The sequence below is a fragment of the Falco punctatus genome (genome assembly GCF_963210335.1).
Source record: "Falco punctatus genome assembly, chromosome: 1".
Lineage (NCBI taxonomy): Eukaryota > Metazoa > Chordata > Aves > Falconiformes > Falconidae > Falco > Falco punctatus.
Window position 1 is genome coordinate 53,489,240 of NC_137580.1, and position 144,179 is coordinate 53,633,418.

Consider the following 144,179-nt stretch of genomic DNA (forward strand, 5'->3'; position numbering starts at 1 on the left):
TCAAACCAGTTGTTGTTGGTGATGATAGCTTCCATGGATCCTTGCTACTATCTGCAGGCAGCCTGAGACACTACCTGTCTCTAGTCTATGCGCAGCACTGACCTGTCAGAAAACACTTGGAAGGATAGATATTCATAATGTCCCTTCTCCACATCTTCGTCTTGTTCTGTGTTTGGCTGAGGCCTGACTGCACAGACATCTGGCTTATACAACTGAGAAATTTGGGTCCCAGTGCCTTGCTGGTTTTGTGCAAAGATTTTATTCAGGCTCTGCTCTGTTGCCTAAATTCGAGCCTTCTGTGCTTTACTGATGTGCATTTATGGCTGGACAATTCCCAGTATTGAGAAGCAGTATATGGAGCTTTTCATGAGGTTGGGAAATCAATCCAAAACTTAACAAACCATTGTTTATCTCATTATATGCATCTTCAGAGAGCCAAGAGCAACCTACGCAGTGCCACTGTTCTGTGGATTAATTCACGGCTGAAGAAAACAGATTGTTCTTAGAAGCAAAAGCGCTATTGTTCAAATGTCCTGTCATGAGTCCTGCTGCCCTGTGTTACCCGTTGCCTGTAGGAGTCACAAGACCTTCAAGGATGTGGCTGCCAATGCAGTCTCAGTGAGCACAGTACCCTTTATGCCTGTCTAACGAATTTACTTAAAGTAGCATTCACTCGGCTGGTGCTTTTTTTTCCTGTTTTGTCAGATGGATGAATGTCATGGCAGCCAAGGACAGATGAAGGTTTGAAATATTACAAGCAGAAGCCTTTTGCTAAGATAATATAAAACCAATTTTTGCAAACATATCTCTGAGGAGGAAATAGGCTAGAGATTATCATGAGAATTTTTTCTAGCTGTAAAATTTTGTTAAAATGCAAGCAAAAAAACCACACCCAGTAAACCTATCAAACTTAGTACTAAAACTTCAGTCTTTCTTAGGACAATACTGTTTGAAATTGCCACATCATTCAGTTTTAAGTGATTTGCATACCAAATGCAAAAAAATGATTAACTGGAAACTTCCCCTCTCCACCCCCTCTGAGACATATGGTGAGACAGAAACAGAAATGATGGATGTAGTGGATGATTGCTTGCTGAACCAGTGTGTGAGAAGCTATGCTAGGAATAATTCATGTCAAGATATGGTCTTAACTAAAAGACATATTAAAAACAACACCTTGACAGGTTTAATATCTTACATGATACACATAATCCATGACTTCTAAGGCACGTCATTATCTCAAAACATGGTATTTCAGTAGAACTTCAATTTTATGAAAAGATCTTAAGAGATGATCTAACGTTAAATCAACCTTTCACAAAATCGAGGAAACTTGAAGTCATTCTGAGGTATGGTATGTCCTCGTCTTTATCTAATACTGCTTCAAATCAGCAGTGATTCCCTGGGGAAAGTGGGATAACAATGGTATAAAAGAGGTGAAAGTGACCCAATAAACAGGATAATAAGGCATTTTGGTTGAAAATGCATTTCATATAAACAAAGGATTTACTGCTTTGCCATGCTGAGAACTCACTGAAGCCAAAAAATATGCTGTGTCTGCTAATACAGCAGACATATTTCACATCTATTTCTGTCACCCATATTTTATCAAAGGGGAAACTTTATGATACTTGAAGTGACAAAAAATTAGGCTTGAAGTTTGAAAATCAGATGATGCTAATGGGTAAAACAGGAACTGTTCACTGCTGTGATTAGCTTTCATGTGAAGATAATCAAGTAAATTACAAAAAGGCCTCATGGTTTTGAGAGATGTAAGATCAGTAACTGTGGCTTGTAAGCTTGCCACTTACTTGTACCTCAGCAGAGATGTTAGGCAAGGAGATGGAGGACTGAGCTGGGACATAGGGACAGGCTGAGGTAGTGCTGCTCCTGACCTAGCATGGGATCCTGGGCATGCCAGTTTTCCCATATTATCTCGTTTGTCTCACAAGTTTAGCAAGCTGTCCTTGACCAAAGAAATTCTTAGGTATTTTGCACAGTCACTGGCCAATGAAATCAGCTAATAATAAGTAAAGGATATAAAATATCTTCTGTTCCAAAGTGGTTTTCATTAAAGGACAGTGCCCCTGCAAACTGAAATAAAGAAAGTTGGGATCCGCATGTAGAAGGGGCCAAGTTATTCAGCTGTATTGAATACAAGAGATGATCAGTGCAGGTTTTTCTGACAGCATGTATAAAGAAGATTCTCTCATCTAAGATGTGCATCTGCTTGATTTTTGAAATGAAATTGGGTCAGATTTAGCAAATGCTAGAGGAAAAAATCTTACATGTTCTGTAGTGACATGGAGCATAACAGATGCTGACCATATGGAAACAGCCATTTTTTTTCAAATGATCTAGTACTGTCAATTGAGAAATATGGAGTTTTGTGGATTTATTGTGTTCTTCTCTGAAAAAGCTTGCTGGTTCTAACCAGTGATGGTTTTATCTTTCCATAAATTAGGCAAAGGCTGAGATTTACCTTGTGATGAAAGCAGAACATACATTCCTGCAAACTAAGAAAGCGTAACATAAGCACTGCAGTATTACTCAGAATGCCTAGACCTCTCTTATTGCTATTGTTTATCAGTTTACAAGTCTTGAAATAATAGAATCCAGATCATAAAATGGCAAATAAAAATTATTTCCTATCTATAATATGCCTTTCTATCCAGCAAGTAAAATCCCAGTCTCCTATGTCTTATATGAGAGGGTGATTTTTTTTTTTCTGCCAATGGCCATCTTGTCAGCAGCTTCTTATTAATACCTATAATCCTTTACTTTGATGACTTCTGACATCTCATAACTTAAGGAGCATATATTTCAGTGCACAAGCAGTTAGACATAGCAACAGAATGGAACACAATTTTAGTGGCTCTGAGAAAGACAGCTTGATGGCCAACAGCCACAGCTTTTAAAGAGTCTGACTTATCTGTAAATCAGCCCTTAAACTTAACTGTTTGGTGGAAAAAATATACAAGACTCCCAAAAAGCAATAGGCAAAGAATAGTTGAAAGACAACAGGCAACTCAGAAAAAGAAACAAATCAATACTTGAAGTGAAATAATAGCAGACTGACTATAGATTGTTAAAGAAATCCAGTTTTATCAAGAAGTCTTCAGCTTGCTTACTGTCATATGAAGGAAAAGTTAAATATTTGGTGTTAATAAACTAAAATCACCTCTCTGCACTCATACAAGAGATAAAACTTATTTCCATCCAATTCTCAGAAGGAACTTAGTCATTCAGAAATTAAATTTTGGAAATCTGCCATTGTAAGGAAATACCAATATATTGTAACATTTGAGAAGCTAATACAGTCAAACTGAATTTGATGTTTCCCTTGGAACTTACTACCCAAGAATCTTGGTAGCTACAGGAGCCCAGTGCTTGAGAAAAATAGATGTACAGGGTGCCCAGGTTCTCAGCTGGTGGGTGTGTGGCATTGTCTTGGCTTCTTCCAAGTCTGCAGAATAAATCATTTTACATTACCTAAGTGGCTGACCCTAATTAGCCACAGAGCAACCTGGGGAGATGATTAGGCTGTGGGCAGAGGCCAGCACAGAAAAAGGCAAAAGAACCATGGAGAGTAATGAAGAAAATGTTTGTTAGTTGAAACCCTGCCATTGGGAGAGGGAACCTGAATGTCAAACACACTTTGATTCATGGTTTGGGGCAATACGTAAAGCTATGATTAGTCAAAAGTTTGCTTCATCTTTGAATTTCACCTTTAAAATTATTCAGGTCATTGCTGCTTCTATGTGAAATGAATTGAGGGGTGTCTGGATCAGTAACTTTTCTATTCCAATGTGCAAATTTTTATAACCTTTATTTATTTTATTTTTTGCTCCTCCTGAACTGTGCAAAATGACATGCAGAATGAGATAATTAGATCCCAGTGATGAATTTTAATTCTTTTCAGGTTACCTGGCTGAGCACATGAGCAAACTGCAGCACTTCTTATAAACCAAGGGCTAATAACCCCAAACAAAAAACGGAGACTCAATCCTTCCAGCTGGAACAGGGAAGTTGATACCTTTTTGTTCAGGACCTCAGTAACCTGAGATGGGCCATTCTTTCACAGACACTTCGCTGTGTTTCAGGCAGATTCAACATATCAATGAATTTATAGGTGAGCGGAATCCAAGCTCAATCAAATTTGGAAACAGAAGCTCAGGCAGCAACATCTAAGCGATGAGAAAGTACCTTCTCATTTTGTCTCTATTTCGTGTGAGCTTAGAAGACATAACAAACAGAAAGAGGTGAAGAAGTAAAAAATGGTCCAAGAGTAATTGCTTCCCTCTTTAATGCACTCAGCCATAGCTTGTAGCTGGAAGATTTCTATGAGTGCAGTGGATGTATTGCTCTGAAATTAGACAGGTATAAAAACAACCATTTGGTTTTCTAGTGGCCCTGCAAGATGGGATATAAAGCTGAGGTACATCAATAAAAATTGAATTAGATTTACAGCTCTGCCCTATTACCTAATTATAGCATGCTTGGAGATATATGATAATTTATCAATAAAGAGAGATCTATTGAAAATGGTAGTCATAGGCTTCACACTGAAGACTATTTTCATTAATCAAGCAGCTAGATAGTTACCATCACCACTTTACTTTTAAGGGAAGGTAAGTTAAGTTGATTCCATAGAGCTGGTCTGTCTCCGTGCTTTATGGAATATACATGAGTTGCAAAAAAACCATTCTTTTTTTATATGCAGACCACGTTTGCAACTTGTGTTAGTCTAGTGACTCCAGTGAGTTTACAGCAGACTGGAAGTTAGCTCTGCATGTTATATTGTTTCACCTATTTGTAATGTGAGCCACACCAATCTACATATAAAAAGCATTCTATAGGTTGCAAATAAACCCACCAGATGCTTAGGGAAGGAGGAGTAAAGATTGCCTGGACATACTTTTGGGTGTGCTTTATGATACAGTCTGTAATTATGTGACCATATGTAAAAAAAGTGCTGGGTGGAGAAGAGCATGCGACCACATATTTTTATGCATCTGATGTGCGGAATTAGACTCTATAACTCGAAAGTTATAAAGTAGGTATGTTTATTGCGCGCAGATGCACAGGGGATCGCTCCTCCACAAGCGTGCATGCCCGAAGTGAGGAACCATCTCACATTTATACAATAAAACAAATGAATATTCAATTAACGCCTATACATATTCGTTACCTAAACCCCCGCTTCGTATGTTAATTAGCTTATCAGTCCTTTGCCTGGAATGTGGTGGTCTTGCAGGTTTGTAGGTGATTCATGTTCTTGTGACCATCCGATCTTCTCCAGCAAGGAGACTTAGCACTCCCTCCCTCTAGATAGCATTGGAATATCTCTCATCCTTTTCTCATTCTTTTTTAAATAGCCCCTTTGTTAGAGGAAGAAGGGCAGGCGTCTCCTCAAAACTGTGTGCCTGTGTGACCAGACATTGCACCCATGACTAGTCACCGTACTCACATTCCTGAGCAGACATATACAATCACAGTCGGTGTCCATTGTCCCCATTTCACAGTATTTCTCCATATCACATCAACAGACAAGAGGATATTTTTTTGGGTCAAACTTAATTGTGTTTTTTTCTGAGTGCCTAATTTTTCCATCAGTTTTCTGCTCAAATGCTACTGTATTCTTTTGAAGACTTCTTTTTCCTGTGAACCAAGGATACAAGAGTACAGTCCAGCCACACTGTGGCTGTGCATCCTCTCTCCACCATGCAATGTGGACTGTACGCTGTATCTGCTCATGGGCAGGTGCTCCCTTCTGCTGTTTATTTTCCCCAGAGAAATCCCCCACTAGGCAGCCTTTCTTGTCAGCTGTAGGCTGGCCAGTGCACACCTGGACATTACTTCTGGTCCCTCTGCCACGATGTTCCTCCAGAACCATCATTTTACTTTGACAGTGGCAATCTTGGAGCTTATGGTCTATGCCAGTGATACAGGATAAGCAAACTGTGCCAGCGCTGAAAGGTGGTAGTGCAGCTGCTGCAAAAAGTGAGTGTAGGGATGATAGTGAAGAGAGTAAATTGTCTGGGACACAAAATTTACAATTGTAATGAGGATTTGTCTGTTGGCTGTTGTGGTATCATCCATCAGCTATTTCTGTCCTTAGGCAATGGCCATGCTGTTAGTCCCTTAACAACTTCAGTCTGCTTCCTTCTACTTTAGTTCATTGCTGTATTTTTGCTTCAGTAAGTTTCAGCACCTAAAAAAGTGAAGTTTAAAATGGATGCAAAGCTTTTATTTGTGGGTGCTTCATACATGGGGGATTCACCCACAGGAGTGTAAAATGTCCATTGCTAATTTATTTTCTTCCTGATGTGTAAGGCTTGGCTGCAAAAATAAACCATTTTTTTTCCTTCTTTAGAGTATAACATTTTTTTTAAGCCTGAAAAAGCATTTCCAACTACCTACTCTATGAGGCATTACACCGTGTTCTTCAGACTTGTCAATTGCCTCCAGAGCCCAAAAACTTGAGATCATCCTGGTTTCTGAATTTTCTTTCTAACTTATCTGTCTCTTGTGAATGCAAACTGACATATCACTGCATTCACCCAGTGCCCAGGGTGTTCCTGATGAGGAGGCCCAGCACCCTGTCTCCTGTGCCAGGGCAGAGATACCAAACGCCCAGGGTTCTTTTGGATTTGGAGAGGAGTGGGGAGAGGGGATAAGTTCTCCATCTAAGTGTTGGAGATAACCTTTCTTCACCCTCATCTTTGAAGCTATGTACATCAATTAAATATTACTCAAGTCAGAAGTAGAAGAGCTGCACCAGCATGGTCAGATGGTGCTCACATAAAGGAAAGGAATCCTGTATGCCTGTTCCTCTTTTACAGGCTTTTAAAACCACATTTTATCTGAAACAGCCTGTAGAACAAGCCCATGGTCAGTTTGGCAGCTAGGGCTGAAATGGAAATCCACTTTATTTTGTTTCGTTCTTTCATTTTCCAGTAGGAACTCTTTAAGGTGGACATTTGAGCAACATTTTGATTGCAACTTGATTAATTTTTATTCTTTCATCATCATCTGCTGGAGGAAAATATTTGGGCAACTGAGTGTAAATTTTTCTCTTGGAGATCTCATTTGCTGGGGCCAGCCCAATAGCACAACTCTATAGCTGCACAGACAGTTTTACATTCATTAGTTCCTGTTCTTTTCCTTCAACATTTATAGCTGAAATAATTTTCCCAATTGCTCTAACAAATCATTCTGTTTCTCCATTAGCTGTAATGGCATTATTCTTCAATGAAAAAATCCTGCATATTTTGCAAGTTCTTAAATTCCTGCCTGTGGAAAGTTGGGCTGTTACCCATTTGCAGTGCTTTTGAATTCTGGAGATGGAAAATATCTTATCCCATGATGTGACAATGGTGCTGGCTATTTAACATTTTATTTCCACCTGGAGGACTGTAAACACTCACCAATAATGACTAAAGCATAATGCTAGAGACCCCAAAACACTGACATCTTCCACAGAGCACACATGACTAAAAGTATTAAGAATGAAATGAAAACTCTTCAAATTGTTTCTCCATTTAGGGTGCTTACAGCATCCTAGCTTTAATACTCTAAGACCTTTCAGATAAATCTTATTTCCATTTTTTCCTTTTTTTTTTTTTTAATGTATTATTTTTTTTTCGTAATAGAGAGTAATATTTTTTCCTAATAGTAACTGTAATCATCTACTGAAAAATCTGCACATACTTTTATCCATGGCCTCTGTTTTCATCTTTCAGAATGGATGTGCAGATGAACGGCAGCTACAGCACCTTAGCAAAACTAGACCACATCATTGAGAGACTAACAATGAAAGTAGAGATCTTAATTTGGGCATTTTTTTCTGGAAAGACCTATGACTAGTTTTAAGTTTGGCCCTAGCATGTAAGATTTATTTGTGAAGTTTTGCAATTTGCTCTCTTTCTATGTCATTTCTGGTCATTTACAAACATTGGTTAAAGGAAATCCAGTCCAGTACGAACAAAATTGTTAATTTTTGTCTTGCTCCAAGAGTTTCTGTATTGCTACTTGCTAGGTTTAGGCATCAAAGTGATTGATGGAGACCATTGGGTGTAAGGTGTTTTCTGGTGTAACCCTTTTACTTTGGAAAGTGCTTGGTTGTTCTGCTCTGGAAAGCTAAATGAGAAGGGAGTGTTCTGTTCTTTTCGGGACAGAACACCTCACTTCTATGTTTTGATTGATTTTTCCCCCTAATTATTTTAATTTAATGAACAGAAAGATAGGGTAGACCAGCATTACTGGTTCCAAGGAAACGCCCCCACCTAGGAATGCTGGATCATTGTGTCTTGTCTCTGACAGTAGTGATATCAGATATCTAGGGAAAAATTTAACCGTTCCACTTCCAGGAAACACTTTCACAGAACATTTTAGTAGCATCCAAGATTTTTCTGCTCAGAAACCTTGTGAGGCAGGGCAGGGATCTCTGTGTTGAATGGATCTTAAGAGATTCTTCCTGTGTGAATGTCTTGAAATGCATTTTGCACTCATATGGATTTCTAGCAACTGCAACATCCTGCAGCAAGTCAAACTCCAGATAAAATAGTTTCATTTTAATGCTAAAAGGCCCATGCCATTTGATTTTCTTTCAGAATTTAATTTCTCTTATCTTTTTGGTTTCCATTCCATCTTGGATTAGGATTTTTTTAATTAAAGAGTTTTCTGTACAAGAGAAATCCAGTGCATGTAGTGCATGCCCAGCTGTATTTATGGGATTATAATATTTTATTTGAGGGAAAAAATAGGTAGTCTTATGATTACAGATAATTTGCTGTAATGCTCTTATTTTATAAAAATCAATGGGAATAAAGATGGAAGAAAATAACAGGCAGAGAAATCCTGTGTTATAATCCGTATAACTGAGCAAATGGAAGAGAATTAATGGCTGATGTTTTACCATAAATTTGCTATTTCTTGGTTTTTAAACATTTTTTTTTGTAATCTGAATGTTACATTCAAGCAAGATTTTCTCTGTTAGTAGTTTATATTACCCAAAATTTTGTATGGCAGATTTTGCAGCTTCTTAATACCTCAGTCAGCACTAATACAGAAGCATCTCAAAATGGGATGAAGTTTATACTAAGTTTTAATGAGCAGCACTCAGAAGCGTAGAGAAGTCCCACGCTGTTTCAGACTTCTTCATCTGAAATGAAGCTGAATATGTCACCCAGCAAAGCTCTTTCTTTAAGCTGCTGAGATTTCACGGTTTCCGAAGCAGCAGCCTTCTGTGATTTCCTCATTTTCTCTCCAAAGTTAGAAGAGAAATGGAAAAGCATATGTTAAAATGTTAAACGTTAGAATAAAACCTCTTGTAAATTTAGTAGAAAGTTTATGTTTTTATGGCAAATCTTTGGGGAAATGGTATTTTTTTCAGAACAGTTTTGTCTCCACTGCAGAGCTGACGTGAGTGCATTGGTTATACACCGTACAATGAAAATTCTTAACATGCCTCAAATGTCAGCTGATAATGGCAAAGAAACAGCTCCAGTTCATAATCTAGATAATTTTTTTTGGCACAGGGCAGGGACAAATTGGAATTTCAACATATGCTGGGGAGAAAATGCCCATCAGGATGCTAGAACAACACAGTGCCTGCTGAGATTAAATGATTCAGTGAGGACCTGTAAACTGTGATTCAAAGAGGCACAAGATTATCTGTGTAATCACTCACATGTAAAGAAATAGCAGGACCATTTTTTTGGCACTGATAGCTTCTCCCACAGAATATATGTATTGTCCTGTCAGTGTGACCTGTCTGCTTCTGTAACTCTTATGGCAGAAACGTGTATCTGTCACTGCAACAATACAGCAGCCAGCAGATACTGACGTTTTTACACTAATGTCATATTTGTCCGCCTGCTTTGTCCTGAAAATCTGTAATCTTGAAATGACTGACAGCATCAGAAACTTTGGGGAATTGTATCATTACTGAGGCAAGAATCTGATTTTTGTCCATTTCATTTGTTCCATTTATTTGTCGAGCAGCGGACAGGTCTGGACTGCACAGCAGGGCTATATTCACCCAAAATGTGGGAGGGTGCACTTGGGTGCAGATACTCCATTGCCTCACCTGGAGCCCATCCCCAATCACGCAGGCCCAGAGCTGTCTTCTCAGAATAGCCAGTCCCACACACTTTTTAACAATGTGACCCAAGTCATTAGGGATGAAAAGTTCACCTGTAACCTACGGGTTACAGTCCTTGGTGCCCAAAATGACATAGCGCTCTGTGGGAAAGGGGAAATCCTGACTTGAATCTCTATTTTCAAAGCAGGCTTTGTTGTCTCGTGTGCCAGATAAATGACTATCAGCTGTTCTCCATGGGTATTCCTCCTGTTGGAGCGGTTCGGCTAGCTTCAATTCAGGTCAATTCTAAGTTAAATACTAATTGGTCTGACTTAGTCTATACCCCTCTGGTAAGTGCACTCAGCTGAGATCTAGGAAGCTGAGGTCTCAGTCCCTGCTAAATGTTTAATGCTGTGTGCACAATGAATAGCTCCCCCAGGAGGGATCCCCTGCATAGAGGAGGCAAAAATCAAATCATCCAGAAGAGTGGTTTGAACCTGGCTCTTTGACATTGCAGGGATGCTCTAATTGGATTATCAGATCCTGTGAGATGGAACCTCCCTTGCTTTTCTTTTTGCAAATGGGGTAGAAACATTTAGCTCCAGGCTTATGGATTGTTATCCCAGGCAATAGGAGAAGCCTCCATAGCTCTCACTAACTGGGTGAGCTGATGGTCGGCATTGTGCTGTTTTCCTCTGTATTTTACTTCTGACACTCTGTTTGGTAGGTTGCTCTGAAAATGTCCGTATCTCCACACAGCAGTGCCCATAGCTCGGAGCTGGAGGCCTCTGGGCAGCAGCATGGATCAACAAGATGAAATTAAAAACAGCTTTCTTATTGTGCTGAGGAGAATATATGGGAGGTATCTCCTACTGAGCATTGCACTAGGTAACTCATGAACATTTATTTGGCCATTTGGGTTAATTAATACTTAAAAAAAAAAAAAAGATGCTTATCCTGGAACCTATGCATCTTTTCACCTTGCTTTTCCCAGTTGTTCCTACTTCATACATTTTAATTAGTATCACAGAGCAGCCTCGAGGCACCAAAATGGGTTCCTTTGAAACGAGACTGACCCGGGGAGGTGCTCTCCTGAAGCACGCCCTGCCCATTCTCATCCTAGAGCCCAAGCTATAGGGTCAGCCTAAGAGCTCATTGAAGTCAAACACCGAGATGTGCATTGTGCAGCACTGAGCAATCTGTTCCACAGATCCATTTCTGTTGTGCTCATAAAGCCATTTCAGACTTCATTCTTCCTACAGGAAGCCCACCAATAAGCTCCTTGTGCTGCTCTGAGCACCAGTAATTAGCACAGCTTTGCTGGGGAAGCTGGGGACACTGTCCCCTTTATATGGCCATCGCCTGGAAGAGTGACGATAATTCTGCCAGTCATCTATGGATATTGAGGCTATACATTTCCCTCCCTTGTTCCCTCTCCCTACACACAACACATGGTAACAACCATTTTTTGAAAAGGATCTGCTGTGGTAGAAAGTTGGTTTGCACTTGGAATAGCGTCACCTCTTCCAAACTGAGCTCCGCCAGCTGCCTTGCTGCCTGGCTGCCTGTGGTAGCTAACTGCAGGCTGCCTGTCTCCTGCGTGAACTTGCTTGTCTTCCTCTTTGTGTTAAGTTTAGATGCTATTCAGTCAGACTTTTATTTCTTAACTGCTCTTTTATTTTTCATGAAGAAAGGGACAAGATAAGAAGGAGGAACTGATCAGCTTCCTTGATACCCTTCTTAATTGTATGAACCCAAATCAAATCTCTTTCCATTTTTTTGCTTTTATCTAGTGCAGGTATTGAATGCATAAAATTTAATCTTGAAGCGCTGAAACAAATGATTAGAGTGTTATTTAGCTATCAGGCACTCTTAAGGGTCATGGGATAATTAACACCTAATCTGACTGCAAGTAGCATTTTGAAGTATTCTATTGATATCTTTTATTCTTTTCACATTGCAAACTAAAAAGAACCTCCCCCCCTTCTTTTTTGTTGTAGAGTACCTACATGCAGAGTGCCTTTGTGAAACCAGGGAATTTTATGATCAATCCTAACATGATACGGCATTGACGTAACTAAAGACTGTGAATGCAAGATGACATCTGGGTGGTATTAGCAGAATTTCTATTAAATTAGAAAAGTGTGAATATTTAGAATAATGTAATGCACAATACTTAGCCAGACTTTTGTGCAATAGATGCGTGATTCTGCAATTCAACCGTTTGAATAAGCAATGAAAAGTGAGCTAAAAAATAAATAAGAATGAAGCTTTTCTTCACTTGCTACTGACATACAAAATTGCAAAATAGAAAATATTGTATTATTATAGATCTTTCAGGAGACTACATCAGTTTTGGAATGACTGCTGACTGTTACATTTGGGCTGGATTCAAGAGGGCACAGTATTTTAGAACCTGATTATCTCTCCTAACTTGCTTTTTATCTCAGTGGGTAGAATAGAGGTAATAATTAGAGAATTAAGCTTTGCTCACTCAGTCATGAAGTGCACAAATTCACTTGCTGTTTCATATTTATTTTCCAGCTGGAGGAGTTTAATTTATTTTGCTTTCTGCGGTGCCCACACCTGACCGACCAAAGCATCTTCACTAGGGTCCCACTGATCTCTGCTATTTAACCCCTGTATCTCTTCCTACTGCTCTGCAAAGCAAACAGCTTTCCTCTGAGGCTTACGCCAGAGCTCCTTAGCTATAGCTGCCAGTGACTGCCATCCCTGTTGACCCCTGAATCTGATAGCACATCCGTAGAGTACATTCACATTCCCTCCAAAGGGACAAGAAACATGAAGAGTAACCTAATAGCGACGGCAAGAGGTTGTCTGCATTCAGCAACATGTAAAACTTATTCATATGCTTCTACCAGCACAGTTTCTCATTGTCAGATTCATAGGTCACACTCATTTTGCTTTGAAAACACAACAGCATTGTTTCCAATAGGCAGGAATAATAATATATCACTGAGTGATACTGAAGAATAACAATAATGTGTTCCTTTTTATTATTATTTTCTGTCTGAATCCAGATGTTTTCTGTGGTCCCTGTAGGCAAAACGCTGTCTGTGAGAAAGTCCCTGCTGGCTGTCACAATGCAGTGTTATCTTGTGAATGGTTCCTTAAATATCTGCAAGGGCAGAGAGATTAAATGTTCTGCTGGGAAACTCTGGAAAAGTAGAATGTCAGCATCACCTTTTGTCCAAGTGAAAAGTTAAATGACATTTCCAGTGATATTGATTAGAGCATCTTTGACTGCCAAAACAGAATGGCGATTTCAATATCTGCAATGAAATGCAAAGGCTGAAGCAGAAGACTGTGGGAGTAGACAGCATTTCACTTCAGAAGATATTCACAACTGAGAATGAGGAAATCTCTTTGCTCAGAGTGCTTGGATCTCGTCACTGGGGAGTATCTTATCATTGGGGAGGTGGATTTTCCCCTCTTTATTTGTGTAGGTGGAATTGTGGACTGAGGGGACCATGGGCAATGCTACCACCCTTTCGTTATCTGAGGTACCTTCTTCCCTTACTTGTCTCCCAGGCTGTTGTGCTGGGGCAGAGCACTTAATCTAGGATGTTTCTGTGCTGCATTGTCAAAAAAGACACTCCAAGCTGTCCGTGAAAGTCCCTACTTGTAAGAGACCTTCATCTCATTACAATTCATGATGTAAGACAAGTCACTCCCAGCCCCAGAACGCTGGATCTCTGTTTGTCAACACAAGTGAACTGCTATTGCATTAGAGAGCTGACTTCTGAATGTTCTGTATGATAGCCACTTTCACTGACTCAGGAGTATGTATGGAAGGAAGGGCATTGTCACTCTCTTGACTGTTTAGTATATAATTTGTTTTACATCATTTATTTCATACAGTGTCCCCACAACACTTCTTGCATGAAATAGAGCGGCAAAGTGAAAAATTACCAAAGAAGGTAGGAATGAGGAGGGAAAGAGAATGGCAATTACGATCTAGGGTAAACTTGACAGTCAGCTGCACTGAAGCCCATGGAGGTATCCCGAGTCCTGTTTCAGATTCTCCAGCCAAGAATCCATCTGACTAAATTTTTTTCTGAGGAGATCATAAAAGTGCTGAAATAGGGAGTTGCAGACAGTTTTAACTTGCAGAGCTGCAGTGGAGGTTTTGGCACTGTAAATGGTGGGGATTTTGCCGACTCACAGTGAAAGTAGGAAACCTAGGAAAGGAGAACTAGAGAAAAATAAGCAGAGAGGAGAGATACTGAAACAAATCTGAGGAGTGCATTATATAAAAAAGTGCTTTGAGTGTGCCCCTATCCTATAATTAATACAAATGTATCTCTTCTTTTTGAAATACATTTTATACTGCAACTCTGAAGGAATAAAATTGAAACAAGTACGTTTAACAATACAAGGAAATCATCTTCACATTCTAACTTGTTATAACTCAATTCTACTTCGTTATTAATGAAGTAATAAAATAATCTTAATTAATGTTCTGATTCTCTGTATCTTTGCGTAATTGGTAGCTGATCTTCTGTGAATGGAGCATTTTTCAGTTTCAAGATTATCTCCAGGTTCAGCTCCCATGCTCTTGCTTGATCTTTTTTTGTCCTTCTTGACCTTAGTCTTCACACTCAAATGGCCATTTAGATTCTCCTGATTGCAGCCTGAGAAGAGAGCGGAGGTTTATATTTAGCCTGGCCCTTCTGTAAACCCGTATTGTTCCTTTGCTATTACAGAAAGAAATTGGGGTTGTAAAAGTCTGCATTACATTGATCGTCTACTGGGGTTCAGGGACGTAATGGGTTTTATTTGATTTCACTTACACCAATGTAAATTAGAAGGAGCTGCATTAAAGCTAGCAGAGAAGGCAGCTGCATTATACTGGTGTAAGGAAAATTAATGAGACCCCTTGCCTCTCCCACAACAGTGAGTTTTCCCCCATTGCTCTACCCTCCTCTCTGTTGTTGAGTTAGAACGGAACAAGATTTGTTGCACAAAAATAGTTTTTCACGTTCTTGTATGCATATCCAGCAAAATTTAGTCTAGCAAACTATCAGGGTGATTACTTAAATTTTCTGCAGGGATCACTGCAGCAGAGGGATGTGTTCTTGCCAAAAGAAAAAAGCTTGGGAACAAACTGAGAAGGGAACTGACAGCTTGGCAAGATGCCATTTTTTGTCTTCCTTGATTTTCTACGACTTCAGTAGTGAAGCAAGTTGGTTTGTTTTTGGTTTGGTTTTTTTTTTTTTTTTTTAGAAACCCAGATATTCTATTTATGACATGTGAGACGCTGCCCTGAGAAATGTTGATTTAATGGGCTGTGATCTCTCAGGGTGGGTACTGGCAGGTAGCAGGGTGGGGAGGTTGTAGAGCTGCACAGGGTTGCTGCCTGGTCTTGCTGAGGGGCAATGGGAGGCAGTGTCTTTCAGCTCTAGTTTACTGATGACATGACAAACAGAAATGGGTCTCACCTAAGTCTGCAGACCCATGCTCTCAGCTCTGAGGGGTTTTGAAATCTGAATGTGGTTCTAATGGCTGAACTAAGCTTTCTGAGCCTACAGGCAGGGCACATTCTCTGGGGTTATGGTCACAGACAGCAGATGCTGAAGGGGCTGGCAGAAGGTCAGTTCCAGAGGGTTTGCTCAGACACTTGGGGTACGTGTCTCTAATTAATCCTGAAAAATAAATAATGATATTGTATCTTTTCCTTTAGAAATTCTGCATGGAGCCTGTATTGATTTCAGTACTGCAGAATCAGGAGCTAAGGTAATATGGGAACGCGGGCCCATGCCAATGTTCTACATAATTTTCTAACACTTGTAACAGTGTGCAAATTCAAGGTAGGGTTTGGTTGAGGTTGTTTGTTTTTTTGTTTTGGTTGACTTTTGGAAGGCACCCAGCATGGGAGTCCTCTCTCCTAAGTTTAGCTATCAGAAACCTGTGTATCTAAGCCAGTCACCTCATCAACGAAGAGGGAAAGGCATTCATGGGCAGCAATTAATCTAATTCTAAAACAGAGGCCTGAGATAAGTGACCTGAATACCCCTCTAGAGGGATCTATCTGACAAAGGACAGAGCACAGACAGGGAGTGTAGACAAAAGGCTTAATTTCAGACCTCTGAAGTTAGGGGAGACAAATCCATTCAGGGTCATTGAGGATCAAAGGTATTTAACAGGCATGGAAAATACAGATGGACCTGAATGTCAGCCTGTGTAAGAACAACTGCAGATTACAGTGGAAGCTGGTGAGCACTGAAGAAGCAACGTGCTGTGGGCACATTGTGAAAAGCTTCCTGCCTGCTTTGGCATGTTGGAATAGATGATCGTCCTTGACTGACCTGGATACCATAGATACCTGGACACCTTTTTGATGCAAAAGAAAGTGGAAAGAACACCAAAACAGAGGTGGAAGGAGAGGCATATTCATAGAGCCTAAACCACAGATGCTGAGGAACTCCTCGCTAGCCGTGTTGCAAGGGCCAAAAGTGTCTCACAAACTGTTTAGACCAATTCCTGGAGATTCAGACAACTCTTGCACAGAAGGCAACTCTTGCACAGAACTAATTGTACTGGAAGTCCAGTGCCAACGTCCAGCTCATGCAGGTCCTGAAACCTGTAAGAAATAACTTCAAGCATTTTTCTTTCCTAACTGACTCTACCCTGACCACAGACTGTGGTTGCAAACAGGGTATTGAAGCAGCTGGGCTTTCACTCTTCAGCTTTAAGACTCTTCTCATGTCCTTAGTGTAGCTTCTTAGACCCTAGTGGACCATCTATACCAGCAAAGCCTTTGGTTTCAGAGTGTCACTCTCCAAGGAGATTGCAAGTGAAATTGGACAGTAATGGGTCATGATGTTGTCATACAACAGTAGCAGCTCACAGAAACATGACACAAAGAAAAGGATTTTGATGGTTTAGAAAAATATCTCCTTTGGACAACTTTTTGCAGGGAATCACAGAATATGTTTCAGATGTCTTCTTTTGTAGGCAAATTATTGCTGTTTGTTGCAAAGCACCTGTACAACCAAGAAAAGGTAACTGTTACCATAGACTGTTCTGATTATGGGATATCTTGGATTTGTAATGTTGGGTAATGGCAAGAAATGAAATCAATCTAATCTCAAAAGTTTTATATTACACAGCATGCTCTGTGAATTTCTTGATATCCATTTGTAGTCATTGGGGTTTCCTAACATTGCTTTTGTTTGTTGCTTTGTTTATACAGCACAGTAGAGGTTCCTTTAGCAATATGCATTGTTGTTTGTGTTGAAAGGTGGGTTTTCTTTATTGTTAGATACAGAATTCCCCTTTTGCTAAATATCAATGTTAGAGATAAAATGCTTTTGTCAGATCCTCATAAACAATGAAACCAATGAAACTTTAATTGGATTATTCCTCAATTTGTCACTACCTGGTGTTTCTTTTTTCTCTAAAAGATTCTTAATTTGTGCTTGGAGGAAACTGACTTATTTTAAAATCCAATCTTCCTCCTCACATAATATCAATTTTCTATGAATAGCAGTATTTGTTATTGATTCTTCTTCTTTAACTGAAGCTTATTAATTAGAGTGGTGTTTGTGAAATAGTGTGGTGAATATGCTGCCCTTAAGCAAGATTTGTGTGATCTACAAGTTATTTTTCCTACTAAGTTTAATCACAATTAATTTTATGTAACCATTTCTTAAAATTCTCCACATACTCCAATATTGAGCATGTGGTTTTATCCAACACTTCTTATTTTTCTCAGGAAAGATTAAAAGCAGTTAGTGAATGCCTTTTTTTTTTGGAGTTACTTTTCAACTAGATTTTGTTCACTGACCAGCTGCACGTGGAGCCCCCTCACGGGGGTCAGCAAGTGACCGCCAGCAAGTGGCCAGAAAGACGGCTGATGAAAACAGCTGGAGCAGCTAGAAGAGTAACTGTATAACCTTGCAGCTTACATACCGCATCTATTTTTTACCTTTTCTAGAACATAATACTGTGGTTTGAAAAATGTCTGTAAAGATGTAGACCTTTGAAGCACAAATGCTTAAAACTGTGAAGTATTTAGATGCCTAAGACTGGACCACAATGGACATTTAACTCTTACTGAGATCAATTATTGTCTAATAGGAATCTGGAGCAAAAAAATATTTAGCCATCTAACCCTTACTACCTTTCAGATGTTGAGGCTTATCTGCATTTAAAATCATTGAAGTAGTTTTAAAAGTACAGCTCCTGTGTGGTGCTAAACCACTGAATCATGGGAGATGAGACATCAGACAAGGAGTGCAGGGCAGTGCTCTGAAGGGAAGAGCCTGCACCCTGCCTTGCAGCAACACTGGTGCTGCTCTGGCTGGTGCCCACTCTGTGGGGGAAAACATCTCTTGTTGCACATGTGTGTATGCATGGGCAGGGGCTGGGTTAGCCTTACGCTGGCTGAGCACGCTGAACTGGCTCCCGGGGAGGTCAAATCAGGGACACAGAGAAGCACTAGAGGAGGTAAAAAGCAGAACGTAGGAGTGTTCTGGGGACAGCAGCAATTTAAATTACTGTGAATTTTAGCCTTAAAAGTGAGGCAAGGATTGGATCTCAGGCTTGGCTTTAGAGAATTAGTATCATATTCTTTTTCATGCAGCTTTGCATCTTTAGGGCTGGGCTGTTGCCCAGGAACACGTGTGGCCATCTGCTCTGTGATGTGTTGAGACTGGGTGTCTTCACTGCCTGCCTGGAGAGCCCTGCGTGACTAGCTCAGGTGCAGGCATCTGCTCTGCAGATGCCTGCATTTTGTCAAACAAAGCCTGAGGTCTGGCTCTGTGTTAGGTGGCTAAAGTCATCACTTGCATCGTCTTCACAAACACCAGTCATGTACTGTAGTGAGTATAATGCAGGTTTCAGGATGAAAGAACCTGACAAGGAGAATAATATGTGCAGGACTTGGCTTTTATTGCGCTAAGCCTGACTTACATTACACAGATGTTAATAAAGGTGCCTTACAAATCTATTAAATGCAAATTAATCACAATTTAAAACAGTCTGACATAACCTGAGAGATGTATGGTGGCTTTAATGTAAAGGAGTAAGGAAGGTGCCACTCTGGCATGCTCACCTTTTAAGAGCAACAACCTGTTTCACATGGCAGCCTGCCTTTTTGAACCTGATTATAGCATATCTCTGCACCTTCTGCTTAAGCCATAGCATGGCTCAGAGTACTAGAAAACTGGCACGTTTGCTCCCTGTCTTGGATGAGTAAGTCAAAGAATGACCATTGTCTGCGAATGTGGGATAAGTGGAAGGAAATGGTGTGAGGCTGAGCAGCACTCAGACACTTATCTTCCACCTGTAGCTGTGGTGAGAAGCAAAACCAGGTAATGACAAGAAATGGTTCCTGGAAACTTTGTACTGTACCATGTTAAGAGTTGGCTCAAAGACATGTCTGGTGAACAAAAGCTAGAATATGTATACAGTGCTGAAAGGCAAAAGATGTCTTTTCCACTCTCTTTCCCAAATTTGGATAGGCTTTCTGGTTACTGAAAATTAGAAAACCAGGAAAAACTGGGGAAGCCTGTAAGTGGAAAATGACTAGCATTAAATTGTAGTTCTACAGACAAAGGCTTATTTATTGCCACTGACTACATTAAAAATCTGCAGTGCACACAGAAGCCAAACTTCAAATCTTGTCATGCTTAATAAAATATTGAATTAAGCAGAAGTGAAGCTACCTGCCATATCTAAAAGATAGTCTCAATGCCCTTTCAATGCTTTATTTTAAGACCAAGTACAAAAGGTTTTCACCTTACGTAATTAACTTTTTATCATTAAGATTTAGAAAAATTGAATTGTGTTGGACACAGGTCATCATAATGAGAATTTAATGGATCTGTATTACTATGCAAGTTAAGCTTTGAATATGTGCTAAATGCATTACATTACCATTGACCTATGCAAATTTCCATCTCTGTGACTCTTTTTCTTCATTGCTGCAGCATTAAGACCCCCTCTCTCTCCTCATCTCCTTAAACAATGATTTCCTCATTTTCATATTAATTGCATCAGTTAACTGAGATAATGCTCCCACTGAAATGAGCAATAGGATGAATCACTGAAATGGTGCAGTTATTCTTTTTGCTTAACCAATTTCACAGGACCTTCACAAAGAACTGCCTTAATTTGACTTTATATAATTGCTTATCATTAGACACAGCAGCCCCATGAAGTACCTTTATTTATTTAAGTCTCATCTCTGATTGATGGAAAATTAGTCACTTGCATATCTGAGGAACACAGATTGTTCTGCTACCAGGCAACTTCGTTGTAGAATACCCTGGAGAACTTCAAAACAAGCAACCGCTAATGCATGCTGAATATAAAATACAGGGAAACAAAGTGCAACAGCTAATGACATACAGGAGTTCCTGTAGAACGACCATGATGTCACAGAACTGCTTTACCTGCTCCTCACTAAATTTCCTCCATGAAAGGGGACAGACAGATGTTGTTCCAGAAGAGATTATACACCTGGCTGTAGCCACAGTTATACTCTGCCTGTTTTTAACACTAATGATGCCTGTCTGTCACACAGTGAGAGCACTGAAGGTTATAACATCCCTCCTTTTAAAATTAACAAAGAGCCCTACATGGTTTGGAATTCACTCAGAAAGCTTTAATCTACTTCTCATTTTTAATATTCTTAAAGTATTTATTCAGGACAGCTCAAAGGAAATGTTCACGCTTTTCTTCTTTGTAAGGAAAAGGGTGTGTGGGGGGAATTAAAATTTCTAAGGCAAATTATGTTGTTATCATCAACTGACATACTCAGAAGGGATCTAGAAAGGATTCCACCTCCAGCATAAAAGGAACCATAGCATATTATCCTATCATGGGATTTGAGTTGAAGGATTGCCTCCAGGTCTCCTCGAAGCACACTGTGTACTTTTGTCCCTGTGGATGAGACTACCTGTCACTGCACTAGATATCAGCAGTCATTAAATCCATATAGTCATAATATTGTTCTTTCCAGACATCAATACTGTGATTAATTTTCCCCCTTATATTTGTTCCTACTCTAATTCTACATGCAAGTCTGCTGCCTCCCTCCCCAGCAGAAGCCTCAGTTAACCTTTCTCATCTTGCCAGGCTGTCATGGCTTCCGAACAGCACAGCAACCCAACGGCCCCTCCAACGGATGCCTCGGATCATCTTCAGCCACTGGTGCCCAAGTCAGAAAAAAACTAATGAGCTGAAAGCAGCAGCAAAGAATTATACTGATTATTTCTTCAATGTGCTGCTCTTGAAGCTGTATTAAATACAAACAGAAGACAATATTGCCTCGGGAGCTTGCAGTCGGAAGTATTAACCTTGGAGTAAAGGCTGTTTTCAATTGTTTGGGAAGGTTAAATTTTGGTTTAATTCTGTCCCTGTTGAAATCCCAGGTAAATGAAGAGCATTTTGGTTTTGCTGTTTCCTCTACTATATCTCTGCCTAGGATACATGCAGGCAAGAAAGTGGTTCTTGCCCTGGCCTGGCATTATACACATGGTCAATAAAATTAGATTGCCTTTTGTGGAAAGACTGAGACCTCAGAAAGTATTTTTCATATTAGCAGTGAAAAATAAGTACAACTTTCTAAATGTTACATGATGTTTAGGTTGAATTACATGTTTGCAGGATTTCATGCTTCAATACGAAACGGGACATGCACTGAGAAACCTAGCTATCTGTGTTTTATTGAGTTAATTTCAAAGTTTGGAAGAACCCCTGTTCTCAAAGTTGGCAAACTCTTAGTTCTGGCCACCTAGAGGTAAATTTGAGAACTAATGCCAAAGAAAAAGCCTCATGTGTTTCCTTCCCAAATGCTCTCTTACTCAAAGTTTCTTTGAACTGAATGAACTTTTTCTTTATTCTTTGGCACACTGTTCTGCCTCATACCGCCAATGGCATTGTATGTCAGGGGTATAAACTCCAGTCCACTGTCAGTGTACCCACAACACGGGGTCCAGCTGAAGGCCAACGATGGATCTGAGCACGCTTTGTGCAAAGATGTCCTTACCAAGACTTCCAAGGAGTCTTTGTGCTGGTTAAGCTGTCCGCATGCCAGCTGCCAGGGAATGCTATGCAAGTCTTTGCCTTCCTTATGGGTTTTCATAGCTCTTCCTTGCTTGTAAAACAGTTTGCTGTAAGGAATCAGGAGAATGTTTCCCTGACTGAGTGCAAAACATGGAGCTATTCCAAGAGGCAAGTATTTGCAATTAGGAGGCATTGTAGGCTTAGGTATGCTTAACCACCCCACTGTATACTGTCATTTATCTGTAGCTGCTTATTTTAGTCTAAAATGGCTAAAATTAATATAGTTGCAGGAATCTTTCCCCCACAAACCCTTAACAGCAGCAATAATGACTGTGTTAAATCAGACCTCATTGCAATGTAATGAAGCCTGACTGACATATTGCAGGTATGATACTAAGTAAATTTCATAAATTATTAAACTGTAATTGAAAGTAATAGTGCAGATTACTTTTGGACATGCTTAAAAAAAGACCTTGGCATGAAAAGAAGGACTGTAGCATGACTGATTGGAAATAATGATCAATACCTTAATTTTAAGAATGGCCACAAGTTCCAAGTTTAAAATTAGAACAGAAAAAAATTTGAGTTTCCTACCACTCAAGCTACTCTTGACACTTTGACTTCTGTTTAACTTTTAAGTAAAGAGGAAAAATAGAATTATACTTTACCTCACAGAATGGGAATCTAAGAAATTGGAATCAGAAATGCTGAAACACTTATAGAAAACTGAAAATTTAGAGAAAAACCACTTTTTTCCTAAATTTTTAATTTTTAGTAACTGCATTTTCTCTCTGCAAGAAACCTCAAAGGAACCGGTTGCACTTAAAATCTTGGTATTATATAAACTGTATCATTTCACGCCTCCAGATATTTTGTGCTTCCTGTTTCACCCTGATAAGAGGTTATTTACGATTATACGCGTTTATTTGTGCACATGCCTTATGAAACCAGCCATACCCTTGCACCTCTGCTCACTTAATTATATTTACTCCAAATCTAGTGGCTTTATACATTTAGGCAGGGATTTGAAAACAAGGTCAACAAACCTTTGGGTGTATTTTTGGATTGTTTAGCTTGGGATGTTATGGACATGAACTGCATGGGAATAAAGGTATTTATTAGATTAACCTGGTTGTTAGTACTTTTCATGCAGTGCTCTCAAAGATTTTTCTGACAAAGTGGTTGTTGGTTAAAAATCTAAAGGAAAAAGATTCGGCAACACTTTTATTGACATGCTGAAATGTCAGGGAGCGCACGCATGAGGACAAAAGGAGAGAGGGGCACTGCAGCCCATCGGTGGGGATACCTGGGCAAGCACAGAAAGCTACAGGTTAAGCCTCTGCTCCCACTGAAATGAGTGTTAGAAGATGGAGTTCTACCTTTCAGTAGTACACAGTGAGCTGAAACCAATGTCTTCATACTTGCATGGAGACCTATGGTATAAAATGCCCAAGTCATTGGCATTTGAAGACACAAAAAATATCGCCTATTTTAATGCAATCATGCTTCACAGTTTCTTGCTCACTTTATTGGGTTTCCTAAAGTGAAGCACTTTCAGTTCAAGGACATCTTCATCTTTAGCTCTTGTTTATTTTTCTTGTCACTGGTCTATTGCTCTCCAGAGAAACATTAAACATCTCAATGGCATGGCTTACACATGAAATATACAGTTGGTTCAGCACAGAGGGCTTCATTTTAGGGCTCATATTAGTGGGTCCCTTGTGAGCTGATATTATGCCGTTTTTGTCCTTAGATCTTCTGGGGAAAGCTATCATCCAGTAAATTGCCTTAGTCAGATAAACATTACCAGATAGATCTCTTCCTGCCTCTCTCAGCAATGGGCTCTGCAGAAGGAAAGGTCATTGTTCATTCCCTTTCACTTTATCCTGCTCAATTGTTTCTCATTGTATCCAGACAGAGTTGGTTAGTTTTTACCAAGGTGAACTTAGGAAATATTAGTAACATAAACACACAGCTTAAGTGAACCAAAATATCCAAGGGTTCAGGGAGAGTGCTTTGACTCTTCCAGGAATTTCCTTCATTCACTTTAATTCTGCCGTGTTCACCAGTGTGTGAACCTTTTCCAGCCCTCTGGTTTTCTACCTTTGCTCTTCAAAGCCCATATAAAAAATTTGCAGCCTTCCTGTGACTGGGAAGCAGCTTTGTTCCACATCTGCCAAGGGGCAAATCCTATTTAATTGTCTTTAAGAGTAAGAAAAAGGATAAAGGGTTTCACAAAGACAAAGGAAAAAGTCATAGAGTTATCATCAATTTTTAAGTGGGGCTGGTTTGCCTGTTTGTAGGCAGAGTAAAAACCATTAGTATGGGAAATATCATGACTTGGCCTCTAGTAGCCAGAAACAGTTGTGAAGGAATAGGGGCATCCTTTTTCCTCTCTGCTCTAGCACTGCTGTCACCTCCTTATGCTGCTTCTCCAGTTTACTGCTGTCCCTGACACACAGGCTTGGGCACTGTCCCTCTCTGTGGCATTTCTAACTGGCTAGTCCAAAATGTTCCCTGTTCGTCTTGCTGGCTTAACCAAGATTGCAAATTCTTTAAGATGGTGCAGTGCTTAGAAAGTTCATTGCTGGTTCCTGGGCTCTGGTGGTGTTAAGTCTCCTGTACTTCAATCCATTCAAAACTCAGAGCATTTTTTTCATGAAATACTTCATAGATGCATCTTGGTATGACATTTGAGGTGAAATCAGCATCAGCCAGGGCCTTGTTAAAGAAGGGGGCAAGAGCTGTTGCCTTTATGGTAAGCATTATTTCAATTTTATTCATTTGTTCTAGAGCCAAAAGCTGTACCAAGGGGTAGTACTAACCCACATGAGACAGATCATACCTTGGTAGGGTTTGTGAGTGCTAATGGGAAGGAATTACAGGGACAGCCTCAGACCAGGATTTGAACATTTGCTGAAGTCTATCTGATTGTTCTCCAGGATCTTGCAGGAATTAGGTTGATGAAGAGAGTGTGAGTTTCTAAGTTGCAGGTTTTCTGGTAACCTCTCTTTTTGCTCAAACCCTTCCTTTTGCTTTGGATGTGGCGATGCAGAAGGGAGTACCCTAGTCACAAAGTTCAGGCTTAGCCCCTGGGCATCCCTCTCACCCTGGGAAGCTCTCTAGAGTCCCCTCCACAGACCAAGTTTGATTTTCTGATCCTAAAATGGATACAACAAAACAAGACCATTTGGCATTTCTGTTTTTGCGTTTAGCTGGGCATGACTTATACAACTAATCTAGAAAATTTAATTGCGAAAGCCTTCTTCATTTTTCTTTTTCATTCCAATAACAGAAACAGCTCAGACTTTCAGGTCGATAGTTTGTTGGACTTGTGTTTTCCTTGGACTTGCTACTTCCAGGTTTAGAAATCCAAGTCCTGCAAAAAATGCTTGTTGCGCATTTTCAGATCTTCTGCACACATGCAAGAGCTCTAATTGATCTAGGCTGCTGCAAAGGTCATTCCCACCAGCAAATTGATCTCTCTGTGCTGAAAATCCTGTGTTCAACCATTTAAAAAATACAACATATTCAACTGTTTCACTGGCAAGTGTGAAATATTCACTAGTAAGCAAGACAAACTGGGAGAACTGACCTTGAGCAAACCTGGTTTACTCTGTGCTCTAATTACTAAAGCAATCTACCTTTTCAGAAGAGATTTTTCTTGCTTCTAAGAATCAGAAGGAAGCTAAATAAAAGTCCTAAGCAAACTCTCAGCTCAAACCCATACATGCTGTACTATGTGTGCCTGTGTCGTGGTTTAACTTTAGCTGGCAGCTCAGCCCCACACAGCTGCTCGCTGACTCCCTCCACATGGGAGGGGGGAGAGAATCAGAAGAGTAAAAGTTAGAAAACTCATGGGCTGAGAGAAAGACAGTTTAACAGGTAAAGCAAAAGCTGCGCACACAAGCAAAGCAAAGCAAGGGATTAATTCCCCCCTTCCCACCAGCAGGCAGGCAGGTTCAGCCACCCCCAGGAGAGCAGGGCTCCAGCACGGGTAACCGTGACTTGGGAAGACAAACACCATCAGTCTGAACATCCCCCCCTTCCTTCTTTTTCCCCTAGCTTCATATGCTGAGCATGGTGTTGTACAGTCAGTTGCGGTCACCTGTCCTGGCGGTGTCCCCTCCCAACTCCTTGTGCCCCCTCAGCCTGCTCACTGCTGGGATGGGGTAAGGAGCAGAAAAGGCCTCGGCTCTGTGTCAGCGATGCTCAGCAATAACAAAGACATCCCTGTGCTATCGACTCTGTTTCCAGCACAAACCCAAAACAAACTCTGTACTACCTACTATGAAGAAATTTAACTCTACCCCAGCCAAAATGAGCACAGCGTGATAGCGGTGCTCTTAATTTGTACGAGAGAGTATACAGAAAAGTTGCTTGCTGAATTGCTCCCATATTGTCAAACAGTCAGTGTTCTGCTTTGTGGTTCTCTTTCAAGACCCTGTGGCAGAGTACGTACAGAGCAGAATGTTGCTGACCATTACCAGCACTCATATGAATCTGCCTGCCCTGAAGCCTGTCCGTAGTGCAAGAGAGATGCTACACTGAATCAAGCTGAGGATTTACTGGTCCAATATTCTGACAATGGCTAAAACCAGTTGCTCTGGAAGATGCTGGAAGATATAACTGTGCAATAACTGAGAAGTTAGAGAAGTTGAGGATGGTTTCGGTATCCCCCTGTTCTGCTTTTTCTCACAAAATATCATCTTTCTTTTATAGGAAGCAAAGAGACTTTTTCTTCCCAACATCAGGTTGGAAAGCTCCCATCTATGTCTAGAGTTCAAGGTGGATATTATTAATTTCTTCCCTCTCTGGATGACTCAGAGTTTCCCTCAGACATCATTACGGGAAAAAAATAACTTATTGGAACACTTGTCGTCTGGGTCCAGAGTTGAAATGAGATTTTCTCTCATCACAATAACACGAGGTAATTGTATTGTATGCACTTGTGTGATCTTGGTTGCAAAAGGTCAGTCAGATTCTTGTGCATCTCCTTCAGTTGTATCTTGCCAAGCCTGTGATGACGAGTTGTGGGATGTCTATCTTCTTACAGGGCTAAGCTCTTGTTCGAAAGCAGAGAAAATATACGTACTGCACTGAGCCTTGTAGCCTGCAAATTTCTATCACTCTCGTAGCTGCTTTCCTTAAATACCACTTCTGTTTGTGCTTGCCATGCTTCTTAGTTGAGAAGAATCTTAGCATTGCTCATTTAACTGCTTCAGCACCAAAATTCTCAGAGATTTTTTTTCAGATGTGATGACCATTGTCCCTGTCCTCATTTGTTATCACTGTAGCAACACAAGAAATAGGGATAGAAAGAGAAGACACAGAGTTTTGTCTTCCAAATGGACATGTTTAGGTGTCAGGTGAAAGAAGCGCTCCACAGGGTGTACAGAGTTTTGTCACTGCTCTGCTGTTGGCCACAGACCCCAGAAACTGCCATGCAGGGGTCACACTGCGTGAGTTCAGCCTGGGGCATGTCAAATGTGCTGTTTAGTATGCAGCTTTTGAGGGCACTGGGGGGAAAACCATTGCTACAAACCTCTGTGTGCCTTTTTTCTCCACGTGGATAGGCAAGCAGTGGGACAGAGGTTGCCTAGAGAGGCTGTGCAGTCTCCATCAGAGACTTTAGATGCAGTCCTGAGCAACTTGGTCTGATCTTGCAGCTTATCCTGCTTTGAGCAGGAGACTGGGCTTTAGACCTCCTGAGGTCCCTTCCAGGCTAAGTTGTCCTGCTGATGAAGCTATACATATTGATATGAAGGTATCACAGAAATGTGTGGGAAGGACACAATTAGGGGAGCAACTATGACACAATAGGGAGCAAAGAGGCTGATGAGATCTGTGCTGAGGTCTCAGCCATGCTGTACTACAGAACTGCCTGTATCAGCCAGTCCAATACTGCAGATTGCTTTTTAAATGGAAAATCATGTTCTCCAGGAGGTGAAAAGCAGGTGATGGAATGAGGTGGCATGTCCCAGATACCAACGCATCTCTGCAAAGCACAGGGAATTGCTTCTGTCCATGTAATGCCATGCAGAGCCTGCAAACATCAGACTGTGCTTGGCATGGCCAGAGCAGTCCCCAAGAAGGCTCTCAGCAAACACATTCCAGTGTGACTACAAAGCTGATAGACCTCGATGATGGCAGCAATGGTTTGTGTTACTGTGATGCCAAGGTGGGGCAGTCATGATGGCTGTCATGACTTGTTCACAGATCCAAACTTCCATATGGAACTTGTTTAGAAAAGTCTATAGGCTCAGATGGAAAACTTACAACTCTTAAGAATAACCAGTCATGTAACTGTTAGATAGACATTCATGTCAATATTCTTTTTTTTTTTTTTTAATTAAATCTTTTGTGTTCATGTCCAAATGATGATAACATAGATATTAATGTCTGATGCTATGTTCAGGTGTTTCTTGGACAAAAAAAATGAGATAGTTCTGTAACATGTAGTGTAGAAGTCTGAAGGCAATGTTTATCTATAGCTGATAAGGTTTCTGTTAAAATATTTTGTAGGAACCAGATGTGTATTCAACCACTTTTTAATTTTGATTGAACTATATTTCCTGTAAAAGACTGCTTTGTTTGTGCAGAGGCAAAACTTTTGTCATGAAGAGTTTTTTAACAGTAGAGATGTGTAAATTACTATTTTGTTTATTAAAAAAAGTAAATATTTTTGAAAATCATTTGTCATTTAAAATGTTTATTGTAAGGAAAATTAATTGTCACAAGAATTTCCACTGAATATGTTTTAAATTTTCCCAAAAAAACTTCATTTACCAATAAGTTCCAATTGCTTCTTATAAATACTGCATATAAGGGCTGAGTGCAGAACTGCTGTACCTTGGCTGTGTACATGAAAATCTCTAAAAGTCAATAGGCAAAAGGAGCCACCATACAATTGTGATATACTAAATTATTTTTTTGCATTTGTTGTTGCCATTTCAGTTTCTAATTTACTGTTTGCAGTCACATTTCTGAAGCTGCTTTTCAAATTTTCTTTGTCTCCCTGAAGCTCAGCATTCAGGCTTGTTTTGAAGCATGTCTGTTCATAATTTTTTTTTCCCCCCAAGTTGTACGAGTGACTGATATTTCCTGCCAATATTTCTGACCTCTCCAGGTCATTTAGAATTGCTCCTTTGGCCTCCTCCCTTTCATCAGCGGTGTTAATCATTAATATTTAGAAATAGCAGCTCTCTGGGGGTCAGCTTACCACCCCTGCAAACCGACATGAGAGAATTCACACCACCTGTTGGGGTAGAGTCCTTCACCCGCTCAGTCCACAGCCAACACTGTAACTCTGAGTGCAGCTTTGCCTTGGACTCTCTAAGTGGAGCATCCCGGGGTGTGCAGACCCCAGCAGAGCTGGGAACAGAGCCTGGTGCTCAGTGAACACCTTTCTTCAGGAGGTGGTAAAGGATGCATCTTCCACTGAGCACATGTTCGCACGAGCCATTGTCTCTGTCATCTTTGTGCTCACAGCCCCAGGAGGAGTGTGTGGCTTCTGACCTACCGAAACACTGCTTAGTGTATCTGTGGCCAGTGTGGGGTGTCAGCAATTTATACTGTTTTCCATCAGAAGATGCATAAGAAAGGTCATGAAAACACAATTCTATGCAATTTTATTATTTACTTTATTCTCCTTCCCACGAAACATTGATTTTGGTATCTTTTGTACATAAATCAAAGAAGGTAAACCAAGCAAGATCCCTCAAAATTCCGTCCAATATATTTTTTTGAGGAAATTTCAGATTTGGCATTTTTGAGAAAAGCAGGAACATTTATCAGGCATTTTTTATTCCTGACTGCTGCTGGCATGAAAAGTGGGTACGTTAGGAGATCATGTAGGCACAATTAACTGGTAGAGCTCACCTGCAGTGATAAAGGTTGTATATTAAACAGCTCTGAAACTTTGTTTATAGTCTCACCACTTTATGTGTACATAAGAGCATGTACCTAAGGATATGTGCGTCAGTCTCCATAGGCACAGACAGGCACAAGGTGGAGAAGTCTGAAAGAAAGATAAAGCATACAACCTTTTGAAACTTATCTGCTAAGAGCACAAGGTAATACATAAAAGGAAAATTCATTTTCTGTGTTTACAGGTTATGTTAAATGCCACTGTAGATAGAATCTCAGTTAGAAAGGCAGATGATTTAGTTCAGGGTGATTCGATTACTAGCTTTTTTAATGGAAATGTCACTTTTTCAAAGCAGCAATGCTGAGTATTAACTTCAGGCATGTCATGTGGCAACAAGTTGGACTAATCTCTTCTGTCACAACTGGTTCGGTTCCTCTTTTTTCATTTTGTGTTCCAATGAGGCTAATCAAAAAAGCAGATGGGGCAGGAAGCCTGTGCTCCCGCCCCAACTCAGTGACAAAAGAATGATCACACAGGTGACAGAATCAGCATGATATGACAGATCATCGGCACTGCTCCACCAAGGGTTTTGTAAATCCCTGGTGAAGGCTTAGGGCACGCAACTTGCGAGCACCTGAGAACTTGCTATACTTCAGTCATTTGAAAGTTTAGAGGTAAGCATGAGAAAATAGCTCAACCAATAGAATTAGTGAATATTTGGTCTGAGAAAAATTCTTTAATATATATTTTTGTGAGGAAAATGACCTTTTCAGCCTAAATGCTTAAATTCTGTGTTTCAGCTCTGAACATACTTTTATAGCCTAGAAAAGCAGAATTGTAAAAGAATTAAAAAGACATAGTTTATGTGAATATTTGCTCCTCTGGCAAAGCTCCTGGAAAGGAATTTTAAAATGCCCTTTTCCTTGTGTGTTATAAATAATAGAATATCTGCCATTGCTAATTGTGTAGTTTATTTTCATTACATGACTTGAGGTTTTATTGAGTTCCCTTTAAGAGCAAGTCAAGTTGACTTGTGCACAAGGCTCTCACAGGTCTATTGTGACGCTGGCTCAGTCACAAGGGGAGGAAGTAAGGAGCTTATGGGGTCAGATGTTCCATCTGACTTTTGAGATCTTACTTTGCACAGATATTACACCCCAGGAACATTCCTTTGCCCCTTGCAATGTAATCTCTGCTGAAAAATTACCATATGGGACTGGGCTGTTGTTGGTATAAACATATTTTAAAAGCACTTTTGTACAGTTATTTTGTAACTCTTATCTATAAATCCTTTCAATGAAATATCAGAGAGTTATTCAGCTGTGAAACTACGTAGAGGGGACATTTTCCTTATCCTGGGTCAGCATTTTCTGACTTTCTGTAAACACTCTTACATGATGCTTGTTAATAGGCTTCCTCATGCAGAAAATTCTTGGCAGCCACTGGAAAAGTTCTCCAGAAGACTGATTACTTTCCCTTTGCCTGAGGCCAGCTGCTGATCATGCCCCTTACGTAGCATGACAAACACAGTTAATATCAGAACATGCAGCCAAGACTGAAATGCTCAGTAATGCACCAGCTAAAGCTTGGCCTACCAGCACCCCAGGAGGTATATTAATGTGCTACAACCTGTTGGTACTAGTTTCCAAGGGTTTTAAAAGAGGTGGGGGGGATGGGGGATGGAGAGAACGAAGGATGAATTTAGCTGAAGTTCACCCAAGGGCACATTGCCATGACCGGAGGGAACTAATGGGATGGACTGTCCCTGCCAGCATCTCTTGGGGTGTCCCCAACCCTGCCTGTGGCCCAGGACCCCATTTCAGCCCAGCTGACCCCCACCCACAGGCTAACATCCCAGGCTGGCCTCAGCCCTGTCCCCAGGGAGATGCCTTATGCCCTCGGCCACTCTCCAGTTGCCCTGATCTCTGTTGAGGTGATGGGATGGGATCCAGCTGGCAACAGCCTGCCCTTCCAGCCCCCTGGAGCCCTGACACCATCTGTATTTAAGAAGCTCTTGGGCTGACTTCCCAGACCCCATAGCTTCTTTTTTTTTTTCTGACCTAAGGACACAATTGCACACTTAGACCATGATGAATTGTGCCATCTTATTTCCTGAAGATGTAGTCTAGACAAAATAAATACAAGTATTTCTGGGCGAATGCATAAGGTTGTTAACTGTTAGTGGTGACAATGATCCTACATGTATTCCGTGCTAAGCAGATGGATCCCTAAGCACTTTGCAAATGTTACTGCTGCTTGTGTTAACATAAAAAGGGGTTCAGTAAAGCTGCAGAGCAAGACGAAATGCAGTAATTGTAACAGTGGGCAGCGGCACTACAATAACTCAGGACAAATGAAATATTAAGCGACCCTCTGCAGCCTGTGGGGGGACAGGACAGAGGGAGGAAGGCATTTAGAAAAGCCTGGTGGAATTTGGCTAAGACAGCTATACTGAGTAAAAGAATTGTTTTGCAACTGTTGTTGAAAAGTAATTCTCTTTGCATGAGCTGTCAACATTTAAACTCTGTTACAAAGCTGTCTGTTGGAATTTTATAGTGGTAGTATATTATCTGGAGTCAAAATGCAGGAAAAATAACTATACGTACAGCTATGGAAAATAATCCTCCAATATACCCTTCCCAGGTCTTTTGGGTGAGGTATTTAATGGACATGTGCAAAAAAAACCAACAAAAAAACCAAAAAAAGAGAAAAAGAATACAAATATGTAAGTGACAATATCCTTGAAGACAATACTTTAAATTGGGACCAGAAACTAGATCATGCTTTCAAATAGAATTTGGATCAAAAGATAGGTCTGCATTGCCATGATAAGCAAATTGCTGTGAGTTCACATGAACTTATAAAACTGTCTATGATCATGTCTCTTCATTAAACTCAGAATAAACAAGTTCAAGATCTCTGTTCTGTGTCTTACTAGTAGAGTTTCCCTAGCAATTTTCTGGCCTTTGTTTATCATGGCTGCAAAAAGCTGCAATTTATAATGGTGTAATAAACACTTCCTCTAATCTCAGTAAAAAAAAAATATCAAATTTTACAACGAAAGCAGTGGCATGGGCTAGATATGCCCAGAGGAAACGTCATTGTAAGGACCCTAAGCCTTTAAATGTTTTTTCCTCTTTTTGATTTCCAAACCTTAGATGAGAATTCCGTGTGCACACACAAATACTGAATTTCACCTACTCCTTTATAAAATAACTGAACAAGTTACAGTTTGGATTCCTCAAAAGAAGTACATAATTAATGGCTGACAGACAGAAAGCTCTTTCAGCTTCATCCTTGCATCTTGCTATCCAGATGTTTTTTCCTGGGACTCCATATGTCATCTTTGCTCACACTGATGTTTCAGTAGGACACCACAGTTTGAAGGTGTCCTTCTGTATAGAGCAATGGAGACACCAGCCTCTGTGTGCGGGCTTTGGTGTGTTGTGGCCTTGGTTTAAACCCAGAGAGCAACTAAGTACCACGCAGCAGCTTGCTCCTAGCAGCTATTGAAACATTGATAAGAACAGAACATAACTGAAAAGACAGATCTGAATGAAAGTGTGGCTTTGCACAACCTGGATAGATGGTGAAATTAAATACTTGTCAAAGTAAAATGATGCATGTAGGAAAGACATCACCCTAATTTCATTTGTAAAATGAAAGGTTCTGACCTAGCCTTTACCAGTTTGAAGAGAGACTTTGGGGATACAATCAATAAGTCCATGAAAATGACAGCACAGTGCTCAGCACTGAACAACAACAAAATTGCAAATGTTAGGAACTATTGGTAAAGCAATCGAGAATAAAACAGAGTTCATTGTTATGCCTTTATATAAATGCATGGCATGTTTGTGTCTTTGTACTGTTCTGTTCTTTTCATCTCAGAAAGAATATAGTAGGACTGGAAAAAGGTTCAATTGTCCTTGATTGTCAAGGGCTATCAGTACATGGGATGTGTGCTATGTAAGGAATAACTAAGTAGGCCACGGTTCTATTTCCTGGAAAAGAGACAAATTACAGGGGACATACTAGAGGGTTACAAAATCAGGAGTGATGTGGAGAGGATGGGGGTTAACGGTTCAGTGTCTCTTCTACTATAAGTACTAGGGATCATCAAAGTGAGGTAGTAGGAATGAGCTTCAAAACAAACAGAAGCAGGTTATTCTTCATGCAGTAGGTTATATGTCAGTGATACTGCCTGCCAAAGGATGCGGTGAATACTGAAGGTGTAAGGGGGGACCAAGGAGAGACAGGACAGATTAATGGAAGAGAAATACATTGGGGAATACCAACTACACAGAAGCCAGACTTAACCCAGGATGTTCCTGATCTGAAAACAGGTGGTGGCTGGGAAAGTGTCATGGAGGGTATAATCTCTCCTTGCCTTTTGCTCAGTTCTATCTAGTTTACCCCCCTATGGCATCTGTAACCTCACACTCTGTCTCCTGTTGACCTTGGGTCTCACCAGTTTGGCTATTCTTATGTTCACTGAGTAGCAGAGAGGATTCAAATCTGGTGGACTTGGTAGTGCTAGGTTAACGGTTGGACTTGATGATCTTAAAGGTCTTATCCAACCTAAACAATTCTAAGATGATATGATTCTTGGCCTTTCTACTGGTTTGGGGTTTTTTTTTTGGTTGGTTTTTTTTTTTTTTCATTATGCATTTGCTAGACTGCATTTAACTCTGACTGACCTATGTAGTAACTAATGTGCCTTTATGTATCAGGCCAATAAAGTTCCAGTTCCAGATGTGTTCTTTTGTCTGTCAGTATAAATATATCCTTTATGTTCACAGTCCAATTCTTTTCTTTTGTCTTTTTTCTATTTGTGCTTTCATGCCTGTGCTATGTCATTTCTATTGCAAAACAAAGGAAAGTCCTTTGTAATATAGAAGGAAATCCAATTTGCTTTTTACAATGGAGCTAAAACCAGTGATTGATATGTTTCAGTAATTAAATTCTGCTACCTACAAGTTGCTGAATGTAAGATTTAGGAATACAGGGGGGAATGGGTGAAAATGGAAAATATATTAGCAACTTCCATGTCTTGTGCTACAGTGTTCAATATTCCACCTGTTTATATTTGAACAGGTGAACAGCTTTAAAATACGTGAAAATAACCCTGTACATTCGGGAGGAAAAGACTGATAATTATCCCGCCTATCAAGAGAGAAATGATTGAGCACGGAATATCAGTAATGTTGTCTCAGGAGAAGAAAGAAACAAAAATTGCAGGTATTGGACAAGTCAGAAGTTATAAGGAAGATAGAATCCTTTAACAACGATGATATATTATAACTTCACATTGCTACTAGATTTCATGTTGCTCTCAGAGTACCTCTACATGGCACAGGGCCTCACTGTCGTAGGTACCCAAGGTAAATCTGGCAGATGCGCACAGGTAGTAGAAAGATTAACCTCAAGACTCTGCTGCTGTGTGAGCACTAACATATTTCATTTCTCATTTTTTCTGTTGGAGCTTGCTGTGTCTCTGTTCAGAAGACTGGCCAGTGCTCAGCAGACTTGCCTTCATATTAAGCGAGGCAAATGATACACATTACCTGTGGTTCATTCTTTTTCTCAGTCTCTCTGTAGGGAAGAAGTAGCATATGCAGTATACTGTTTTATTTGCATATTTGAACACCTTAGGCTGGTGTATGGTAGATGCATTTCCCCCATTTGAAGTCTACCAAGACAGCTAGATATCCTTCTAAATTATGTATTGTAGCTAGAAGTCACCTGGAAGTTCCAGCCTTTATGCAGACATTGCTGCATGAGACCCCCTGACCTCTTCAACATAGTAGATGTCAACTAAATGGACAGGGAAATATCTTCTGATCTTAAAATCTATTAATAGCTGAACTACTTAACTGTCTGAAAAAGTCTTGATGGTCAAAATGAATGTCAGTATGTATGGCAGATTTGTAAGTGCTTTGCTACTGAACGGCGCTGTAGCTTAGTGGGTATTTTAGTCTACATTTATATGTTCTCCTGACAGAACATCATCTGTAGACTCCTAAGATCTTTAATGTCTGGGATAGTTAGTGCATATTCAACTTGCTTTTGTAGAGCTCCACAGCCTTGTCAACTGGAAGCAGAGGCACATGAAGCCAGGCTGGAGACTGAAGCCAAGAACAAAGCAGTGCTGGATGTGCTTTGCAAGCAGGATTCTTCCTACTGTGTTAACATGTTTATTTTGTGGTAGCTTAATTTTCTAATTGATGATCTGATCTAATTAGGGCCATTGCCATTAAATCAAAAAGCCATGATGATCTGACTGTATTTGGGAGGCACAACAACAAAAATGTTTGACATATGGGGATATTCACACCTTGGAAATATGGTGCTTCATGAAAAGTAGCAATAACAGCCAGGCTTTTGTTAAGGGCAGAAGAAAGGAGAAACCAAAATCATCTCAGAGTTACTCAGGGCTGTGACACAATCTCAACATCCTGTAACTTGTGCAATTATTATTTTGAGATAAAAAGTGATGCTATATTTCCTTACTGGGCTGTTTGCTTTGAAAGTGAAGTTCAACCACACAAAGAATACTACAAAACCTTTGCTTTTCTACAGTCATCAAACAGGGGACTAGTGATGTCAAGACTTCATACTGACTTGCACAGAGGCAGTGGTCAAAACAGGACTTCAGGTGTACCAGTATGGACGTCTGCAGTTACCTTAACGAAAAGAAAAAAATCTCAATATGCTGTTATCTGTCGAGTTGCTTGTCTGCAGAAAGTGCTAGGATACTCATATACACTGCTGCTGAATGCAGGAACACTTTGATCACTGCAGCAGGATAAACTCCATGTCTACAAATACCTGAGAAGAGGAATGTGGAGGAAAAATACTATAAAATATTAACCTTCCAAGTTGTAAGTGTTCATATCAGAGGGGTATTTTTAAGAGTGATTTTAATTTTAAAGACTCTGCTCCTCTTATTCACAACTTGGGGGTTGTTTCTCATCAAAAGCCCTCAGATCTCCAGTACTTGCAGTTAAGAGCTTCCCAGTGAGGTATGGACCAAAAGCTACTGTAGAAAACTAGTCAATGAATGATTAAAAGTGGGATATATATTACAGAAGGTTAAAATCTGCTTACAAAGTTTTCTCAAAGTTTCTTTTTTCCTTTCCCTTCCCACACTAATGATAAAAAGATTTGCGATAATCTCGTTTTGTTTTATAGCTCATGGGGAGTAGTTACATGTTCTCCTCCTTTTGATATATAGAGTTTTATAAACACTATTTAGTTTAGCAAGAGCGAAATGTATTTCAGACCTGAGTACTTTCTCCTGTAAGCCCATTTTATTTTAGCTATTCTTTTTTAATACTGCCTTCTGGATGTCCCAACACTTTAATTTGTTCAGTATAAGACACCTGATGGACACCATGAGAAAAGGTACAACTCTGGAAGAAGAAAGGCCACTTCTAATATGCATGAAGAGTACTACATGTCCGAACAATAAATATTCATTTGCTCATTTCACTCATCCAGTGTAAAGGAACTCTCTTTTTCTTTATACTTGCAACAGCAGTTTCATGTTATTTCTACCTTCTGTCTGTTTTGCTATTAAATAGTGGTTACAGTGTCACAGGTGGTACTGCAGTAATCACGATTATTCAAATGGAAGGAAAAATATTTTTGGTTTAACAAGAAAAAAATCCAAGTAAACAAAAGTAAATAATATGAAAAGTAATTCTGATTCCCTCCCAAAAGAAATTCTTATATGCGTTGCATAAGCACTCAGACAGGTTATTGTGTGCTCTTTTGCGATATTTCTCCTCAGAAATTATCTTCTGCCTAAACACTTTTTATGTCATTTGATAAATAAAGTGATAAAAAGTGGTCCTTGCTTTGCAGCTGAGGCTATTTCTTCAAGGACAACAGAGATCAGTGTAGACTGGTGTAAGTCTCAAAAAGTGTGGGTTTTATGTGGAACCGCGGAAACACAGGACACAGCACTGAGAGGAACTGCTGAGGACAAGGGCCAGGGACATCAGGGACTTCAGCCTAATTCTATTTCTTGCCAGTATATACCCATTTATTCTGGTGCCAACATTGCTACTTCAACTAGCTTTTCTCCTTCAGATATATCAGTGCATCTCCCAAGATGTATTTATTAAATGCAATATTATTATATTTAATTTCAGACAATCTTTTGCCAAACCAAAACAGGCCAAAATCTCATGCCTCTTCTTGTATGGCTCATTTCAGCTCCTTGACCAACAGCACTCTGGAAGGTTCCACTCTGACAGTGTTGCACCTGCAGTGCATGCACTTGTGTATACCCTCCTAAAAACTGAACCCTTGCGTGAGTCCAAGGACATCTGACTGAGAGACAGAAATCTCAGAGGGATGGGGGAAACAGAAGTCTGAGTTTAAAGCTCAGGTCACATAGTCTGTAATTTTTCTTTTCCAAACCAAGAAAGTCAATGCTTGATAAAAAATAGTTTTGGTTAAAAGGAGCACAAGACCCTTGCGTCCTATACTGGCAGAGGACTGAACCACTGAACTCTGTGTATTTGTCCAGTAACACCAGCAACAAAAAGAACCACGAGAAGAGTATTTTCACAGAATGTGCAGATGGCCTATGAAATATTTGACACTTTCTCTGACTGCTAAAGGCAAACAGGCTCTGGAGAATTTGGTACTTCATTGCATTAGTGCTAGGAATGGCTGTCCAGGGTATTAGTGACTAAGGAAGATGGTCGTGTCTATGAAAGATAAATGTTCAAAAAGATAGAACTTTTCCAAGATCTCCAAAAAACCTGGCTAGAAAGTATCATGAAAAAACAGGGAAAAGACTGATGGCTGAAAGAATACTAAATCTACGATAACACTCAAAAAAGCAAGAGGGCTAGCACAGATCGCATAAAGAACGGCTAACCTGCCATCAGTACAAGTCGGAAGAGCAGAAAATATGGGAAAGATTAAATCTGAAAAGAAAAAAAAGGATAAAGGATAAAATATGTAAATATGAAACAATATGATTTTATGACAGAGGTTTTGTGAAACAAACCTGATGTATTTTTTTATTTTAATTTAAATTTTGTTTAACAAGGTAGATGGATAGGCTTCTTTAACACATTTGCCTTAGCACTGCATGGCACTTACGTAAAAAATTAGTTGTTATAATTATCAGTATTGAATACATGAAATGGGATTAAGCCCTGGCTAAATGATAGGTCTCGAGGAATAAATGCACAGAGGGAAATGTCACTGAACGGGATTCTTCTATGGGTTTGAGGGTTATTAAGTCCTGTTTCCAAAACTGCTTTCACAATACGCCAAGAAGTGGCACCTGCAGATGGATAAACTGGAGATCACTGATGAAAAATGAGGAAATTATTTTAACTCCCACCTGCTAGAATAAGGTTAATGCTAGAATAACACCTCTTGTTCTGGCACCTTCATTTAAAAAAGTTGTTAAGAACTTTCTGTCTGTTTCTGTTGTTGCCAAGTAGGTCAGTATAATATCTGTAGCCTAGTGCATACTCACCTGTGAGTGCATTTAAAAGACTTTTGAGCAAACAAGGCTGTGTCTCAGGAGGTGATGAAGCATTACTGAGACAGCCAATCCCAAATGTACTTGGAGGTTTAGTAGGAAAAAGATGGAGAAAAGGATGATCAGGTGGGAGGGGAATGTCTCTGGAGTTATGAAATGGCTGATTAATACAAAAACCTTGCAGCTAGCTTGCAAGGATATTGGATTTAGCAGAAGAATTGGTGAGAGTTAAACAAACTTGTATTTAAACACACATATCTGTGAGTGAAAGAAAATGTCTATAAAAAAATTGGTTGGTTCCGATTTTCCATCTTTGACCAGGAAAATATCCCTTATAAAAAAAGAAAAATTTGAGTGTTTGCAAAATCTGGGATCTATTTAATATCCACTCCCTCCTTGTAAGTCATGGCAATTTTTTCCTGTTAATCAATGACCTGTAAGGTAGCCAAACTTTAATCAGAGGAAATGTTATTATTCTGCTGGTAAAAGTGTTTGTGACGTGCCAAAGAATGTTTGTTTAAATCTTAATGGATACAGCGTAGAGAGCAAGTTTCATTACCTTACAGGAAAAAAGCATTTATTTGTCACTTGGTGTGAAGTCAAGTGTTCCGTAAGCTTGCTAACAATTGTGACAAGTTCCAGATAAAATTATAGGAATGATCATAAATAATACCCCAAAGCCTTAAAATATTGCCTGTGAAGAAAGGACGGACTATTTCTGTTTGTAAATTAAAAAAAAAAGCCCAAAGTTTAAGATTAAGATTAAAGTTAGATAAAGGTCATCAAGGATTTAGACTCTTTGATGGACAGAAGAAAGTCTGTGAATTCACTGGGAGATGTTCAAGAAATGGGGGAGAGGGGGAACAGAACAGTTATGACACCAGAACGGCTGTTTCCTGTAATGTATTACCTCGGTCGTCTAAAGCTCCCAGTTCCAGCAAGTCAGGCTGGAAAATTTGGAGGGAAGATCTTTCTCCTGAGCTTTCAGGCATATTCACTCTGGATTGCAGCTATATCACTGACAACTCTGTTTTTACAGTACTTGTGGTGGTCCCAGCTGGAAAGCACAAATAAGTCAAAACTCTTTACCCTCCAGTTTGTAAAATGTATAAACTCTTTTTTAATATTCCACCAGCCGATGAAGGTGCACGGACATTGAGAAGATTGACAGAAGGGAAGAAGTAAGCATGTATGATATTGACTGTTAGTATCTGGTAAGATGAATCCTGAATCCAATTTAGGGAACTAAAAATAAGGATGGTTGGTTTAAAAATGACTTACTTGAATGTATTTCAAGTATTTCCTTACTACCTGAGATGAAGCAGGAGCTTGGGTTTGTATTATCTGAAAGCTGCTTCTCAGAAGCAACTGGAACTTGCTGGGTGGGTGATGTTGTCCCGGCGGCTGTGACATCACTGAGGACGTGTCACAATGGGAGCTGTCTTCAGGGACATCACCAGGCAGCCCCACTGCAGTTTGACTTGGGCGCTCGGTGAGTGCAGCATGCAGGGGGAAGGCTGGGCTGTGTGGGGGACGAGGCAGATGCCCAGGGCCTTTCTAAGCCAGAGCGAGAGGCGAGCCCCTCAGGGCAGGGCACGGTACCGCCCTCGGGGCTGGGGCAGAGCTGCTGGGGGCTCCCGCTGGTGGCAGGTGCCCAGAGTGGCTTTGGGGATGTGACGGGTGCCCGTGGCTCCATGGGACGCTGTCCTATGGCAGGGATGGGGCCTCGGGAGACTCTATGGGGACAGCCCGCGGCTCCCGTCGGTACAGTGCTCACAAACCCTGCCCTGGCTCCCTCGCACCTCCATCACCCCCTCTCCTACCGGCCCCCAGCTCCAGGCGGCTTCTGCCCCGCTCCCCCAGCCCCGCGCTCCCTCCCACCCAGCCCTGCTCAGCCCCCTTTTCTCCCACCTTCTCTAGGCCATGGCTGCGGCAATCACCCTCATCCTGGCTATACTGGCCATGCAGCCCACACAGAAGGGCCTTCACCGCAGAGATACGGCCGTGGACGAGCGCATGCGGCAGCGTAAGGCATATCTGGATGAGCAGACAACTCGGGTGATGCAGGAGCTTGACCGGAGCCGGGGCATGTTCCTTCCTGCGTTGCAGCAGTGGCCGCTTTGGACTGTTGCGGGGGCCCTGGTGCTGCTCGCTAGCGTCTGCTGGCTGGTCAGGAAAATGAAGCTTGCCTCTGGCAGCCGCAGTGAGCAGGACAGAAAGGAGGATGACAGGGAGGAGGAAGACCTCCATGGTGCACACAGAGGTGGCATCTCTATGGGTGTGCCCACCCCACCGCCAATGCCGGACCTGACAGACACGTTTGAGGCCCTGACGGAGCTGGTGGGTGACCTCCTTAAGGTCTGCCAGGTACTGTGCAAGAGGAGTTTCATGCCAGAGCTGCACCCAGCCACTGGGGAGGACGGTGCCTGTGAATCCTGGAGTGTGCACGGGAACAGCATCACCTACCGCCTGCCTGTGCTCCTGTGGCCACCCCCCGGGCACTCTTTCACCCTGGAGCCGGACACCGTGGGGCAGCTGCCAGAAGAGCAGCCCAGCATCCGTGTGGGGCTGGAGTGCGTGTGCTTGAGGCAGCAGCTGCTGGGAGACAAACCGTGCTCGCTTCACCACCCTGAGGTCCAGCTGCCGAGAGATCAGAATTCATTCCTCCTCTACACCCTCTGCACCCGCTCCTGCCTAGACATGGACAAAGTCACCTACTGGGTCCAAGAGTTGGTGAAAACAGCCTGGCTGCTTTTGCCTGAGTCGCACCACTGCCAGCTAATGCTGCTGCCCTCCTCCCAGTCCTGCAGGTTCCAGCTGATAAGCAGCTCTGAGATGGACATCTGCACTGAGCTAATTATTGTGGTGCCTCCAGGTGCCTATGGAGGCCTTGAGTAGGCGGAGGCCAGCTTCACCAGCAGCACGCCACGGCCAGAGAGCTGTGCTGCTCTTGAGATGCTGCTTTGCAGGTACGCGGCGAGGCACACCCAGAAGGAAGATTTCTACCTCATAGATCAGCATATCTGCATCCGTCTCCTGGTGGTCACAGGCTTTTCCACCCGTGCCTGCGACCCTGAGGATCTCCTCTCGCCTCTCAAGGGTGGGGCCCGAGGGACAACTGCGGACACTGGCCCAGAGAATCTGCTCACCCCAGAGACTGCCTGGGGAGTGCGTGCCGCAGATCTGAGCAAGCTGGGCACGGACATGACACCGCCCGAGGGGAGCTCAGCATCACCGGAGAGTGGGGAATGTCCGCCGGTCCAGCTGGAGATGCCACTGCAGCTGAGGATCCCGATACTGCTTGTAATCCTGTTATTGTAATCCTGCGATGCAAACATGACAATAAATTAGTTTGTTTTAACCAGCCGTCTGTCTGTGAGTGTCTGTGCAACACTTTGCTGGGGCATGCGGGCGGGTAGCAGCTTGCTGCCTCCTCAGATGCAGAGGCAGCGGGGCGGCATTTTGAGGTAAGCAAGTAGCACCGAAACAGAATGCTTCCCCTGACCCCTTTTCCCTTTCTTTTTACAGTTTTCTGCTCTGCTTCCATTTTAAGGGCAAGGTGCCTCTGTGTGTGTATGCTGGCTGAGAGGGAGCCAGACCTTTCTCAGCAGTGACCACTGACAGCACGAGAACCAGTGGGCACAAATGAAAAGGCATGAATTTCCCTCTGAACACAGGCGAGCGCGTCCTGACTCTGAAGGTGTTCACACTTGGTGGAATGCATCCCGTGGCTGGGGTGCTGGGATGGAGGGCTACAGGCTGTTCAGGAGCAGTAGGCAGGGCAGGCGAGTTGGAGGTTGCACTCTGCACACAAGGGAGAGGTTTGATTGTACAGCCCTTACCATTAGTGATGATGTGGTTGAGAGCCTCTGGTTGCAGGTTAGGGGGCTGGAAAACAAAGGGGATGCTGTAGTGGGTGTCTACCACCGATCAGCCAGCCAGAATGTAAGCACCAATGAGTTCCTCTACAGGCAATCAGGAGAAATTCCTGGAGTGGTAGCCTTTGTCTCGATGGGAGATTTCAGCTTCCCAGACATCAGCTGGGGATATCATACTGCAGTGACGAGCAGCTCTTGGAAATTCTTGGTTTGTAGGAGTGGACTGCTACTTCTTGAAGGTGGTGAGCTGACTAGTAGGGATGAGGAAGAAGCAGAGGCATTCAATGGTTTTTTTTCCTCAGCCTCAAATAATACTGGTAGACCTTGGGCTGCCTGGCCCCGTGATTTGAAGGACCACAAGTGTGGGAGCAGTGACTATCCATTTGTGAAAACTGAAACCATAAAGGACCAGCTGTATCAGTGAATGTGCACAAGTCCACAGGGCCTGATGGGATTCATGCCAGAGTACTGAAAGAGCTAGTGGATGTTATGGCAGGACCCCTCTTGATCCCCTGCCAAAGGCCCTGGGAGTCTGGGAGGTCCCTGCTGGCTGGAAGCTAGCCAGAGTTATTCCAGTTTACAAGCAGGGTGTGAGGGAAGACCCAGGGAGCTACGCACCTGTTAGTCTAACCTCAGCTCCTGGGAAAATGATGGAGAAGATGGTGCTGGGTCCTGTTGAAAGGCATGTAAAGAACAACACAATTTTCAGGCCTGGTCAACACAGGTTTCACAAGGGGAAAAGTCTTGTTTAACTCATTTGGTATTCTGTAGGATAAGGTCACCCGACTCGTGGGTGAAGGGAAGTCTGTTGATGTTGTTTTTCTGGATTCCAGTAAGGTGTCCCTCACAGCATCCTTCTGGACAGGTTGTCCAGCTGTGGGATGAGCAGGTGAGGATCCAGTTGAAGGGCAGAGCTCAAAGGGTTGTAGTGAATGGGGATACATCTGGCTGGTGATTGGTCACCAGTGCTGTTCCTCGGGTTCGATTTGAGGGCCGGTCCTGTTCCGTACATCTATCAGTGGTCTGGGTGCAGGAGTTGAATGCACCCTTAGCAAGTTTGCCAGCGATACCAAACTGCAACATGCTGTTGACTCTCTCGAGGGACAGGAGGCCTTGCAGAGGGATCTAGGTAGATTGGAGCACTGGGCAACTAATGATGGGATGAAATGGAACAAGTCCACATGCCAGATTCTGCACCTGGGCTGGAGCAATGCTGGGCTCAAGTATGAACGTGGAGAGGCGTGGCTGGGGAGGAGCTCCGCAGAAAGGGGTCTGGGGGGCCGGTGGGCAGCAGGCTCGGTACGAGTCAGCGGTGTGCCCGGGCAGCCAAGGGGGCAACCCGCGTCCTGGCGTGCAGCAAACACGGTGTAACCAGCCGGTCACGGATGTGATGTCCTGCTGTATTCAGCGCTGGGGCGGCCTCCCCTCCAGTACTGTGTGCAGTGCTGGGCCCCCCGGCTTAAGAAGGATGTTCAGGTGCTCGAGTGTGTCCAGAGGAGGGCAAGAAAGGTGGTGACAGGGCTGGGAGGAGTGTCCCGTGAGGAGCAGCTGGCTTTGTCTGGTTTGGAGAAAAGGAGGCTGAGGGGCGACCTCATTGCTCTCTGCAGCTTCCTGAGGAGGGGAGGTGGAGGGGCAGGTGCTGAGCTCTTCTCCCTGGTATCCAGTGGTAGCACATGGGAATGGTTCAGAGCTGGGCCACGGTAGGTTTAGACTGGACATTAGGAAGCATTTGTTTGCCGCGAGGGTGGTCAAATACTGGAACAGGCTCCCCAGAGAGGTGGTTGATGCCCCAAGCCTGTCAGTGTTTAAGAGGCATTTGGACAATGAATGCCCTTAAGAACATGCTTTAGCTTTTGGTCAGCCCTGAATTTGTCAGGCAGCTGGATTAGATGATCGTTGTAGGTCCCTTCCAACTGACATAGTCCTATTGTTTTCTATTCTGTTCTGTTCTGTTCTGATCTGATCTGTTCTAATCCATCTGGTAGCCCTGCTTATATTTCCCAGCTGAAATCAGGGCTTCTGGGCTATTGTTGCTGGTCATATAACTTGAAAAGGCACTCTATCTCGGTGTCCAAGTTGACAGGACAGAATTATACCACTTTTCTTTATACCACTGTTAATGCTTTTCATTCACGTGGGTTCATTTGAGGCAAAGCTTGGTTTTGTATATACTGAGTAAGTATTCTAGCATATATATATATGCATTATATATATATGTAACATATATATAATTCTAGCACACACAATCAGCCCTGCTTACACTGAATTGCTATTCAGTATCTGTTTATTTCCTGTTTCTTTCAGAAAAATCACCTGCAGTTGTGAGCCAGGATATTACCATCTAATCCTGTCACGTGCAGCCCCTGTGTCAGAACTGCAAACTGAACCCAGACTTGATCCCTGACCAGTTCCTCACTCCCAAGGTCGTTTTTCCCTGTGGCTGGTGATGGCGAGTAAACCATCATGGTAATGGTGACTAAGAATAACAGCATTGGCTGCCTTTTGCCAACTTTTCTTTTAACTAAGACATAGTTCAATTTAGCATCCTACTCCCATGTTCAGTTCATTGTAATTAGCCAGTCTTTAACTTAGATGACACATATTCTGGCATGTTTTTTACTCCCTTGCCGTATTAAAAGCTAAAATGACAAACTTTCATTTGCTTTAGCTTGAATCCAGTTTGACACCTCCTGGTGGAGTGAGCTTCTCGGCACATTTCTGCTGAAATCCCACACGAACACATGCTTTATTGCAAATGCTGAGCAAGCACTATGATTTAGATGAAAAACTGGGCCTGGGGCTACAGCAAACTGCATGGATTATCTCGTCCAACTGGAAATTTGCTTTCAAAGGTATATCTATAGCTGCCATCCATACAGGAGTTTCTGTCCTCTCGACTACGTTTCCTCTAGTTGATGTATTATCGGTTGGTTGCTTACCAAACTATACTCTTAGAGGAAGAATGTCTGTTAATGCCTCAGTGAAGTGGTGACCAGGGTAATGAAATCGTTACTCATGAATACATTATACAATGACTGAAACAAAATAATATATCTAATGAACATAAATGCCAAAGAGCATTTGTTCCTTAATAAAACCAACAATTGCTATAAGTTCTGCAATAATGCATTTAAATTACAAGGAACAGTCATAGGTTAGTGCCCTGATGTGTTAGGTGCTGTGTACTTGCAGTGTAAATGTAACACCTGAATCCAAAGGCACAAATATAAAAAAATAAAACATAAAAATAAATAAAGAAGGAGAGTCTGAGTAGGTTAGTTGGCGAAGGAATAAGAAATGGCATAACAAAATAAAAACAACTGTGCAATTCACCATTCTGTTCTTTGCACTTACTCAATTATGCAAAAAAAAAGTAATCTTAGAAATATCCTGAGAGGCAAAGTAGATTAAATTAAATCAAACCTATTACTCAAATTAATAATTTAGCACATTTGTGATATATTTTTCTTTTAGTTTTTCAGGCCATAAGCTTTATCAGCCCTGCTGGCAAAGGAAGACCTTTCAGGAAAGAGCATGGAACCAAGTGAGTGATATATAAATTAGAAAAAACAACATTGAAGTAAATTTCCTTCAGTTTTGTGTTGCCTACCATTGACTTTATGGCACTGATAACATTAACAATGGGAGCCAGCACTCTATACACTGCGATTTAATTACAATACATACAAAGCTCTGGGTCTATGTACAAAATACACTGAGAAATTCATGCAAATTGGGCAAAATTCACTACTACGTTCTGAACGAGCTTATTCATACCATGGTTCCTGCTACACAGGAGCTTTATTCTTAATTTTCTCTCACCAAAAGACTGGAGAAAGGGGGTTTGTGAAAAAAGCTTGGAGGTCACACTACCAAGGCGATATTAAACTAAGGGGAAAATGTGTCGCAGAACTGAAAGCATTAGCATTTAAACCAACCTGTTTTAGATGATACAGATGTAAAACGTGGTCGTTTCATACGGTGAAGCCTCTTTTATTATTACGAGCTGTAGCACTGCATCTCCCTGTTATAAATGTTGTGTTTACTCCATTTCTCCAGGAACAAAGTTCCTGCCTGGCACAGAGCTGGAATTACAGTCCTTATGTCCCTTCTCCCATCAGTCACCTATGTTCAGAGCGTGCTGGGACAGGGAGGAAAAGTGAGTGAATCAGAGTGGATGCTGGTTCTGCCTGCACAGGGGATGGCTCCTTTAGTGGTGTGTAACCTAAGCTGGGGTCTAGGGTGAAGAAGAGTCAGGCAGCTCTGCTCACAGCTGGGACAGCCTCTGCTCCACCACCGCAGAGCACAGGGCACAGGACAAAAACTTTTTACAAGGAAGGTGTAAAAATGGCTGATAGTGCTTTCCTTTTCAGTGTCAGGAGGGGGAGGTCTGTGTGGCAGGGAAAAGAAAGGGCCATGCTTTGCCTGCTGGCACTGGTGAGTCCTTCAGTCCACCCTGATGTTCATAAAACCCCAGCCTGATGCACTGAGGCTGCCAGCACTTAACTTTCCTCCTAACTAATATTTCAGTGTTATCCCATGGTGTTATCTAGCTGCATTTTCCTCTCTGGTCTGATACATTAGAGCCTTGTGCTAAACTTTGTCCAAAAGATTCTGCTTCACAGTGTGAAAACAGTCTGTCAGGGTGTAGTACCCATGCCAGCTTAGTACAAAAATACCTCTTTTACCACAAACAAGTGTCTTCTAATGATTTAAGCTCAAGAATTCAAAGTAGTTCTTTATTTCTTTAAAACGAACAAACAAAAATCTCAACCACAGCTTAAATGACCCTTAATTTAGTGGCTGGCAAACTGGCAAAATGCCAGATTTTGTTACAGATCTTAAATGACTGTGCTTAATTTGTGTCAAGGTACCCAACCCTGAGCATTATCTGAGTTCATTGCCTTATGTGGTTGTAGTTTATAAGCTATAACGTTATTTTAGCTTGAAAATAAGGAGAAGAAAAATGACTATAACAATCTGGGTATTCATGCATTTACCAGCTGCTTTTGCAGATAAGGTAGGTAATACTGGCAACCTTTGGCTTCTTGTGACCACATTTGAAAGTAAACGACATCTACTGTAAAATGCACATACCTCTGTGTCGAAGTGTGGTTTTGAGGGAACAGAAAGGTCAGATGTAATTCAATGTCATGTTACACCATGTATTGACTTAAGAAATCAGAGGTGCAAATCACTTGATTACTGTAAGATGTACGAGAGCAGGATATTTCACCATGAAAAGATTGCAGGAAGCTTCAAAATACATTACTGAAGTAAATACTGATGCAGATTTAAAAGGCTCTTTGAAGAAATTTGCTCTAAGTATTAGCTAATGTAAAGATGTAACCATTTGCACAGGAAAGCACATTTGTGCAGATGAGCAGAGGCAACCGCAGCCCAACTTTCCCATGCCATCCAATGCAGGCTAAAGCAGCAGCTGAAACTGTCTATTGCAGTGCTTAGCAATCCTAGACCTCATCTTCTGGCCACAGAAATTACCTTCACAGGCAAATATTTTGAAGAAATAGATATTTCAAGGAGAATCTCCACTTACCTAGCACTTAGTTTCTAGATCTTTTCTTTGCCTGTATATCATACCATTTGCATAAGCATAGCAGTCACAAAGTTAGAAGGTTTGTAGGTGGCCTAAAATTTCTCCTGTCTGTGCAACATACACACATTTTAATGCAGATGGCCTATGAAATATTTGACACTTTCTCTGACTGCTAAAGGCAAACAGGCTCTGGAGAATTTGGTACTTCATTGCATTAGTGCTAGGAATGGCTGTCCAGGGTATTAGTGACTAAGGAAGATGGTCGTGTCTATGAAAGATAAATGTTCAAAAAGATAGAACTTTTCCAAGATCTCCAAAAAACCTGGCTAGAAAGTATCATGAAAAAACAGGGAAAAGACTGATGGCTGAAAGAATACTAAATCTACGATAACACTCAAAAAAGCAAGAGGGCTAGCACAGATCGCATAAAGAACGGCTAACCTGCCATCAGTACAAGTCGGAAGAGCAGAAAATATGGGAAAGATTAAATCTGAAAAGAAAAAAAAGGATAAAGGATAAAATATGTAAATATGAAACAATATGATTTTATGACAGAGGTTTTGTGAAACAAACCTGATGTATTTTTTTATTTTAATTTAAATTTTGTCTAACAAGGTAGATGGATAGGCTTCTTTAACACATTTGCCTTAGCACTGCATGGCACTTACGTAAAAAATTAGTTGTTATAATTATCAGTATTGAATACATGAAATGGGATTAAGCCCTGGCTAAATGATAGGTCTCGAGGAATAAATGCACAGAGGGAAATGTCACTGAACGGGATTCTTCTATGGGTTTGAGGGTTATTAAGTCCTGTTTCCAAAACTGCTTTCACAATACGCCAAGAAGTGGCACCTGCAGATGGATAAACTGGAGATCACTGATGAAAAATGAGGAAATTATTTTAACTCCCACCTGCTAGAATAAGGTTAATGCTAGAATAACACCTCTTGTTCTGGCACCTTCATTTAAAAAAGTTGTTAAGAACTTTCTGTCTGTTTCTGTTGTTGCCAAGTAGGTCAGTATAATATCTGTAGCCTAGTGCATACTCACCTGTGAGTGCATTTAAAAGACTTTTGAGCAAACAAAGGCTGTGTCTCAGGAGGTGATGAAGCATTACTGAGACAGCCAATCCCAAATGTACTTGGAGGTTTAGTAGGAAAAAGATGGAGAAAAGGATGATCAGGTGGGAGGGGAATGTCTCTGGAGTTATGAAATGGCTGATTAATACAAAAACCTTGCAGCTAGCTTGCAAGGATATTGGATTTAGCAGAAGAATTGGTGAGAGTTAAACAAACTTGTATTTAAACACACATATCTGTGAGTGAAAGAAAATGTCTATAAAAAAATTGGTTGGTTCCGATTTTCCATCTTTGACCAGGAAAATATCCCTTATAAAAAAAGAAAAATTTGAGTGTTTGCAAAATCTGGGATCTATTTAATATCCACTCCCTCCTTGTAAGTCATGGCAATTTTTTCCTGTTAATCAATGACCTGTAAGGTAGCCAAACTTTAATCAGAGGAAATGTTATTATTCTGCTGGTAAAAGTGTTTGTGACGTGCCAAAGAATGTTTGTTTAAATCTTAATGGATACAGTGTAGAGAGCAAGTTTCATTACCTTACAGGAAAAAAGCATTTATTTGTCACTTGGTGTGAAGTCAAGTGTTCCGTAAGTTTGCTAACAATTGTGACAAGTTCCAGATAAAATTATAGGAATGATCATAAATAATACCCCAAAGCCTTAAAATATTGCCTGTGAAGAAAGGACGGACTATTTCTGTTTGTAAATTAAAAAAAAAAGCCCAAAGTTTAAGATTAAGATTAAAGTTAGATAAAGGTCATCAAGGATTTAGACTCTTTGATGGACAGAAGAAAGTCTGTGAATTCACTGGGAGATGTTCAAGAAATGGGGGAGAGGGGGAACAGAACAGTTATGACACCAGAACGGCTGTTTCCTGTAATGTATTACCTCGGTCGTCTAAAGCTCCCAGTTCCAGCAAGTCAGGCTGGAAAATTTGGAGGGAAGATCTTTCTCCTGAGCTTTCAGGCATATTCACTCTGGATTGCAGCTATATCACCGACAACTCTGTTTTTACAGTACTTGTGGTGGTCCCAGCTGGAAAGCACAAATAAGTCAAAACTCTTTACCCTCCAGTTTGTAAAATGTATAAACTCTTTTTTAATATTCCACCAGCCGATGAAGGTGCACAGACATTGAGAAGATTGACAGAAGGGAAGAAGTAAGCATGTATGATATTGACTGTTAGTATCTGGTAAGATGAATCCTGAATCCAATTTAGGGAACTAAAAATAAGGATGGTTGGTTTAAAAATGACTTACTTGAATGTATTTCAAGTATTTCCTTACTACCTGAGATGAAGCAGGAGCTTGGGTTTGTATTATCTGAAAGCTGCTTCTCAGAAGCAACTGGAACTTGCTGGGTGGGTGATGTTGTCCCGGCGGCTGTGACATCACTGAGGACGTGTCACAATGGGAGCTGTCTTCAGGGACATCACCAGGCAGCCCCACTGCAGTTTGACTTGGGCGCTCGGTGAGTGCAGCACGCAGGGGGAAGGCTGGGCTGGGTGGGGGACGAGGCAGATGCCCAGGGCCTTTCTAAGCCAGAGCGAGAGGCGAGCCCCTCAGGGCAGGGCACGGTACCGCCCTCGGGGCTGGGGCAGAGCTGCTGGGGGCTCCCGCTGGTGGCAGGTGCCCAGAGCGGCTTTGGGGATGTGACGGGTGCCCGTGGCTCCATGGGACGCTGTCCTATGGCAGGGATGGGGCCTCGGGAGACTCTATGGGGACAGCCTGCGGCTCCCGTCGGTACAGTGCTCACAAACCCTGCCCTGGCTCCCTCGCACCTCCATCACCCCCTCTCCTACCGGCCCCCAGCTCCAGGCGGCTTCTGCCCCGCTCCCCCAGTCCCGCGCTCCCTCCCACCCAGCCCTGCTCAGCCCCCTTTTCTCCCACCTTCTCTAGGCCATGGCTGTGACATTCACCCTCATCCTGGCTATACTGGCCATGCAGCCCATGCAGAAGGGCCTTCACCGCAGAGATACGGCCGCGGACGAGCGGATGCGGCAGCGTAAGGAGTATCTGGATGAGCAGACGACTCGGGTGATGCAGGAGCTTGATCGGAGCCGGGGCATGTTCCTTCCCGCGTTGCAGCAGTGGCCGCTTTGGACTGTTGCGGGGGCCCTGGTGCTGCTCGCTAGCGTCTGCTGGCTGGTCAGGAAAATGAAGCTTGCCTCTGGCAGCCGCAGTGAGCAGGACAGAAAGGAGGATGACAGGGAGGAGGAAGACGTCCATGGTGCACACAGCAGTGTCAGCTCTATGGCTGTGCCCACCCCACCGCCAATGCAGGACCTGCCTGACACGTGCGAGGCCCTGACGGAGCTGGTGGGTGACCTCCTTAAGGTCTGCCAGATACTGTGCAAGAGGAGTTTCATGCCAGAGCTGTACCCAGCCACTGGGGAGGACGGTGCCCGTGAAACCTGGAGTGTGCACGGGAACAGCATCACCTACCGCCTGCCTGTGTTCCTGTGGCCACCCCCCGGGCACTCTTTCACCCTGGAGCCGGACACCGCGGGGCAGCTGCCAGAAGAGCTGCCCAACATCTGTGTGGGGCTGGAGTGCGTGTGCTTGAGGCAGCAGCTGCTGGGAGACACACTGTGCTTTCTCCACCACCCCGAGGACCAGCTGCCAGAGGACCAGAGGTCGCCCCTCCTCCACACCCTCTGCACACACTCCTGCCTAGACGTGGTGAAAATTGTCTGCTGGGCCCAAATATTAGTAAAAAAAGCCTGGCTGCTTTTGCCTGAGTCGCACCACTGCCAGCTAACGCTGCTGCCCTCCTCCAAGTCCTGCAGGTTCCAGCTGACAACCGCCTCCAAGATGGACATCTGCACTGAGATGATTTTTGCGGTGTGGCGGGACAGCCAGGCTGAGCCTTGAGTAGGCGGAGGGAGGCCAGCTTCACCAGCAGCACGCCACGGCCAGCGAGCCACGCTGCTGTCGAGATGCTGCTTTGCAGGCACACGGCCAGGCACACCCAGCAGGACAGTTCCCACCTCAGAGGTCTGCAGCTCTGCACCCGTCTCCTGGTGGTCACAGGCTTTTCCACCCGTGCCTGCGACCCTGAGGATCTCCTCTCGCCTCTCAAGGGTGGGGCCCGAGGGACAACTGCGGACACTGGCCCAGAGAATCTGCTCACCCCAGAGACTGCCTGGGGAGTGCGTGCCGCAGATCTGAGCAAGCTGGGCACGGACATGACACCGCCCGAGGGGAGCTCAGCATCACCGGAGAGTGGGGAATGTCCGCCGGTCCAGCTGGAGATGCCACTGCAGCTGAGGATCCCGATACTGCTTGTAATCCTGTTATTGTAATCCTGCGATGCAAACATGACAATAAATTAGTTTGTTTTAACCAGCCGTCTGTCTGTGAGTGTCTGTGCAACACTTTGCTGGGGCATGCGGGCGGGTAGCAGCTTGCTGCCTCCTCAGATGCAGAGGCAGCGGGGCGGCATTTTGAGGTAAGCAAGTAGCACCGAAACAGAATGCTTCCCCTGACCCCTTTTCCCTTTCTTTTTACAGTTTTCTGCTCTGCTTCCATTTTAAGGGCAAGGTGCCTCTGTGTGTGTATGCTGGCTGAGAGGGAGCCAGACCTTTCTCAGCAGTGACCACTGACAGCACGAGAACCAGTGGGCACAAATGAAAAGGCATGAATTTCCCTCTGAACACAGGCGAGCGCGTCCTGACTCTGAAGGTGTTCACACTTGGTGGAACGCATCCCGTGGCTGGGGTGCTGGGATGGAGGGCTACAGGCTGTTCAGGAGCAGTAGGCAGGGCAGGCGAGTTGGAGGTTGCACTCTGCACACAAGGGAGAGGTTTGATTGTACAGCCCTTACCATTAGTGATGATGTGGTTGAGAGCCTCTGGTTGCAGGTTAGGGGGCTGGAAAACAAAGGGGATGCTGTAGTGGGTGTCTACCACCGATCAGCCAGCCAGAATGTAAGCACCAATGAGTTCCTCTACAGGCAATCAGGAGAAATTCCTGGAGTGGTAGCCTTTGTCTCGATGGGAGATTTCAGCTTCCCAGACATCAGCTGGGGATATCATACTGCAGTGACGAGCAGCTCTTGGAAATTCTTGGTTTGTAGGAGTGGACTGCTACTTCTTGAAGGTGGTGAGCTGACTAGTAGGGATGAGGAAGAAGCAGAGGCATTCAATGGTTTTTTTTCCTCAGCCTCGAATAATACTGGTAGACCTTGGGCTGCCTGGCCCCGTGATTTGAAGGACCACAAGTGTGGGAGCAGTGACTATCCATTGTGCCTACAATTTCTCCTGTCTGTGCAACACACACACAATATATACCAACATAGCTTAGTATGTGATTTTTTATGTATGCATTTATTTACATATATATATATATATATATACATAGACACATGTGAATTTGAAGGTGTCTCCTCAAATTCTTAGACTAATTCCATCTATATTTGTTATGGTGATGGAAAAAATTGGGAAAATTGTTTTTTAAGTTTTCTATTGCTGACTGGTGGTCAGTGTTTACTGTCCAGTCCTCAGAGAAGAGATCCTGTTGGACACAGGTCCAGCTGCCCTGCATGTGCTTGGGTCACTTGTTACAGGACCTGCATTTTCATAAGCTAGTATGTTTCCAGCACCAGTTGCTAAATGGCAAGGTAAGATGTCAGTCTGTAGATGATCTATAGCTATGTATAACTATATGAATTAAGAATGTCGAAAGATTCCTATCCCTAACATCAAGATCCCACCTTTTTTCCCCATGCTTTTCCTAAAAGGTTCACTGAGAGTGTGCTCTCACCAATTATTTGACCTGTGATGTGTTTGCTGTGAAGATGATTTGCACATGGACATCTGTCTCAGGCATCCTGGGCACTTATATTCTGCTATAAAGTGTGTCCATATGTATGCCCAGTGACCCAGGATTTTCAGATACGTAGAAGAAGGAGCTCTAATGTGGCTGCTAGACATCTGGAAATCCTGAACACCTGACCAGACTTCAAATTCAACCTGGCTAAAATATCTGGGGGAAAATGAAGGCCTGTAAGAAAAACCTGGATGTACAACACCTGCCTTGGTATAGCTTTACCATAAGAAATCAAAGAGTAAACCAGATATGTGTAAAAAAGGATACAGAAGACCATAGTTTTTCAGTGTGAAAAAATTTGTCCTGTAAGAAAGCTTATCCTCCTAAAGAAACTGGCATAAACTGTACTGTGCCTCCCCAAGTGGTCTGCTGATATCAGCAAATCCACCCAAAAGCAGTCACTTAAGGAGTTTCTAGACATTTTCCAGAGTCATTTGAACTTCTGGGATTTTGAGTCTGAAATCCTATTTCCAGATATCTAACCCCTGGATACTGTACAACCCCTGAAAATGTTTATTTTGAACTCTGAGGGTCTCTTTACTGAAGCTGGTAGAGGACTTCAGTACAACAATAATCAACATTTCTCTCAGAGTGGAATTAAAGACTGCCCAATTAGTCTGGTGCAAGGCAGTGTTTGTGTATGAATTATAACTAATGTGGAATTGAAAGGGAATTGTTCCATTCCCAGGTTAAGCACTGCTGCTGAAATTAGCAAATGTGATTCCTTTTTTCCCTCAAGACATGAAGCTGGAGAAAAAAGCAAGAAGAGAAGGAAGCAGCTTCTGCATTTTTCTTCTAATCAGCCATGCGTATTAGTGTATAAGGGAAGACAGGAAGGTAATACGAGAATCAGGCAAGCAGCCAGATGACATTGTGTAAGGCATCTTTGTATAACTGCCAGCTAGTGTCTTATAATATTGAACACTGAAGTTTCTATTTAGCAGTGTTGATTGAATGATGGGAAAAAAAAAAAAATCCAGGCAAGGATAATGTCTGTAATCAGCACTGCACAATTGCTATTGTCTATGCTTGGTATACTTAATGGAGAAGCTAATTACCATGTGTTCATTTTTTATTACGTTTACTATATTGCATGGAGAAGTAATATGATTTTTTTTTCCTCCTGCATGGGTTTACAGAAAACAAACAATACAAACAAACCCACGATGGATCCCCTCTCTCCACCCCCAGCCCTAATTAATTCTCATTAGGGCCACTGTTTTTATTTCCAAGAGGAAGTCAGAAGGCGAGGATAGCATGCCTGATGAGCTTGCTAACCTAGCCCAGTGTGTGCTTGGACTGAGCTGCTGATGGGTTTGAATGTGACAGGAAGGAAACTACACAAACCCAGTGCACAGTCGTTTCATTTAACTTCTCTGAGCCACATTCATTTACCTACTACTTCCATGCAGCTTTACAAAAACAAAAGGGCAAAGTACCCCTGAAAAGTGGTGGACTGATGGCTTCTTTCTGCATGATTGGAGAAGAACAATGCTGTGGAAGCATACCCCCAGAATGACGTGACAGTGTCCTAAAATTTTTGACTCAGTCCTACAGTAGCTATGTGTGAGGACGTCGGTCCCTCTCTGATCCTCAGGTCATCCTCTGTGTCTGCTTAGTGCAAACCATCTGGCTGAGTTCACATTTGTGACCGCTGTTGTGGGGCAACTGCCATCACCAGTGCAGGCCGAGGTCCCTGCAGGACACTGCCTGTGGCAATGCCTCCTTTTAACTGGTGGCCTCATGAGTACAGCCCACTCTTAGGTCTAAGCCTTCTGCTCCTGGAGTAAAGTGGGTGCCCATATCCTCAGCGGGCATCCCAGCCTCCAGGCTTGTACATGAACCAAGGGGCTCTCAGTTTTCTTTGGTAAGGCTGTTTTCCTTTGTTTAAAATACTTGAACAGCTACTGTGACAGGGACTGGAACTTCACCCTGAAGGTCAGTCCCCCAGTAACTTATCTATTGACTCCTTCTTCCTCTTTTGCCTTGCTGATGAATAATTATTCCATGAAAAGTGAGCATGGAGGGCCTTCTTTGAATCAGGTCCTTGTAAATTTATATCTCACTTAACATAATGTATGACTTTCAGTGAGAACTGTGACCCTAAGGGTCTTATTTTTAAGTGTGTTTGGGAACCATAAGATGCAGATGGTGATACTAAGTGGGACCTTTCTGAAGTGCCTTTGTGTTCCCAGCTCGTGTTGGAAAGCAGCTCTGTCTGACAAATATCTGATTTGTATTGACTACGCTTGAGGGGTTAATACAGGCATTAGCATAACCACTGCCAAACCAGTGTAACACTGCTGGGTCCCATGAATTGCTGTGTGGCCCCTGGGAGAGGTTAGGATCCTGCTAAGGTCCTGCTTACTTTTCCTGGAAGGACTGAGTTCCCCATTTGTGCTGTATTTAAAGCATGCACAGGGTATAGTGTCCTCAGGGACCTAACAGCAATCATCAGCTGCTGATTAGACCAACATTAATACCAAGGCATAACTAAAAAAATGTCACTCAAACTGAAGTCAGTGCTGTTTTTAACAAACAGGTTCACAAAGTCTGGCCCTCCCACACTGAAGTAAATAGGAAGATGTTACAGTATTTATAGACTGGATTTCAAAAAGCAGAAGCAGCTAATGTACTCTCTTTATTAGGCACACTCCCTAGTGCCTGCAAATTGCTGTATATTGCAGGCCTTATTTAATTTTTAATACAGCAATCTGTTACGTAATCAGATATATTTTGAAGGAAACTTATTATTGTGTCTTGCAGTCTGACTGGCTTCCCTCTAAGAGTTCAGCAAGCTATTGCATGCGGTTTTTATGGGCAGGAACTCCTTTTCTACCACTGAAGCTGAAATTAGAATGCCCTACTCCATGTACGCAGTATATTAAGCACAAAGAAGTGGTGTCTGACAGGGTGGTGAGTAAAGGGACAGATTGCTTCTCCGCTACACACAGAGAGAGTGAAGACTTCCTTTTCTGATAATGAAGACTTTGATGTGAAAAATTGGCTGTTCCCCTAAATGGTCGTCTATTGCTGCCACAGACTTAGGTGAGGTAAGTAGGAAAGACCAGATGAAGATAAAACATTTCAGTGTCTGTGAGACATGAGTAGAAGGTCCCTAAAGAGTTTGGTTACTCCTAGGTTCATAAATCTTCTTAAAACTGCAAAATGGAGATTTGTAAGACAGACCTGGCTCAGGATCCTATATTTCTGCTCTGCTCTCTCACGCTGTGGGAGATGGGGGGCGTTGGAGGGATGGATTTAAAAGGAATCTATTTGGAGTTGCAATTCCATTTACATCCATCATAAGTAACTTTCCTCAGAAAAAGAGAAGTGAAATATCTGAGAAACTTACAACAGGCTTCTGTATCAGAATCAGTGTGTGCTGCTGAACAGAGAGTAAACCTTCCCAGAGCTCAGCCTCTCCCCCCCACAGAGAGGGGATGAACAGGAATTGCAAGCTTCAAAAGAGGGAGGTAAATCTTTATGATTGCAGGGCACCTTCCCTGGGATAGTGGGTGCTGTAAGGAGCAAACCCTCCTACTTTTCCTTAGACTTCCATGAGACTTCTGCTTCTCTTTTAAGGAAGCATGCAGGTTTTGTTTGAGCTCTCTTTAATGCATGATTTACAGGCTACTTACAGATCTTCTTGCTTTAAACCCTCTGCCTGTGTAACCTAGTCAGTGTCTATAGTCAGGACACAGTTTCAGCCCAAGGTCTGGCCCAATTTTATACTCTGGCTGTAATCTTCTACTTCCTAAATACCTTATCTGATAAAAACAATCAATTGAAATATCTTTTCTGCAGACAGGATTTCAAGTTCTTGAAATAATAGACTTTTTCACATACAAAAGATTTGCTTTTACTAAAAAAGAGATTTCTTCCAAGAAAAAAAAAACCAACAGGGGAAAAAAATTCTCAGCATTCTGTATTTCTCTATTACAGAACATCAGCAACTTTGTGGGTGTGGACTTGCAGTGATAACCAAGGACATGTTGAAGAAAACAGTGACTGAAATTACAGAAGCAGATTTGTTTGGGCCTCTTGTGCAGGAATAAGCTTTCTGCTGGCCACTGTAGTTACCTTTCCCTGTCTGTTGTCAGAGAGATTCTCTCCGCCTTTCTTCTGAGTTCTTCTGCAGGGTGTAGGAGGAAAAGAAGTGAAGGAAATGTCTAAGGAAATATCCCATATGGCCTATTTAGTCATGGTAGTAGGGGAATTTAGCCTGAACCATGCTGACTGGACTGCTTGCCATATTCAAAGTAAGTTTAGAGCTAGCTTGGCTCTCTTTCTCTGTATGAACACCACTTCAGCATACACTCTTCATTGAATTTGTCTCTGTGGCTTTTTTTATCCTCACCAATTTCAGACAGTGTTTTCACCCAAGAGCTTCAGCTTGACGTAGCCAAAGCTTAGAGTACCACCCCTAGATACTGGTAAATGTTTTACATTCAAAAGAAAACATAAGTGGCTTGCATTACGTTCCTTGTCCTCTTCCCCTTTATAGGATATTCCCTAAGATAGTCTGATATGCAGAAAAATATTGAAATAGCAAGAGGATATTTGGTGATTTATTGTGACATATCTGGGAGGGAATCTGGAAAGCACAGATGTCAGTTTTAGTGTCCATTCAGTCCATCAGACTGGCAATACACTGGAGCTTTGTTGCTAGACTAGGGGATCAAATGAATAATGAATTTACCTTGTTTTTTTGTCATCACCTTTACCCCTGATTAGCTCCAATAACTCTTCACAGGTAGGTTTGTAGGTTAAGGCACATGTTTCTTAAATCCCCTTTCACTAAAAGCTAAGCTTGATGTGGCTGGCACTTGGCATGGGCTAAGAGCACACAAACAAGCTACACCGACGCAGTTCTCTATTAAGGTGTGGTGGCATTTTGGACTGAAGATCACTTATCATCATCATTTCTGGTATGTAAAGTCCAGCACAGACACACTCAGGAGGTTGGCTTCTTCTTTGTTACCCACAGACAGGAAGGCTTGGCTATAAACATGTATTAAAAGGATTACAGGCTCTGATATAAAAAGAAAAAAACAATCCTTCCTCAATAATAAGAAAAAAACAAACTCTAATTATAGATGATCTGGCCATTTGAAATCCCTTATGAACCACACTACATTTGATTTCCCTCTCTCTAAGGTCTTGCTAATGCTGCAAGACATGTTTTTAATCAGATTCCAAAATAAATACAGTTTATGATAGAGCTGGTATCTTGGAAAGGATTAGTTCTGCTCTGCCACTTGTGTATCTATTAAATTTTATTCGGTCATCATACATCCAAGAATACTATATTTTATGGATATATTTTAAGGCAGTAAATTAAAGTGGCACACACTAGTGGTCCCATTAGAAGAAAATGTTGTATCCAGTGTGTTTCTAAGCACTCCACTCTAATCTTTCTGCCTCTATACTGTATATAAGACATTAATGTGTTGTTTTAATTTGAGACTCAGACACTCAAAAAGCTCTCATCAAGAACAATTTCCAGGTCTTGCAAGATAGAGGAGATAAAATAAAGCACTAAAAATAAATAATTCAAGACAAATTTTATTCATTATGCCACGTTTTCTATGGGCAATGGTTTGTATAATTTCTCCTACAGTTCCAAACTGAACAGCATCTCCTTGTGAAGGAGAACCTTTTTGCTTCACACAAAACGTTTGATTCATGTACTTGCACCCTTTTATCAAGTTAAGTTTAAATCTGTCTGACTGTCTGTCCTTGTTTTCAACACCTTAAAAAATGTGGAAGAAACCACCCTGTACCACGTACACAGAATTCTCAAGTGCCTCTTAAGAAAGGAATACTCTATTTCTTTGCTATTTAATCAATCATATTTGATTAGCACTGTTTGTATTGCTTACAAGGAACTTGGAAAGACAGCTTCATTGCCAGTGTGAAATACTGAGTTTCTTTGAAACTGTAAGCTTCTGGCCTAGCCTGACCTCCTTTTCACATAAAGTTTGCCTTGCATGGATCTTACATACCCTCCTTTGGGTAGGGAAATTGCATGTGTTTTAAAATATGTGGGCTAGGACAGTTTTGATTTTTATAGGTGGATATGAATACTGATCATAATAAATCATCAGTTCTTAACATGTGGAATATAAAGTAACCCTATCTTTTCCAGGCAGGGTTCTAAGCACTCCAAATAATTTTAGATGCACATGGGTACTCATTTTTTTCCACCTACTTGTGGCTTCCTTCTTGCCTTCCTCAAATATTGCTGTCAGGTAGGCAAGTCTCTGGTACCAAAGGCCATCTGAACCTTGTTTAGATATGGAAAAGTTACTACAGGATAAGTCTTTGGCCTATAGATAATGGCAGAACTCATTAAACCTAATAGGTTTTCTAAGCATATCTCTTACCAGCTAAGTAGAAAAAAGGGACCCTCTACAGACCGATCTGGAAATATTTATAGAGTCAATCGTGAATCCAAGATGTATGAGTTAGTGCTTGTCAGAGCCAGAGCAATACATGGTGCAGGAGGCTGGGCACTGTTTGAGAAAGAAGGTCAGAAAACACAGAAGCAAGCAACTGAACAGCAGGAAGCAATGACGAGCGTAGCCTCGGGTGAAGCTAGCAAACAAAGTTTCTTTTGGGCCTGGTGGTGGATAATGGGACCTGGATTTCTGCCCAAGATTGTGGCTCTGGCTGTTGATTTCCAATATGCCCTGAGAAAGAGAACATTGCAAGGGCCTGGGTATTAATTACAAAGACCAAAAAGAAGAAATAATAGCAAAGAAATGGGGCTTTGTCTTAACGTGACAAAGAACAGGATGAAAAGGAGAACACATTGCTTTGTGGCCAATGCCACAGTAATGAGTTTGCTGCAGAATAAAAGGAAAATAGGACTCTATAGCTTCTACTCAACAAAAGCTTCTCAAAAGACAATTCCGTCCTCATTACAGTTTCAGTAAAAAAGTAACTTTCACTGCCTGTCCAGATAAAGAAAATCAAGCACTTCACAAGACTTGTCTGTAGCAGGCACAATGGCATCTAACCAGATCCTGGGGTCACACTTAGGAAGCAATTAAAGTACTTCAGCTAAAAGCCCATGGCCTTGCATCGGATTGGATAGATCTGGTGGAAAATTGGTCTCTTCCTTGGTACCTGCTCTCTGCAGAGCTCACCCAGGGAACAATTCTGACTTCTGAGCCATGATAGAAACAACCAGGAGGTTGTGCCATTGCACCCACGTTCCCAAGAGTATTTTTCTTGTGTGCACTCTTCATCTTTAAGGAAATGTTTGGTTGTTGGATTTTTTCTTAAGGGCTGAAACACAAGAACAGCCTCAGGATAGTTTGTTGGGTTTTTTTAATCTTTAACTCCGCTTTTTTAACTCAAGCCAATACTTTAAGCAGGACTGCTCCCTTGGTATTCGGACTGAAAATACATGACTGCCATCTGACAGTCTGTCTTGTGATCTAGTAGTTGGATTATAAATAAACTCAGTTACCTTAAGAAAAATCTGGCAATTCTGCATCAGTTTCCTCTTCCAGTGGAGAAGGGAGTTGGGTACATAACATTTTGCGTACAAAACCTCCTCTCTCAGAGGACTAGAAGAGAGTTGACAAGTTATACTGGGTTTTGGATGTCACATCTCTTACTGACTATCATTGCTCACTGTGTGCCTTCCTTCATATCTGGTCCTTAAAGGCATGGATGTTCATCTTCTCGGTGACACTGGTCATGCCCTCGGAGCTGCCAATATTGACTTTACAAGCCACATGTTCATTATTGGATATGATCTGCTACCCTTGATGACAGAGACCAGTATCCCTGCCTTTTGTTGAACAAGTCAAATAATGGTAATAGAAATAACTTTTCCTAAAATCCTACAACACAGAATTTCTCCCATGACATTTTGAGAATTGCTGTAATTTTCACAAAGAATGTAAGCATAACAAAGACCTAATTGGGATTTCCCACCAGACCTGAAAATAGGCCTTCTGGGTAAAAGTTAAGATTTTGTTTTCTAGGATTAAACTGAAAGACATTTCTTAAGACAGAGATTGGGAAAGCAGTGTGGAAAAGCAACATTTACATATTGGACATTGTAGTTATGGGACTGTTATTGTAAATTTCTCATACAGAAGACAGAGAAAACATCTATTCTCTTGTATTTCTCTTGAGAAATTGTTGCCTGGAATAATGTGTCCATTTAAAAAAAGCAGTAAATATAAAGAGAAGAACAGTAAACATATCAGAGAATTGATCAACACAGCTTGTGAATGCATTCAAAAAAATTGGTTTATACAGGTTGGAAAAAGCAGGATAAATGTGGAATAAGATAGCAGTCTTTGAATAAGTAAAAGTTTATTATAAAGAGAGAAGAACTGCCTGCTATGCCTGTTGAGTAATTTGGCAGCGAAGAAGATTTAAGCTGAATGCAGGAAATAAAACTGAAGAGGCTGCTAAGAGAATCCCCTTCAGTGGGAGGATGTAAAAGCAGTCCACGCACGCTTTGTTTGGTCTCAAAGTGTAAACTTAAGCCTGTTTCTGAGGAGGGACTAGGTGAGCACTTGAGGTCTTTTCTTGCTGGCAGGTTTATGAGTCATAGTGGCAGCTGGAGAACAGAATTAACGAGTACCTGCCAAAATTACCTCTGGGAAGTGTTTTTCTTATCAATCATCTAGAAATATTGTTGCTGTTGTGTCACACTGGTGTGGTGTTTTCTTTCTGTCACTGACTCAAACTCCATGATTGCTCTTAGAAAAGCAGGTTCTCGGAGGACCATTATGTTATCATTTCACAAATCCAAAGGCCCTGTTTTAAGTTCCATAAATGCTTATAACTTGTTTTAATCCAGCTTTTGAACCAGCTGAGCAATGCCTCTTGGAAGGGTTACTCCTGGTACTTGTCAGCAGAGGAAGCACAAGATGAACAGGACTAATGAGCATTTGACAGCAAAAGCAAACCAACTAATATGGATTACCACTAAACTAGCAGGAGCCAGTGTCCCAGGCCCAGGTCTGGAGGGCTAATATCTTTCATTCACAGGTGGGTGCTTCTGATGAGAAATCTGTAGTGTAATAAGAAATGTGGAGTCTTTTGGTTTGCATCCAGACAAAATGCCAACATTTGGGTAATAATGATCACCATAATATTAAGCTGTAGCTGATTGTAGTAGTGCATCTACACCAACAGGTCACTTCTTACCAATGGCTCCCATTGCAAATCTCTGCAGAGCTTTATAAAGAAACAGCATTTTTCAGGCTTTCCAAGCTGGTATGCTTTTGAAACACATCTCTGGATGCCCATATACCTTTTTGTAACCATTACTGCATATATGTGGAGCGTTTGGCAAGATATATAAGAAGAAGTAAGGTTTTATTAGGCCAATCATTATAATTTGTGAAATTCTTCTCATAGGCAGTAAATTCTTTCAGGCTGACAAGCCTTCAGCTGGTTCTGAGGAATTAGGACTTTTTCCTTCATGTATGACACAGAAATTCAGAAGTATCTTTAGGCCTATTTATCACCATTTTGCAAGGTGATGTCAAGGCAGTATTTTAAAGGCATTTTTTTTTTTGCTTTCCCAGCTAGTGGTTTTCTTTTTCTGAAGGTTATTCAGACTGATAATGTATGCTTGACCTTTGGTTTGGGAAGGGAGAAAACAGGCCCAATACCTCCATTTGTATATGTCTCTCCATTAGCATTTCCTTTCTTTATAAATCACTCACAGGTCCTAACCATTGAGAAAAGACAGGCTGGAGAAATCAGCAGGTGATCAAGAAAGCACTTAGAGGTGCTGGGCTGCTGCTTCAAAAAGCAATTGCATAAATAAATCTGCAGCACAGGTCAGAAGGGAAATGAAGCTAGAATTCTGGCTGGCTGCCTGCTGTCCCCAAGCCACCAGTGGTGTTTCTGCTAAGTGGGAACAGGCAGGAGCAATTGTATGTTTCTGCCTTCCTCTCTTCCCTTTGGACATACAATGGTAACCAATGAGTCCACTCCATAGAAGACTGGTGGACACTGGCAGCAGGAGACATTCCTTTCTCACAGGAGATCCCAGGTACTGCAAGGTCACACTAAAGCTTGACTGCCAGTGTCAGATGAGCTCTGACCTCCTTGTTCTTCCTCTGCTAAAGCTGCGGCTCAGCCTCTGGCACTTAAAGCACTTTGCAGGAAGATTGTTTCAACATAACTTTTTGTATTCTTTAAAAAGCTGGGTGGTTCAGGCAGCAGAACAATACACTGAGGCTTCCAGCTGCATTAAGGCATCAAGCTTTCCTAGCAGGCAGAAGCAACAGATAGAGGCAAGGGCTCCTGGAACCGCTAAGTATGGAGAGAAGAACTCTACAGAAGAGGCAAATGGTATGGAGAACAAGATATGATCAGGGACAATTTAAGTATATATAACAACAAAGCTATTATTAGAACAAAAGACAGATGAAGGGAGTTGATCAATAATGACTGCGGTGTGCAAGTGGAAGAGCAGTAGGAAGCAGGAGGTGCAAAGAACCGAGGGGAAAAATTAGGATGCCTATACAAGCTGGCACCGAGTTAGAAGAAAAGGGGTACACTTGAGGAGCAAGAATGATTTAAGTAAAAATAATAAGTGAAAGATTTTCAGAAAATCTGGACTAGAAGACAGCAAGTCAGATTTGGAGAGCACCAGATATCACCAAATTAATTAAACATTTAACAGAGCCACTATAAGCATGCCATCGATTAGACCTGGCATTGATATCATACCGAACACAATCGCAGGGCAGGATTTCAGTTCTCTGACTTCTTAAAGTATTTCCTTCAGGCTGTACATGATGCTGCATTTAAAGAAGAAAAAGAGTAGGTTTTCTTTCTTTCTTTTTTTCTTTCCTGAGCTTTGAAGTAAGGTAAAATCACGTCATTTAGTTTCTCTCCCATGGCTCCCTTCTGGATGGCTTTTAAAAGATACTTTCAAAAATACTGAGGTTTAATGATCTGACACTGCTCCCACTGAAGTCACTGTTGAAATTCCCATTAACTTCAGGTTCTAAACAAGCTAATGAAGAAGGTGAAAAAAAGTGCAAGATATGTGAAAGTGAAGCTATAACCAATGGAGATTTTCATTTGAGTTCCAGTAGAGCAAGGTTTAAAATAGAAATAAAAGCCACGTTTCCCATTTCCTAGATGAATGCCTGGACACTCAGCTCCTGGTCATTCTGGATATCAGTGTTGTGACCACTTATTTGCTTTCTGCCAATCAAGCAAATGAGCAAACCACCTCCACCAGCTCTCTTTATGTTTTGGTCTACTTCTGTTTGTACTTTGTGGCAGACATGAGCACACCTTTGTGGGCCAGAACACGCATTGCCTAAGGCCTGTGATCGAAAGAACATTTTGCACCTTAGCACCTTTCATAGGAAAGGTTTCCTTCCATGCTGTCTTTGTGCCATGACCTACACAACACTGATAGCAATAAACATGAGATATGATAAAACAGAGAGAACAGAAATCCAGAAATTTCAAAATAAGTAAGGATTTTCCCCCTAAGTACAGGACAAACAAATTTTACAGGCAGATTTAATACTACCTTGTTTTTCAGTCCATGTTAAAACTTTTTGATCAGTTCCCTCTCTTTCAGCCAGATGTCTAGTTTAAGAGTTCTGATGGCCAGTTGTGTGCCAGCTTTTGTAGCTGTGACAAGACCCTACCCCCACTTTCCAAATGAGTCTTCTCCAATCACCCACACGCAGACAGCAAGTTTGGGGTTCATATGGGCCATTGCAAATGGACATTTAAGGACAAAAGACAAAAGATTACCTTTTAGTAATGATTAATACCATTCAAATGTTTAATGACATGAGCTAGATTCTACACCTCTGCTCTTTTTAGCTACTTGAGTCTATCAGCCTGAGTAGGAAAATGTTATTCATTAGAAATTGCATCTGTATACTGTGAATCATCAATTAAGTAAGAAGAAGATAGCCTTCCTCTGTCATGGAGGCCTAGTGTGTCAAGCAAAGGAAATGCCTGAAAACATGCAACTGCATGATGCTAAACAAGAGAAGTAAGTGTGCTGGATTATTTTTTTTTTAAATACAATCAAGGAACCATGAAAAGTCACTGATGAATAGGCTGAATAAATAGTTGCATGCAGGATTCACTCCATTGTCTCATTAAGGCATCTGTTGGTGCTTACCAGCTCACAATGGCACTGTTAATGCAAACTGTGTGATGTCTTTCCGTATTACCTTTCCAAGTAATAGACATTACTCTTAATAGGACTATCACCGAAATGAAAAGCCAATGGTAAGTGGAGATTTCAGTGTTATGGTGCTAAAGCAGTGTCAGCACAAATTTAAAAGTGTTTCTATTTAAAAATTAATGAAAATGGACAGACACTGGAAAGCAACATAAATGCTGTGCTGGTCAAGCAATGTCCAGTTTTCTTAATTGGCTTCAGGACTGATTTAAATTCTCTCCAATTCAACAGGGGTCCTTCCATTCACTTCACTGGATGGTACCTCTGGTCCTCAATGCTCCAGTGGTATGTGCCAAGGAAATATATTAGATTAGTGATAAAAGTTGTCATGTATCCAAGGGGTCATTTACTTCTCTCTCATGTAAAGAGAGTGATTTTCTGAACATGAATAGACTGGCCTTGTGAATATTAAAAATTGCCATTATATGCTCCATAATTTATCACTCAAATTGCACCTTCAGCAATATCGGGTATGCTCAAGTATCCTGGAAGGCTATGTGATTAAGTACTCAGTAAGTTAACTAAGAGCCTGGATTCTCATTTCCTCACATCTAGAGAGATTATCTACATTTGTCAGATTTATTACTTATTTCTGTAATATTTGCAATGTCATAGCACCTAGGAATCTGAAGTTATGTACCTGAACCAAAGCTACTTAATAGTAGTTCATAGACACAGACCAAAAAATTTTGTCCCTACCTCAAGGATCTTACAGTTCTCCAAGGAGAGGAAGAAGTGCACCAATGGTTGGGTACCGCACGTTCAGAAGTGTGTTACTGGCTGGTGTAACGGGCAATAGCCTCAGCAATATACCTATTTGCCATATTGCTGGTTTGTTTTAATGTTGTTGACATGGTGAAAAAGGTGCTTTTCAAGGCGGGCTTGCAGGAGATCGATGAAGGAACTTTAGGGTTGTGTGCAGGGAACATGGCCCATGCCTGAGAATGACAGCTCTGGTTGGAAAGCCTACGAAGTGGTGGAGTGCAGGGTGGCAGCTGGGGTGATCAGAGAGGGGAGCAAGCGTTCCAGCACTGAATGAGTGATGACAGGTTAAATTGTTTGTAAACCATTTGAGATCCTCAGGTGAATGATACCACATGAACACAAATAATCCTGAAAAAGGAAATGCTGAATATAAAGCTGGCAATGGTGCTTCTGGAGGCGGGAGGCAGGGCAGGCACTGCAGCTTCCACTGATGCAAGCCTGGGCAGCTTGTTTGTTCCATGGAAGTGTTTCCTTTCCTGTCCTACTTCTAGTTATCTTTAAAAATTAGAAAATGAAATAGATGTAATATACCGAATAATTTGTTTTTATAAGGAAATTGACGTTCTCTTGAACAGTAATGACAGTTATTTCATTTTTAAATTTGAAGCTGTCTTGACTTTACTTCTCTGATGTTTATTTGATCATTAAAGTGTAGGTTAGTGGGAATGTGAAGTAAAACCAGTAATGTACCTTGGATTTAATGTATTTTTTGTTTGTAACAATAGGGGTTTCTTGTGACCATGGGAAAAAGGCAGCTTAGAAGTCCCAGGATGAGCTTTCTGCACCACATGTGTGGAAAGCACTGATCATGTATTTCAGAAGTTCCTATGCAATACTTGCCAATTTTGACCTCTGTAATCCTCAGGAGACCACATTTTACATAGCTTTACACCACACACACTCTCAGGACCAAATTGTTCCAGATGACTTCTCCCAATCCCAGTAAACTGTACCTTCTCTGTACCTTAGGCCAAACCTAAACCAAATTACTCTGAGTCTTATGGGAAATGAACCTTACTCACAGTTATTCACTCTATAAATAGCCCATTAGCTCTGAGGCAAGGGTCTAACATAGATATATGCAGTCATTATTTTGTTTTTGGTATCATAATTCATGTGCTTGTTATGTAAGCAAATGTGCAGAAAAATATACATATTTGCAGAAATCCTGGCCCTTCCTAAATGAACAGGAATCTTACTGAAGATTTTAGTAGAAATAGGTCTCTTGCTATTCCTTAAGCTAATCACCACCAGTCAGTCATATTGGTGACAGCTTGCTAACCTGCTAGTTTCTCTGGACAAGCAGTGTTGACAGACAGTCCCTTCATCACCAATAATACCACTCTTCTGTTGTGGCTTTAAATGTACTTGGATGTAATTTACTTCTCATGGTGAGATCTTGGGTGCAAGACAAAAGGAAGTAGGTGTTTAATGAGGTAGAGAGAATGATGGACTTGGCAGGCTTTGAGGTATCATGCCTTGAGCTGTATACGGGGGGTCTAGTCCTGAGAGACACTATGTCCTGAGAGACACTATCTACCTGTTAATCCACTAACAGCTTAGTTGAAATTGTGGGTGCTTGACTTCTTACATGGCCTCCTCTTGAAGCTGTCCCCTGGAAAGCACCAGCCTGGCAGGGCTGAGAGAACAAGTAGTTTATGTAAACCATTACCTATGCAAACTTGTTATTTTGGCTGACATTAAGAGACAGCGGGAAGAAAATAATTTAACTAACCATGCTGAGTGTCCTCATCAAAGAGAATAAAAAAATCAAACATAGAAATATTAAAGGGTTTGTTGGGTCTTTTTTCAAAGTTGTAACCTTCAGACTAACAGAAAGAGAGGCAATGAGAGAGCAGAGATTTGTGTCAGACTGGAAGTCCTCATTATCAGCCCTCTACCTTGAGATGGAAAAAAATATCTCCACAGCTCAATTCTTCACAGTGAACTCTGATTGCTAATTATTTGCTAAATTTCCTGCTGATGTTCCCTGAGCAAAGTCAGGCTTGATGAAAGTTTCTGACGCTTGTCTTGTCAGCAGGAAAATAGAAAAAGTGGGCCAGCTTAGTTCAGAAAGGACTCTCACTGCTCATCACTTACATTTCAACTGAACATGCATTGACACTTGTCTGCCACTAGCTCACAGCATCCCATCCAGCTTCCTTCTTCATGGTCATTTGAAGTACAGCTGCTCAAAAAAAAAAAAAATCCAAAGAAAACAAAAGCTGATATTGTGTCACCCATCTTCTAAAGTTTCCAGAAGAAAGGAGAACTTGCATGTCAGAAAATTATTGACAGGTATTCATACAGCGACTTTTACATGTCTATTACCACTTCTTGCACTCATCACCCGAACTACAAGTAGTAAATTATCCCTTTCTAGTGTTATTTCATCTTTGGTATTCATATGATTCCCAACACAATGTTACCTGAGGAACTGCCAGGGCTGTATTTTCAATACTTCTGTAGAAGTATGATATACCTATACAGAGAGAGGCCTGTGATGTCAGAGAGGGGTCAGTGTTTCAATGACATTGAGTGATAACTCCAAAATGACATAGGAGGAAAACTGCAGAGGAGCAAGGACTGGAATCTGGGTTCTCTGTGCCATGGGGAGGGCTCTGTACAGTCTGAGTGAGTTATAATCACACCTGGTCTCCTCTTCCCTCCTGATGCATATTGTTCTGTGTCATGTGGAAGGGTTTTAAGAGGAGGAAATTAAAGGACACTTCTTGTTCTCTTCTCAGTTTATGTCAACTACTATAACTAAGTGATAGGCTTACAGTTATCCTTTCTTGGGAAAAAGAAAAATCAGTATTGCTGTCTCAAAACCCTGTAAATGTTTTAACTGCAGATGAAAGGAGGCTATCTTCTGCTGCTCCAATAGTTTTTTAGAGAAAAGAATTGTATCGCTTCATTATTGTTTTAAAAATTTGGCACTACAGCGGTTAGCACCACAACAGCTGTTGCCCTTAAAGGTCTAGTCCGAAGTTTTTGCCCAAGATTGTAAGTAGCAGAGCTGATAACTGAACAAAGGCAATGTAAATCCCACTGAAGCATATAAGGCAAGATAAAGATTTATCCTCAAATCCAGAATTATGACATAGTTCATTTCAGAATTACAGCTGAAAGGAGATTTCTGCTCCCAAGCGGCAATGTTTGTGGTTACCATTTAGAAGGTACAAATCAGGAAAACCTTAGAGTGTTTGGTCCTGTTTTTTCTTGCCCCACTTTTGGGACCAGGTAAGACTAACAGCCCAGACAATAAATATATGACGCTATTCAGTGCCCATTCCAGAGTGCGTTGTTACTAAGAGTAATCAATTGACTTGCAGCCTAGGGCTCAATGAAACCCACAGTCTTTCCAATCCAAATAATACTGCATTTTTATTGTATCTGAGAAGCGATCAGATACCTAGATATATTATCCAGATACATTTGAAAAGAAAATTGAAAATAAGTGAAAGTTAGGCATCTCAACCAAGCAGACTTTTATTGTTTTTAAACAGACAAACTGATTAGAGTTTGTAACTCCTTCTAGAGATTTGAAAGCTTGCAAAAACCTTATTCTACCCTCGTAATTTTTTATGCCAATAAGCTTAGCCAAGACAAATAAAATGAGCAATAGAAATTTATACCACACAGAAAGTGTAGAGCTACTGAGAAGTGATGACACAGTGAATTAATGACTTAGTTTATTATACTTTTTCCTTACGAATTTGCAATAGAGGGGCTAGCTCTATTGATGAAATTTATTCTGATCACATAATGCTCAGTGCATTAGGCTTAATAGGCCTTTTTCAAATGAGATTAAAGAAGTCATATTTACAAAATAATAAATAAAGTATGCTGGAATGATTAAAACCACCTAACTTAATTTTATTTTCCTCAACTTTTATGTCTAAAATTTCTTCTGGTGTGAGAATGGAAGAGTGACTTTTTTTCCCTACTTATATTTATTTTGGGATTCTTAGGATACTGTGCTTTCTTCAAAAGAAAAATATCATGCATTTTGACCATTCCAAAATATTCTGAATTTACTCCCTTTCAGTGCCATTACTTATTTCTGGGGTATTATATTAGCTCCAAGCACCATGCCATGAAGTAAAAATGTATAACCCTATTCACTGTATAAAATTACATTAGGGCCAAGAGAATCAGGAGTACAGGTAAACAAATAAATAATGAAAACTTCATAACAAAGCTATCTCATGATGGCCTGTTTCTGCGGTGTGTTGAACTGTAACTTCTTACCAAACTCAGATTCCTCCAGTTCTGGCGCATCTCATTCATCTCTGTTTTGGAAGCCATATTTTAAACTAACAGTTTTCATGGAGTTGGAAGGTTACATGGATGTTTTCCAATGTTTAGCTCTGCATGAGGCAGATGATACTTAAATTTACGATTAAAGACCTTTCCTCTGGAAAGATTTTCTTGTAAAATTGAAGCAATAAAGTGCTGCAACTTTGAGGAGGAGAGAAAAAAGGGGAATTAGTTATTTTAGGAGTTTGCTTACAAAATGCAATGAATGAAACCTAAACACTAAAATTTAGAGGTAAGTTTTGTCTTTAAGCTGCTTTCTGCAGCGAAGGTGCTCTAATCCATGACAGAGGTCTTGGGCAAAGAAAGAGCATTATTGCGATCTTACTTTGTATCAGGTATTACATTCCTGAAATTCACAATTGTGATTTGCTGTAAAATACTGTAGATGTGAAGTCAGGCTCAACACTTACTGGGGCATTATGGAAATCCCATTAAAGCCATTGCTTAAAAAAGCCCATTTACAACATCGCGTGTTACAGTGCCCTCATATCTAAAGACTTGCAGCATGATGCCTGGGATAATCATGCACTCTTGAGAAACTGTCAGTACTTTTTCAGATCCTCAAAACACATGCATTTTTTTAGTTAAGATCAAGGAAAATGATAACAAATTATCTCTTCTCATACAAAACTAATCATACCCTTATGTGCTTTGTCAGTCATTCCTGTGGTGAAAAACTTTTTTCTCGTATGCACCAAAGCCAAAATGTTGAGTGTGTAACCCTCCACACTGTTCAGAAAATAAAGGGGAATAAATATTTAACTCTTCCAACCATCCCTTTGAGGTGCTGCATGCTCCTGTATATCCTTTAGTTCTCTAACAGTGACCACAATCAGTCTTGGACTACCCTCTGGAGCACCTGGGGGACCATTTTGCTGTCTGATACCTCACCCAGCACACCTACCCACCCCAGCCTTTTGACCATAAGGAGTGACACCTCATCAGGCAATCTGTGCAGACCTGCACCCAAATGAGTGGCTCTGTCTGTCCTAAATTTGTAATGTTTTTCTCTATCAGAGGAAGTCTTGGTCTCGCCTACCACATAAAGATTTTGTAGTTGATCTTGCAAAGAAATTGGTAGGAAACCAATTCTTTTGCAACTACCACAGCCTTTTAGTTTATCTCCTTTGCTGCCTGGGGGAGGTTTTGTTCTAAGCTAAGAAAGACCTCGTATCCCACTATTTTATATATTCCCCTCAGGGCTGATCAAAAATTCGGGGCCTAAAATCATGAAAGCCACAGGGTTCTTGGCAAAACCAGTCCACTGTACAACAGCAAAGTGAGAAGCATGTGTTTGCCAGTTGCTTGGCTTGTTACATACCAAGTCATGCCACATAGCAACTAGAAGACTATTACTGTGTCTAAGAGGAGAGAGAAATGACTTCTTAATTTAAAAATGACTTTTCTGTGTTAGGGATTTGACAGGGAGGATGAAGGACTGGAGGAGATAAAGTGTCACTCTGCTGAAAAAAAATAATTTTGTAAACATGAAATATTGATCTGACATGTATTGTGTGACTGCTTGCTGTATGTGTATATCGAGTTCCAAATGTTGCACATTCAGAAAAGCTAAGTTAGAAAAATCACTCACAGGCATACATAGATAGAGGTCCACAATCTGAGCTGTCTGGAAAAGCATGAAATGTTTATCTAGACAGGAAAAAATTCTCTCCCATATTGCTGAATAAGGTTTTTGTGACCACTGGCTTTGTATGAGGAGGATTTAATGTTATCTAAAGTATCCTTAATCTGCATTTTTATGGTTAATTAATAGAGCTGATCTGACAAGTGCTTTTATTTGAATCTGTCTTCTGCTCTTTTCTGCTTCCTTTTTGCTTGACTTCAATAGGAATTTCTTTTGCAGCCCTGAAAATGAGGACATTTATACCAAAGTCTTTTTATAGCTTCTTAATTTACGTGTACTGCTTCTAATTGTTGTTATTCTCTGGCCCCTTTGCAACATCTTCAGGACTTCCCTATATTACCAGAGTGACATAAAATGGTCATAGTCTAAATGCACATCAGACTCAGAACAGCTTAATTATGGAGGTGCCATTAAGAGTACATTGATTTTCACTTAAGAAGAGGATTAATTCTTTGCTTTTTATAAATAATGTGATGCAACATGTTCACATTTACAGCTCTACCCTTATCTCTCACCATTACCATAAGAATGGCTATAATAAGATTAAAAAAAAAAAAAAAGTGTAAGCTCTTTCTCTTCATGGTTTTTGAGGCTCTAGAGTTTTTGCCTTCATGCTCTTCTTTCCAGTCATGATGCTTAGAAAAATATTTATGCAGATAAAAACATTTCAGATTCTGAAGGAATAAAATAATTTAAGAACTGATAATTTGAGAAAAGAAAACCAGTGTTGCAAGACTTATAAAGAAACACAGAGAGCTGGCAATGTACATGTCAAACACAATGAATGTATTCAGGTAAATCTTTTAATTCATTGAACAATAGAGATTTTCTAAGAGACGGCACAAATTTTTCATGATGAAGGTACAGTTTTATCATGATTATACAAAGAGTGATATATATTAATGTGTCAGTTATGTATGTTTTATATGCAAAGAATATGAGTCTTAACAGTATGGCCACAATGACACCAGAATCACTAAATTATAAAAATTTTGAAAGTGTCTTTATTAACTCCCTTAAAAAGATTTCTATTTTTTTAATATCTGGATACAAAGCTGAAATGATTGTTATCTAGCAATTAAGGTAGAGCTTTAACATAAAAAAAGGTGCCATCTAAAAGTCATGATCAAAAGTATAATAATAACAGTCAAGCTAAGGGAATGTTCTGATCATGGCTGGGAAGGAGAAAGAGATGGGTGAAGGATGGGACCCCAGCTGTCGGCTCTTCCCACCTCTAAACAAGAATTACTCTTTCCCAAGGAAGTCTCATGATTACAGAACAAATCTCGACATCATCCATTTAAAGGATGCAGCACAACTGTTTTTCCAAAGTATTATTAATCTTTTTATTCACAACAGAAAAGGAATGATTGCAAAAATACTAGAGATGACAGCAGCTCCCATTCATGGTGGTGAAGAGGACTGCAATGGTGATGGCAGCTGGGGTCATGCTAGTCCAAGGAAAACTTGCCTCAAGGATGCAGAACATTTTTTCACATACGATTCCAGGATGCAGAGGCTGTAAAAGCACAGATGTTCTTTGGAAAGATCAATTCACCATCTCTCACTGAGGAGTGTGCTGTTCTTCTGGGGAGAGGGGCCACATAGAAAGGTGGGTGTGTGGTGGCCTCTGTACCCTTGTTCCTGTCGCTGACAGTGAGATGAAGGCACCTCTCTCTGCCACAGTCATCACTTCTGTTGCACCTCCATGAGCCAGGAACTTCAGGCTGGTATTTCCATCGTGGATACAAAGCTTTCATGCTGCTTTCCTGGAAGTGGCACGGATCCTATCCAGGCACAAAAAGAGTGCTTCATGCTTACTCCCCTGGGAAGGCCAGGTGGAATATGACCCTAAGATACTTTCTCACTGTTTTACAATTAAAGTGAAGACCTAGAGTGGAGAGGCAGCAGCCAAATTACTAATTAGCACTCTGATGACTACATCTGCATTTTTAAGATATCATTTTGATTTGCATGGGCCTGCACAGTCAGCTGTTAAGTTGCAATTCAGCTGAGTTAAGTGTTTACTTGTTGTATTTTTAGAAAAGGAAGAGAAAAGATCTAACAGAATCGGGTCTTTAACATTAGACCTAGAAAGAAATATGAGCCAGGAGGCTTCATTCATTAGTGAAGTGCTGGGGCCAACACTACTAAAATAAAAGAAAAAACTTTTATGAGTAGGAAAGGACAAAAAAAATGCTCTTCAGGAGTAACACACAGATGAATAATGCACATTGACATTTCACACATTCACATTAAGGAGGAAACTGGGCCCGAGGTGCACCTCTTGGTTACCGTTCAGCTATCACTAAACACAGCTGGGCAATTCTACCTAACAAATGTATGTTATAATTTTATCATATATTCACAAAGGAAATGTAATTTATGATTGTGACTTAAAAGTGATATTGAAAAAATGAAGGATGCTGTACGCTTTGTGGGTGCTTACTACTGTAGTTGAAATGTATACAGAGTTTTTACTGAGTATACTCTGAATACTTTCCCTTTCAAAAGCACTCTGATTCCTTATTGCCTCCCTCCCAGCCCTGATACTTCTGGATGCAAAGCATTAAGGTGGTGCCTGAAAGTGCTATTCTGAGAGTGAACTCCTCTGGCCAAAACTGTTTAATCTGTGACTGAGCACCCTGCCCATTGCTATCTTAGAGCAGAAGTTCACAAGCATCCTTTTAACTAATGAGTCTTTCCTATAGTAAGCTGTCTCAAAATACAAAAGTGAAGACTAGAAGAAGCTGCTTGATTGAAAGCCAAGCAGGTTTTCCATTGGTATTTGGAAATCTGAAAGTCCTTCTGCACTGCAGCAAAAAGTTACAGTTGCAATAAGTGTCACATGGGTACCTATACTGTTTTTCCTCCTATTAGCAAGAGAGAAAACTGGGAGATACATGGCCAGTATCTGGGAGACCACTATTCATTTCTGTCTTGCTGACTCTTTATATTCCTAGATGAAGTATATAATCTCTGCTCACTCCAATGTCCTACCTAAAACGAAGGATAATGTCACATTCCCACCTCTGAGTGGTGATGTTTAAAAGTAGCTAATACAATTTTTCTTTGGAACATGTGAAAAAAACCCACAACTTTTCCCAGGAACCTGTCCATTTGTATTAGGAATGAATCCCCTTCACCAAACATTTTGTCAAGTACATCCAGCCAGTATTGCTAAACTAAAGAAAAAATCATAGAACCATGGAATCATTTAGATTGGAAAAGACCCTTGGGATCAACGAGTCCAGTTGTAAACCCAACACTGCCAAGTCCACCACTAAACCGTGTCCCCAAGTGCCACCTCTACACCTCTACTGCCAGCTCATATGCAGATGGCCGTTTTCTGCCCCAGGCCCTTTTCTGCTGGGCAGCTTGGCAGCCGCTCTGCCCCCAGCCTGCAGCGCTGCGTGGGCTTGGTGTGACCCCAGCGCAGGCCCCGGCACTGAGCCTTGTTGAAGCGCACACACTTGGCCTCGGGCCATCGCTCCATTCTGTCCAGGTCCCTCTGCAGAGCCTCCTGCCCTCAAGCAGATCAGCACTCCCACTCAACTTGGTGGTGTCTGCAAGCTTAGTGAGGGTGCACTCGACCCTCTCGTCCAGAGATCATTGATGAAGATATTAAAGAGAACTGGCCCCAGTACTGAGCCCTGGGGAACACCACTTGTGACTGCTCACCAGCTGGTAACCCCATCTACTACCACCCTTTGGGCTCAGCTGTCCAGCCAGCTTTTAACCCAGCAAAGTATACACCCATGCAAGCCGTGAGCAGCCAGTTTCTTGAGAGAATGCTGTGGAGACTCACCTCAGCTACGGCATATCTCATGTTCAGTGACAGCATACAGAAATTCAAGGCAAAAAAAAAAAAAATGATTCTCCATGGCACCTGATGAATTTACTGTAACCTATGGGCTATTCCAAAGTGATTCTATCTGAATATTCATGAGTTGAAGACTTTTCTTCCTAATCTAGAATGGGAAAAGTTTGTAAATCCAACATTTTACAAAAACAGAAATTGTCTCATGCCAAACTATAGTTATGAGGATAACAGCATTAATTACTGTAAAACACTCATATACAGTGGAAATAAAAATTATTAAGAATAAAAAGAAGTTTGAAACTGCACCATAAACAAATTCTTTCATTAAACTAAAACTATAGAATACAAAGTTGACAATATGAGTATAGCAACAGGGACCTGCATGGACCAATTATATCCTCATACTTACATGCAGTATCACGTTGCTCATTTACATTGAAATTAATCAGATTTACTTCCAAGTCCTTACCTTCAGTGCTGATTCCTAACAATACGTCATTTACACTCTTGATTTTTCCATACTGAACCTCACTTAGGCATTCAAATCCTCACATGCTTGAATATACAATTCATATATGTACAGCACTTTTGATGAACATCATTAAAATGCTTGTTCTTCTTAATCAATTGCTCAAAAATCAGAGTGCTCTTGAGCTATATCACTCTGTTCCCCTTTGCTTAGGCATATAAAACTACATGGGACAGAGAGTATGTAATTATTTACATGCTTATCCCAGAAATAATTTTCTAAAGAGATTACTGTGTTATGAGACTATTTAATGAAGTACTTTCAGCTTTTGTGCAATTAATGCAAATTTATGTGATGATCTACTATTTTAACAATCACTGACTGTGTGTACTTTAATTTTCTATCATTTCTTTTTGACTGAAAAAAGTTGTTTGTATTATACTCTTTACTGAGTTTAAATACAGCTGCTTTGAAATTTGCAGTTTGTGTTCTGTGGGAGGACCTACAATTCCAAAACAGCAAAAAGAAATTCAGAATGAAAGGGAGAATGTTTCCAAATTTCCCTTGGAAGGGAAGCCTGGATGGGGAGCAGTGGCTGAGATCTGTGTCTTTAGTTGTCCGGATGACAGTGCTATCTCAGATCACCAGTATTTGTTCCAATGCCTTTTTTAATGTGACTTTTTTTTTTGTTTTCATTCTTTCCTTTTTGTTTTATCATGCATCAGCCTGGTGTCAGTGGGTATGTTTGATTGAGAAGGTGCTTGAGGAGGAACCCCCAGTGCTGTAGGAGAGCTGGTGTCTATGCTACACAGGAGGGTGCAGTACAGGCGTGCACTGCCCTGGCCTCACCGGCCACTGTTGCTCTGCAGCTACTGGTGGGAAACCGGTGGTTTGCAATACGTGTGCTATGCATGCTGTTCAGGTGGCCTTAGGCAGTCAGAATATCAGCAGTTATACCCATGCAAAGGGATCTCATGTGAGAACAAGCAAGGTCTGAATTACAGCACTGAAATACATTTTAATGGCAGTCATGTATGTTGCCAGAGAAAAACACATTTACGTTGACTTTAGGTCTGCAGTCATTGTGACACAACCTCTACTGTGTATCAACTGAGATAAAACTTCTTTATGGATTCTCAATACTTGCGTCTTGCTTACTGCAAAATGTTTTTCTCTTTATTTCTTATCAGTTCAGAAAATTGAAGCAAAGGTAATTTTCTTTACTGGTTATTCAGCTACTCCCTTTCCAGCCCTTTTTCTGTGGTGTGAAAGCAAGCTGCTTCTCTCACCTGACATCCTCCCATCACTTGTGCTTCCTCTTGTACTTTTAACTGCATCAACATATTGCTGCCTATCTCCAGCAATCCAGCTCTCTGCACCTTTAATATATTTCTTAACTGCCTCACATATATCTTTTCCCCTCTTGCCTCTTATGCCCGGATATTTGCATAGTGAAACCCTTGGACTTGTTCACATCCTTCCTTAAGAGATCACCCTTCACTGCAAGGCTTATGATACTTCTCACCAGTCTAGCCAGTAGCAGGTAGAGGTCACTGCTTATTATAGAGGCCAGAAATATATAATCTTTTTTGTACATTTCCCTTTCGTTTTCTATTCTTTATTTCATCTTTTGTAATTAAAGTGCAATCTTATTGGGGTGGGAGAGCTTTTTGTTCTCTGTTTGTGTAGTATTTAGTACAAGGCATTTGGGACGTGAATTCCTAGACCTTGTGGTAATAAAAGAATAAACACTTACAGATAGGGTAAAATACAATAGGGAAGGTAGAATTATCTCTTGAACAAACATTATAAATCCTAGAAACTTAGGGCTACCCTCAGCTTCAGAAAAATGCGGTAATATTATGACACCAAACAATGTCTGTCTGTTTGGACAACCTTAGTCCTGGCATGACACTGTGTAACAACAATATGATTATGGCATTATAGGGATTTAAATTGTCATTGGATCGATCTGATTCATAGATGATTCATTTTCTTTCTCTCCCTTGAGAACTGCTGGAGCAAGAGCAACAGCCAACAGCAAGCAAGGAGATGAGCTCTTCTGAGGACCCCCCCCAAACAACACTTTTCCCTTCTCTCACTGATAAATTAGAAACTCCCAGCTCTGATGAATAACAGCCAAAAGGGACATAAGTCCTAAAATAATTACTTTGAAAATGTCCTATGGAAAGGCTTCAAAGAATTCTGATGATATATGAATAATGAAGGGTCTGTATTTTATAACAGAATTCATTAGGGATAAATAAAAGTCTGACAGAAGGTGCAAAAGGACCTATTTTCAATTAACTCTAACTCTAATTAATGGATTTACTTGTAAATTCTCAGAAAATCCATTTCATACTCAGTAAAGTACTGTAATTTTAGGAATAATACAATATATTTTGAGCATTGCAAAGTGACTGGATCCCTTCTTTAAGTACAAACTTCAGTTCAGCCTCAATTTTGGAGCATAATTCTCCTCCTTCACTCTATCCACAGTGTGAAAAAGGAAGATGGATATGCAACAAGCCTACAAGGAAATCTGATATATCATCAGGGAAAAAACTTGACACATAAAGAGTGTTCCATGAACATACATGAATCATGAAAATACATTTCAATAACTAAGCTAGAAGGAAAAAATCTCCAACCTTGATTGGACAATTATAAAATTATAAATGGCTGCACTTTTGAGAATGTTCCAATGGCATGAGTAGAGGTTTTTAACTAAGCCTGATGAAATCCTGTCCTGCTTGTTCTAGTATCTCAGCACAGATTTTCCATGCTGTCTGATGTTGCTCTCATAGTGCTGTTGAAAAAATCTGCATTAAAAACTCTTCTGGAAACACACGTGGCTTAATTAAACAAAATGAAGAGACAAACTGAAGAACACCATGCATGGCAATCCTTCAGATTTCCTCCCCACTTCATGTCCCTTTCAGGACAGTCTTTCAAAAACATTTTTCATCAGGAACAGGAAGAAATCATGTGTAAGCATAAAACTGGGTATCACACAAATTTAGTATGTATCTAGATTTTTGACAGGTCCGAATATTCTAAGCATTTATTTAATCTTTCTAACAACAAATAATACAAGTTCCAATGTTTATGCACTATTGCACATCTAGTATATTTTGTGGTATGTGCTTAACAACATGGACAGATGTATGATAGACTACAGATTTAACAGATTTAATCAAAGACTATGCTGGGCATGTAGCAGAGGACAGTGTTTCTGTAGGAATCATGATGTTATCATTTCCTGCTCTTTCAAGTATGTAGCCATAATATTTCATTAGTGTATGGCCTGGGTGAGCTTTTTTATTGTTTTAGTCTGGCTTCCTAGGATGACGTGGCAAACCTCTGTCCTTGCACTGTTGGTCTGCTCATCTATTCTCCCCTCCTGTTCTCTGAAAGTCTCATCTGAACAGGAGAGAGAGACTGAAGGCTCAGAGACAATTGCAATCCCAAATGTCACACAAGAGGCAGTGTCTGAGCTGAGAGAAGAGACCCAGACCGGTACTGATGAGAAGGTAGGCTGGAGACAGTGTTGGTGCATCCCGTTTGGCAGTGCCTGTGTTAAGGTGTATGCATTGGGCAGGCAATGGGCACACAGGCAGCTGTTGGCAGCCACTGTGTGGGTGTCCCCTGCACTGGGTCATGCCACAGAGGGCACGAAGGGATGGAGTGGGACGGTGAGACTGGTGGGCAAAGGATGCACACCTTGGGTGAAACCATGTTTTGTCAGTTCTTTTGCCCACTGAGTAACCTGTTGAATTTTGGTGTCAGCTCCACAGTGACAGTGGGACTGAATTAGACCTTTGACTTGTCCCAAAAGTATGAAGAGTTCCCATGAGATCTCCCACCCAAGGAACTGCTAGATCCGAAGCTGTACAGCTTGCGAGACCAGAGGATACCAAAGGCATGAAGCCCAGCATGGCTGTGGGCTATTTTCTGCACTCAGTAAAGGTAAAATATGCATGTAATCCAGAGCTGTATTTTTTCTCGATTGTGAAAGGGTTAAAAAGAAACACATTTGCAGCACTGAGGCAGAACGACCTTGCGGGGAGCATTCTGGCCTGTGCCAGCAGTTCTTTCTTCCTTTGCACACAGCTTCTAATGGAAAAGTACTGCCTGCCCTCTGTAAATTATTAATTTCTTCATGTTATCAGATACCGTTGATAAAAAGACAAGTGGCCCCTGTACTGACTGTCTGGGGTAAAATGAATAATTGCTGATGGCCTTTAAACTCTGTATAGGTTTTCATCTACTTTCTACTGAGCTTGGCTTTGCACTGTGCAATGGAGTGTTACACACTTTTAGCTGCTCACAAGTAACTCCTTATGGAATAAACCTTTACTGCTTTCATTTTAGGTGCTGACTTAGATGAATGACTTTAAATTACTTACAACCTTCAGCTGATCTAAGATGTCAAACAAACTTTAAACTAGTATATGTTCAAGGATGTGTGAACCTGAAAACAAGAAAAGGCGGAGGTGCTTTTTCATTAGCTGTTGCTTCGTATGGGAGAGAAGGTCACCCCCTGGAGCGGCTGGGCACGGAGGCAACAGACACCATCGCTCCAAGTCAGTGCTCTTAACTGTTATTAATACAAACAACTCAAAGCAGTACCTCCGATAAAAGCTTGATAAAAGCTACTGAGATTAGGGATCATGTTAACTAGTGACGATAGCATAAATTATCAACTGGAGCAGCTCCAAATTATAGCATAAAGGGACCCATTTAAGAGGGATTATACGTCAGGTTTGAAAAGAATGAGGAATTGATGAGAACAAAAGCACATACCAGAGCCAACAAGTGGTACCTTTTCCAGGATTGCTGTATCTCAGAAGGCTATATTTAACTTTTCAGGACAGGCAGTGGAAAGGAAACTGCAATAGGCATGACAATAAGGGCAAGCAGCTGTCTAAAAACCTGTAATGTACTGAAAATGGCACTTAATGCATATTCATTGGGGCAGCAGAGTATTCTACACTGCAGTTAAATGCATTAGGACTAGCAGCAGACAGTCTAGCTACTGAGGGTTGTCTCCATAGTATTCACTTTGGTTCCTCAGCATGCCTTCAGAGGTTACTGTCTCATATTTTTTATGCCGCTGCTGAAAGGAAATTTATGATTTCCAGACCAGATTAAGCTCTCGATCTTCTGAAGAAGGCAAATAACAGGTAGCTAGTAGGTTGCACTCCTGCCTTCTGAGAAGGGTTTTAAAAATGAATAGCAGATCAAAAGTGCAAACTGAATTAAACTTCTACTTGGGTTTCTCTAAATGTCTACATAAAACATGAAGTACTAGGACAATGTCTGTCTGACCAAATCCAGTCCTATGCTATGAGGGCTTTCAGTGCTGTTTATAATTTTACCATTCTCCCTTTTAAGCATGGTAGGTTTCTGTGAATCATTGTCTTGCATGCCTTATTCACTTGTGCCAGCCTTACCCCAGCTATTAGTTCCTGCTGATTTTCTTCAACACTTGGCAGAACAGGATGCTCTACTTTTCTGGAACCACTTCAAACTGTGATAAAAATGAGCCATTGGAATATCACTGTGAAGGAGAAAGTCCCTCCCTCAGAAAAAGGAGCATCAGATCTGGTTGACATTTATAACACTAATTTATCCACTTTACTAACCAGACACATCTTCTGGCAAATCAAGTGTGCTTGCTGACAACTTGTACTTGTGGGAAGCTCAGAGCTAAAATAGGGTTTTCAGTAGATGTGAGGATGTTATTTTGGTGGAACTATGAGGAACAGGCTGTAGGATTCTCACAATACCTGGTTTTACATCACACCATTAATCCCTGTAGTTAATTAATTAATTATATTTATCCTCAAAATAGTATTGTGGCTGAGCTCAAACTATCAAACACAAAAAAGAGACAAATTTCTTTATACAACCTTCAAAACAGATCACACCCATGAAGGTCAGTAGTTTCATTGAGTATTGCTTTGGTTGTGGGTGGAAGGAAGTAGAAAAGGAAGAAGTAAAAATGGGCTCAGGAATGTGGTGCTCTGGATAGAGGATTGGTTGTGGTCTTTTGGGTTGAGTGTTGTATAAATTAGTCTTATAGCAGAAACTCTTCTGGTTGCTTGTCTCCAGCTATGTTCAGAGAAATACAAGTTTTATGGGTTTTTCTTTTAGGTAATTGCCCTAATGTCAAAGACATCTGCATTAAATTCTTGAGCACTTAAAGACAGCTCTAAAGCTTTGATTTTCAACCAAAAAGTCACTGAGATATAAAAAAAGACCATGATAACACATAGCACTTTGTGCTTTCCTCTTTGCAGGGAGTTCCAGAAATTAAATGGATATGAAAAATGACTTGACTTTTCAGTACTGTAGTTAGTCTGTCCAGTAATGTTTGCGAGAAATTCAGACACTGCTGTTGCACTGGTTCAACAGTTAAACTGAATTTTTCTATACCTAATATCGAACTTTTCATGAACACTAAAGTACTTTAAATGGTTATTTGTCAGCCTGGGCTGATAATGTTGCAAGAGAGGTATGTAGACTAACCTCCTGGCAAACTTGTTTGGTGTCTACTGCAGAAAGCAAACGTTATACTTCATGTGAGCTATGCAAAAGCAGTCTATACTGTCACTTTAATAAAACCTAGAAAAATCCTAACCTGTCTTTGAGGGGGATTCCTTAGAATCAAGAAGATGAGAAGCTGAATAAGTTAGTGGACATATGGTCCAACCAACAGATGGGCTAAAAGCTGCCCTCACCTAAAAATGTTAGAAACTTGTATCTACCTTCTCCATTGCTTGTCTGCACTAATCACAGAAGCAATTAGTGACAAGATGATCAACCCAGATGCTGTCACTGGTATCTGTTAGATTCCTTACCCCTTGATTTGAACAAATGTAAGACAAATTAGAAAGCAAGGGAGGCCCTATTGGATTGCAGCATCACTGTCATAAGACATTATTCTTAAATTGTTTATAGAGTCTAGAAAGAGAAAAATATTTGACAGGAAGGAATAAATGCTGCCAACATTGATTGTTTCACATTTCAAGGGCAAATTTGAAACTGTACTTTCACAGTGAGTGAACATAGATCATCAGAGAGATGTGCTCATAAACACCTGTGAGAGATATGAAAATCTGGCTGCTGGCATAATACATTAATAATCTAGAGATGCCTACATGCTACACATGGGAGGATGTAGTGTACAGAAAGGAAGAGAAAGAAAAGGAAAATGGGCAAGAAGGAGCAGAATGGGCAGAGGATTAATAAGCCAGCAGAGAAAACAAAAATTGTCATAGCAGTCTCCAGAATTTCCTTTTGGAAGGGGTATTGGCAGAAAGGAGTGCTCTGTAGAAATTCTAGTTTATAACCCGGGGGTGGATTTCTGACATTAGAGTCCCAGAGATGAAGACAATCCCCTTGTCCAAATACGTGAGCCCTTCCCTGCCTTGCTGCCTTGCCCTTGCCATATTACTTCAAGTGCATCCCACCTCCCAGTTTGTGAAGCTGCTTTCTTGTCCACACAAATGACATTTTTTTACCTTGACACAGAAGAGATGGCAGAATCAATCTATGTTCCCATTTTCTGTTCCTCTCTCATTCTGCATTCCTAACTCTTGTTTCTCCCATGGAAGGCCCCACAGCCTCCCCCGCTGCCTGGTGCTCCTCCGCAGCACTTGCCCTGCTGTGCCACTGCCACTATTCACAGATCTTCTGATGTTCTTTGCCCAAATATCCATATAAAACAGAGGTTGCCATGTGTGAACAATGTAATGCATTCAAGGCAAAACCAACAGTAATAAGGGGTATCAAAGCACTGAAAGGAAAAATAATGGATTAGGGGAGAGGAAGTAGAGAAAAACTAGACTTAGCATTTTTCTCTCTGAAAAGAGAGAACAATCTACTGGGGAAAAAAAGAGGAAAACATAACTGTTCATAAATTAAAAAGTTGATAAATTATTCCCTGTAGTTTTAAAATCATCTTTACTGCAAATATTTCTGATTATAGCTTACACATTTCCATGATTACTGTCTTTTTTTCTGTTTGTCTTTATTCAAATCCACTAAAATACTTCTCTTCAAATATTCTTCATATTCTTCAAACATGAAGTTTGCTATGGAAGTTTTCCTAGCTCAACATGCCTTGCCTGCCAGCTTTTACACAGACAGCCTTTGTGAGTTAATTATTCCAGGTGGCTTAATTCTTCACGACAAATAAAAGAAATGTAGAAAAACATTCTTTATGTAACCCTTACAGAAACTGAGCATTCAGCTGCAGTAATGTTTGTGTGGCTTTTCAGAGACTATACACATTCACATCCTCTGAAGTGATCTAGTTTATAGCCCCAACAAAGGGACAGAGATGATCCTTACTCTGAAATCAACAGCAAAACTATCTTTGACTTTCTTGCTAAGCTTGCATCCCAGTCCTGCAGTTCAGAGGTAGCCCACCATAAACAGTGAGTGGCTCCCACCTGAGCATCACATTCTGGCCAGTGCTTCTTTGCACAACCCAGAGGGAACTGGGCTCATCATTCTCCCAGGGGGGTTGCATCAGACCCAGCCCTGATTTTAGCTGCACGTGAGGTAAGACCTATTGAACCTCTGCTGCTCCAAAGGAGGAGGAGAACACAGCTGCACATGGAGGTGTTTGCTTCATCAGTCTTGTACCTGAGCATGTCACTAGTGACTTCAATACACACATCTCTGCTATGAGATCAGAAGGATGACCCTATCTTACAGGTAGGGATGCAGATACAGACACAGATACAGATACAGATGAGATTCAAAGACACAGCAGCTGTTCATTGCAGGTATTTAAATGCTGAACTTCTGAGAGCATTAAAAAAATGAAATCCTTAAGTATCTCTGTACTTTTGGATCTAACTAGACTGGTGATCCTTTCTTTTTTCCTTCAGAATTTCTCTAGAGATAATTTTGTATTTGACCATCTAAAAAGGTTAGAAAAATTGTTGTTCATCAGTTCATAATTCAGCACAGCCAGTTTACAAACAACCATTTGTTTGCTCTGATATTTTTATTACATTACTGCCTGCTTTATTGATGCTTTTTTAATGTAGAGAATTTATGTTTGGATTAATAACAGTTAAAAAAATTAAATGCAATACTACTCTAATGCTTCAAAATAAAGTTGACATCACAAATTGACAACTCCTGAGATTCTCAAGGTGAAATACTGTAACCTTAGTTTGGCAAAAATATTTTTTTGTGATTGTGTTTTGCATGATTGCTTACTAAAAAACGTTTATGAGCTGAGAAGACCTGATGCACTTTGTGCTATTGTATTCTGCAGGAAAAGTTGCTGCATTTCAGATCTGAGAACCATCGTGGGATATTTCTGCCTATGCCCTATTTTCATGTTGCTACTAGAAGACATACCAGCTCTGACAGATATTATTTTTCTGATCCTTTTTACACTGAATTTCACTTTCCTTTTTTTTTTTTTTTTTTTTTTTTTTTTAATCAAGTATCTGTCAATATAAAAGCTCATGCTCTTACCTAGGGGTGTAAGCTTGGAGGTATGATTGAATCCAGTGCTACAGCCCAGCAACACTCACTACTCATTGCTCATATGTTGTGTGGTCCTGTTTTCCTGCCTAGTGAGAGATACAAGCTGAAGGTTTACAGCTCCATCAACATATCCTCCTCAAGAGTTTACTGCAGTCACATGGGAAGTCCTGCTGAAGACCATCCTCTCCAGCTCAGCCTCTTCTTCTGCAGGATGAAAAAAGCCAACAACACTTGGAAATGGGAAGCCAGCTGATACTATAACTAAGAAGATGCTATTATATACTCACTTTGAATAATGTGTAAGCTCAAGATACAGAATGAATTGAGGGAGGCTTAGAAATGGGCAATGAATACTATTAGACACAGGAAGAATTTATGAGAGGCATCTAATAAGAACAAGATGGATTAATTTAGCAGAGCCCTCAATAAGTAGTAGACTGGTGGAAGTGTACAGAGCAATGAATGGAAAAGAGTGGGCATATGCATAGCCTCACCTCAAAACATGAGAACTATGTATGGGTCATCCAATGAAAATGAAGGCAACCCATTTAAAGTTGATAAAGGGAAACATTTCCTTGCAAAAAAAAATATGGTGGAAATAGTTCCTGTAAAGTATTTCTGAATCCAAAATTTAGGCAGAACTGAAGAAGGATAGGAACACCAAAGGTATAAATGTCTCCTGGCCCAAGATCTGCAATAACCAGTAACCATTGGAGATAAAACCCCTTGACCTGGATTCTATAGTTGCCTGTTAAAAGATGTGTTTCACTTGATTTTGAAATAGCTCATACTAGCCAGCACCAGACACAAATCAGTGTATTAGATGGTCTGTTGGTCTTTCATGATACCTAATTTATTTGTTTCTTATTTCACTGGTTTAGTGCAGCCAGAAACATCTGCCATTTATCTCCACCTCTGTGGAAGACTTGCAATACATGGTCATTTAGGGCAGCTAATGAAACAGATGTCTATGCATGACACTGGTGCCATAACACGTTCTTCAGAACATGGAGAATGGCTCCAAAGATGATAAAACTACACTGATGCATAATAGTGACCTAAAAGAGAAACATTTATAATAACCAGTTATAACCCCTCTCACCATGAAAGTCTATAAATCACTCAGTAAGTGAATTCTGTGTAGACCAAACCAGTTTTTCTACCAGCAAAATTCCCATACAAATTTTGCAAACACAGCTACAGCTTAGGGCTGACCTAGACAATTGTATAAGGCTGAATTTGAGGACTGTTAAGTCATAAGATGAGCCTTATGCAAGGCCAGAACAGGAAGGCAGACATGCTTTTGAAGATTAGAGGCATTTCTAGGCAACTGAAGAACTCATAAGAAGTCTCAAATTTTCTCTAAACTTTTGCTGGAAACTGTTTCAACCCCCACTGAGCACAGAAAGTGAAAAGCACAGCAGTAAAGGAAAAGCAATCCTTGCTTGTCTCTAGGGCTTGTATTTCTGAGGAAGTCAGAACAGTAAGTAGCTCAAATCCATGATAAATATCCCTTTCAGGTGATTCACAAGGCTGTGTTAAATCTGACCGAAGGTAAATATAGTTACACCAAAGCTATTTCTCTAGATTCCTTTAATAAGTCAGTGGAGACAAACACTTTTAGGGTGTGATTCATGTCATCCTAAAGTAGGTATCTAACTGGGCCAGCTGAATCACACCTTAGAAATGTCAATCTTATTTACTCAGATACAAAGGTAGGTCATGGTGACGTGTTTAGATGTAAACATTTGGAGTACAGGCATGTAAAGTTAGGTGATATAACTCCCACCCATAGTCAGGGCTTAGAAAAAGCATGGTGTATAGATTCCATCTCAGGGTGGTTGTAGTGTTTACATTTTGCACCATTTTTGTTGGCAGCCCTCATCTTGCTGCACCCCTGTGACCTGAAGCTCAGAGCAGCTGTGATGTTTGCTTCAGATTCACCTCAGAGATAAAAATCTGTTTCCCAGTTGTCCTTTCTGATTACCAAAATAAGCAATGGGGCTTCATGCTGCAACCCTATGCAAAATACCTTGCTCATACTTAGCTACAAACTCTTTTTAGTGTGCTTCACCATAATGGCTTTTTTAGTCACAGAAATACAGCAGGGAACAGCAGAAAATCCATATATGAAACTGTTTCTGAATGCACTGCCACAGTCCTAAACCTCGTTTGTTTTCTTTTCCCTTTTAATTAGGTTTTCTACAGGCTTCAGCCATTAACTCTGTTTAAAAACAAACTGTCCAAGGCTTTTCTTTGATAATGGTTTAATTTTAGCTTTTTCTCCAACCTCCGAAACACAATTAACTCTCATGCCTGGTATCTCTCATCACATTTTCCTGCATCTCCTCCCTTGGCAGCCCTCCAAAGCAGGTTCATTTAACACCACAAAGTTCCCACAACTGAATCCTATCTCTACAGATCTCACTTTCCCTGCATATCAGCTCACTATGGAGAGCAACAGCTTCCTGCTTCATTTACATCAAAGCCATCAGACTCTGTGGGCAGCAGTGATTGTATGACACTATTTAATCCAATCCTCACCACTTAAGTGCCCAGCCAGGACATGAAAGGAGATTGTTGGTGCTTATTCATAGAATCACAGAATGGTTTGGGGTGGAAGGGACCTTTAAAGATCATCTAGTTCCAACCCCCCTGCTGTGGGGTGGCCCACTAGACCACCATGTTGCTTAAAGACTTGTCCAACCTGGCCTTGAACACTTCAAGGGATGGGGCATCTGCATATTCTCTGGGTGACCTGTTCCAGTGCCTCACCGCCCTCACAGTAGAGGATTTTTTCCTTATATCTAATCTAAATCTACTTTCAGTGTAAAACCATTACTCCCTGTCCTGTCACCACATGCCCTTGTAAAAAGTCCCTCTCCAGCTTTCTTGTAGGCCCTCTTTAGGTACTGGAAGGCTGCTGTAAGGTCTCCCTGGAGCCCTCTCCAAGCTGAACAACCCCAAGACTCTCATCCTGTCTTCACAGGAGAGGTGCTCCAGCCCTCTGATCATCTTCATGGCCCTCTGGACTCACTCCAACAGGTCCAGGTTCTTCTTATGTTGGGGATCCCAACTAATGCAGTACTCCAGGTGGGGTCTCATGAGAGCAGAGTAGAGAGAGAAAATCACCTCCTTTGACCTGATGGCCACACTTCTTTTCATGCAGCCCAGGATTCAGCTGGCTTTCTGTGCTGCAAGCACACATTGCTGGGTCACGTTGAGCTTTTTGCACCCCCAAGTCCATCTCCTCAGGCCTGCACTCAATCAGTTCTCTGCCCAGCCTGCATTTGTGCTTGGGATTGCCCTGACCCAGGTGCAGGACCTTCCGCTTGGTGTTATAAATGAACAGCACCGATACATTGCCAGCACTGCTGCTGCAAAGGCAATACCATGGGTTTTGGCTTGGAGTTAATTACTTTTCCTTTTCCTACCTGCACAGGCAAGAGATCTGATCATTTACGTTGCTCACCAAATCTTGACACAGCCCCATTATGGGCTGTTTTCTGCTGCTATTTGCAGGCAGAATTCATGACAACTGTGCACAGGGAGACAGCACAGCCTTTCCTCCTTGATGCTTGCATCACCAATCCACCACAGTGCTGCTTTGGAGAAAAGCAGTATCTCTGATGGGGAGAGGAGTAATCATCATCATTCCCTGCATTCCTGGAGCAGCTTTCATCTGAAGGTTTTGAAGAATATACCCTTTTCCAGCATTGCATATAATGCATAAACCTTACAATATCAATGACATGCAGACTAGGCAGCTTCACCGTGTTATGGCTTGTTGAGTCCCAGAAAGAGCTAATATCAGCACCAAGTAAACCAGAAGCACTTTCATTTGAAGCTACTGGCTTCTCAGTACTGTGGGAAGACAAGATGCTTGCTTTGAGACATGCAGTTCTAGGCAACTAGGGCTGAAAATCAGGACCAGTAGTCATCACAGGCACAGTATGGAGTTTTGACACTGTGGATGTCACAAAATACCTTTGCTTAAGAAGGCAGCACAACTGCACATAATGCAATATGGTAGAAAATTGTGTACAAACCATCTACAGTGGGTGTATTGAGGACCCGTTCATCATTTTTGATCACATACAACTCTGTTTTAGGAAATTTGTCACTCCAGAGCCCTGCCACATCAGTGAAGTTTACACCTCAAGCCTCAGAGCGTATTGGCATTCATTGGTGTTATTTTTGTACAGTCTGATTTCTTTCTGCTGATAGGGAAGGGCCAGATGGACATATTTCTTCTCAGGTTTTCTGAGACTCTGAAAGTCCTATTCAGTGTTTTAAGACTATTTTTCTTTCAAGAGCCATGTAATATTTTGGAAAAAAAATATTAGCAAAATAACACTAAAGAACTGAAGAGAAGACTAGAGCAAGAGGAAATTAATGTAGGTCCTAAATGTTACAGAAAACTGCATGACAGAATTTATAAAAGCACCTTTAGAAATGTGATTGGAAACCTGTCAGCACTGTGAGATGCCTGGGCATTTTTACAAATCTGCCTCTGAAGGAGCTGTGGCATAAAATAAATGCTAAAACAAGGGTTTTACTTCCAAGAATGCTCTAAGCAATGGATTGTGGAAGCTTAAAGTTCTTTCTTTATGTTTTCCTTACCTTTTTAGAGAGGTGGTAGGATGATATGTTAATCTATGCATACAGGGTTATATTCCTTGCGTAGATCTGTGTCAGTAATTGAGGACTCTGGCAGGCTGTAAAGCAATATGGTACAGAGCTTCTGTGTGACTTGCAGGTAAGTATCTTTTTATATTTCTTTTTCTCTCTAGTTTGGGAAATTAGGTTCTAAACGTGTTATGATGTGAGTCTTTGCTGTAGCACAGTACTCAGAATATTCGGTGTAAAACTGATGAGATGTTTATCCCTGTATAATTTTCCACTCATCCATAAACGGAAAATTGTCAATTGAAAACGTTCAAATGAAATGTGTCTTTGGAAAACTATGGAACCAGCAAGTGAAATTTGTGCTCCTCCATTTCTTTGTTGTGAAAACTGTACCATAGGGTGAGCCACAGGGAGATCGACGGGCACAAAGATAAGTCAGTCCTGTTGGTGTAGATCAGGGGTCCTCAAACTTTTTAACCAGGGGGGTGGCGCACGGATGAAGGCAGGCAAAATGAAGAAAACACAAACCTGGAAGAAGAAGGATGCAGCTGACAGTGTCAGAAGTAGCTGCCAGGCTTCAGAGAATGAGAATGGAGAGCTGGTGATGGAGCAAGACATATAAAGGTTTATAAAAAGCTTTGACAAAAGTGGTCTCAGTGGAGTAAAAGAGCAATAACTGAATTGGTGAGTGAGTAGTTAAAAGAGATTAGGAAGAGAAAATGAATAGCCAGGGGTTAAGAGAGAGGACTGACATGGACATAGCCAAGGATGAGGGACAGAGATAACTCATGATGCAAAGAGGGAAATAAAAATGGGTAAAAACAAACAGAAATGTTTTTATGAATCTGATATAAAAACTTTTCAGTGTTTTCCTTTCTATATTTTATTATATTTCATTTAGATTCAGAACCAAGTCAAGATTGGAAAACACAAAATCCTTTGTGAAATGAAACGTCTGTCTCCTACACAGTCCTCATTGCAAGTCAGAATTCTGGTTAAAATCACTTTCTGCTTCCCATCTTTATCTGATACCAGATTGCTAAATAACCTGAATATTTTTGGCCATTTAAAATCTCTACACTTTTGTATAAACTGATCTTGAAGAATTCTGAACCACTAAGTGCTAGGATAATCCTTTTATTTATTTATTTGTGATACATTCAGTGGTGAGATGGGAAGTTCTCCAAGAAAACTTTCAGTTTGATATGAGAGATTATGTTTCTAGAAAATTTAGATACTACCTTATTTCAGCCTAATTGCTGGAGATTTGAGCCCTTTAGTTGTGATGCAATGCATCACTTGCCACTTGTAATCTTCAAATATATCAACATGTAGTTCTTTAAATAGGTACAATCTCTTCCAGAAAGGCAACACACTTCACTCTTTCAAACTCATCACGTGCCAGAGTAGTCAGCTTATATTTTTCCAGGAAAATCTTCAAATCACAGATGATTTTAACTGGTGATCTGCTGACTTTCATTGTTGTCATGACAACACCATTGAGAATTTTACCGCGCCTCTTTTCAATGCAGGTTTGGCTTATATATGTACAGTTTTCTTTTAAGATGACTACATGAAGCTATGTTAAGACAGTCTTTACTCTGGCACCTATAAAGTTGCCATCAAATTTAGGTAAATGCAAACTGAAATATGCCATATGTTTCAGCTGAGACTTCCTGGAGAGAAGCAAGCTCCTTTGTTTGGTCTGGAGTAGAAATCAGCTTGTAGATGCTTTACTCTCCTAGGCAGAAAGACAAGCCTTTCTGCAAACATCTTGAAAACAAAGTGGGGAAATTTCTTTAAAACCTCCTTTATTGCATGTGATCACAGAAAATGTGTGGACAGTTGGTCACCTACCTCAAAATTTATGAATTTTGATGGTGATTCATTTTTCAGTTGCCACAGAGACACTGCTCCCACAGTGGTGAAGGGTAATGATGGGATGATTTCATGACTGACCTGCATGGAAATTGAGGAGTAGTCACTGACCTTACTGTTGGCTGAAGAAGAGGAAGGAGCACGTAAGCAACAGAAGCAGCTCCCTGTCAGTGGTGCTCAGCCATGGACTGGTGGTGCTTCATAGCACTGCATCCCTTCACATCCCCTCCTTTGGGTAAGTGCTGCTTTGCACAACAAAAAATGGTGGCCCCTGGCTTGTCATAGCACATTCACATCTCTTGAAGCATTCAATGTTTATCTAACTGCTTGTCTCCTTGTTCCCCAATATCTTGCCACATCACTGGGAAAACACATTTTCAAATACATATCAATCCAACTGTCAAGGATGCATTGCTGAGCCACTTTTTCACACACTCTTGCTTTTCTTCTTGTTCTAGGTGGCTGGAACCAGAGCCCTTTCCTCTTAACCCCTTCAAATCTGGAATATCATGCAGGTATTTAATTATGTAACATTAAAAAATGTGGTAACTTTATTTTCTGCTCACAGTTTTGGCTGCATCTTCATTGTTACTCTGATGTTACTTCTTTGGAAACACAGTGAATTGGAAAAAACCCTACAACCTCACCACTTTCTTACAGCTTAACTCCACTTCCAGTAAAGTGCCATTTCCTTTTCTCCAGGGTTTTTGGTAGTCCAGGGCATTGACCTGTGATGCCTGCTAGTTTCTTGGCATTTCCAAATGTTTCATGGCATCTCTAAATGTACTGACTCCTTCATTCATCTGCTCCCTGTGTCAGGAAGAGCTCTCAGGGCTCTTGCTCCCTACTGATTTCCAGTTTCTGGCAAAGTACTAATGAAATTTCATCTCTCTTGGTTTTACTGACAGCTGCAAATAAATGTGCCTATTTTCATCTGCTCTTTGGGGAGCTTCATGCAACAATTTCTATTCTGTTCAATATGCAAATGCCCCGGCTTCCTTCTGTTCCCTCAGAAAGTGAATAGAGTTTATAAGGAGAGGCAACATCTTTTATTAGATTAATGGAGCGAGAAGAAAAAAGCAGAGGACCTTGAGAGCTCACAGGCTTTTCTTCACCTTGCAGAGAGAGCTGCATGCATGCTGCTGACATATAACCAGAATAGTTTTTTAGCTCACTCAAATCAAGAAATATCTTCAGATATGAAGGAAGTGAAACCCCACCACTGAATGGCAAACCTGGTGGGATTGTCCCTCTAAGTTCCCTGAGAGGGCTGAGGGGGCTATAAGTCCTTTCAGAGGAAAACACAGATTCTCTGCACACATCTTGAAATAATGAACGTTAGCAAAAATGGTGCTTTATGTGAAAATTCATGGTCATATTCCCTTGTTGTTATTCTTGTCTGTAAAAATCAAAAAGCAGAAACTTAGGCAGCCAAGTCACACAACAGGAGCAATGAACAGTGATAGCAGGAGCGGATGGTTTGTAAGCAGCCTATAGCTCCAATGTTACTCATCTGGATTATTCAGAAAATACCAATGAATAACAAATGCTCAGAGAAAATAAAGGACAATTTAGTGAATGGTCCCATCTGCACTTCTCAAAGCTAGTTATTTAAAGGTGGTGGCAGCAGCAGTGGTGGTAAGTTTGACAGTATTGGAGTCACTGTAATAAAACCCCATTTCAAACGCAGAGATGACAATAAGAGTAAACTATATGGGAGTGCAGATGAGACCCAGAGGAAGGTTCTCACTTTCATTAGTTATGTACAACAGTGGCTCTGCTGTTAGTTACTCACTTCAGAATAAGCTCGGAAATCGGCTGATCAGTTATTCAACACTCAGGAGTCTTTCATACAATCTATAAGCAGCAGAGAAAGCTTGGTGAAGGGTTTATAAAGGGGCAGAACAATAATGAGGATGTATGGTCATGAAGATGTGCACTGCAGTGAGGTAAATAAATAATAGAAAAACTGACTTAAGTAAGGTGCAGAAACAAAACCTTTGGTGGAGTCTAATGAAAGACACGGAGTATATCCAGCTTCACAGTGGAGGGGGATGCAGGGATTTTAAATAACTGCAAGCCTGTGAACTTTAGACCCAGAAGCAACATAGCCACATCAGGGTGATACAGTGCTTCAGTTAATTAACTGAATTAGATGGCATCAACATGTTTATGTTGGTGTAGATATGCCTCTAACTGCTGTTAGATTGGCTTTAGGCATTATGTCCAAAAATGCAATCTAGAAGAAAATGTAATGCCACAAGTACTCTGGTGCCAGGTAATTAAAATGAGAAGGTCAGAGCTGCATTCTGCCAAGAAGTTGGATAAGGCTGTCCCCAGGCAGGGGACAGGGGTGCAGGCAGGGCAGTGGAACCCTGCCCTGGGGTCCCATGGAAATGGGGGCACCTGCAAAGGCTACTGGTTTCAGCTCCAGACAAAGGTAGGATTTATAACATACTTTGTACAACATTTATTTTTATCTAGTACTAAATTGTTTTCTGCTCAGCTGGTTATCTGAATCACTAGTTTTATGAATTAATTATCTCCTGGGCTTTGATGTGCAATATATGTGTCTTCCACAGGGTTCCAGTTTCCCTCAGAAGAGGAGCTAACTTGCAAACATCTTTGGGTTTTATTATATTAGCCCTTTACTGTGTAAGGGATGAGCTGTCTTCACTAATCTAAGCAGATTTTTGAAATCTTTGACTGGAAAAAAAAATTACAAAGTGGTACATAAAAAGAAGATAAAGTATGGACAAACACTGCAACAAGGAAAATCCTCACGTCAAAGCCCCTGTGCATCCCTCCTGCAACATGTCTCCAGGGATCTCTCTTGCTGTTCACCAGCACAGCCAGGTTTTCTTTTAGAGATGAGACACATTCTTCCCTCAGCACATGACAGTGTTCAACTTTGCTCATAATCTAATAAATAATGTGGTCATATGAAGCCGTGTCTGTCATGCATGTCAGTCTTACAAAGCGATACACCAGAGCTTTCTCACTTCATAGGAATCAATCTCTTTGTACAACCAGAGGCAACCCAAATCCATTTAAAATGAAATCTGTATTTGTAGTCTCATATACTGGAGGAAAAACTTGTAACAAATGCCATTCAGGGTTGTCTTGTAGTTCATGATTCCAGGATCTTGCTGAAACAACTGAACAATAACATCCATGTGGCAAATTGCCACCATGGTGCCCAAGAAGGTAATGTACATTATTATGTAGACATTATCTAGTCAACAGCATACAGAAAGCCTGTGGGGCATTTTAAATTGTAGCCCTCATTTTGTACTCCAAATAGCATACCAAATATTTTGATCATTGCTTTTCATTAAAATTGTATCTTTAACTCCTCTCCCTATCTTGCTATCAGCTTCCACTAAACACATAAGATAGATTAGTGGAAGTAGGATCCCATGCTGTTCTGAGATTAGATAAAGGGATGATGAAAGGTCTTAAACTGAATGAGGAAATAACCCAAGTGTTCTAGAGAAGCAATAATAAAAATACCTGGGAAATGAATGAACTCTCATTTTTGTGCTTGCAGTGTTTATGAAAAAGTATAAAATACTTGGATGTTCACAAATAAATTCTAAATTTTATTACTATTTATTTTAAGCTGTGATCCCCAGCATGGTGATCTTAAGATTATTTTGTTTACTAAGACAATTCTTTCGAACACATTCTCACAGAAATACCCATTTATCTGTCATATGAATTTTATCTGCGTCTCACTGTTTCCCAGTTTGCCATAGCTACTGCACTGAAAGGAGAGTTGTGCTTATTCTTTACAACCTCCTTGCTCCTATAAAAGCCATAATGATGTCAAAGTGTCAAATTTGTGACAAGCACCCCCGCCCCGAATTCCACATAAATCACATAAATCACTAAGACTATATCAACTCTGTGGGACGGGGAGAAAAGAATAATGTAGAAAACATGGATGGCTCTTCTGTCCCATCCTGACTGTAGCAGCCCAGTTTCCCTGGGGGTGTCCTCTGGCCCTGGTCCTTCAACAGGGTCCCTGCTGCCACCTTGCAGGCCCTGAGCTGGAGCAACCCTCATGGACCACCACTGCTCTTCCTGTGTCAGAAGGGATGCAAACCTGAGCTCTCACCTTATCCTGCAGAGCTCTGGCATGCTCCTTTTGTCTTTTATGGGTTATATCCCACCAGCTTCACTACCCATGCCTGTCTCCTGCCTTGAATGGTAAGCTTCCCCAGCGATGTGATGAGCTTTCATGACAAAAATTGACAGGGCTGCTCCTCTCTTTCAACCTCTCCTCAAAAACTATGACATTTGTGAGGCAGCAGCCTGAAAAAGTAAGAGATGGGTACTACTTCAGTTGCCCACAGATTTATTAATGTAAAAAAAATTAGGCTTTCCCTCAGACTGCCTAGCTGCGCAGCCAACATATATGCTATATATGCTTTTGGATATGAATGGCTTCAAAGCCAGATGATACTGCCACTTACATTGCTTTCTGCTGTGAGTAGCCTTTCCTTAAACTATGGCTGGAATATCAGGGGTCTTTATGTGCACACTGTGATTCCAGGTACAACAGGGGAAGCAATGACAGCCCCTGGCATGTCCTGCTGGCCCCATCAGCTCCCTGTATGCAACAGCCCTTACAGGGTATGCGACTGATACCAGGCAGATAAAATAATGGAATTTCTTCCTGGAAGTCCCCAGAATTCCTCTGTTGAAAGCAGTTAGTATTTCTTTTAGGTAAATTGTACTTGGTCAAAGTGTGCTCATAAGCGTGATAGGCATGTGGGAGGTAGTCTGGGGAGAGCTCGGTGCTTAAAGACATCTCCACTCAGTCATGTCTAGCAGCTACACACATAACTGTACTTTCTACATGACATCTAAGATCCTAAACAGCAATCTCCACCAGCTGCATGCTGAATACCTCTGCAATGTGTCCCTGACACATTCATCCCCACCTACCCCTAGGAGGAGGCAGGGCAGTCCACGTCCTAGAGGTGGCAAGGTTTGGTACCAAGTTCCAGATATTAAAAAAAATATTTATGCATTTAATTCCCCTTGAAATTAGTAGCAGTCAGGCACCTGAATACTGCCAAAACACAGGATCTTGTAATTTTCCCAACACTACTGCAATGGCAGGTAATGGAGCAGAGAATTAAACTCGCATATCTTCACTTCTGTGGTACTGCATTAGCTACTGGACCATTGTCCCACTGTGCAGAGCAATATGGTCTCATCAACATCATTCTCATCCTGTCAGCACCTCCCTGCCTGGCTGCTGCCTTGTTCTCCCCTCTTCTCACGGGAGAGCAGGAGCCCTGGGCACCTGTTACTGGTGCTGGTAGCTGACAGGGAATGATCTGTGCCTTCTTACTTCTTGCATGGAGTTTTATCCCTCTGTTTAGGGTGGAGACCTAAGGTCTAAATGTGCATGTGCAGTTGGAGATCCAGTGAAAGTCACTCCTAAAAGAAATCTTTGCAGTTGAAACAAATAACAGGCTTTTCCTAATAGTAATTTCCGCCCCCTCCCTTCAACTTCTATTTTCCTAGAAAGAAGTGGGGATCTCAGCTTGATCCATGTTAAAATAAGGATAAAACATAACCCATGCATTTCTAAGCATCTGTTCTGAGTGTCTTTATATAAAAAACATTTCTGAGTTAGAGCAGTTACTACAGTGTATGTTCCCGTGCTGCCATTTTACATCTACTGTCTAGAACTCTGGGGAAAAAAAAGTTAATTTTCTTTAAATGCTTTCTTTTTCACATCTGCTCCCATGTGAAAGTGCCTTTCTAAAGGGCTCAATATAGCTTCTGAGGAGTTCAGCAATAATAGGAATACATTCTTAGTTTGTATAGCTAGGATGTGGATCCATTATTTAGAAAGTATTTCAATTGCCTGATGTCATTCATTTTCTCTTATTCAGTGCTGACTATGTACCCTTCTGTGGTGGGAGAAAGAAAACAACTCTTCTTCCATGGGTAATCACACTGCAATCAAACTGTGCGATATGATTAGGTCTGCCTCAGTCCTTGGTGCATTCTCAGTGCATTGAAACAGTGGTCCCGGAGGACCCGTCCATTGTATCTTACTCCTCTCAGTACCGGCAGCTGATAGAAGTCATAGCCTAAAGAAGTTGCACAATCTGAAAAACAAACACACTAGCAGGGGAACGAGGTAGAAAGCCAGAGCAAAGAAAAACAGCATGAAAGAAGAAGATGTAATTGGAAAGGGGGAAAAACAGTCCAAAGGAAAAATACATCCCAAGTAAACAGAAAGAATATTTTAAAAAAAAAAAAATCAAGAAAGTAAGCCAAGTCAATAAAAAAGATAGAATGCCTGCTATGAAAACAAAGGGAAGGCATAGAAAGAATAAACTGTTTTTCTCCAAAAAACAGACCCTGAAAGAACAAAGCAACCAGAGAACACAGAGAAACCCAAAGAAAATTTAAGATTAAGAAAAAATACTTCTGAAAGCCCCTGTGTGAAATTCAGAATAGTCTGCAAAGTTACAGGTGTCTTCACCCCTGACATCTTAAAGGAGATAGAGCCTATAATTAGTACTGTCTACAAAATGTGCACTTCAGAAATACACTGTTACTTAGCTGCATCTTATGTGTTTTTATCATTGAAGACTGAACTGTGTTTATTGCTCACATAGGGCATATGATACCATTTCTATTTCTCATTGGATAGTATTACTTTTCAAAGCAAGTTTTAGGTGCAAATGACTGATCATGACCTTCAATCTGCTCTTCTCAGGCATCTGGGAATGTAAAAAATGAGGCCCCATCGACTTCCTGGAGTTGAATTTCCACCTATGAAATTTATTCTTTTGGCAAACTTTCTTACCAACAAAAGCGTTTTCTGGAATATTCATAAAAAGCCAACATAAACAGGACAAACCCAGAACTGAAGTGGAAGCGTTTGAAAGGTCAAACAAGGAGCTGCATCATTTTTTACTACTGTCACTTACAGTTACCTGAAAGTAAAAGGAATTTAAAATGTAGCTTTTCTTTCTTTGCTTTCCTTGTTCCTTCTACCAAATCAATGTACTTCTAACACATTTTCTAACACAAAACTACCCTCAGGTAAGCCTGTCCTCCAGTGTGTGTAATTTCCTGCCCCTCCATCCCCCTTGTTTTCACTGACTTCAAAGTTTGGAAGCTCAGTAAGCAGGCCACCCACTAGAAAGCTAATTTCCAGAAAAAAAATGGAGTATTTTATGCAAGGAAACCTGTAAGGGTTTATTAAGAAAGCTTTTGAGGCATTTTGTTGACAAAAAGTGCTTGAAAAGATTTCTGTAACCACTGAACGAGGTTTCTGTGAGCTGTAACTGATACATTGCTGGGGGCGCTGGTTTCCATTTCTGCTACTGTACAGAAACTCCAGGAGAGGGTCATTTTATGGTGACAAAACCACATTGTCATTTTTCAAATCTTATTTTGTAAATCAAATGAGGGTGAGTTTAAGCACTGACTTAAGGCACGACCACTTTACCAGTTTTGACTGCTTTGCTTTAAGTATTCCCACAGGAATGTTGAAGATCAACACCACGGTTATAGATTCCTTTGACATTTAAGTCTTATTCGGATCTCTTTGATGGTATAAGAAAGATGTTGACAAAGTGCGGCAAGCCCAGAGGACAGCCACAATGTTGAGGGCAGGAGTGCTTTCCCTGCAAGGAGGGACTGGGGGATCTGGGCTGGTTCAGCCTGGAGAAGGGGTGGGTTTGGGATGACTCAACAGCATCCCCTGGTACCTATGGGGACAGCATCAAGGAAACAGAGCTGGATTCTTCATAAGCAATGCATGGTTGGAGGGTGAGGAACAACCAAGACAGGTTCAGAATGGTTGTAAGGGGGAAGGAACTTTTTCCCCTTAAGGACAGCCCAGCAGTGGCACACTGTCCACAGAGATTGTGCCGTCTCCATCCTTGGGTGTTTTCAAGACCCATCTGATACAGGCCCAAACAACTTGGTCCGGTCTCACAGCTGACCCTGGTCTGAGCTGAAGATTAGACTGAAGACCTCTTGAGGTCCCTTCCAGTCTGAATTTTCCTTTTGATTCTGTGTTTCAGTGTTAATGACTAATGACCAAGTGAGCAATAAGACTTACAATAGGTTTTACATGAAAAACTGTGAGTAGAGCTCAAGCACTTACACACTACTTGTTAGTGCTAGCCAGACCACAAAGTCTAGTTTGTCATGTACATTGGTACATATGTAAGACATTTAAGAGGTTGAATCATCCCAGACACTTAAAACCTGCTTGACCAGGGCCTACACATTGCAACATTCACCTATACACTTGTAATATAATAATTTTCTCCTAGGGCTACAAGGATCTTTGACAAAAGTGCTAAAATATTCATGATACAGGTGTCACCAGGAAAAGAGAAACAAGCAAAACCCCAACAAATTCAGCCAGAGTTATGCAGCACAATTATACCACATAAACTGGCATCAGTAATAATAAAGACTAGACATATAGATCTATGCAATGGTGGAGATGAAATGATTTTAGAATTAATACGAGCACCTAAATGATCTGTGGTGTTTTGTTTACCATTTTAGTATTTGTTGTTAACTATGTTTACTGCAAACGCTAGTCTGACGACTGCTGACTTCTTTGTGCAGGCTTAAGTGGAAAGGTCTGAACTGCACCCCTGGCCTCTGACTACCTCTCATAAAGAGGCACAGGTCAAATAGGTATATATATCGTGACATATATTCCATCCAGCTCCTAGGTTTACCTCCAGAGAGCCCTGCACATTACAGTTACTTTTGCAGGTAATGTAAAAATGTGTTCCTTGGGCTGTGAGGAGCTCAGCATCCCTGGTAAAAATAGCACACTGTGGCAGTAAGTGTCATTGTAGTCACAACAAAAATTAGGTGTTTCTCTTATAACAAGCAGCTAGCATGGTCTTCAGCCCGGCAAAGGAAGAATTAGTACTTTCTGCACATTGTTGGCAGCCCCAGTTTTCTGCTGCTGTCTGCACGAGAGATGCACAGGCGGCATTTCACAGCAGGGATTGATGCCTGGGCATAAATCCCTTTAAGGGCTCTGGTCCGGAATTGCTGTGGTAATCAGCTGCTGTGGCAAAGGATCTTGATGGATATGCATGTTTACTTACTTCTTATGGCTGTCTTACTTTCCCTGGCATTGCCATGGGTCAGAGGAACATGGAATCTGCTGGAGTGTTTGGCAGCAAGTAAGTCTGGGACCACTGACCCCTCTTTTTCAGTGTCTAGTCTCTGACTGTGGTTGCAGTGGATGTCTAGGGGGAATATAAGCACAGGGTGTGTGTGACAGTGGCACTTCCCCACGGTGCTCTCCCAGCCTCAGGACATGCCTGGGTCAGCAGCCTGAGGGATCAGAGGAGGTGTGTGTATGGTTGGGAAGCCTTGCTGGATTTTTCTCCTGTAAATTTGTCTGACAGCGTTTTGAATCCACATAAACTTAATCCATCTGCAAGATGCCAGTGATCCCCAAAGAATGCTCAGACTATTGTTCTTCAAACTCCTACCTGTTCCTTTCTGTCTCCTTTGTTCATTTGACTGGTATTAAGAGGGGACAAGCAAGAGCTGCTTTACAGCACATTTAGGACCATACCCACCAGGGACGCTGTGGGCAGTTTCCATGAATTTTTGGTAGTCTGGAAGGTCAACACTGATGTTCACCATCCCAAGGTATTCATTCTGGTTGCCTTTCCTCTAAAACCCATTGTGTATTTTTCTTTTACTGTCAGCTGGCTGTTCTTTGTGAAAGCTCTGTCAAAGATACTGTGCATACATCTTGTTAGCTGTCACAAGTAATCTGCTATTTTTGCTAATGGCTACAGTTCTCTGAAATTGTTTTGCATCTCTAGACTCTCTGTACAGAGGTGTTGTTTGCAGCGTGCTCATTTCCCATTTTATTACCAGTGTAATGGTTCCTTTGCAAAGATTAACTGAGTCACAGGGCCTCTTAATATAAGCAACCTCATAGCAGAAGAAAAAGAAATTGATATAGTTTATCCTAAATCTAAAAAATGCTTTAGATGTTTATTTAGTAAGTGGTGGCATGAAGGACTTAAAAAAAATATCCACTGTGAAATGTCAAAAGAGCATCAGAAAGGCTACAATGAAAAAAACCCAGATCTCACTAGAAGTAATTCTTATGATATAAACATTATACCTTTTATTATATTTAAACATAATTTAATTTGATATTTGCAGACAAAAAGCCCTGTTGGGGACTTGCCTGGTTTGTACAGTGCTAAAGTCAAGTGGGCCTGGCTGTGTAAAATGAAAAGGACGTTCCTGAGGAACCACAGGACTCCCTGATGCTCATAAGCTGTCCTGATGGTTGACACAATACCAGAAGAGAGAGCAATTAAGTATAAATCAATTAGAGCAGATATGCCTGAGATGGGTCTATTTGTGGTTGAATATGGTCTTCACAGACTGTGTTTCACATGAGCTGGGCTGAGTCCAAAAGAAAAATAGTTATGTTCTTGAATATATGCTTTTAGATCCCCATTAACTTCGTGTCACACTCTGCTGTGTGGTGTTGACGTGCTTGCAGTTGCCTGAGATGAGGATTTCGAGAAAGCCTTAGGTCTTCAGTGAAAAATGCTGACAAGAGAAATGACTGTCCATTGCACAGTGCTCTGTTGCTCTGCCAAACCTGACTTTTCCATACCCTCTGCAAGTGCTTAACACTGAGTGAAAGGGACATGCCATCACAGCAAAAAATCCCCATTGGTAGTTGATGTTGGTACCAATCATTCGTCAATAATGTAGAAATAAGGTAGTGGAGGAGCTCCTGGCTGAGAACATTGCGTAGCTCTGCAGTATCATAGGTGATACAGCTATGGACATGGACACCAAGCCAGGCATCGGGAGATTTTACTGGCAGAGACCTGGGTGCTTAGAGGATTACAAACTGGTGTGATGCCTAAATCTTCCGAACTGGGATACTAAGGCAACAATAACAGACTGAAGCCTTAATTCTTAACGCTTATCGTTACTCCATAGGACAATACACACACAGAGAGAGGTGTGTATTGGAGCTAACGTGGTTACCCTGCTATATGATTTAGTTCACGTGTTTTCAAGGCATTTCATAGTGTTGCACAATCTTTCTGTAAAGGCTAATAAGGAACAGCTGTGGAATTGCTCAAGGAAGGATTGAGAGCCTAGTTATCTTACTGGTAGGCTTGAAAAATTAAAGTTTTTGGAAAAGCCTAGAAGATCTGACCTTATGATTGCAGCAGAATACTGATTTTTCCAAATTTCAGTGATGCTTAGGTTGCTGGAGCTTAGTTGAACCCATCTATTATAGAGAAGAGATCAGGAAAAAAGTTCATATTCATGTCTAGATCCCTACTCACATCAAAGGCTGGTGAAGGTTTGGATGAGAAGCTGAAAGTAATATCCGTGCGTAACATCAGTTTGACATTTTTATGCCCAAGAGCTCCACCTGCCATCAGAGGAGCTGGCTATTTTGTTCTCAGAGTTCTGACAGGCTGTATTACCTTCGTTTCCCTGTCTCGTGTATTAAGTACTACGATGATACATCTTTATCGTATCTTAATTAAGCACCAGTATTTCCATATATTGTGCTTTCTCTCCTAAATCTGTGCCTCAGTAGACAGGGAAGATGAGGCTCATTTAGACAGTAGTTATTCAATAATTTTTCATCTTTGGTCTTTGTAGTGGTTCCTACTTTTTTACCATACATTTTTCAAACCCTTTTCTACCAACAAAATCATTATTTTTTCATGGTTTTTTTAGTGGAGTTTATTTGTATAGACTTTTAGCTTTTCACAAACTTCCTTTTATTTTCACAATGCTTTTGAGAGAGAAGTAGTATCACCTGCATTTTGCAGTTGTCAAACAAAAGTGCAGAGAGAATAAATTAAAAGAGAGAATAATTTGGTGTTTTCTTCAAGTATGTAACATGATATGGTATTTTACATGTTTGCTGTTCTGCTTCTTTTAACATCCACTGCAGCTGTGAATCTTCAGTTTCTCACCTTCCTGCCAAATTTCTAGTGCCTTCTCTAAGGACAAGAGCTTATGAAAGTGGAGCTCAGCAGCATTTCTAATACAGACAAAACCAAGCCTCATTTGGAGAAAGACTAGGAATGGTTAGAGGTAAAATGCTCCACAAAACTTCAGTCTGAGGCAGTCATGGGACATATAACGTTTCAGTCTATATTATTAGGATTTGACAATTCACATGCAAACATAAAAGTCTTACTGCAGTGTTTAGCAACCATAGTAACAGCTGATGCTTTCAGACAAAGAGCACTCCTCTAAAAATATGCTGTTGAATACATGATAACCTAAGGGTTGTTTTGGCTTCTATTTCAGTCCTGAAAAGAACGGCTTGTGCTCTGAATTCTTCTCTGTTCCTTACAACTACGAAAAATAATGCCTCTCAAACCTGTAACAAGATGCCTTTTTATATGAACTTTCAGTTTTAGACCAAATTTGGAAATTTCATTCCTTGAAATATTTCAGAATCTGTTTCCTGAAATTCAGATATTTCAGTGAGAAAAAGGTGGAGTTAATTCCTCCAAATTTTGGTGCAAGTCTGCGTAAAATGAAATATTGTTCATATTAGGTCTTTTATGTGGACTTTGCATTTTCCATATCATATCTGCCCAACATGATCTCCTTTTTCAAGCTAAAGAATGGTCTTGTAATTAAGGCATTCAAGTGGTGTTCAGAGTGCATGAATTCATTTCCCATGCCTGCTTGGAAAATACTCCATGTGGTGGATTTGTTCTCTCTCTGGTGCGTTTTCCCATCTCACAAATGGCTACCACAGTGTAAAGCCTGCCACTTGGCAAGCTTCTAACTGGCTGATATGGCACTATTCTTTTCTTGTCAGCTGCTGGTGAGGCAACTCAACCTGCCAGTTTCATGCCATCTAGAATGTGATGGACTCGGTGGACCTGTGCCTGGTGGGTGACCTGTTTGTGCACCACAACTGCCATAGATCTCAAATGTATCAGATTTACCTCTCGGGCACAGAGCAAAATGCACATCCATGGTCTCCCCAACACATCCTGGGCCCACTGAAGATGAGTGCAAGTACCATACATGTACTCTCTAATAATTTCTGTGGGTGTCTGGTTCTGTTTTTATATTGGGTCCGAAGACAGTGGAGCTTCTGATCCCAGTACAGGTCTCCTTGTTTCTAGCAGAAATCAAATGAATAAGAAAAAAATTACCATTTTCAGTCTTAAATACCCTCACATTCTTAGAGACAGATTATTTGAAAAAGGCAACAAGACTATCTACAAATACCTGCACACTCAAAATGTTCCCAGTTACTGGGCTAAATGAAATAATAAGTTGTTTTAGTGATATTAATGCACTTATGAAGGCAGGAATAAAAAGAATGATATTATTAAAGAAGGAAGTGAACTGTTTAGTAATGCTTGAATTCCAGAACCTTAATACTGATGAGAATATTTATATTAGTTATAAAACAATCATTTTGCCAGTAGAAACTTATGCCCCTTAATCTTAACTCACATTCTTTGCTTTTTGCCAAAAATAATTCTTCAACGCTATTTTTAGAGTGATTACAAATAAATCTATACCACTTGTGTATGTATGGTACTGCTATATTACTCTAACTAATCTTGATATAACTATCAGGAAGTGAGTTAGCTGTTCGCTCTTTTGTATTTAATGGATCCCAAGTCACATTTTTCCTAGATAATGGAAATGTGATGAGTATTCTGACAAATTCTCTTCATATGAATCTTTCTTCATTTTTACACTAGAAATAATGACAAACATTTATACAATCCTAAATCTGAACTAAGCAAATTAATTCAAGATTTCCACTCTGAATTTCTGCTTATGAAGCCTTGAATATATTTCCTGTTCTCTTTATTTCTCCAAAGGGATGCCATCCATTCTCTCACCATCAAAGCTGTAATCTAAAGACTGCTGATAGCAGTGTGATTGGTAGCATGATGCTATTTTATTGGCATATGGGGTTAAGAAAGTCACATGTAAGTGAATAGTTTTTAATATATCTCGTTGTTTGATGTCCATCACTTAGAAGAACCAATTCTAATGTTAGCAATTATGGACTTTTTTTCTTTGCTGTCCCACAAAGCAGGCTTCATTTTTCTTTCACTTATCCTAGCTGTATTCTGATTTCACTTCACTGAAGTTATACTGATTTCAGTGTAAGTTAAGAATTAAATTCAATTTGCTTTTGCCAGAATAAATTACTCTCAAGGGGCATGACTGAAGTTTAGAGAAAAGGAAAATGGAAAGACTGTCCTTTAAAATATGTTGGATCAAGCTTATCACAAACTTTGCAATGATTCTCCACAGCATTCTCTAGCTAGCCTTTGAGAGAGGTTTTTGTGGCGCCTGTTGAGGTCTGCTGAAAAGACCTTTGGCAGTCAGAAATCAAAAAACCTGAAGGGCCAGCCAAGACAAGATAAGCATTGTGTACTGGGGAAAAAGAATGAGCAGATCATAGTCTTTCAGTATTGTTACTATGACTAGACTGCCAGTGGTGCCCTGGGTTGAGGTTAAGCTAACCACACAGGATCTGGGCTACTGGCCATGGCATAGGAAACTGCTGGGTGTGACAGATAGCCATGTAAGAGGCTGGCAAAGGTTACAGTTAGCACTGTGAGGGATGCCTGGATTTTGTAAGAGTTATGTGAGGGTGGGAAGAACTTTATGGGAAATTAAAGGGTAGTTTTGGGAGCCTTTCAAGAGTGATACTTTTCAAAGACAACAGTGCATGTCAGAAATAGCATACAAGGCTGAGATGATCGAGGAAACCAAACCCCCCCCCCCCCCCCCCAGCCCCAATTTGCGTATTGATATAAAAAAAACAGGACCAATGTGGAAAAAGTAATTGGGGATTAGTTGTTCATTTGTGAGGAGAGTGGGTCAGGGAAAAGGAGGTCCAAGGAGGGATGACTAACTGGGAAAGGGATCATATGGTGCAAATTACATAATCCTAGCTGCTGTGGGTTACCTGCCAGGCAGCCCCATGCTTGATCACGGCAGCTTTATTGGGACAATAAATTAAACCTGTTTTTTTTATTGTATGACACACATCAAACCTGCCACCATGGTCAGAACTGGGGTGAGGACACGGTGTTTCCTCTTGTGTGCAAGGGGTCACCTAGATGAGCGGACTGAGCTGTGTCAGTGCCCGTTCCATGCCTGATGGCATCAACATCTACTCACCATTTCCTACCACTAATATTTTAATAGATTACGTTCAGACACTTAAATATTTATTGAAGACTTTGACCAACATTGTCAGCAAACCTCAAGGTGCTGCATGCATCCAGACATTCCCATGGTCAATGAATGCCACCAGTCACCTCTTGCACAAATACTACTCAGGTTCCTTATGCCTTTGCCTATGCTGGCCAAGCCATAGTTCATCACTGAGTGTCAGATAGTACTTGAGGAGTAACATTTATCGATTTTTCTGAATCCAGCCTACATTGCCAAGTAATTAGGTCTAAAACTTGGCCTTACAAAAGATGGTTGCCCAATAAGAAATGCCCTTCTAAGTTTAAATATCAGTATTGAAAAATGCATTGTCCTTTAGCCAAGTACTTTTAGATTTTTTTAAAAAAACAATTCTGAAATCATGACTCCACAGTTTTTTAAATCTTTTGGAAACACCTAATCATCCAGTAGAGGGAGTGCAAGGTACCTTAAAAATGAGTAAAGACCAGTTGAATCATATTCGTTAAATAATTTATCGTACAATTCTTATATCTTTCAAATAAATTATTCAGAAAATATATTTTTCCATTATTCACCACTGTCTGGTGCTCCTGGAATAATTCACAACCATATTAATCACAAATTTTACTCAGTGAATTCAATTATTATTTAAAATAAAACATCCATGCCCAGAACTGTGCAAACCATGGGAAGTAATGTGAAGGCAAATAAAGACATCATCAGCTAAATATTCAGATGACTTATGTGATAACAGAGCATATGAGCCACAACATATTGAATTTAATGATGGGAAAGTGGATCAAGACAAGCATAAAAATGAACATAATTGTCAGAAATGCAAAAAATATAGAATGGCGTTGTGATAGATACTTCTAAAATCAACAGCCACAAACCATCCTTATGCTGTGCTAGAAGAGATATTCTATATGTTAAGATCAAGGAAATGGCATGGTTTGTCAGACAACACAGAATGATACTTTATAAAAAAAAGAGATGACTAAATGAGTTACATTACAAACATATTAAAAACAAAAGGAGGATCAAGAATAATTGTCCTTATTGGATGCAGCAAGGAACATCACCACAAAGGACAAGGAAAAGGTTGAGGTATTTAATGCCTTCTGTGCCTCAGTCTTTATATAGTAAGACCAGCTTGCCTTTGGGTACTCAGCCCCCTGAGTTGGAAGGCAAGGATAAGGAGGAGGAGAATGAAGTCTCCACAGTCCAGGAGGAAATGGTTAGTAACCTGGTGCTCCATTTAGGCATGCACAGGTCTATGGGGCCAGATAAGAGCCACCTGAGGGTACTGAGGGATCTGGTGGAAGAGCTCACCAAGCCACTGTCTATAATTTATCAACAGTCCTGGGAAACTGGAGAGGTCCCGGTTGACTGGAGGTTAGTCAGTGTGACACCCATCTACAAGAAAAGCTGGAAGGAAGATCTGGGGAACTACAGGCCTGTCAGCCTGACCTCGGTACCAGGGAAGGACATGTAGCAGATAATCCTGAGTGCCATCATGCGGCATGTACAGAACAACCAGGGGATCAGGCCCAGCCAGCATGAGGTTATGAAAGGCAGGTCCTGCTTGATGAACCCGATCTCCTTCTATGACAAGGTGACCCACTTAGTGGATGAGAGAAGGGCTGTGAATGTTGTCTACCTGGAACTTTGTAAAGCCTTTGACACATCTCCCACAGCATTCTCCTGGAGAAACTGGTTGCTCATGGCTTAGATGAGTGTACTCTACACTGGGTTAAAAGCTGGATGGACAGCTGAGCCCAGAGTGGTAGTAGATGGGGTTAAATCCAGCTGGTGACCAGTCACAAGTGGTGTTCCCCACAGATCAGTATTGGGGCCAGTTCTGTTTAATATCTTCATCAATGATCTTGACAAAGGGGTCACACCAAGCCCACGCAGCGCTGCAGGCTGGGGGCAGAGCGGCTGCCAAGCTGCCCAGCAGAAAAGGGCCTGGGGCAGAAAACAGCCATCTGCATCCGAGCCGGCAGCGTGCCCAGGTGGCCAGGAAGGCCAACGGCATCCTGGCTTGTATCCAAAACCGTGTGGCCAGCAGGACCAGGGCAGCCACCATCTCCCTGTACTTGGCACTGGTGAGGCTGCGCCTCGCCTACGGTGTTCACCTGTGGGCCCCTCAGGACGAGGAAGACACAGAGGTGCTGGAGCGTGTCCAGGGGAGGGCAACGGAGCTGGTGACGGGTCCGGAGCACAATTCTTACGAGAAGCGGCTGAGGGAACTGGGGTTGTTTAGCCCGGAGAAAAGGAGGCTCAGCGGGGACCTTCTCACTCTCCACAACTACCGGAAAGGAGGCTGTAGCAAAGCTGGTGTCGGTCTCTTGTCTCAAGCAAGAAGCAACAGGATGAGAGGAAATGGCCTCAGGTTGTGCCGGGGGAGGATGACGGTGGCTGTTGGGGAAAATTTCTTCACTCAAGGGGTGTCACAGCAGTCTTAAAACGAGCCAGCTGCAAGAGGGCTTTCACCATCCCATACCAGGTTAACTTCAATAAGTAGTTCCTGCACCTTGCTCTGGCACAGCCACTAATCCCCCACAAGGCTTCAACAGTTCATCTACTGTCGGTGCTGTTTCTTCATCCTCTTCAGGCCGGTCCACCCTGCTTCTTGCCTCTGCTGTGTCCAGATTCTCTCTTCAGGCTCCTCTCCCAGCCAGCCTCTCTACATCCAGACCCCCTTCTTCTCCCAGGGCCTTTCCTTGTCTCTCTTACATCTGGGGTGCTTACTCTTTCTCTCGCCTCCCTCCGCTTCTTCTAGGTGTATCTTCATCCAGTACTCCATACAGTCCTTCTCTTCCATCCCCCTTAGATCCATTTAACTACTTAGCAGGAACCAGCCACAGCTGCACCTTATCCACATCAGCCAACCCACCGCCCCTGAAGCCAGCCCACAGCTGTATATGATCAATGTTAATTAACCTGCCTTCATTCCACTGCAATTCCTCTACAAAAGGGCTGTGAAGCATTGAGATGGGCTGCCTAGTGAAGTGGTAGAATCACCATCTCTGAAGGTATTTAAAAAAAACATATAGATGTGTTTAGTGATACAGTTTAGTGATGGACTTGGTGTTTCTCAGTTAATGGTTGACTTGATCTCAAAGGTCTTTTCCAACCTAAATGATCTATGCTTCTATGTCAGTGTTAGGAAGAAAAAAAGTTTCATTCAGTGTAGTTAGAAATTAATAGAAATAGTGGAGGTTACATCTCAGATTTTCATAGACCCTTAGGTTTGGACTGCTACTGTAACGAGAACTGGATCTTAATTCCATTAGGTAAGGGAAGGAGAACTGCAAATGAAAGAAAAAAACATATCCCTTGCTAGCTTCTTCCTCAGACTGTAATGTGGCAGAAAGAGGTGCTATTTCACAATGAATCAGAATTGTTTTAGTTCAAAAAGACCTTTAGAATCATCAGGTTCAACCATTAACTTAGCACTGCCAAGTCTACCACTAAACCATGTCCCTAAGTGCCACAATGAAGAGTTAGCTGGCTGAGATGTAGTCTTGGAAAATTTGAAAGCCTCAGCCCAAACCAAAAGTCTATTCTTTTAAACTCTCTGGAAGTAAACCATCTGCTTTGAGGATATTTAATCCAGTGTGAATGCTGTCAGCAATGGTAGGAAATTAATTCTGCAGATCAAAATCTACTTCTGTGACAGATCTACATCATCAGGATACTGTAGATCAACAAAGTTGGTCTACTCTTATTTAAATTTTGTTGTACATTGTGGCAAAGGTAATTAAAGCTATAGCTCATCAACTTATTTCAGAATTTTATACATAACTTTCAATCACTAAGCTTTGTGACATGGCTGGTACTTGTTTTTTCCTGGGGAAACAATGTCAGTGGGCAATTGCAGTTGAAGTAGAAGGTTCAGAAGGGACCACACAGGCAAAAAAAGATGGATGGTTGATTTTCTTTTCTGATTTTGTATATGTTAAGGTAGTGTATATGTGCTCTATTATAGTTTTTCCGAGTTAACTCCTGCTGAATTAAAGTAATCAAACATGTTTGAGGTGTTCCCTCTGACATTTCTAAGTTGCATGAGGAAACAGATTTTGGACTGCATGGAGATTTTTTTTTCTTATCACAACAAGCCAAGTCTTATCTTTTACCTGTGTCTGATAAAGTCCTGCCCACCATTGTAGTTAATATGCTACAACTGTCATTAAAGTAAAAAATTTTAAGTGTCATGACTTGCTTTCCCTTTTATGCTGCATTAGGAAAAGGCTAAGAAACAGTGTATTTGCTATTATAACCTATGCAGATGACATTGTAAACACCCTTGCCTGCCCCTACACTGCACACACCGGAGTTCCACTTTGCCTGGATAACACCCTGGTGCTGATTATACTCATCTTGATCTTGCAGCCCTTCCTCCAGCTGCCATCAGTATGCAGCTTGCGAGATCAAGCTCAGAAAGCACAACTGCAAGATGCCATCCTTAAAAAGGCATCAGAGATGGGGCCAACACGCCTGGTGCATTTCAGCTATGGTGATGTTGTGGTAGGGTTAGCATGGGACCGATGAACCAAGGCATTGCATTTCAGGCTATTGAACACTGCCTCCTCCCTTACAGTTTCAAAGGGAGAGATTTGTATTCTAAATGAAGCAATGACCTTTGAACTTGCTTTTTAATGAAGCACCTAGCTAGAAGGTTTCACAGGCCATGTTATTACCTGTGAGATTATTATTAGATATTAAGATAAAGAATTCAGAGTACATGATCCTGGGCCTTTTTTTTTTTTTTTTTTCCTTACAATGCCTTAAAGTTTCCTTCATCTGCAATTTTAAAGATTTTATGCCAGCAATAAAATCCAAATTAGAAAAATGGTGGCTTATCCTTATAAAGAGCTTGGGCCAAAGGTATCAGCATGACTTCTTTGAAGTCAGTAAGCAGAATTTGTCCTGTGGTATCTCAAAAAATTAGGCATATTAGACAAAGGTTGGTAATTGAAAAAAAGTCAGGTTAAACAAGACACCAAAGCTGACTCTTACCTGCCAAACCCCTTCCCACACATGGAAGCTTTGAAGTGGAATGAAAAGACTAAGTGAAGCCATAATTACATCTTGTTTAACCTGGCCCTTTAAACAGCTAACCCTTTAATGTGCTTTTCTTTTTCACACGTCTACATACTGCAGAACTCTTCAAATCGGCATAGAGCTTTATCAACAGGTGATTAAAAATCAAAACTATAATTTATGCTTCTGCTTTGCTGAATATTACACATGTACTTAAACATATGTTTAATGGCTTTAAAGCATCAGGAATTTTCTCACTTTTCTTCAAAATGTTTTTCTTTTTTTCTTTTGAAAGGGGGTTGAAATCATGTACTATATGCCCTTGTGGGAAAGAATTAATCTTGGACTGGAATGTATAGGGATCGTTGTCCTAATAGGATTTAAGCTATTTTTTTCTCTTGCTTTTCAGTATTCTTAGTGGAAGAAATGGGTTTGCGTGGCTATTTCCCATATTAGTTTATGTTAGAAAGGTGCTCTAATGGCTATACAGTTCATGGTGATTATGCCAAGTGCTGAAAATAGGATTAGTACCTTTGACTACCTTTTAAAAGAGAACTGACTTTCTTCAGATTTTGGTTCTGGGTGTACTATTTTTCTTTTTACCTTTTTTAATATTCTATGCTAAACCTCTGGAAATCTCAAAAAAAAAAAAAAAAAAAAAAAAAAAGCAGCAGCCTGGTTACTGGAAGTCCCTGACTTCTTTGGTTCCAGTCACTCCAAAGGGATCTTTTTGCACAGTAACTTTAACTATCTGAATCTTGATGTACTGAAATAGCATTAGTAAGGTGCTGGAGGAGGAGAGAAAGATGAGAAATTATCTTCCAAGAAAGGCAGCTTGATATTTTGCTCAGAGCTATGTAGAAAACTCTTCAGGATAGTGTGGTGTGATGGATATATATTCAAGGTAATTAAGTCTTGTCCGGCTGGTGGTTGCTGTCATCTGCTCTGTACCCTTGGGTGCTGTACCAGTTAGTTCTTTCCCAGAGCAGTAAGACCTGTTTCTCTCACTCAGATGAAGCATCTGCAGCATGACATCTGCCTATATCCTGAATACCACTGGTAGCAGTATATCAGGCTCCTAAAAGATGATGAAATTACTTCACGACATTCCCATCCTAAAGTCTCTTCTCTCTGAAACCGTTCTGAAAAAAATCCTGTCAGCACTCTTGTCCAGCTTCTTTTGAAATTAGACAGATTTTTTTCCAAGAAAAGTTCAGAAAAAAAAAATGTTGAGTGCCACAGTATCAAGAGGAGCCTCTGACGCTTCAGGTTTCCTAGAGGAGAGAGAGAGGTTTTGTATTAGATACACTGAAATATGGTGCTTGCAGTATGTCCAGATTACATATACATCCATGACCTATACACAAAATGATTCAGACCATCAGGAAATATATTCCTTTTCTTACCTGCCATCTCTTTGCCATCAATGTGGCTTGCAGAGGTGAGAAGAGTCAGTGAATTAATTTTACTCTGAGAGGATTTTAAAAGCGTGAGAGTTTTAAAAGCCCCGTCTCATTCTGGTTACTCCTGCCGACTTCATTAGCTTTTCACCCCTACAGGTCACAGGTCAATCTCATATTGAAAACTTGCTCCCACACTGTTAGGTAATGCCCTTGGTGAGAAACTGCAATTAATAAATAACAAACAGTAATATGTGCAAGACAATGCATATCCTAGGAAAAGAGAGCCCGAGATTTTATAAGCAGCTGAACAATATATTTTCAGATTCTAGAGGAGAAACTAAGACAGATCCCCTCCATCCTAGGTAGCAGTATATTGCTCCACAAATTTATTGCAAAAAGTTGTTTTTTCCTCTCTGTAAACAATTCAGATAGATGTGAACAACTTCCAAATAGCAACATAAGTTTAATTCATCTGTCTCAAGTGACATAACATATGTCACTAGTGCCAGTTGCAGAAGCAAGGAAGTCTGCTACATTGTGCAGTATTATGCTTTATAGCCATGCAAACCATGTTTGTTGGTACTAGAGCATTTTGGAAAAGAAATCTATGTGGCAACTATGGCAATCCTTTCTGCATGCACCTTCCTTCTGCAGGATGTAAATTTTGGTTGGTTTTTTTTTTTTTTTTTTTTTTTGAGAGGGACTTGGTAGGAAAATGAAAAGTCTTGGAAGGGAGTTGGCTACTGCACCTTTTCTAGGTGAAAAGTTCTTTTTGAGGCTAGAAGACAATGTTTTCTTTCTGTTCCTTTTAATTTTCTATTTGCTGTGAATGTAAAATGAGATCTGAATGAGAAAAGGGAAGTAAAGTCATTGATTCACTAAAATGTTGAGTCTCCTCTGTGGAAAGTTAATTAATTTTTAATATAAATTCTCCCTCTTTACTAGTCTGCGTAATACAGTTTGTTGTTTGACAATGTAATTGTTTCAGCTATAAAACATAAAATCTGAATTAGAAGTGAGATTATGTTAGTCTAGTAGAGACATTTTTGTATAGTGTCAATAGGTGACACTAACCAATGGCATTTGTACCGTAAAGAAATCTCACATAAACTCAGGTTCTCTAGTCACCAAAGCATAAACTCTAGACTGCTGTGAAACCATTGGCCAAGCTAAAATACTCTTTTTCAGAGAGACCTGAAGCTACACAGGTGGGACGACCTTGGGCAGCTCTGATAAAAACAGGTTTGAAACTGGGAATGTTATTTTAAAGCTATGCCAGTATTTGTGTGATATGCTCAACCAAGAACCTAAATCTGTTCTCCAGCTCTACAAACAACACAGCCTTGTAAAATTTGCATATAATTGCAGGGTCTGCCTGTGTAGATAATACCATCTCTTTAAAAACATCATGCTGAAAGACTTTGGAGTAAGATGGAGTCATGTCATGTGGTATCTATTATCTATAAACCTGACCACAGTATTTTAACATAAAAATCTTTCCAAACAATTTACATGTATGGAGACCTAGGAGTGGAAACCAGGCTGAAGACAGAATAGTTGCACTTTCAGGAGTCAAACAAGACATTGAAAAAGTAAGCTCTCCATTTAACCATTTCTATATAGTGGAAGACCCAAAACTATTTATCAGCTAGAGATGACAAAAAACCCCTGCAAAGAATATATACAACCCTCCACACTGAACAGATGTTTTACCACTTACATGATACAGTCCTGAAATTTTTAGAATTACTCAGACGCTGCAGAAGCTGTGAGGCCTCTCTGTTTATTGCTCCTAGTGGATATAAAATCAAATAATGATTTGTTTGTCATTTTATTTTATGGAAAGTTTTACACTGTCTAGTCCAGAACAACTGTGTTGATCTTTCAAATGAGACATAAAACTTGAGTTTTTAACCACTTCTGTTCATTAATATCCCTTGAGGGTGTGAGGGGATTTTTTTGGCAAGATTAGGAGTATTAGCATCCTGACTAAATTACTGCTCTGGCAATTACATTCTTCTTATCTACATATCCCCCTACAGCTTCAATGGAATATAGTTTGTTCCTCTCCTGTTGCGTTGTGCAGTGCTCTTACATGCTGTTAAATGGTTTGCTAAAGTGTGCCCAAAAGCTGCCACTGGGATCATGTAGCCTAAATTTGCTTATTAGGCACTCACTATCCCTTCTTTTTCTGACTCTTTGGCCTGGAGTGGGGCTAGAGGCATTCAAAGGATGGGCATGGGGGCAGTGGCCTCCTCAGGTGTAAGCAGCACCTTCCCTGGGTATTACGCCTTAGGAATAAACACTACTTTACTATTTGTGGAGAAGGAACAAATTTAATTTCTCATACCACGTGATTCAGAAAGAACCACAAGAGTGAGGGAAAAACTAAGGGCAAAAGCTGATGGGACCACACAGGAAAATCCTCAGCCTGCTGACATTTTCTGTGCTGCATGCTGGCTGTCACAGTTTCCCTCTTTGCTAGAAAGGGTATAGGAAGGGACTTTCAAAACAGCCTAAAGGACTGAAGTGCAAAAATTACATTCAATTTCAGTGAGAGTAAAGCACCTAAACCGACAGGCCCCTTGGAAATCCTAGCGATTGAATATAATAGCAGGAAGCAGAGCCAAAAGCTCCATGTGGTCCTCTGGAAATTAACCTATTGCCAAACGTTTTTATGTGTACAACGCTCAGATGCTTCAATGACAGGAGCAATACAAAACTTTAAGTAGACAGATAATAACCCATGGTTAAATATGAACTACTGCCTTTTCTTTCCCAAAGTAAATGGCACTGGGTTTGCCCATTTTGAAGGATGCCCTTTGGCTCTGCTCTTGGAGCAATGGAAATTGATGATAAGCCATGCACAACAACAAGGAATAATAAGGTAACACTGGCCAGTTTAGGGAGACTCCTCTCTAAGAAATACCTTGGCATAGACAGAGAAGTCAGCATTGTCTGGCTGGTGGATGATGACACTTATGAAGTCAAGGTACGGGCAAGGAGAGGCTGTTTTGGGGTTGTGATTAAGCCTATTATGACTATGAAAGTGGCCAAACTTTCCTTCCATTACGACTAAGAAGGTGGCCATTGCCTTCCATTTGGTGTGAAATGATCACCAAGAACAATCTACCACTGATATGTCTTAAGCTTTTAAAAGTGTCAATAGTTAGAAAGAACTACCAATATGTGAAAATGGTGGTTACGATTGGCTGGAGGGACGCGTAGCTGTAACAGTGAAGTATTCTCTGTGTGTGTACAGCTTTTTTTTTTGGTAAGTTGCTCCATTTAGACGAATTATAATGGTACAAACATGGTTAACAAACAAGTGTTGATTTCTCTATTGACAGCTGCAGTTTCCTCAATTGCAATTCTCAGGGATGAATCACTTTATCCCAGCTCATTGTGAACCTATAAATGTATACTTATACAGCTGATATAATAGAGGGAAAGTAGTGTAGTCATATATGGCCAGCTTTATCTTCAAAATCGTACATTTTTCAATAACATAAGTAGTATGATTGGGCAATAAAAGCCATTTTAGTCTTACAACAAATGGCAGGAAAATGGCTGGCTATAGTGTTTTTTCATTTGGCTTGGAGAGCTTTTGACGACATCATTAACATATATGTTGGAAGGATGAGAATGTAAGACAATATTCCTGGCAAATTAAAAATTATTGATATTGGAGTGAAAATAAAAAAGTTAAAACAGAGCCATCATTCATCTTCCCTGCAAGTGAAAAGTATAATAAAACATGTTTTGTGTTAGCATATTTTGGATAAGTTATGAACTGTCTGCAAGTGAGTGATCCAGAGTTCTTTGAACTCTGTCCTAGGAATGAGGGTCATAAACTCCCAGACAGTATGTGGGACTCTAAACTGATAACCACTGAATAGAAACAGGATTGAGGGAGAGTCTCTGTTGGAGAATGACGTGAACAGAAATTGACATTTTGTCAAGCAAGGCCCAGCGTGCTTGTTAGCAAAAGCAGGAACGTGGAGAAGAAGGAGAGTTGGTTAGGTGAGGACATGCCATTGTGTCTCTACTGGGATTCTTGGTTAGCTCAAAGGAGGTGCTGAGAAGTTAGAAGGGCTCCTTAGAACTGTGACAATGATTTAAAAATCTGGGAGCAAAGGATTCCAGCAGCTAATTTAGTTAATAAAAAACAAGGTTCCCAAGGTTCCTGGCAAGCTGAACAGAATCTCTAATGGCTATGCAGGGAAGATAATTAGCTTTTCAATTTGGGAAGCAATATTAGAACTAAAACAAAGTGCTGGAAGATAAGGCTAAGGCTAATATTGGATATTTTCTATAAAATACTCTATATTTAAATTAAATAAATTAGGACTGTTATACAGCATATGTTAAACAGAACAGCCTGGCACAGGTACTCCTAGCTTAATTAGGCAATTAAGAATCTCAGAAATCAACAGCAGTACCCCAGCAGAAAGTGGTGGGCTGCACATGCATTCCCCTCACTCCTGGGAGCCCCTAACTATTCAAAGGGTTTCAGAGCTGGTGTAAAAACTTGGCTTTCAATACTGTGACACTGTCAGTGGACAGTAACTCCTTGATGTTATGCATGATCAGTTCAGAAAGTAAATCCCACTGTTCCTGGCACTTTGGTTAATAGCCTTAGGCTCTGATGCAGAAAATATATGAGCACAGCCAGATTTACCTGTACTCACACAGGAGCCACTTTCAAATTTGTTAAGATGCATATAGAAGATGAGTAGGGTGCTCAAAAGCTGGAAGCAGATTTCAACCTGAGCACATCACTCAACATATGGTTTTGAACTTGGCCTTTGAGATAGTGCAAGTAAGTAGGCAGATAAACCTTTTGTGCTCAGCCTGCTGGTTGAATTGATTTTCCACAGAAAACATTAATGGAACAAACACTATTGGAGATAAGAGCATGTGTGCTTGGGTGGGGACTATTTCTGCAAGCATTGCCTGTTTAAGAAAGGTTTCTATTTATTAACCTGCAACAGAAAAATTTTGGTGGTTTGGGAGTATCTTTAAAGCTTTGCACAAAGATGCTAGCACAACAAGCAACCAATCAACCCAAAAAAGCACAGCTGCTAGAGCAGGAACGATTTCTCAGAAGGTCAGTTAAGCAAAGTGGGAGTGATAGCCATTCAGATTTTGGCAGCCATTCTCTACTGAGTAGCTAAAAGTATATAGAAGTCTTCTGTGTTGAGGTGTTTTTCTTGTGTTAAAAGAAAATAACTAATTCTTCTTGCAAGAGCTGGGTACTCATCTATTCTCTGCAGTAAATTAACATCTTCTCAACGTTACATTGAATCTATATGAGCTTCAGAAATAATGCAGAATAATTTTCAATGATATCCTTATCATGAATAAATCTATGGCAGCTGAGAAATGAAGTCAGTTACTGTACACACTGAATGCTTGAGATTTATCTGGACATTTTGTTTGGTGTCTGTAAAACTCACCGGTTATGAATTTTATGGTATTGCCTGAAGGATATGTTTTATATCAATACAGTGGGATCAGGTAATCATTGCAATGAGAGTTAGCTAGTAAAATTCAAACACATGAGCTGCTGTATTTTGAGGACCATGTATTATGTCCCAATGCAGGAAAGTACGCAGAGCCAAATCCAAAAAGGACTTTGATGCCCAACATGGGATTTAGGCAGAATTTAGGTACCTAAGCAGACAAGTGTAATCTTGAAAATCTTTTTTAAGCTTCTGTTTAACCCAAGAGGTGTCAAAACTCCCTCAGCAGCTTGTTATTTTAGTTTTCAAGGTATTCAGTGTTGAATAATGCAGTACTCTGAACTGCTGGACTAGCAGGCCTCATCCACAAGTTAATTAACACTTTGTCATGTCATTCATTCCTGCATCCAACCATAGTCCGTAAACTGTGTTCCCTTGCCTAAATCCTCGGGGGGAAATCAAGACCGTAGAAAAGCTTGACAGGACCAGCGGTTGTGATTATCTTTTTCTATTTAAATGTGGCTGAAACAAGATTGGTATCCTCCTTTTTTTTCCTGCTGACTTAATGGCTACAATAATCTTGCAGAAATTTGCCAATCCAGACTCTGCTCTCTTCTCAGCTTGAGACTGAAGGCCAGGAAGATTGAGAGGTTTGTTGCAGACTCAGGGCAGTCTCAGACGACCAAATTTTAGTCTTTTGGGGAGTGGACATGTTCCACTAGTCCTATGGCAACAGGAACACAAGCCAGAGAAGAATTCAGGTTTCATTGGGAGACAGAAAGAGCAAGAAGAGGCTTGTTTTTTTTTCCTACAGGGTATGAACATTCACTTGACATCTCTCCTTCAGAGGTATCACAGAGTCCTCATGGACTCTAAGAAGTGTGGATCAAATCCTTAAATGTTAAGTACGATAGCACCTACATTTCAAATGTTTTGGTTTTTAACTCTTTCTCAAACTGATTTACATTCAAGGCATTCAGTTAGGGGTCCCTTATCTAACCCTGCAACTTGGGTAAGTGTTGTACAAAGGGACTACAGATGTTGGTGCAATATTCAAGCTCCACCAACAGCTCTATTCAGATTAGGAAATTCAGCGGTCTGCTATAAGGCTTCTAGCTTACCTGTGGACTCTTTCATGCAATTGCTCCAAAATACATTTATTTCACACAGGTATTAGTTCTCATTTTTAATAGTAAAGCCAACAATTAATAATCACAATGTTCTTTATGTTTTCAATGTGCTGAGCAAATATTAATTCAGTTTCTTCACAATACATTAGGCTCCTTGTGATACTAATAGGCTGGTTGAGTCATACCGTCATTCATAAGCCATAGTTTCTTTTCCAGTATGTTCCAGAATTTATACAAATTGATTTTACAGCCATTTGTTAAAAGAGACTGCAGCATCTCCAAAGTGCAAGGCTATATTATTGTAGTTACTGTATGAAATTAAATTTGCAACATAAAACTGACAAGGTGTTTTTTATTTTTACATAAAGGTGGAACATCTTAGAAAAAATGTTTTTAAATTTAATTTCATTAAGCACTGAAAATGTATCTTTCTCAGCATATTTTTTGAACAGACACAAAAAAATTTCAATTCAATTTAAAAACTTCTTGGAACCTTATGCAGTAGACCAAGCTTCTGTTAAAAATCCCCAAACAGAAAAACCAGAAACCTTTACAGCCTTTTGTTGAAACCTTTCATTTCAATTGATAACTAGAAGAGCAAAAATACTTGCTTTAGAGATGGTGAATTTCCTTGAACAAGTGACTTTACAATACATTTATTTTTACTCTGAAATGTGTGAAAACACCAGCGATGGTTTATAAATATGAAGCTATGACTCAGACAATCTTCTAGCATCACAAGGAGCCTGGGGTTTTATGAAGAAATGAGTCTGACTTATTTAATCCTTTTCTAGTTCAAGGCCAGCTTCAGCTCTCAGACATGCAGTGTATACAAACAGTTGCATAACCTAAAATCTCAAATTGCTGTGCCTCTGTATGCAGGTAGGGTGGTCAGATTTTCAAGCTCTATTGTAATCTATGTATTATGTTCTTGAGGCTAGAATCTAGCACTTTGGGAAAGGGGCTTTTAAAATAAAACATGACAATTGCTTTATTGGTTTTAATCTAACACAACTGCTGGTTTCCAGAACAGGTAATATATAGCACCTATTCTGACAGGACTGAATCACTGCTCTGTATGACATCAGGAATGTTTTTATTCAAGGAAAATTCAAAAGGTTATAAAGTCAGCAGAAAAACATAAGCACATCACTTGCACCCTCTTGTACATGAAACTTGAAAGTGCTTCCCTGCACACCCACCCCGCTGCCCCAAGAAAGCTGTTAAATATTCATTGCCATGGGTGGGGGAAAAGTCTGGGTTTGAATTCAGGTTCTGCACCCAAAGCTATTTCTGTATTTTATTCAATGGTGCTTTTTTAATGAAATGTATAAAAAGTGTATGGTACTCAAGATTGTTTCCCATCATTCTAGGGAAGTACTTTCATCAGAGGTATGAGATAATCAGGCTCCTCCTTATTTATATTTAGTCTAATCTTATTTGTCTTGCATCTGTTGTTGCCAAAGGGTCCTGCTTGGTCAGGACAGATGGACAGAAACGCTCTGGCACTGTGTTTCATTCAGCTTAAGGCAGCCCCCTGGGTGTGGGAGTACTTCCAAGAAGACTAGGTGAATATGCTAAATCTGCCTTGTGATCCATCTGTCTCAGTGCTTTCCCAGCATCTGCCTTTCTTTCAGAAACTGCCATTGAGTCAGCCAAAGTTTTGGAAGACATGAAAAGTAGTCCCATGAACCTTCCCACCCAGTTAAAATTTACCCAGTTAAATTACTCATGCAAGGTGAAGGAAACATACCTTATTCCCAAGGAAAGTGGAACCACAACTCCCATCTAGCAGGGGAATGCCCAGACCTCACAACTTAAAGGAAATCTGTGGGTGGGGGCATTCTCGATCCTTTGCCTTGAAACTGGCCCAAATTGCACAGGTGTAATTAAATATCCATTGAGACAGGTGATAGAAAAAATCATAGACTTGAATACAAGCTTACAGCTTTCTGGCTAGGGCATTCACCTTGAAGGGAGGGATCTTCACTCCCAGATGTATGCAGTATATGTTAGAGAAATTGTCCTTTGAAGCAGGGCCTAGCAGACTAGTTTTCTTTATCCTGGGTTAATGCCTCCACTATTAAACCAGATGCTGCTCTCTCCCCATGCCTGACCAAATTAATGCTATTTTTTTATTCCTACCCTAACAGAAAAGCTTAAAAAAGAAGTTTAGCTGCAAATTCTGTTTGTCAGGGTGATTTTTCAATAACAATTTGTTGACTTAGGAACCTCAATTCCTCTAAATTTCCTAATTAGAAACTATTACTGAGGGTGGCTGGGGTTGAATTGAGGGACTGTGACCACTCCCAGGAATAAAACACAGTTTAGCACGTTAGGTTTTCCAGAGGATGGGCCCTTGATGAAAGGTTTTCCAATTAAGCTTCCAGAACATTGCGTGAAGAAGTGATGTGTCACAAGGCATGACGCAGCTGGCAGGTGTAGGGGCTTTGTATGAGCTTGTAGGGTGTGATGGCAACTCAAGTCCATCAAGGTGAGATGATGAGAAAAGTTCTGACTTACAGGAATCGCATGAACAGCCCAGTACAAACTCACTCATTGTGAGCAGTGTGTGGGGTTCCTGCATCCTCCTTCTCTGCCCCAGGGCTTTTCCAAGAGAAAAAAACCTTACTGTTAGCTACGAAGTTGTCAGGCACTGTGATAGGTGAAAGGCTCACAGAGCATACAGATTTAAAAGTTCATGTAACTTCTCAGAAAAGAGAACAAAATAGAAGGGCATACAAATACTAATTACACAAAATCTATAAACCATTTAGCAATAGGTGGGTGGCTGGTAGTTGTGCTTATTATGTTTGTCAGGATTATCTTGCTGTTACCTCTCAGTCTACTCCATCCATCTAATATCTGAACTGAAAGCTCTTCAAGATAACATTTGTCCCTTATTTCAGGTAACACAGTTATCTGGCTCAGGCATTGAGGTGCTGCCACGGCTCACATAAATGGCAATAATTCCATTGGACCAGTTGTTCCCAAACTAGGGATCATAATCCCTACCAGGGTTGTTAACCTAATAGTAATACAAGTTCATCCACTGTTGATGCTTATATCTGGGGTTACTTGAAAACAATTGATCTGCAAAAGAGTCAGAATCAGAAAAAACGTTGATAATTGCTGCATTAGACCATCTGCTCTGGAGATGTATTCTATTGATATTTTCTTCTCAACATTCATTATTGCATGTCTGTCTTTCCTCTTCAATACCTTCTTTTTAACAACAGAACGCCAGAGTAGTCAAAAGTCTCTTGTCTTTCATTGGTTATCAAACAGTGCTTATATTAGAAGACATCTGCTTAGGCCACATTTTATCAGGAAAACATTTCCAGCTCTCTTTTCATGTACACATCTTCAATATTCCTTGAAGCACGAAAAGTCTTCCCTACGGATTTTGTCTTTTTTTTAACCCTTTTGCTATAGAAGCTCTCTGTTAATGACAATATAAACAACTTAGATTATAGGGATCCACTGCAGTGTCTAGAAAACTGACTCAGAGGAATGTGCACTTGAAAACTGTACTGAATGAATCATTATGCTAACATATGCTAAAATTTAAAACTGCCAATGCTGCAAAGAAAACTGTCTACAGATTCTACTCTTGTTTACAGGACCAAAAGGGATAACATTTTATTCTAATAAACTGTGGTGTGTTTGCAACTGGGAGTGGGATAGAATCAAGATACATTAAGTAAAATAGACATTAAAAGTGCAATGTAACAGATGGGTGCAAAAGTGAATTTTTATCATGACGATCCATTAGTGTTTTGCAGCCAGGCAGAGAAAAACAGTGACCTGGAACAAATCAAGAAGAATGATGCTTGACTTATGCTTCCTTCTGCAAAGTGTGACCCATATTCATAGTTTCTAATTATAAAAATATTTCCTTTATGGGATGATGAGCTAATTTCTGTCAGCTTTTGTAATTCATTAAGTACCTAGGTTAAATCACAAATAAATAGAGAAAGAACGGGCTGGTGTTTGGACCAGTTACAAGAAGATTCCCTATGAAACAGAGAAATCAATCAGCACACTGTGTGCTGACCAGTTGCATAAGCCACTCTTATCCTCAGACAATCTTGACTAAACCTTACCATCAATATTTAAAATGTCTAGCGCAAACTATGTTTTTAAAATCCTAAGGTAGTCATCTAGAAGACTGATTTTTGTCCCATAAATGACCTCAGGAAGAAAAAACACATGCATAGCACTTTCTTCTGCTAGTGGATAGATGTTCACTGCATACAGGACCGGCAAGCAGTGCACAGGAAAGTACATTGACTTAAAAGCACTTTAAGGGAACATCAGGCCAGGTCCTGAATCTCCAAATTAAAAGGGACCCTGCCACTGTTAATTACTGTGTCTGACATCAGTCACGTAAATGACCATGCACATGTGTTCCTATTAGCTGATCTGCTCAAGCACAATGTCACATGCAATAAGACCAGGCTTTGCACTCTTCCTCTGGTGGGGTGTAACTGTCTATCATGTATAAAATAAAACAGCTGCTACAACACTTTCACACAAGCCCTTATATTGCATTGTTTAGATCAGAAGATCAAACACTACATCAAATGTGCAATGACACTGGGCTCTCCATTTCACATGCTGTGAATCTAGTCTTATGTACAACCACACTGTACGTGAACTCATGGTTACTAGGGACTATACTCAGAAGAGTTCATGACTAACAGAAAAATGCCATGTATGTTCAGAACTTTTGAAAACCTGCAATAGCAACTGTCATAAATTTGTTGATTTGCATCTGGGAATGTGTCTCAATATGCCACATGTGAAGTCAGAAAGGATTCTGCAATCCAAAGTCCAGCAATTCTTGTCTCTAAAGCTTTGAAATATCAACTAGTAGTAGCTTAAGAGCAGATAGCTAGAGCAGATAAGTCTTGATGCAGACTGAGACATTCAAGTCTTGATATGGACTTGTGTTAAAGCAACACTCAGCTGCTCAATTAGCTGGTGAAATGGAGGTAGATGAGAAGTCTGCTTTTTGAGTGAAGTTGGCTGCAGAAATAACCCTTAATCATGTGGACCTAAGGTGTTGTGTAGGGTTTGTTTGACTTTGACCTTTATGCACTGCTGTGGTTGAAAAAAAATAATTCCTCTAATTATCAGCAAAGTGAATACATTACTATTTAATCATCATTCCCTTGAAATGGCAAGTTCAGTTTCATGGTAGTATTTACTGTTCTAGACTCACTAGTTGTGTCACAAATCCAAACTTTAGTAAGAAAACCCTCTAAGCTTAACTGGAAAAAGCTTTTGACCTCACTGCCTCTTGCTCAAGAGGATGAAAAACAAACCTTAAAGCTGCCAATATTTATGTTTTGGGGAAACCAGTTGAAAACGAGAAAGATTTTCTGAGCTCTGAACAAAAATAGACCATTAGAAAAGCTTATTTTGTTTTCTCCCTTTGAAAATTCCCTTTTCATTTTAATTAAGCTCTCACAGGATTCATGGTGTTGGAGAGTTTTCAAAGAAACAGAAAACTTGCCAGGTTTTTTTGTTGGTTTTTTTTTTTTTTTTTTTTTTTTTTTCTCTCTGCTAGCTCACACAGCTCTACTTGTTGCAAGTATTTATGTGCTCTGAAAGCAGCAGCTGAAGCAGAGTGTTCAGACAACCTAAATATGATAATATTAGTAAGAACTCCTACATACCTTAGTGTTCATAAGATTCTTCTATTGTAGATAGATTGATCCAAATTGAAACAAATCTGTTCTAATTTAAACTTTGTGTTACCTTACATTTGTAAACCAGGGTCATAGAAGCTTGATTTTTCTGCTAGGACTGGAAAAATACAGCTGTTGCAATAACACATTGATTTGCAGTAAATTCTATGTAGTTTTGGCTTCCACGCTACAAACACCAAGCTGGTAATTTCAGATATGGGTTTCCTGAGGGGCTAACAAGGACTTTACCTCCTTCCCAATAGCTCTGGCAGCTCCTCTCTTCCCAGAACGGGATCATGACTTTTCTCTACATTTGAGAATTGGGTACAGAGTACATCCAGAAAGGCTCAGCAAGGCTGCCCAGGAGCTGCAGTGCAGTTGCTTCTCCTTGGCTCCAGCTGAGAGTACTGTGTCTGCTGCACACTGAGCAGTACAGCTGGGTGCCATCTCCCCTTCTGCCCCCAGGTGATGGTATACACAGATACTGTAGCCTCACTGAGCATAAAAGTGCAGGCATAAAAGGTCTGAGGCTCCTAGAAGAGTGGCTTTCATACCAAAGTACAGGACAGAAATAAAATACGAGATAGAATTGAACCAAAATGTATTGAATCAATTTGAATTGAATTGAATCGTTTAGGTTGGAAAAGACATTTAATGTCAACAAGTCCAACCATTAAACGAGTACTGCTGAGTCTGCCACTAAACAATGACCCCAAATGCCACCTCTACATGTCTTGTAAATACCTCCGGGATGGTGACACAGCCACTTCCACTGGGCAGCCTGTTCCAATGCTTGAGCACCCTTCCAGTGAAGAAATTTTCCCCAACAGCCACCGTCATCCTCCCCCGGCACAACCTGAGGCCATTTCCTCTCATCCTGTTGCTTCTTGCTTGAGACAAGAGACCGACACCAGCTTTGCTACAGCCTCCTTTCCGGTAGTTGTGGAGAGTGAGAAGGTCCCCGCTGAGCCTCCTTTTCTCCAGGCTAAACAACCCCAGTCCCCTCAGCCGCTTCTCGTAAGAATTGTGCTCCGGACCCGTCACCAGCTCCGTTGCCCTCCCCTGGACACGCTCCAGCACCTCTGTGTCTTCCTCGTCCTGAGGGGCCCACAGGTGAACACCGTAGGCGAGGCGCAGCCTCACCAGTGCCAAGTACAGGGAGATGGTGGCTGCCCTGGTCCTGCTGGCCACACGGTTTTGGATACAAGCCAGGATGCCGTTGGCCTTCCTGGCCACCTGGGCACGCTGCCGGCTCGTATGCAGATGGCCGTTTTCTGCCCCAGGCCCTTTTCTGCTGGGCAGCTTGGCAGCCGCTCTGCCCCCAGCCTGCAGCGCTGTGTGGGCTTGGTGTGACCCCAGCGCAGGCCCCGGCACTGAGCCTTGTTGAAGCGCACACACTTGGCCTCGGGCCATCGCTCCATTCTGTCCAGGTGCCTCTGCAGAGCCTCCTGCCCTCAAGCAGATCAGCACTCCCACTCAACTTGGTGGTGTCTGCAAGCTTAGTGAGGGTGCACTCGACCCTCTCGTCCAGATCATTGATGAAGATATTGAAGAGAACTGGCCCCAATACTGGTCCGTGGGGAACACCACTTGTGACTGGTCACCAGCTGGATTTAACCCCATCTACTACCACCCTTTGGGCTCAGCTGTCCAGCCAGCTTTTAACCCAGCAAATAGTTCACTTGTCCGAGCCATGAGCAGCCAGTTTCTCCAGGAGAATGCTGTGGGAGACGGTGTCAAGGACTGTGCTAAAGTCCAGGCAGACAACATCCAGAGCCCTTCTCTCATTCACTCAGTGGGTCACCTTGTCATAGAAGGAGATCAGGCCAGTCCAACGGGACCTGCCTGTCACAAACCCATGCTGTCTGGGCCTGATCACCTGGCTGTCCTGTACGTGCCATGTGATGGGACTCAAGATGATCTGCTCCATAAGCTTCCCCGGGGTCAAGCTGACAGGCCTGTAGTCCCCTGGATCCTCCTTCCAACCCTTATTATAGACAGGCGTCACATTGGCTAGCCTCCAGTCAACTGGGAGCCCCGTGTTATCCAGGACTGCTGGTAAATGATTGAAAGTGGCTTGGTGAGCACTTCAGCCAGCCGCCTCAGTCCCCTTCGGTGGATCCCATTTGGCCCGGTAGACTTGTGTGTGCCTAAGTGGTGTAGCAGGTTGCTGACCATTTCCCCTTGGATTATGGGGGCTTCATTGTTCTCCCTGTTCCTGTCTTCTAGCTTAGGGGTCTGGGTACCCCAAGAACAGCCGGTCTTGCTATTAAAGACTGAAGAAAAGAAGGCATGAAGTAGCTCAGCCTTTTCCCCATCCATTGTCCCTATTTTCCCCCCAGCTTTCACTAAGGGGTAGGGTTTATCCATCAAAATTAAGTCCATGAGTTTGCTTCAGGGTGTTACTTAGATTTAAAAATCTTTCTTGTACATCTTGAAAACTGATCCATGTATCAGTTGCTAAGTGTATAAATATTCTTGTATTGTATGACATTCTGCTGAATTTAACAGGAGTCATTTGTATACACAGAAGTAGAATTTGGCCTAATTAGGTATTAGAAATGTGGTTGTATTTGACACTTATACAAGGATCTAGTCATCCTCAGATCTCAAAGCACTTTACAAGACAATATCATCACCCTCTGCTGAACAGAGAAAATGGCAGAACAAAAAGTAAGGTGATTTGTCCCAAATTACCAAGGTCTTCTGATTCCAGTGTACTGTTGATGGGACCGGAGTAGCTTCATTTCCACAGAATGGAAAAGCAGTATCACATGACTCAGTTTATGAGAATATAGGACAAAAAAAATTGGCTCCTGGATTTAGAAATTCTTTTTTGAAAATTATCTACTTCTAGTTATGTCTCAGCAACAGAATGTGTATGAAAGTTTTTTTATGACTAATACATAATACGTTTTCAAACAATATAAGATTTTGCACAGTACTTTTTCTTTTTCTTCTTTCTTTCTGAAGGTTATACATGGAGATGAAGTGGTTTGACATAACAGGCAAATTCCAGATCCTTTATCTATTTGAGTTTACTACATGACTAAGTCCTTTTCTGAGTAAACATCGGTGTTACAACAATGGAAAAACCGGGCCTTTAGGTTGGCAATCAAGCATGTGCTCAGGTCTCTCTTTCTTCCCAAATATGTGCATACATGTGTACACATCCAAGGGTATTGTCAAAGGCCTTTGACAATTTGAATTGTTATTAATGTTTGCAATCTAAAAATAAAGCCTTTTTTGCCAAGATTGAAAGATCTTCAGGCACTATTGAGTAATTCACTGTGTGCCGCAGCATGTAAGTAATGACTGAAGGGTGTGAAACTCAGAACAGACCTTTGCATTAAGATGAATAGACCAGCAGAGTACATTTGCTGAAGTGCTCTCTGTATGGGTGAGCACAACAGTATGTTTGAAATATATCAAAAGAAACTGTTGTGTGTTTCACACTTCTCCACAGTGAGGGCAGAATGTTTTGTATGCAGTACCATACAGGTAGGAGTTACAAGAAAAATAATGTAAGATAAAATTCCTCTGAATATTAAAACTAGGTTCAGAAAATGCAGTTATACTTTTGGTAGCTGGCTGATATGCCAGCAGCAAACAAACTGGGGGGAGGGGGCTGAAATTAGCTTCTGTCTCTGCTAATATCTTGTCTATAATGAGGTCCCAGATTTTTCCCATTTGTTTGTTATTTAGCAGTTCATCTGAACAAATATCAGTGCTCACAGAGCATTCATAAATTATTACAGCCCTTTGTCTGAGCATTTGCTGTTTGGGATTTGCTCACTGACCGTGTTGGTTGGTCACCTAAGGACACATCTATGTTACACAATGCTGTGTCATGGGAGAGATAGCCAAGACAGCCCAGGAAGAAGGACAATATGTCTGTGTGGCGTGGTGCCATGCTGCGTACTCATTTGGCTCCCAGGGCTGTATAAATGAGTTAGCTCAATTCAGTTGGCACCAATCTGTGCTGACCTGGCTGTCCTGATCCTGGGACTGGAACTGGCTTTTTTGGAGGTAGGTTAGCCTAGATAGAATTTCTCTTCCTCTTTTGGCTGACCTCAACTTTCCTTCTGCACTTTTTTCCCAATAAATACAGTATTTTCTCATTAATTTCCTTTTTGTTTCGTAATTAAACAACAATCAGGCCTAAGAATTGCTTCCTGTGCACAACTCTGTAAGAAAATCTTTGCTCACTTGATTACCTGTAAAAAGTGAACAAAAAAAAGTATAAAAATAGTTATTCAAAACACAATTAAGAATTCACAAACATTCTTGTAAATACTTATCCTCTCTGTTCACCCAACACTAAATCTTACCCTTGGCAAAGCTTGCTTATGCCTTTGATTAATAAAAATACTACCAGTAAACAGTAAGAGAGAACTCTGCTAGTTAAAGAGGGGTGATCAGCCACTACATTATACACATCTGAATTTCTTGCATTTTTCTCTCTGGGTTACAAGCCTTTGATAATCTAATCACTCTAAACTACCCAGAATTATTTTTTATGACATATGTTAATCTGAACAAGAAAGGAAGTGAATTGTTTGAATGATTATAGATCAACCTGTTATCAAACTGTTCTGATTTCTTACTGCTCCTGGTTTAAATTGTTTCCATGGTTTTCCAATTATTTTCATGGTTTATCAGATGGCACAGGATCATATGACAACTGTGAAAGAATGAGTCAAGGCAAATTTAACGTAAACTTACAATAATGCTATTTTGCTCAATGGTGCCATGGAAGTGTAAGTCTTGGTGGGCTTAAAGCATTTAGTACATGGCATGCTCTTTTCCATTGCCAGGAGATTCAGCTGGGATGGGAAGATCTCAGACCTTATGCACATGTTACTGACAAGCTGGGTGTGTGAAGACATCATCTCAATACCACTGGGAGTTTTCTTTGTATCTTCTACCTTTGCCGCTTCTTTAAGGGCCATTTGTAAATGAAACAGAAACCAAAGTGACAGTTTGTCAAAAAAAATATACTGAAAACTACAGGGAAACCCCCTCAAAATACATTATTTTTTATCATATTCTGTGAGTTTCAGCAAGGAAAATAAGCTTAGGGAAAAAAATGTAAGAATACAAGATGAAGATGTACCAAGAAGAGGAAAAGTACAGAACATTTGGATGGGGAAAGAAAAACATTTCACAGCAGAAATTTAGGAAGAAAATTCCTTCACAATCTCCCAAGGAAACCTGACAAAGAAGCATATGTAGTGGTACACATTGCAACAGCCTTTTGGCACAGGCTAGGAAAAGGCCAGTCAAATGAATGAGAGAACTTTGTATCCTAGAAGGGAAGGATATTTGTGTTGTCCCTGCAATCTGATGCCATAAAAGCTCATTGAAGTGCTCTTGCCAGATAGACTAACAAGCAGAGAAAAGGGGTTATGAAGGGATGGAAGCATAATGAGAACGTGCACAGACCAAGAAACTGAAATGGCAAAGATGGAGAGCAAAGCCATGCATGCCCCATACCTGCACTGCTCCATGAACAGTGGTGTGTATGTGATTAAACTGAAGCTTTCATTTCTGCATGTAAGAGTTGTTGATTTACTCATGACTTTGCCTAGCAGATGCATGGACCTTATGGTAACAAATAACAGCATACAAGTCAGTGTATGCTTTTACCTGGTATGGGCCTGTTTCCTGATCGCCATGTTAGGGCAATTCTGAGTCTGAACCTGTGAAAGGGCAGGCATAGTGTTTAGTTAGCTTAAAGCATGAGCAGGACAAGCACCCCCCTATTGCAGTGAGCAGAGGGTCACCCCATACTCCCTCAGAGTGAGTGTACCCTAAGACAAACAGACTGGATATTTACTGAAAGGAAAACCTTGAAATATGGTGTATACAGAGAAAATGAATAATAATAATAAAAAAATAGAGATGAATGCTTCCTCTTCCCTCAGCCCTAATAATTAACAGTTTTACACCAAAATGAATGCAATACATACGCAACGGATTAAAAACATAGTATACACTAACGGGCTAATGCAAGATTCTCTGTTTAATGAGTATGTACCAAAAACAGCTGAAAAGTAAAGAGAGCCAGATTCACTCCTGGGTTAGCTCCATTGCTTGCAGTTATGTTGAATTACATTGGCAGTGAATTTGGCCCTTTTACGAACACTTCAGCTGCACCATAGTCAGCGTTTTCTCATCCCACTTGCTTTCTTTCCTGCAGTAAGCCCTAAAACAAACAGCAAAAAGCAGCGGTACACAAAGAAACCACCTCTTATACAGAGTTCGGCAGGCACAAATGGCTAGGCTTCAGCTAGCAGTTCTGTTGGCTTCCTTCTGCCAATTTCCTTCCTTGTAACATCAGCCTTTCCTTTGTTCACTCCAAGATTTGTGACTTCTGAGCAAATTTTCCAGGGTCCGGACTCCATCCTAACCAGGCTTTCTCTGAATGGCATGGGAATTGGTTTATTTGTTTCTTTGTTTGTTTTCCTAAAAAAAAGTCTGTAGTGTGTTGTAGCAGCTTGTTTTATACCACCAGGAAGGGTCTATACCATAACTTGATTAAACATTATTCTCTTTAGAAAAGAAAAGAAAAAAAAAAGAACAAAGAAACCACCCCAAAAAGACCATCACCTCTGCTGGTTGCTGAGACTCCTGCAGCCTTGCTCGCAATGATCAAATGACAATTCATCTCTTGGTGTAGATTAACCTTGATTTTGATGGGCTTCAACTCTTGCTAAGCACATCATCTTACCTGAGATACTAACTGGAATGTTTGTCAAGCCTAAATAACATTTCATCTATGGCAAACCACACAGCATGTGAGGGTGGATAAAATGTTTTTGCTCTGCAGCTGGTGATAAAGTATTTGAGGACAATAATAAGACCATTATTAAATGTCAGTATGACTGCACTATATAATTCTGATTCACAAATAAAAAAACCCCACAGAGCAGATTCAGCATTTTGCCCATCGGAAACAGCTAGCAGTACACAACAGCTGAAAATGGTCTATTTTTACATTCCTATCAATAGAAGTCTGAGTAGCTGCTAACAATGTTGCAGCCATGGATTTACAGCTGCAGTTATTAATACAGAATTTCACCTATCACTGTAATTTCTAACTCTAAAAGATCTGTCAGTGTAATATCTTGAAGATTAGGCCTTTTCAGTTTACTCAAATGATGTACATATATCCCCACCCAGCCTTTCCCAGGCAGGGGACACATCTAATTCATTTATTGTGGTGAATTTGACAGTGACCCCTGTATTTAAGTTGTAAAGCAGTACTGATTATAATGGGATTGTTGTGGCCTTTCCATTGCTCCACTACGTGTATCCAGCCTTCTGCTGACATGAATGCCTCTAGGCTACAGCAGAATCTTTTCCATATACTGTGGCATTTTCTTAATCTCTTTTTATTTTTTTTTTAATTTTATTTTATTTTGTATGTAAGTGATTTGAATACTCTTATCCCTTCTATGTGTTGCTGACACAGGAAAACTTCAGCAACACAAGAAAACAACTGACTGAATGTGTGAATAACTAGCTTTTAAGGCTACAGATACTTCAGAGACATCTTGTGTTTTAGGTCCAAGGACAAAGCACATTACACAGAACATTCAACCATCAAAGATGTGCTTCTCATCACCACTGTGTAAGGATACTTGTTGCATATTCAGTTTTCCTGCCAATGTGTATCCTCATCTGAAAGGAGAGCCTTGGGCCTTTTATTTTCATTCTGGAGTGTAAGGAATCTCAGTCCAAAAGTCAAGATGTGATCTGCTTTCTGTTCAAAGTTTTTCCGTACTTTTAGCTGCTAAAAAAACCCCAGAAGTTTCACTCCTTAAAAACCTCAGTTTCATCCAAGTTCTGACACATACTCTTTAACATATCCTCCTGTGGAAATGTGTCTTTAGCCATAATATTGTCTGCTCAGATAAACATGATGGGGTCTCACTCACACACAGAATTAGAAACAAAATAAATATTTATTAAGCAGATGCTGAAGCATAGCATTTTCCAGCTTGGAAAGAGCTTAATATTCCCTGCTGGGTTTTATCCTTGTAAAGCTCTAAAAATCATTTGTATACTCTCTCTGTCAGCATGAGTGGAAGATTAAGATGATGTATGATAGAAAGGCAGGAAGTTTTCTTGAGGAAAAAAACAAAATTAAATAAAATGAAATAAAAAGATATTATTTCCAGCAGAGCCAAGCGTATTTTTTGTCAGTATAAAAACAAGCCTGTGCTTTTTTTTACATGTTTCTCATTACAGGTCAATATTCACAGATATCTAATCATCAAGGCATTGTCTTTATCATTCAGTAAAGCACTGAGTGTAGCACCCATTGCATGGACTTAATCCCACACTGTAGCATTGCAGGTCTATAAAAGGTAAACCAAATCCTGATAAGGAGTATAAAAAGGGGTTAGTAAATTACACCAAGTTTCTGTTGTCTGAGTGGATGTCAGTCTGAGAGATGGTCTCATCAACCAAAGAAACAACTGTGCTCTTTAAATAATCGATGCTCAATTACAATGATGACACCCTCGCTGCAGAGCTTTATGCTGGCCTCTTGCACAAAGACCATGAATCGATGAACATGGATGGCAAGAAAGAGGGATTTAAAACAGACAAGCTGGTGGGCACTAAGAAGGAAGATGGAGGTTCCACTGCCTCTGGAAAACAAAAATTTTGTTGAAAAACAAATACTTTATTGACTGTCATGGACATGAAGAGAGATATGGGTACTGACACTGCTGTACCACACCTTAAGACCTTCTCTAAATTATTATCCAGAGTTTTAGTCAGCCAAGTGCAGGAAAGATGTTTTAAAACTGCAGTAGGGGGAAAAAAGGGTTTCTAGGGTGTGGCATGTCATCCTTAGAGTTTGGCTTTAGCCGAAAATATCCTTGAAAGAGCTAAATGCTTTCCATGAGGAAATCTTCGCTGGGTTTTGAAAAAGAGTTGATAACCATGAGTGCACTGCTGTTCTGGACCAGTGGGAGAGGAGGACCTAACTGTTTCATGATGGAGCTTAATAATGTTTTGAAAAGGGTGATGTAACCCAGTCCTCCATGGCAGCAGTTACTGGAAGATTAAGTTTTTTGGGCATTTGATGATCTTCACTATGTTCCTGGATAACAACGTTTGTGAAAGCTGTTTTAAAAACTCCTTGCACTCTATATTATTGTATTATTTTGTGGACCTTTATGGATATGATGTTAGACCTTTAAAATCAGATGGGGTGTCAGAAGCTACACATTATATATAAACCTGGGGTAAGTAACTAAGATGTGTAAGACTGAACTCTATTAATGCTCAGAGAAAAGGAATTTGCTGATGGCTATGAGGTCTGGGAAACTAGGAGAATCATGTTAGCGGAAAGCTTAGTACTACTCACTTAGTACTACTCAGTGACCATGCATGGCACTTTGGTCAGCATTACAGACAGAAAAGAGAAAAGCAATGTGCAGTTCGATGGCATGGAAATGCAGACACTACAGTGCTATGCCATGTGGTGTCTGTGGACTCTGACAAGAAAAGAGATCTACTTTGCTATGTTCCCTGCAGCACTGTTTTAAGGTCACACGCAGAAATCACAGGCACACCTTTATTTTCCAAATCAGTGGTCTGCCGTTGCTGTACTGCTCCTGTTCACACACCTTTGCTAGTCGAAGGGGTCTGTTAACCATATCATAGCTGGCAAAGGAAGCCAGCAGCTTCAACCTGCCAATGAAGATGGGTGAGTTGGCTTTACCTGCGGTAGGGTGTGAAGCATCCAAAGAGCCCCCAACCAGCAGAGCCTTGGGGCAATGCCTTCTGGCTGGGCCAGTATCATCTTCAGTCAGCAGAGCTAGACCTGGAAATCATCTGCCTGTGGCCTTGGCAGACCACTTGAATGCACACACAGAGCGTGGCTTACTGTGCACCCAGCAGAAAACAACTGCTGGAAATATTTTGATTTGTATCAATGTTCACAATCTGTGCTTCCTTTCCTAGAAAAGCTACAAGTTTTAAACAAAAATGCCTCTGGTACTGCACTGCACACTCAACTATTGCAAGACCCCTGCTCAATTGCCTCTGTACATAACAATATTTTTTTCTACATCACCATGGCAAAGGCTTATCTTCTGAACAGAGTCAAGGACTATATTCTGTTGGTTTTGAGCAGCACAGCTGGCTGGTGATGCAGTTTATAAAACTAAAACATAAAATATAGGACGTGCCTAGACTTGCTCAAACCCCTTGCAGCAAGTCTGGACCTGTGTTGTTGCAGCAGACTTTTTTTGATCATGTTTCTTAGTAAAACATCTCTGGTAGGCTCAAAAGACTGTTGGCACCTGCCTTTCACTGCCATGGTCTTTCGTTATCCCAACAGACTGGTTCAAAGAGATTATACAATGCAGTAGTAAAGAATCACTTTATTTAAAGCAAAATTTTATTACTCAATGTTGAAATATATGTATATCTTATACAGCTTATGCCAAGTTAGAAGACTTTTCTCTGGTTTTCAGCTTTTGAGAAAAGGCAGGGAAGAACAGAACTGGTCTCCATTCAAGTCCGATGTCTGTGTAATGACTTTTCTGATGTTGCAAAAGTGCATTTTTTGTTACATTTAGTCAAGATATAACTTAGGCATGGAATTTGTGCAAAAATTTCCCAGACTTCAGGTGTGAAAAGAGCTTAAGTAATACTCTGCCCCAAAAGGAATACACTAAGATATATAACAACTAAGCCTTTATACACAAAACCTCATTTATCATTCTAAGAAATATATTTGTGATCAGCCAGCTTATTTAGCAGTAATTCAGCATTTCCTTTTCTTGTAATATTTATTCACACTTCCCAATACTTCCTGGACAACGGAACTGTGGTTGTTTGGCATTCCTTCAGTTTGGCAGTTCCTGTGTCTCTACTGCTCTGTAGAGACACACTCATTTTTACTTTGTGTGGACCATCATGCCTCACATTCATCATATATTTACAAAGCACAGAGGTGAAAAGTTTGGCTTTTATGCATTCAGTTAAAGCTGTTTGCAGACTGTTCTCTGTTTCACCATCCTGGAGGTGAGAGTGCCTGTACCTCTGGTATTTTCCTCTGCAAGAGAAGTGGCCTGAATTGCCCCAGATGGTGGCTAGGTCCCAGGCAGGCTGGGTGTCCTCTGTTTGCCATGCTCCACCACTGGCTGGTAAAAACCCATTATCAGAAGGACAGCAAAAATTAAGTCCCGATAAACTCTGCCAGATGTTGCAAAAGAAGTTTCCTTTTAAAAAAGCCGGTTTTGCTTTATTATGATTTTTTTAAATTAATATGGGTCTTTTATTTGTCTGCTTGCTTGGTTCTGTGTTGAAAGTAAGACACCAAGAGCTTTCTTTTAAGACACCAGGAGCTTTTTGTGAGATGGTCACTACTTAAATCACCAGGAGTCAAATGCCGGAGGTCTTTCAGGGCCTTGATACAAAGTTGTGAAAGAGGCAGATTCTCATCTCTCAACCAAGCCATGTTTTCAAGGACCCAGGAGCCTCCAACAAAGAAGTTCTCTCTTTTGATATTCTATTGTTGATTTTTTCAAAGCCTTAGCTGCTAGTCAGCCTGAAGGGAATAGCTCAGTTCTTAAGCCCTGAAAGTCTCAATTCTGCTACAGAAAAGCTATCTAGCAGGTTTGTTGGTATCACCTTCAGAAGCTTCTGGAGAGAACTTAAGATTGACAGGTTCACTTGCTGATCGGGGTTGTGATCTCCACCTTGTTTCTAAGGATTTTTAAAAGCCCAATGTGCTCCGTGCTTAGCTTGTGCAGCTGTTTTTTTCTGTCCTGACTATACATGTTCTGATCTATGGATATGATACTCATACACAATTGATTAAGTCCCTTCTGAATTTCATTGCTTTCAGAAGCAGCATCCATCAAAGTCACCTACAATTAATCACATTTCATACACTGAGTGGAAACAATTTTCTCCTGTAAAAGCCCTCCACAAACTGAGCAAAAGTCGTTTGAAAATGGTTCCTTAAGCCAAAATTACTGGTGGTTGCAATGCCCAATACCATATTTCCAGGCAAAAAGAACATCAGGTTCATATATTCTAACTTCATTTTCTCTGTAGAGAGAAGTTTCCCATAGTTACTTCACCTTCAAATATGTCTGAAAATGGATACATGTTGGAAAAATCTTTTAAGTTTCTATCAGCAGTCTTCTATTCCTGATGCTGGCTGGCTGTTGCATGGTTATTTCTATACAGCACTTCTGTGGAGGGTCTAAGCAACAGACTAAAGCTTTCAAGTTTTCAAAGCTGCTATTTTCACTAGCCTCTCTAGACACAACGCCTTCAATTTTCATGCAGGCCATTCAGTCTTCCTTTGTTTGCTCACCCCGCTGACACTGATGTTCTGATCTGGCAGAATATAGCTAGTCAGGTCCTCTCCATAAACAGTGTGAGGAGGTTCACAGATATCATGAAAGCTGTGTGAAGGTTCAGTTGCTACTCCTGTAACAGATGTAACAGATTGCATGCATCTGGATGTATATGAATAACGCGAAAGCAGTTCTGAGAAAAACTTTCTTGTACATACTCCCCAAATATATCAAACCATTTGCAAGAAATCTTGCAAGGCAGCTAAAAAAGCCATATTCAATTAAGACCAGTAATCATTCATGAGACCAGTATCAAACATTTTTGGTCCCTATCTAAATTTTACCACTAAGGAATTCAGAAAAAATTTGACAGAAACTTTAAACAGACAATGGTTTCATAAATTAATACCTTGTTTCTCACAGAAATAAACTGAGCATTGTGTCTGTCCACTGAACAGGAATCCGTGACCTTTCCTGCCTTCATCGAAGATCTACTTTGGTGTTCTTGGCCAGCTCCATGAAAGAGACTTGAGACTTTGCAGATTATTGCTTACTTTTGTAATTACATTTGATTCCAGAGGTACCTGAGATTTGCAATAACCTTCTCCCACCAGACATACAACATAGATGTGTGAGATGGAAGGCACTATGAAAAGCAGCCCTCATAGCACCTAGTAACTAGAAATTGCGCAGAGGCTCAGGAGAGTCAGGGTTTTCAGAGCAGATTACAAGGTGTCCAGGACTGCATAGCTTAGTTTCATCTCCAGACAGATTCAGACATGTAGAATCACAGCTATAAATTTGTTTGTTGGCCTTGAGTTTGTTGCATAGAGAAATTATATTCTCTCTAACCCAAAAGATCTTGAGGACAGCAGCAAGTTCAGGTTATACTGCAGCCTCCTAGTCATGCTCGGAGAGATGTAACAATGTAACATTTTGAATAATTAATCTCTTTCTTGGTAGTTCCTAAAGCAAATAAAACTAATAGCAGAAAAACCTGACTGCATGAATACTTTTCGATACAACCGATAATACGTCCATGGCAGAATAAAACTAGTTGTTAAATTCACAAGGCCTGACTTTACCAGTGAAGCCCATTTGAAAGTACGGGACTTGCTGATGTTCCAGCAGCAAACACTAGCAAATGCACACTGAATATTTACGGCATGAAAATAGCAGCCTCTAAATAGCCCAGGCAGAATCTCACTTTTTCCGTTTGAGGTGGTTATCTGGTGAGAGAAGTTTCTGGTTGAAGGGGTAAAAAAATGTATGCCTGAGGCCAGCATGGAAAACTTCTAGGTCCAAAGAAAACCTTCAGCTTGTTTTCTAACTCCCAGTGTCACAGCCACTTCTTTCATTGCTTTTTTAAAAGGATGCAGGCTTCTCTCAACATTTTTACATCCTGTTGGCTGCAATAAGCCAGCTCTTTTTGGAGGTCAAATAAGTTATTTTGATTAGTTTAACACCTCCCCAGAAAACCTGCCCTCTTCCCATGCATCATACAGTTAACAGCATCCAGGCATACTCCCAACATACTTTTGGCTTTTCAAAGTGTTAAAATGTGGAAAGTAGCCTTTGGGCCTCTCATCCACAATTTGCAATATCTTCCTGAAATTCACGGGATTTAATTCATCAACAAAATCTCAAATTTATTAGTTTACCTTCACAAGCTCTGGAGTTAACGTTCAAGTTTTGTATCCATGTCTTCATGATAAAGTTTGCACCATAGCCATTGGTATGGTGAGGGCTCACACCCAAACCAGGTTTGCTATATATGTTCACAAAACTTGAAACATTCTTCACTCTTAAATTTTCATGAAATCTTACCTGTGTCTACAAACTGGAATTGAGTTCATGCTAGTTTCCTACATATACTCAACATCTGGAAAAAAAAAAAAAAATTCCAGTGATTTTTGGATGCCTTCTACTTCTGTAACCCAAAAGTTTGTCCTTCTGCAGTGGCATAAAAATGTGTAAAGGTCCTTATTTTTCCTCTACTCCTATTTTGTAAAGCTTCTGTTTCATCAGCCTAAGAACACTGAAAAAAATAATCAGTTATGTCTCTGAATATTACATTGCCCTGTGTTTTTTGAGAGCTTTTATTCTGTGTTTGGAAATGCAGTTTATTTCATAATGACCATATTTAGCATTTTTTACCAATCAAGATCTGGTTCTGCCTCTTTTTTTTTTTTTTTTTTTTGTGAGGTTCGAGAATGATTTATATCTTTTATACTTTTATTTTTTAATCACAGCTGACCACTATAGACATCACAAAATTTAGGGTACAATATCTTTGTAATGGAGAAAAAAAGGCAAAAAGTAGTATTAGCATGTTCTGTCTTGCAGCTGTAATGGCTTATGTAAAAGCATAGCTACTTTCTTCTGTGGGGGTTGCATTAACCCTTTCACCTCACAGAGGGAAAAGATGTATTTTGTGGATGTGTATGCCAAAAAATTAAATAATCTATCCACTAAGGTTAACTCTGAAACTCCTTCAAAACAGCATATGTTATAGAAAAGTTTGAAGAAATATCCTTCTCACTCTAAGACCAATATCAGAGACAAAAAAACATGTACAAAGCCATCGCAAAGTTATGCATGGATATAATTCTACATTGATCACTTTTTCATGAGAGGTTTTATTCTATACTTCTACACTGACCATATACTTGCTTAAATATTTCAGCCTTATTACAACAGACTTTTAAAATAACATTTTTTTAAAGCTTTTTTTGCAGTGTGTTTAGACAATGGAAGCCACTTGACAATTTGTTTAGCTGTCTAAAACTCTCTCAGGTCTCTAGGTTTTCAGAAAACATTTTTCATTCCCATAACTTCAGTGAATATTCTTGAGTTAAGCACAATTACAACACTATAAACACTACCACAGTAACAGCATTTATCAGGAATACACTTTCCAAAAAACATTTACTCAAACCACCCGTATTTTCTTGTTGACATTTTTGGAAACCTGGTTTACACTACTTACTATGGTGACATTGTATTGATACCCCTATTACATCTATTTACAGCCTTTAAAATGGATCCCATGACTAGGATAGCCCATGTAGAATTGACTTACTTTTTTTTTTTTTTTTTCATCTCACAATACAAACAGCTAAATTACCTCTGTGCATAACAGTCAACTAGAAGCTTTTCAATCTTCTTCATCTTTGAGATCAAGGTCAAGATTCAAAGCAATTACTTTGCTTTTACCTGTGCAAAAGCAATTTAAAGTTGACTATCTTGTGACTGAGGGTTTGCTAGCTGGGTAGATTTTTGGACATAGTCTAGAGGGTCATTCAGCATTTGACATATTTAAAGAAGATGCTCAAAATCACAGTTTTGGATTATGGCATTTAATGAATTGATTTCTATTATCTATTAGCTATTTCCATTCTGCTTGCAAGCCTCTGAAATTGTTTTTACTTCGGTCTCATTTTAAACTTGAACAACCTATGGCACTACTAGGCACCTTTCTTCAATACAGAACATGAAATAACTGGAGGTAACAGATTCAAGGCAAACAGAAGATATTTAACAAGACGTGCAGTTACATTATAAAACCCTCAAAGCAGATGCTGAGGATGCTAATCTTGCAAAAAGGTTCAGAAACTGACTGCATGAATTCATGGGGAAAAAAGCCTATCAGTAATAATAAATAAGAAGACAGTGTGTCTGGATCATGAACCCACCCCTGAGCTAGATACTGGCAGCTGGGGAAGTACCACTACTCAAATGCTCTCTAC

General features: G+C 40.8%; 2 protein-coding genes across 6 annotated transcripts; both read left to right on the forward strand.

Moving 5' to 3' along the window:
• Positions 1 to 16,433: 16,433 nt before the first annotated feature.
• LOC308059181 (uncharacterized protein) lies at positions 16,434 to 48,049 on the forward strand. The gene is made up of 2 exons (XM_080376155.1): positions 16,434 to 30,667; positions 40,640 to 48,049. The coding sequence occupies exon 2, from the start codon at positions 41,428 to 41,430 to the stop codon at positions 42,400 to 42,402; it is 975 nt and encodes a 324-aa protein (XP_080232281.1). The 5' UTR covers positions 16,434 to 30,667; positions 40,640 to 41,427; the 3' UTR covers positions 42,403 to 48,049.
• A 3,644-nt stretch (positions 48,050 to 51,693) lies between these two features.
• Positions 51,694 to 100,580, forward strand: LOC308060134 (inositol 1,4,5-trisphosphate receptor-interacting protein-like 1). Of its 5 annotated transcripts, none has more exons than XM_080378471.1 (2): positions 51,694 to 94,350; positions 94,574 to 100,580. In XM_080378471.1, the coding sequence occupies exon 1, from the start codon at positions 51,923 to 51,925 to the stop codon at positions 52,892 to 52,894; it is 972 nt and encodes a 323-aa protein (XP_080234597.1). In that variant the 5' UTR covers positions 51,694 to 51,922; the 3' UTR covers positions 52,895 to 94,350; positions 94,574 to 100,580. The 5 variants fall into 5 exon arrangements, with proteins under 5 accessions (XP_080234597.1, XP_080234601.1, XP_080234598.1 ...); XM_080378475.1 differs by having other exon boundaries at positions 96,698 to 100,580; XM_080378472.1 differs by having other exon boundaries at positions 51,694 to 92,367; positions 94,134 to 100,580.
• Positions 100,581 to 144,179: the final 43,599 nt, after the last annotated feature.

Coding starts and splice junctions, on each gene's coding strand:
- LOC308060134 (XM_080378471.1), top strand. CDS start 51,923: ATGGCTGTGACATTCACCCTCATCCTGGCTATACTGGCCATGCAGCCC.
- LOC308059181 (XM_080376155.1), top strand. CDS start 41,428: ATGGCTGCGGCAATCACCCTCATCCTGGCTATACTGGCCATGCAGCCC.